The following is a 124749-nucleotide window of genomic DNA, read 5'->3' on the forward strand; positions in this document are numbered from 1 at the left end:
TACCACCAACTCACTTTAGTGGTAAGTAAGTAAGTACTAAAAAAAATTACTGGTGATAACTAGTGGGTGTAAGTGTAACCATTGTAAATGTGTCTCGCCTGAGGTAAACACTCAAGTGGTTACACTGTTTTAGGTTACCATTGTACTTACAGATACATATTGTTTATCTCCTTACACACTAATAGAGTTATTGATAAACATCTTACAAATCTAAGCCATCCCAGATTTACAATATAAAAAATTACCTGCCAAGTATCAAATGTGGGTCCAAATCGGAATGATGTCAAGTGCCATAAAGGAGTTGCCGAAATATTATGGAATTACGTGATATATTTGCTTATTAACAGTACTACCCCGTTTGGTTACCCGCACCACCCCTGCTGACACCTATTGAATAAAGTACAAAACTATTTTTGTTGGCAGTACTATTAATAGACCATAGAGTAACTTATACTAGAGCGGTACTGTCATAGTAAATTTTGTAACCCCAGTAAATTCACTGCCATCTGTCGACACACTTTAAAACTAAAAATGAAGATTTATAAAAATACCATAAAATGTATTTAAATATAGATAAATGATTTTTTTATTTGCATTAATTATTTTTATGATTTTGACCCATGTTCTGTCACTGATATGCGTTAAAATTGTTAAATAACAAACGAAACCGTCAACGCCATCTATACGACAGTTGGCCAAAACTAGTAGCGCCCTCTGAACGAGAATCAAATTTTCTTGATTTTCGAGGCACGTTTTTTCCTTAGACTGTATCCATCTATAACGGAGTTATATCTATCTTTGTAATAGACTAAAGAGAGCACGTACATTAGGGCCTCAATAATCCATACTTCAAAAAAGCAACCCCTGTTCGGACTCACGGAGCGTTCGGATTATAGTATGTTAGATATAAATCATAAGCATATTCTGAAAAAAATATATTAAATGAGTCTGCCAGGTTCTATTTATTGACCAAGCAAAGGCTTTGTCGCTCAAAGAAAAAGGATCACTCGGCAGTCGGTTCACAGTTCAGATTAGCGGGTGTAGGATTATCGAGGCCCTACTGTAGTATGATCCAAGAATAGAGATTTATGTTCATATGTTATGTGATGGCTTCCCTTTTGCTCACTTCAATGATCTTTAAGCAAAATCGTCATTCTAGATCTGAGCAAGCCATTGATAATTGTGTCCCTTTCTGTCATGTTGGTATTTGTTTGTTAAAAAGAGAAAAAATTAAACAGTGGCCATTTCATGAATAAAGGGGTAAAATTGCATTACTATATATTTACATGGGATAATGCAGTTTTTAGTAAGAAGGTTAATACCATACAATAAACATAGGATAAAATGGCATCTTAGTTGTCCCAAACCTCATGATTAGGGTCAGTCTCCGGTAAATACTCCCTTTGCAGTATCGGCTTAGGCTTCGTCAGGGTTCCAGCGACCTTCGGAGGCACTTCCTCAGGAAACATAGCCAGCCTAGTGGGACAGTTGAGTACATGAGGTTTTAGTTGATTTGCTGGATATCGGTGTGTAGCATTGAACGGGCAGATCCCGAGCTCCGGGTAGTTTTTTTGGCATTTTACGATGTGGGCTTGGATGCGGGAGCGAGGGACCCGGTGGTTCGGCTCGTAAGGGCAGGAAACGAAGGGGTCATTCATTTCTGAAAACAAAAGTTACTGCTTTATTCACGGTTAATTGGCCACATAATAAGCAGGCATCCGAGATGAAAAATTATAAATAACTCACACTCAATGTAATTACTACTGACAATGAAACTACAATTTAACCGATTGAAATATGAAGGCGTAGTAGGTATAAGTATCTATGAGTTTAAAGACTTAAAATAATAATTAAAGTGTGTTAAAGATATATTTACCTTATAAATTATATTTGTGCGTATATTTAGATAAATAAATGTAACTAGTTTGTAGTTTTATTCGAGTAAATAATAGATATACATTTTGTTTTGCAACTTTTGCAAATCAAATCAAAATGCCACAGGTGGTATTAGCACCTACAGAATGCAAAAATCCCTCCATAAATCTTTTATTTGATAATTTTTATTCTAGTGCTGAGTAATTAGAAAAAAATGTTAAACATTACAAACATGCATTATTTATTTATTAATGTATGTGATATTAGATTCAATCAAATCGTAGGAAATGAAATAATATTTAATATAAATAATGCAAGTAAATCCACTGATTAGGGGTGAATTATGTAGACTAGCAACACTCTATGAAAGCATAGACAAGATAGACGTTTTTAGAGATGCGACAGATCCATAAATATTCTGTACCGGTTTTTAAAAACGATAGTGAATGTCGTTTTTGTTCTCAATTTTAATCAATCACAATCGAGAAAACATCATCCCAGTTATAATTATTCTGAGATCATCCCTAGCAAAGTACAAATACAAATAACTTTATTTATAGTTAGTAAACTCAGTAAATGTCAATGTCTCTTTCTCGCTCTCACTTATGGGGTGCGGCGCACCAAGGTCGCGGTGTGGTGCGGTAGTCTGTTACGGGTTGAAGATGAGTAGAAGAAATTAATTCAATCGATCAAACAAATGCCCCAATATATTATGGCTCTTGTACACCATGGCCCAGCGTAGGCCAGTCTAAGCGACGCAGCTATGCGGTGGAATGAGCAATATCACTTGGTCCCTCTAACGCATAAATGTGTCCCTTGGACTGGCCTACACTGGGCCATGGCGTACAAGAGCCATTACAAATCGCAAGTAAATATCGTTATCGAGGCCATCAGGTTCGTTCGGAGTCGTAGCACGGTACGCTTATCACCATGCCTGTCACGTTCTAACAAGTATGTGAGTGCGAAAGTGACGGACTTAGTGATAGGGGAAACCATGCTGCGCGGGCAGATTATTGAATGACAATATAATATCGAAAAAGACGAAATGGTTACTGTCCAGCGTTAAAATGCCGTGCTAGTTCATTTTATTTTCGTTTGATTGTTATAATTAATGATTAAACGAACTTACCTGTAAGTCAAGTTCGATCATAATTATACGAAGGGTTTCGTCCGAAGATATTAGTAATTTAGAATTATAGAACACATTTTAGTTACGCGAAAGTGTAACCACTCATCACTTGTTTAATTAAACTCGAGTTTCGTCCTCGATATTAGTAATTTAGAATTATAGAACACATTGTAGATGTTGAGAGCATGGAAGGAAATATCAGAATTAATAAACCTTAGATTATTCATACTCATTTACTTATTACATTACGATTACTAAATAAATCCTTCGATTACTAACTATTAAATTAGGGCTATAATTAATTGCTGTTGATAAACGTTTTCGTTTTCTATATCGTCGAAATGTTCTTATATTCCGAACGTCGTCGTGAGCTTCAACATGTTGTCAAATACTCAGAATAATGACTAAAGCAAAGAAGCCGGGCAAAAATAAAAGCTTGGTAAAAGATATCGTATTCACAACACGTTATTACTTTTTGTCTATGAGTGAGTGAGACAACAATCCGCAAGTTCTTTCTTTTTTTTCAGTATTGTCATAAGATGAACTGAGGGAAATGTCAAATGGTCCTATGTGGTTCTATAATATAATCCAGCCAAATAAAATATAAGTTCGTTATTTCACAGGTAGGTGTCAACTGTAACAACTTGACATAGTCGTATTATTTTAGTTGAAATATTTCGGGATGTTTCAGCGGTCATCTTGGTTTATTTTAATTATATTCTTGCTATTCCTGAAAGATTGTTGGAAAACGTGTTGAGTTTTTATTTGTAATGGTTTGAAGTTCCCTTTGTGATAATGTCTTGTGTGATCGAGGGCTGTAAATCGCATACAGGAAGAAAATAAAATACGCACGAACCGATAACCTTTAATCGGTGAGTTTTGTTCAATTTTGAAGAAATTAATTTATAGGACCTGACCCTAAACATAGAAATCTATATATTGTTTATGTAATTATTACTTGCATTCAAGTCTATATAGATTTTTGCATACATTTTCGAACTTTTCTGCTAAGTATGAAAGGTTATATTTTTGGCATAGTGATGTATCGACCTCAGATCAATAACCTATCGACATTTACAGCTTTCTTATAGTTTGGCCCAGGACTGTCTCATTTTAATTGTTGAGTACAGTCAAGGGCATAAATATATATACATTCCCAGTCTCAAAAATATGTGTACGCTCAGACAATAAAATCGTGTTCACATATTTTTAAGCCATTTGTCTGGATCGATATTTTTGCCTTCGACTGTACCTATAGTTTTCTTTGTTCTTACTTACTGACAGATTGTGTTTGCCAGACTATAGTTTAATACTAAAAACCGGTCAAGTGCGGGTCGGACGCGCGCACCAAGGGGACCGTACTTTTTAGTATTTGTTGTTATAGTGGCAACAGAAATACATCATCTGTGAAAATTTCAACTGTCTAGCTATCACGGTTCATGAGATACAGCCTGGTGACAGACAGACGGACAGCGAAGTATTAGTAATAGGGTCCCGTCCTTACCCTTTGGGTACGGAACCCTAATAAAAAAGACATTAATGATCATTGATGAATGTTCCTTTTATTAATATTGTTGGTCACAAAACTCAACTTTTTATTTCAGATTTCCAAAGGACGAGGAATAGGGGATATTACTGCGATGTTCTGCCACCAGAGTGCAGCACTAGCTTTTTTAGTGCACCGTATCGTAACTTATTCATACTGTACCTTTAACAGGTTTTTGACAAGTTTTCAGGGGGTTTGAAAACTCGAATCCGAAATTTCGTTATCTAGCTGCCTCTTTATCGCTCGAATACGCAAGAGTGACAGAGATGTTAGATAACGAAAGTTCGATTTTCTTGTTTCGCGATAGACCCTCAGATTGTGATAGTGGCGCCACCTACGCCGAGTTTCGCGTAATATTCCCTATTATTAAATATAAAAAAATATTACACGAACGTTTTTTTTTTTTCATTTCCTATTTGGTACAGTCAGCTGCAGAGAAAAGGTACCCCACGTCCATACTAATTTACAGAACTTTGTATGCAGGGGGGGTGCCTTTTCTCTGCAGCTGACTGTACATGACTAGAAGCATTAGAAAAAACGGTAAACCATTTCCACGTGTCTTTTTATTGACAAGTTTTTTTATAAATATAGCAATATTTTACTTATGAAAGCAAAAGTATGTAAATGATCGTATATTATATTTGTTGTGACTTATTTTCAAAGTGTTTTTCGATAAAACGACACGTTAAGATCGCTCGCCTTCTTTCTAATGATAAAAACACGAGAGGTATAGTTAGACGGTTCTGAGTGGTAGACTGCAAATGAGATAAAAGCTATATTAGGTACATGCATTAATCCTCATATCAGGCGGCTCTTTGATTCCAAGGATTGCATATTTTTTATACTTTTTAATGATTTTTAGAATATGAAAATTATAAAAAGTATAAAAGTTATGCAATCCTTGTATTCCACGCATTTCATTTCATTTCAACGAGCCGCCTGCTACAGATTTCTTGAAATTGGCGCGTTTTTTCAGGTTCAACTTTCATTAGCCAGACTATTATCAATTTGCCAATTTCGTGATTATTCTTTTACACGGCACATAAACTTATGCATAATTTATCGATATAAAAAGTCGACACAGTCACATCCCTAGCAAATTATCAAACTTATGACACCGTACGTAAATGAGAAATAACAAGCATATATGCATCTCTTTTCGGCACATTATCTAATTCGTAAGGAAGTAAAGCACGGGTATACATATTTGCGAAGCATTTTTGCCCGACTTCTATGCTTTAGTCATTATTCTGAGGTCAAATATGTCACTCTAGTGACACTGACAATTTAAACTTGAGACTTCTACGTTTATAGCGAAAGTTTGTAATGTAATGCAATTGTTTTTAAAAATACTAGTATTTTACACAATATGAACTCTGCAAATAAGCGAAAGAACAACATGGAAGGTAACATTTCTAATTAATATTTTAGCTACATTGATTTATTTGCGTTGCTACTAGTATCATATCAACATATTTCATTTCAGTAGACAAAAATGCCAAAAGAATGAAAACGGTATGCAGTTACGGTGATAAGTGTTACAGGAGGAATCCAGCACATCTGAGGGAGTTCAGTCACCCGCATTGTAAGTCTGAGAATTTATTATTAATATTAAAACTCAACAATAGTTGTAGAACATAATAACTAATTAAAGATGACTTAGAAATGTGACTAATTATTATTAGTATTAGTTTCTATGGTAGTATAGTTTAGAGTAAGGGTTATTTATTGGTGTGTTGTTTAAGAATGTACTTACTGTAATTTTAATGAATTAACTTTCCCACACTAAAGATAATTTTATATTCATGATTTTTTTAAAGTCCATATAAGAAATTTAATTAACCTGGAATTTCACTAGTGTACTACAATATAAATTTTAGTATTAATCTAGGGGGGGGGGGGGGGGGGTTTAGTATTAATTTAGGTCATCTAAATGTCTAGAATGAGGTCATCATTGTAAGTTTACATTTTACAGTGGAAGCAATCCTTGATGCAAGTGATGGAGGTGACTACACAATTCCACCGGAGTTGAGTCTGCAGCGGCAACTTATATTAGAACAGCTGGAGATCATTGTTGAGAAGAAACTTTACGAGCCACAGTCTTCTAGGTGAGTGCTATGGTACATACTATTCGACTACTTACTTTTAATTTAAAAAATATTGTATAGCGATCACAATTTCTTTGTTTTTGCATACATTGAAACGGCTTCTAAGCGAGAGCGACGTTACATGGTGACATCACAATGTGTTGCCATATTAAATTTGATCCTTACAACAAACCTGATTGACTTTTTAATGTGATTTATTCGATATGTTACATTACATTTTTATATTCTATCTTTGTCTTATGTCAATTTAGTTTTAGATTAATTAAGGTTTTTAAAAATGTTGGCACACCCTAGTAGGGTTCATGTATGTACTTTATAATAAAATAACCAACACCTTGTAATACCATGGTTGCAATAAACGATTATGATTATGATTATGGAATAAGAATCACACTAAGCTAAGTTGGCAGCGATTTTGATAGCCTAGATGGTGCAAGTTATTTTTTTTTTTTTTTTTTTTTTTTTTTTAATCTGGTTTTTATGGAGGCTTTGGACACTCTAGGTGAACATGTCAGCCTCATGGGTGCTATCATAGTTCCCTACTCAAGGGAGAGGTCAATAAAGTGGTAAACACTGATTGCTTTGTCCGATATAGGTTCTGCCAACCAACAATTGATCTGTCCATTGTGCATGGAGCCCAGACTACCAAAAATTCTTTTTCTCAAGTCCGAATTCCGGACGCATTCCAACAACACGTGAGACAAGTCATCAGTCTTCTGACAGTTTGCACACAGTGGTGACGATTTAACACCCATCATGCACAGAAATTTGTTTGTAGGGATGTGTCCGGACCGGACTCGGAAAGCTGAGACTAACACTTTTCTAGAGAGGTTAGCAGAATCAAACCAGGGTATCCACAAGGGTCTATCTTGGATTGTTCTGTACCAGATTCCAACACCCCTTGATAAAGCTTGTTCTCCAAAATGGTATTCCCATTTCTGTAAACATCTTTTTTTAATTCTGGGAATTACTTCACTTGAATATGGTATAGAATCGAGTACAGAGCCATCCATTACAGCGGTTTTAGCAAGCTTATCTACTGCCTCGTTTCCTACTAACCCTACGTGGGAAGGAATCCACTGTATTTTAACAACTCTATCTTTACAAATAAACTCATGAATCAACTGTAGAGCTTCATATGCAACAGGCATGCCTCTTTGTCCAAAAACACAACGATTAAGGTGTTGAAGTGCACTCTTTGAGTCAGATAGTATTACAACTGGAGCACTATTAGCTAGATTATTTGCATAACACAAGGCTTCTTTAATAGCTACAAGTTCAGCTCGCATAACGCACGCGTCATCATGCAGCTTCCACATGAGTGAAACATTGCACTGAGGATCAAACAGAGCTGCTCCAACACCTTGTACACACTTCGAACCATCAGTGTATATTTTATGAAATTGGACATACTGCTCAGTAAGCACTCTCAGTGTAGAATTTCTCAACGCCTCATTCTGTTGATGCCGCTTAGGGACATCAATATAATCAATGCTATCCATTATACATGACCTGGTGTCAACCGAGGACACCCACGTGTTCAAAGAGTACATATCCAATTTGTCACAGTGATGCACAGGTAAATCTTTCCATTCATCATAAATTTTTGCTAACAAAGGAAAATTTATAACAGAAAATTGGTAACGTTTAGTCAAAATGCTCTGTAACGCGGAAATAATGGGGCTGTTTGATCTTGATCTAATTCTTAGTAAAAATCTACAACCCAACCAATAACGGCGCACAACCAGAGGAGGGATGGAGAGTTCACTTTCCATAGCTATAACAGGAGTGCTGCGTATGAAGCCTCCGCACACACGCAAAGCTCTATTTTGCAAAATGTCTAATTTCTTTAAATGATAAATAGCACAGCTTCCATAAATAAACTACCATAATCCAGGCGACTTCTTAAGAGAGATATATAGAGGCGCCTGAGATGTTTAGGGTGAACTCCCCAAGACCTGCCCGCTAGAACCTTTAAAATATTAATATGTTTGTAATTTCTTTCACACAGCTCTTTTATATGGAGCCCCCATCTCAAGGGCGAATCCAGCCATAATCCTAAATACTTAACTTTACGAACAACCTCGAGAGACTTGCCATTAACAACTATGTCAACATTAACATCTTTTCGTGATCTTTTAAAAACACATACTTTCGATTTATTCTCAGACAGATACAAGCCAACTTTTTCTAGACAACCAATCAAACAGTCAATAGAGAGTTGTAGAACACTAACTGTATCTGTAGTGCGCCCTCTTTCCACTGTTTTATACAACACGAAATCATCGGCATATTGCGAGATACAAACATTATTAATACTATTACCGATTTCCATGGTTGCAATATTAAATAAAAGAGGAGAAATGGGATCTCCTTGGGCTAATCCTTGGTGTGTATGTCTAATTAAAGGGTTACCTCCACAATTCAGAATAATTCTACAGCGCCTATTAGAAAGGAAATTCCATAGATATTTACATATCTTATTACCTATGCTTATGTTTTGTAAAATGTTAATTAATGAGCGTATATCTATGTTATTATATGCATTATCGATGTCGATAAAACAAGCAACAGTAGGTTGTTTTTTACCAAATCCTTGCTGAATATCAGTTGTAAGTAAAGCCAAATTATCTAAACAAGACTGAGCCCGTCTGAAACCAGTCGAAGCGTTAGGAAGGAGACCCCGGCTCTCCACAAACCATTCAATTCTCTTCATAAGAATCAAGTGTAGAATTTTACATGGACAAGATATTAAAGAAATCGGACGTAAAGAAGATGGCAAGCCGGGGTCCCTCCCCGGCTTAAGTATAGGGACTATTTGGACATCTCTCCACTGATCCGGGACAACCCCGGTATGAATTATGAGATTAAATATTTTTATCAGCATTAATTTACCATTGTCTGAAAGATTAAAAATCATAGAATAAGATATGTTATCAACTCCTGGAGAGGTATCCTTCTTTTTTAAACAATTTTGCAATTCAGGGAGAGTAATCGGGATTTCTAACACAGAAGATTGTGCACTAGAAAAGGACGGGTCCGGTTCAGCAACACTATCTGGGGTCAATGAGTGAAGCAGATTCCTGGCGTTGTCGGGATCAACACCAGCACGGCCTCCAGAGTTTCCCTTCATCCATCTCATTTTCCTCCACATGATAGTAGCTGATGATTCATGGTCGATGCTCGTACAAAAATCTTTCCACGCTTTTGAGCTAGCCTTTTTTATCAGTTCACTGGCTTTTGACACCTTGGTTTGCCAGCAAGAAAGATTTGATGGAGTAGGATTACGTCGCACCTTTGCCAAGGCTAAACGTCTTTCTGCTACAGCTTTGGATATTTCTGAATTCCAATAATGTTTAGGTCGAAATTTTGATGAAGGGTCTTCACTCGTCTTAATCCAAGGGATATGTTTATCAGCTAATGATTGGATGTTTTTCATAAATATATCATAACTAGTTTGAACGTCATCACTCACTGAAACATCAAACACTGTTTCTGCTTCTTTATTATACTCTGCCCAGCTAGCCTCTTTATAATTCCTCTTCTTGGTAAACATTTTAGATCGGATATAACCACAGTTCATCTTTAATATCACATGATCACTACCCAAATTTTCATTACAAGTCTGCCAGCTAACATTAGTAGCAATGTCCGTTGAAGCGAATGAGATGTCAGGTGAAGATGTCTGCAGGCTGCCATTAACCCATTTAATGCGAGTGTGTGAACCATCGTTTAGACACACGAAATCATTTTCAAACATAGCTTTGTACACAGCCTCTCCTCTCCGATCGGATTTACATGACCATAGGGCGTGATGAGCATTCATATCACCAAATATTAGACACTCTGACTTAACAAAACTGAAGATTGAGTCCCAATCATGCTGATTAGTGGTTACGGAGGGTGGGCAATATATCGATATAATATGTTTAAGGCCAGGAATATTAAATATTTCAATAATCATGACTTGCATTTCAGAATTAGTTACATTATAAGGTCTATGTGAAAATTTTATTGATCTGTGTATGATGGCGCACAGGCCACCATAAGAATCGGACCTGTCTGCTCTTACTACGTTATATCCACTAAACTTAAGAGTAGTTTGAGTAGAAAGCCAAGTCTCACTCACAAATGCCATATGGATTTTATCTTGTAGTAATAAAAGTTCAAAGTTTCGAGCTTTAGGTTTTAAACTGTTAGCATTCCATTGGTATATGCTTATCAAATCCTTTTTTGTTGTGTTACTGGCCATTATTGTGATTTCCAAAAAGCTTTAACAACATCTCTATAGTGAAAAATTTCTGAACAAAATTCTTAACCTCACTCCAGATAAATTCCATAAATACCTTAATTTTATTTTCAAAATCTCCCTCGGTTGCCATTGCTTCATTTATCTTTTCCAAAAACCTATCTATTAAGGACTTTCTTTCTTTGCGAGTTCTTCGAGATTGCTGAGGGGGGACTACGTCAATTGGAGGACGGGTACTTTCAGTTTCAGATGATTCCTCGGCACTCATATTATGTTTCTCGCTTCTCTTCGATTTGCGGCGTTTTTTGTCACTTTGCTTTTTATTTTTGCTTCCAATATCCTTATTTTGAAGTACACTTTTTACTAATTCGCTTTCAGGATGCTCTTCTTCAAAGTTAAAATTACTAACTGAAGCCCCAGCACATATATCTCTACAAGAAGGCTTCGAGGATTCCCCGGTTGAAAATACTAGGGGACTCGGATTCAGTAGCAGAGTTTCTCTCGCCTGGAAGCCACTGCTTACATCAGTATTCTGCTTTTTTTCCTCGTTAATTTTCTTTAGGGCTACTTTATATGTGCAATTGTTTTGCCCCATGAATGCACGAATGGATCTTTCTTTTAGGAACGCGGGACATAAGCTTTTCATCAAGGATAAATGGTTCCCGTTGCAGTTCACGCATTGGAACTGAATCTACCGCCATACGACATCCATGCCTTAACGTAAGGGGGCAGAATTGACCCTCGAAAACAAACACGTACAGTTTCACACTTTACCCACTTACCCTGCTCATCTCTTTTGTTTAATCGTTTGACGGCTAAAATCTCTGTATCTGAATCACACACAAAAATATCTTTTAGGTCCTTTTCATCAACATCAAAATCTATATCTCTGACTACCCCGTAGCAGAATGGCAATTCGTTAGTATTTCTACAAATCCACTCAAATTTCTTAGCAACTTCACTCTCCAAGAAACTGTTTGCGTTAATCTCAGTATTAAATCTGATCAGTACTTTGAAAGGACTCTTATATTTTACTCTTAAGACGCCCTGCACATTATGACTCGACAATATCTTTGCAAATCCCAATTGTTTCGGGAGAGCGTTTTTGGAACTAACTGAAACCTCATAAATAATATCGTCAGACTTCGGTAGAGGACTACTCGAAGGGGGGGAACGACGTACATCTCTACGTTTATTCCTACATACGAGCGTAAACTCATCATCATCTCCACCGTCATCCTCTAACCGTCGCTTATCGCCTCGTTGCTCTGCAGAGTCTGCGAGTTGGTTAACGGCATTCAAATCTCCGTCATCCCATTGCAAGTCCATCTCACCATCTCCTTGAGGAGTGGAGGCCTCGGAGCCCATGATAACCTTCCTGATTGATTCTGGGGACATCTCGGCACCCGCGGCCGGCTGCGGGGCCGTATCCTCGCCCGATTCACTCATAATCATAAATTGAGGGTAGTTCGATAAAACCACTAATATTGTGTTTTCACGAAAAAATCACTAATTAACTTAGTTTTTCACGTATTATCAGTACTAAAGTCATTGTAATCAATTTGTACACACTCGGAATTATAATACTCTCAGCAAAACACAAAAAAATCGGTCTTACAAAAAGGTAAACAAAGGAACGCGTCCGAACGTAATCGTTGCTCACGCCAGACTGAAGTTATTTATTTATTACTCAAAAAAGTGATAGCATTACAGTCAAACTAAGGCACTGTGAAACTACAAAATAAGAATACAAGGAAACAAAACTACAAATAAAAACCAAAGACAGATTAAACATTGGAATAGAATAGAATAGAAAAACGTTTATTGCAAAAACCATCAGCATAGAGCACAATATAAGTTTAAAAAAAACCGGCCAAGTGCGAGTCGGACTCGCGCACGAAGGGTTCCGTACCATTACGCAAAAAACGGCAAAAAAAAAGACGTTTGTTGTATGGGAGCCCCACTTAAATATTTATTTATTCTGTTGTTAGTATTTATTCTTACAGCGGCAACAGAAATACATCATCTGTGAAAATTTCAACTGTCTATCTATCACGGTTCATGAAATACAGCCTGGTGACAGACAGACGGACAGTGGAGTAGTAATTCCCGTTTTTACCCTTTGGGTACGGAATCCTAAAAACGTCAAAGTTAAAACTGAGCCCAAACTTTCTTACAAAATATTTTAAAATTACAATATTTGTGATATTGGTTCAACACACTTCCTTTTATTACAGCACTAGTACCACAAGACCAAAGACTCAAGACCCTCCCTCCATAAAACAGCCAACCAAACCAACTACAGACGGCAAACTCCCGGAGAGTTCTGCATCGAAAGAAACTGAATCAAAAGCGTCAAAGGATGCAAAGGACCTACCAGCAGCTGATAAAGATTCCTTAGCCTCAACCTCTGATAAAAAGGATACCAGTAAAAAAGATGAAAAAGAAAATAAGACAATGGATTCTGTAAAAGTTAAAGGTATGTTGTTTTTTATAGGTGCACAAAACTAAATTAAAACTAAATAGCATTAGAAAACTGTCATAAAAATGTTTTTTTTTTTTAACATAAATTGAAGCATGATTATTAAAATGTGTAAAATGACATATCCAATATGAAATAATTTTAAAGGTATTTTTTTCAGTTTTCTAATGCTATTTAGTTTTATATTTAGTTTTTTGTACCTAATTAAATTGATTAATTTATGAGTTTCATTTCTCCACTACCTAAAGGTTGTCTGGAAGAGATCGCTCTCTAGCGATAAGGCCGCCTGTTGTTTGCCTCTGTCTTCATGTATTATTTGTCTTTCCATGTACATTTATTCTGAGGTTGTGCAATAAAGAGGATTTGTATTGTATTGTAATTTGAACAGGTTCCATAATAATGGTTACGTGTCGGTTTGCTTTAAAATAATTGTAATTTTTTGCACAGAGAACTATGTCAGCAAATATGTTATTAAAAAGCAAACCAGGTAACTAAATAACGGAAATGACACGATTTATTATAGGTATAATCTGGCTAATGTCACAGAATAAATAATAGTACTAGATACAGAAGGTTCACTCTCAAACAAAACGCGTCTATTACGACAGATATGGCCACTAGGTGGCGCAAGCGCGAGTAGGCGTCCGTTTCATAGCGGTGCGCGGCAACCACTATGGCTAGACACCAAAATTGGTGTGGGCCGCGTGTACTTGTAGCGACGCGACGAAATCGCGGAGTGAGCCACGCCTGGTATTGTTGGTATTTTTAGGGTTCTGTACCCAAAGGGTAAAAACTGGACCCTATTACTAAGACTCCACTGTCGGTCTGTCCGTCTGTCCTTCTGTCCTTCTGTCCGTCTGTCTGTCTGTCAACAGGCTAGACAGTTGAAATCACAAAATCACAGATGATGTATTTCTGTTGCCGCTATAACAACAAATACTAAAAAGTACGGAACCCTCGGTGGGCGAGTCCAACTCGCACTTGACCGGTTTTTTTAGTCTTACTTTAATAATTGTAATAACGTTAACAGACAGCTTATCTTTGTTTGTACAGATGATTACCGACCCATCGTGCCTCCAACGCGTCGCGCGACCGAGTACCTTACCGTGGTGCGACCAGAGGGCGGCATGGCGGCCAAGCACGCCGCCAGTGCGCCTTATCACATCTTTTACACTACTATAGCTTCGTCTAAGGAGACGCATAGTCAGCCCTACTCTATTACTTTTCTAGGTGAGTTTACAGTATAGTTCTTACAATAGTGCGACATGTAGGTGGCATGGTGGTTAAGCAGCGCCTTACCACATCTTTTACACTACTATAGCTTCGTCTAAGGAGACGCATAGTCAGCCCTACTCTATTACTTTCCTAGGTGAGTTTACAGAATAGTTCTTACAATAGTGCGACATGTAGGTGGCATGGTGGTTAAGCAGCGCCTTACCACATCTTTTACACTACTATAGCTTCGTCTAAGGAGACGCATAGTCAGCCCTACTCTATTACTTTCCTAGGTGAGTTTACAGAATAGTTCTTACAATAGTGCGACATGTAGGTGGCATGGTGGTTAAGCAGCGCCTTACCACATCTTTTACACTACTATAGCTTCGTCTAAGGAGACGCATAGTCAGCCCTACTCTATTACTTTACTAGGTGAGTTTACAGAATAGTTCTTACAATAGTGCGACATGTAGGTGGCATGGAGGTTAAGCAGCGCCTTACCACATCTTTTACACTGCTATAGCTTCGTCTAAGGAGACGCATAGCATAGAGTAACTTATACTAGAGCGGTACTGTCATAGTAAATTTTGTAACCCCAGTAAATTCACTGCCATCTGTCGACACACTTTAAAACTAAAAATAAAGATTTATAAAATACGATATAATGTATTTAAATATAGATAAATGATTTTTTTTATTTGCATTAATTATTTTTATGATTTTGACCCATGTTCTTTCACTGATATGCGTTAAAATTGTTAAATAACAAACGAAACCGTCAACGCCATCTATACGACTGTAGGCCAAAACTAGTAGCGCCCTCTGAACGAGAATCAAATTTTCTTGATTTTCGAGGCACGTTTTTTCCTTAGACTGTATCCATCTATTACGGAGTTATATCTATCTTTGCGCATAGTCAGCCCTACTCTATTACTTTCCTAGGTGAGTTTACAGTATAGTTCTTACAATAGTGCGACATGTAGGTGGCATGGTGGTTAAGCAGCGCCTTACCACATATTTTACACTACTATAGCTTCGTGTAAGGAGACGCATAGTCAGCTCTACTCTATTTCTTTCCTAGGTGAGTTTACAGAATAGTTCTTACAATAGTGCGACATGTAGGTGGCATGGAGGTTAAGCAGCGCCTTACCACATCTTTTACACTACTATAGCTTCGTCTAAGGAGACGCATAGTCAGCCCTACTCTATTACTTTCCTAGGTGAGTTTACAGTATAGTTCTTACAATAGTGCGACATGTAGGTGGCATGGTGGTTAAGCAGCGCCTTACCACATCTTTTACACTACTATAGCTTCGTCTAAGGAGACGCATAGTCAGCCTTACTCTATTGCTTTTCTAGGTAAGTGTCTCTAAACAACAAGCCTCAGGCCTATACTACATCACTTTCCTAGGTTAGCTTTAATTTATATAAGATAAAGATAAGATAAAAAATGTTTTTATTGCACAGAACTAATACAATTGTAGTACATACATACATACATATAATCACGCCTATTTCCCGGAGGGGTAGGCAGAGACCACGGATTTCCACTTGCTACGATCTTGACATACCTCTTTCGCTTCCTTCACTTTCATAACATTCCTCATACACGCTCGCCGGTTTAGGGTGCTCCTGACCTGGCCTTTCTTCAGGATTTCCCCGATCTGATCAGAGAAAGTCCGCCGAGGTCTGCCCCTTCCAACTCCCGTTTCTACCTCTCCCTTATACACTCTCCTTGTTAGCCTTCTTTCACTCATTCTTTCCACGTGTCCAAACCATCTCAACATACCTTTCTCAATTTTTGTCACTACATCTTCGCTCAGTCCACACTTTTCCCTTATCACACTGTTCCTAATTCTATCTTGTAATCTCACACCACACACACTTCTCAACGCTCTCATTTCCACTGCATTCACTTGGCTCTGATGCCTCTTCTGCCATACCCAACTTTCGCTACCATACATAAGTGTAGGCACCAGTACCCCTCTATGCACAGCCAACCGTGCCTTTTGCGACACCTTCTGGCTGCTCACAAAAGCGTTAAGTGCCCCATTCACGCGATTTCCAGCACTCACTCTCCTTTCAATATCTTTATCATGCTGCATGCTTTGTAGTACATAGTAAGTACATATCACAAGTTACTGAAAAGATTTGGTGCATAACTGACTTGACACTTAGTCCCCGCACTAGGCTAGGCCAGTATCGCGGGAGACCAGATGTACATTTTTATGTCATGCGAGTTAACTAGAATAATATTTTTACAATTGAGGACAAAAATGGGATTCAGGTTTATATACCTGGATTAAGAATTGTTACAATTGAGGACAAAAATGAGAGTTAGGTTTATATACCTATATCCCCGAGAGACCTCCCCGAGGTCCTACTCAACATCAAAGGTTTGATAGGTTTCCTCGAGGAGCTGGGCTGGCAGGACTAACCCACCCCCATGTCACGCAAAATAGGCGGCAGTCGTCGAGTTGCGGAAAATCGCCCGAACTACAATACAATACAATAGACTTATATCATAGAGTAACTTATACTAGAGCGGTACTGTCATAGTAAATTTTGTAACCCCAGTAAATTCACTGCCATCTGTCGACACACTTTAAAACTAAAAATAAATATTTATAAAAATACGATAAAATGTATTTAAATATGGATAAATGATTGTTTTTATTTGCATTAATTATTTTTATGATTTTGACCCATGTTCTTTCACTAATATGCGTTAAAATTATAAATAACAAACGAAACCGTCAACGCCCTCTATACGAGTGTAGGCCAAAACTAGTGGCGCCCTCTGATCGAAAATCAAATTTTCGTGATTTTCGAGGCACGTTTTTTCCTTAGACTGTATCCATCTATTACGGAGTTATATCTATCTTTGCTTATATTGACCGGGATATAGACCGTGATTACCTTTTGTATTATTTGTGAGCTCCCGATATTTCGACGCAGTTACATGCATCGTGTTCACGGGTGACTGAAGATAGCGGGTGGGTGTCAAAGTTGTGTAGACAGCGCTCTGTCTACCCTCATTCTTGCGCGTCACGGTCTATATCCCGGTCAATATAAGTCTAGTGAAACTAACCGTGAATCATTCAAAACTCTAATACAATACAATACCTGGATCAAGATAATTGATTTAAACTATCACGATTTTCACTCATAATTTTAAAACTAACACGGTACTTAACTGCGTACAAACTTACGTTCATATATGGCCTGACGTTTCGAACGTGACGTTGCGTTCGTGGTCACAGGCAGACTGGCGAGGAATTGTATCTTTTAAAATAAATAATAAATAAATAAATAAAAATCATTTATTGCAGAATAAAAGGTCCATAGCAAACATTACAATGTTATTACTAGTGTTAGTAGCGCATAAAAACTAAAACTAAAAACTAGACGGCGAGTGCATGCTGCCCCTGCCAACGGTTGAGCATGGGGCCATTTTCGCGCTCCATGAACACGCCCAGAATGCTGTTGGGGCTGCCGCGGCCGCGCAGGCGACGCATCAGTGAAGCGCACCTCTTGCGCATTATCGCCGCAAAGCTGTCAACTTGTGCCTCCGCAAACATACCAGAGGCACTACAAAATCGCGGCAACCCCATCAACACCCGGAACGCGTTATTATATTGGACGCGTAGGCCGTTGTATGCCCACAGGCTGCATGTATAGAATGACTGACAGTACGCTTTGAAAAGTGTAGTCTTTACTTGTACAGTACATTTCGCGAACCTGCGGGCCAACATGTTACATCGGATAGCGAGAGACAAAATGAGAGGACAAAATGAGAGCGTAACTACGTTTGTATGGAGAATCGAGCTTGCCGGGGACTTAACTTGATAACCTATCACGTGTTTTGCAGAGATCTTGGACCGCAGCTTGGGTGAGCTGCAATGCTCCCTACAAATCAATTTCATGGTGGAGCCGGCTTGGCTTCTGGCGCAGTACTACTTCGCTGGTTACAGGTACGTACAGATGTAGTGATTTTAGTTTTAAGTTTATCACGAATAAAACATTTGATTCTTGATTCTTGATTCTTGATTCTAGTGCGTAATTGTTTTCCATCGTATTTTCTCGGAAACGTTCGTATTTGTCATGCTATTTCAGTCAACCTCAGTACTTTTTGTACCGAGACTGATTGAAATAGCAAGACACGTTCGTACGTTTCCGTGGAAATACGATGGAAAATAATTATGCACTACGTATGTATTTATTTGTTTAAACTTTACAAACATTTGAATAAAGTGGGTATAAAAGGCAAATTGGTCACCAACAATCATCCTCGGCCAGTCCCTTACGCAATGAACAGAAGATCCAAATTCATAATGTAAATTTTATAAAAAAATGTATGGATAACTTATTTCTAAAACGTCCATCCATCCAGAAGCCGCGAAATCAAGTTTTACCCAAGGCAGTAATTTTTCCACTTTTAAATTTATTCTAAAACGTGTTTTTTACATTTGAGAAAATATAATCCTTGTTTTCAAAATCAAATTCAAATTCAAAATGTTTTATTTGCAAATATAGGTAGTACATACAGTGATGGTAATCTTACAATAAGTGGTGTCTCTATATTTGACCATCAGGCATGCAAAAAACAGTGTCTTAAGTCTAAATTAAAAAATTGTGTAAAAATAAACTGAACAGAAATCAGTATCAAAGAATTAATGACAACAGTTACTATTAAGAAGACTAGTTTTATAATATTAAATACCCGGATGTCAAACAATTAGAATTTATATAGTAAAACTAGGAATACAAATGTCGCAATGTCAAAGTCAAATAATGAAAAAAAAATAGAAATTAAATATTCAAATAATCCGAGAGACAATAGTAGCATTTATCTGTTAAGAATCTCATCAATGCTCGTTTGAATTCAATTGTATCCTTGTTTCTAATTGTGTCAGGTAGTTTATTATAAATTTTGCTTCCCAAACAAATCACACTCTTTAGTTTAAGGGCAGTATTAGCTGGTTCTGTATGTAAATCGATTTTTACTCTTTTATTTCGTAAATGCGTTGCTTTTTTAAAAAGTGTGGGATTTGTTTTAACAAAGACAGCAATTTCATAAATAAAGAGCGAAGGTAGAGTAAGCACTTTTAGTCTTTTGAAATGTGGGGCGCAGCTATCGAGTGTTTTTAGGCCACATATTGCTCTTATGCATCTTTTTTGGGCTTTAAAGACTAAATCTCTGTTAGTAGAGTTGCCCCAAAAGATAATTCCATACCTCAAAATAGACATAACATAACCATGATACGCAGCCATAACCGCATCCCTACTGACTATCTTTGCAAGTCTAGATAGTGCATATGAGAATATATTTAGTTTTCTACAAACTTCTTCGGTATGCGGCTTCCAGGTTAATTGACTGTCTATTTTAATACCTAAGAATTTAGTTGAGTTCACAGTTTCTATCTCAGTTCCTAGGTATTCACATTTGATTGGAAGAGGAATTTTCCGTTGATAAAAGTGCATAATTTTTGTTTTGTTCATATTGATTAATAAATTATTATAAGCAAGCCATTCAATAATATTGCATAATGTCATATTAATTTCAGTTTCATAATTATTATCATTATCACATTCAACAATTACAGTGCTATCATCAGCGAATAAGACCATTGGATATTTTACATGTTTAGGGAGATCATTAATATAGATTAGAAATAAAAGGGGCCCTAGAACACTCCCTTGAGGGACTCCGTAGACTATTTTGCGTCTATTGGACACGAAAGATTCATTCATTTCTTTTCATACATTTGCTTTTCTTTATTTTTACTACCGTGTAACACATTATTTTTTAAATAGTGTTTTTGAAAATTTGTGTTTATTATTTTTTAAATAAATTTAACACAAAATTTCTATCGAATTCACGTGACACACAAATAAGGATAAAAATATTTTCAGTGAAAAGAAGCTAACCATACTATATGGAGAAGAATGTGCGGACCTCAAGAACATCAGTAAGAAGAAACCTCAAGTCGAGGCGTATCACGTGCCCATGGCCACGCCGTTTGGGACACACCACACGTGAGTTAAATCTCTTTAAATAATAATAAAAAGCAGGAGTTTTACAGTCTAAATTTAAATTTGATACGCCGCCACGAAGTGTTGGAACAATCTACCACCTCCTATTAGTCATCGGCAATAAATAATAGTACTAGGTACAGAAGCACTCTCTAACAAAACGCGTCTATTACGACAGATATGGCCGCTAGGTGGCGCAAGCGCGAGCAGGCGTCCGTTCCGTAGCGATGCGCGGCAACTACTATGGCTAGACACCAAAATTGGTGTGGGCCGCATGTACTTGTAGCGTCTCGACGAAATCTCGGAGTGAGCCACGCCTGGTATTGTCATAGATGTTACTTGCAAAGTATTCAAAACGTTTGTTAGGGTGGTATTCCACCTGTTAAATTTATTTGTCTAACTAATGCATAGACATAGTATATACAAGTAGTTATAGACGCGCCACCGAGCGACCGGGGGTAAGAGAAAGAATATTCATATAAAGTTTGAGCAGCATAGGATTTTTTCTCTTTCACTCTTATAAATTTCGGTATTTCGTCATCGCCTCCTACCTATGATGCCACCCGGTCGGTGATAAGGACAAAGCATGGCACTATTTTCTCTTTCTTCTTATAGGAATCGCAAAAAGACTATCTTTCTCAGAAAGATTGTCAGGCCTTGGTCTAATGTCATTGCGTCTCACTCTCTCATTAAGCAAAATGTGAGACGTAATATACTTAAGTCTGTTAAGGACATAGTTATTAACAAAAATGTCATCAAAAATGTTTGTTTTGTTACAGAAAAATGATGATCCTTTGTTACGAGGACGGGTCGCTACGGGTGGTAGTATCCACTGCCAACCTGTACGTTGATGATTGGGAGAACAGGACGCAAGGGTAAAAATAATAAGTTATAAGTTAAGTTACATTTAAGTGATGTGTCGTTTTCAAGTGGAAGGTACCACATTGTCGCAAGCTATGGACACTGACAGGTTATTTGTATAAATATATAAGCAAAATTCGGCCTTATGGTGTGTATAGTGACAATGTGGTACCTTTTGCTTGAGAATGTCATATATTACGTTGTACAGGGATTCATAGTTGAACAAAAATGTACCGCCTTGTATAACCTATAGAAACAAAAAATAAAACTGATTAATAAATTAGAAAGAAAGAAAAGAAGAAAGAAAAAGCATTTATTAGCACAACATAACAAGACTAAAACTAGAAATAATTAAACAGAATGAGGTTGCGCTAAATGGTCCTTACTCGGCTTGGTGTCACGGTGTGAGCCAACATGGCACACTCCGCGACGCTGATTTTCAGTAAGGCCCAGTAGATGGACTAGTAAACACAATGTAAAAAATAAATAAGGGAAAGCTTAAATACAAATAACAATCAAATTACTTAATTAAAATTAGCCTATACCTAATTCTTATGAATGTTCGTGTGTATGTATGTATGTAAGTGTCTATGCGATTTGTGTGTGAGTGACTGAGTGTGCACGGTTGCCTAAGTGTTGCATTTTAGTTTAGTTAGTAGTAATTAGTTTGTTAAAAAAACATTACTTTTTGGTACAAATATTTTATAGTTAATAAGGAATGTTTGCATGCTTCTTTAAGTAAAATGTACGCACTTAAAATTACCCACTGTCCAACTATGTTTACCACTACATTTTTGCAAATAAATATATCTTATCTTAGGTTTTTTTACTACATTTTATTTGTATCATTAAGCTAATTAAAGAGTAAAGAGGGACATGATTGCCTTCCATATCGACCACCGTGACTGGGAGAGGCTCGCAGAACAACGGACGTAGTGGCGCAAAGGCGTTTTGGAGGGTCGCAAGTATTGTGATGAGTCCTGGTTCGCCGCACTCGCTGTCAAGAGGCAAAAACGACGTAAAGACGTTTCAGTACCGTTTTCCGCAAGCTTCTCTTGTCAGGCCTGCGGTAGGCCATGTCGGTCTCGCATCGGTCTTTTTAGCCATCAAAAACGGTGTCTCTCCGGTGTTACACCATAAATCGTCTGCAACAGACGATAAGGCCAATGATGAAGCTAATTATAGATTGAAATGAAATGTCACTTTCCCCAATTATCTATAAAAACACTATGAAAATTTAGCCCCTTTTTCATTGAGTGTATTTTGTAATGTGTACTTATCAAATTTAAATTTCTGTCTACTGTTTTTTCGTTTACGAATAAAGTATTTCTTATCTTATCTTATTTTTCCAGGCTCTGGTTCAGCCCCCGCTGCCCCTCACTGCCCCCGGACGCGATGCCCCACGACGGGGACTCCCCAACGCAGTTCAAAAAATCCCTTCTCAAATATCTGTCTCAGTACAGGACTCCAATACTTTCAAGATACGTGGCCAGGGTACAGCGCTGCGATTTTAGCCATATCAAGTAAGTTAATTGTACAATTTTTACTATTTAACTGATTTATTAATCTAATTATTCTAACTAACCATTCAGATAACTCGCATGAGCTAAGTAAATCTTATTAGCGAGTCATATTTTACCGAAACTTATCATACAAACTAAAGCCTGACCAGGAATGATTACGCGCCACGTTGCGGAATTTCACTGGAACTAATATTTTCATACTATACTGAACTGTCACCCTATACATGAGAATGAATAGCGCCCTCTTGACAATTATCATATATGGGGCATTTTCTATGAAAAGGGACCTTATTGTCGATGTATTTATTTCGGAGCATCGTTTATAATGGCGTAAGCGCCATCGACAATAAGGTCCCTTTTTATAGAAAATACCACATATTACTGGTACCTGGTACTGGGACTTTAGTGAAATTTAACCGAAACTTACGAAAACAGCCACATTTTACCGAAACTTACTAACTGGCCATTCACCGAAACACACACATTGGTAAAACTAAAAAGCAACTGGTCGATATCAAATGATATTTCGCACACAGTCCCAATGAAAATGAGCTCTCAAGTATGTACTATGTACCTGTCACAATACCGGAGCCCAATAGTGTATTCTATCTTTAAAATACCCATAGATAAAAATATTACATAACAGTCACATCACATTAAAATTAAAAAATTAAAATTATCTTAAAAATGCATAAAATAAATTAAAATGACATTACAATACAATTACCCTTACACATTTGTTACAATTACACATTTTTAACGTAAAATTTATCCACGAATGCAGTGTCGATACAAACCCGATAGGGTTTCACGGCACTTTTCTGTCTGATAAATCGTAAATTATAATTTATTCTCTAGGTTGTTATATTTTAAAATTTGTCTCGCCCTAGCAGGGTCCATGCTGTACTCTATAATGTTATTATTATATGTAAACACCTTGTAATACCATGGTTGGCATTCAATAAATGATATGATATGATATGATTTAATGTAACATTTTAATATATAATAAAATAAAAAAAATAAAAAATTAAATTAAATTATATTAAAATAAATTTAATTTAATTGGAGTCCTTTTCTCAGTGTGTTTCTGGTAGCATCAACTCCCGGCGGCCATTTCGACATGGAGTGGGGCCTGACCCGCTTGGGGTCCCTTTTACGGCAGCACTGCGCCGTGCCGCGCGCCGAGCAGCCGCGCTGGCCGCTCCTCGCGCAGGCCAGCAGCATCGGCAGCTACGGCAAGGAGCCCCGGGTACTTATTCATATTCATGTTCCTTTATTGCCGAGCAGCCGCGCTGGCCGCTCCTCGCGCAGGCCAGCAGCATCGGCAGCTACGGCAAGGAGCCCCGGGTACTTATTCATATTCATGTTCCTTTATTGCCGAGCAGCCGCGCTGGCCGCTCCTCGCGCAGGCCAGCAGCATCGGCAGCTACGGCAAGGAGCCCCGGGTACTTATTCATATTCATGTTCCTTTATTGCCGAGCAGCCGCGCTGGCCGCTCCTCGCGCAGGCCAGCAGCATCGGCAGCTACGGCAAGGAGCCCCGGGTACTTATTCATATTCATGTTCCTTTATTGCCGAGCAGCCGCGCTGGCCGCTCCTCGCGCAGGCCAGCAGCATCGGCAGCTACGGCAAGGAGCCCCGGGTACTTATTCATATTCATGTTCCTTTATTGCCGAGCAGCCGCGCTGGCCGCTCCTCGCGCAGGCCAGCAGCATCGGCAGCTACGGCAAGGAGCCCCGGGTACTTATTCATATTCATGTTCCTTTATTGCCGAGCAGCCGCGCTGGCCGCTCCTCGCGCAGGCCAGCAGCATCGGCAGCTACGGCAAGGAGCCCCGGGTACTTATTCATATTCATGTTCCTTTATTGCCGAGCAGCCGCGCTGGCCGCTCCTCGCGCAGGCCAGCAGCATCGGCAGCTACGGCAAGGAGCCCCGGGTACTTATTCATATTCATGTTCCTTTATTGCCGAGCAGCCGCGCTGGCCGCTCCTCGCGCAGGCCAGCAGCATCGGCAGCTACGGCAAGGAGCCCCGGGTACTTATTCATATTCATGTTCCTTTATTGCCGAGCAGCCGCGCTGGCCGCTCCTCGCGCAGGCCAGCAGCATCGGCAGCTACGGCAAGGAGCCCCGGGTACTTATTCATATTCATGTTCCTTTATTGCCGAGCAGCCGCGCTGGCCGCTCCTCGCGCAGGCCAGCAGCATCGGCAGCTACGGCAAGGAGCCCCGGGTACTTATTCATATTCATGTTCCTTTATTGCCGAGCAGCCGCGCTGGCCGCTCCTCGCGCAGGCCAGCAGCATCGGCAGCTACGGCAAGGAGCCCCGGGTACTTATTCATATTCATGTTCCTTTATTGCCGAGCAGCCGCGCTGGCCGCTCCTCGCGCAGGCCAGCAGCATCGGCAGCTACGGCAAGGAGCCCCGGGTACTTATTCATATTCATGTTCCTTTATTGCCGAGCAGCCGCGCTGGCCGCTCCTCGCGCAGGCCAGCAGCATCGGCAGCTACGGCAAGGAGCCCCGGGTACTTATTCATATTCATGTTCCTTTATTGCCGAGCAGCCGCGCTGGCCGCTCCTCGCGCAGGCCAGCAGCATCGGCAGCTACGGCAAGGAGCCCCGGGTACTTATTCATATTCATGTTCCTTTATTGCCGAGCAGCCGCGCTGGCCGCTCCTCGCGCAGGCCAGCAGCATCGGCAGCTACGGCAAGGAGCCCCGGTTACTTATTCATATTCATATTCCTTTATTGCCGAGCAGCCGCGCTGGCCGCTCCTCGCGCAGGCCAGCAGCATCGGCAGCTACGGCAAGGAGCCCCGGGTACTTATTCATATTCATGTTCCTTTATTGCCGAGCAGCCGCGCTGGCCGCTCCTCGCGCAGGCCAGCAGCATCGGCAGCTACGGCAAGGAGCCCCGGGTACTTATTCATATTCATGTTCCTTTATTGCCGAGCAGCCGCGCTGGCCGCTCCTCGCGCAGGCCAGCAGCATCGGCAGCTACGGCAAGGAGCCCCGGGTACTTATTCATATTCATGTTCCTTTATTGCCGAGCAGCCGCGCTGGCCGCTCCTCGCGCAGGCCAGCAGCATCGGCAGCTACGGCAAGGAGCCCCGGGTACTTATTCATATTCATGTTCCTTTATTGCCGAGCAGCCGCGCTGGCCGCTCCTCGCGCAGGCCAGCAGCATCGGCAGCTACGGCAAGGAGCCCCGGGTACTTATTCATATTCATGTTCCTTTATTGCCGAGCAGCCGCGCTGGCCGCTCCTCGCGCAGGCCAGCAGCATCGGCAGCTACGGCAAGGAGCCCCGGGTACTTATTCATATTCATGTTCCTTTATTGCCGAGCAGCCGCGCTGGCCGCTCCTCGCGCAGGCCAGCAGCATCGGCAGCTACGGCAAGGAGCCCCGGGTACTTATTCATATTCATGTTCCTTTATTGCCGAGCAGCCGCGCTGGCCGCTCCTCGCGCAGGCCAGCAGCATCGGCAGCTACGGCAAGGAGCCCCGGGTACTTATTCATATTCATGTTCCTTTATTGCCGAGCAGCCGCGCTGGCCGCTCCTCGCGCAGGCCAGCAGCATCGGCAGCTACGGCAAGGAGCCCCGGGTACTTATTCATATTCATGTTCCTTTATTGCCGAGCAGCCGCGCTGGCCGCTCCTCGCGCAGGCCAGCAGCATCGGCAGCTACGGCAAGGAGCCCCGGTTACTTATTCATATTCATATTCCTTTATTGCCGAGCAGCCGCGCTGGCCGCTCCTCGCGCAGGCCAGCAGCATCGGCAGCTACGGCAAGGAGCCCCGGGTACTTATTCATATTCATGTTCCTTTATTGCCGAGCAGCCGCGCTGGCCGCTCCTCGCGCAGGCCAGCAGCATCGGCAGCTACGGCAAGGAGCCCCGGGTACTTATTCATATTCATATTCCTTTATTGCCGAGCAGCCGCGCTGGCCGCTCCTCGCGCAGGCCAGCAGCATCGGCAGCTACGGCAAGGAGCCCCGGGTACTTATTCATATTCATGTTCCTTTATTGCCGAGCAGCCGCGCTGGCCGCTCCTCGCGCAGGCCAGCAGCATCGGCAGCTACGGCAAGGAGCCCCGGGTACTTATTCATATTCATGTTCCTTTATTGCCGAGCAGCCGCGCTGGCCGCTCCTCGCGCAGGCCAGCAGCATCGGCAGCTACGGCAAGGAGCCCCGGTTACTTATTCATATTCATATTCCTTTATTGCCGAGCAGCCGCGCTGGCCGCTCCTCGCGCAGGCCAGCAGCATCGGCAGCTACGGCAAGGAGCCCCGGTTACTTATTCATATTCATATTCCTTTATTGCCGAGCAGCCGCGCTGGCCGCTCCTCGCGCAGGCCAGCAGCATCGGCAGCTACGGCAAGGAGCCCCGGTTACTTATTCATATTCATATTCCTTTATTGCCGAGCAGCCGCGCTGGCCGCTCCTCGCGCAGGCCAGCAGCATCGGCAGCTACGGCAAGGAGCCCCGGGTACTTATTCATATAATATCAATTTTGAAAAGTTAACGGTTTCAGTATTATGACTAATGATAATTGACAATCATTACATTATGACTTTCAATAATTATGTCAAACAAAGGGACCCCCCACGCGGACGAAGACGCGAACAAAAGCTAGTACAAAATATGATTAATTTTAGTGTCTTAGTAATACAGGTTTTCTAACTTCAAAACCTTTTTTTCACAGTTGTGGTTGACGGGTGATTTTCTCCACCACTTCACGAAGATAAAGGAGCACCCACAAACATTATCACAGCCTCCGGAGTTGAAACTCATCTATCCTTCATTAGGTTAGTTATTTGTGCCATTTTCAACCAAAAGGGTACTTATTGTCACTTGTCAGTAAGGCGCTATTTCCATATAGCTTCAATTAGAAATCAACCTTATCGACAAGAGACAATGTGGTACCTTTTGGTTGAAAACGTCACATTTTGCATTATAAGCAAGTTATAGTACATTGTGCAACATGGGGCGTAAGTTAAATATTGCAAACGAGAGTATAGTTAAATCGCGACGACTTGCCGGAGCGATTTATAGACTCGAGTTTGCAATATTATTACGCACCGAGTTACACACAATGTTTTTCATCACACTTGCGATACAAAAATTAAGTATAAAGACAAATATGTTAATTATAATACTAAAAACTTCATAACTCCCTAGGGAAAACGCTTTTTTTGTAGTTCCCGCTAAGCGTGAGTGTGATGAAAAAGTGTTGTAAAGTTCAACACTTATTCAAAGTATTATCAAAGAGAATTAGGTAGACATAGAGTGCTCACTCCATACAACAGTTTTGTTACCAAAAATACTATTATATTCGTAGACATCTAGCGTCAAGTAGCGGAATTATCATTACTGCTACTTGACACTAGATGTCACTTATGTCGCGAATGACGAAAAGTGTATTGCTCAACAATTAACAACTAATATTACAAGCAGGAGTTGAAAATAGAGCTCCGGTTAATCCGGTTATAATATTAGCTGATAATCGTTGAGTATTAGCATAGAGTAACTTATACTAGAGCGGTACTGTCATAGTAAATTTTGTAACCCCAGTAAATTCACTGCCATCTGTCGACACACTTTAAAACTAAAAATAAATATTTATAAAAATACGATAAAATGTATTTAAATATGGATAAATGATTTTTTTATTTGCATTAATTATTTTTATATGATTTTGACCCATGTTCTTTCACTGGTATGCGTTAAAATTATAAATAACAAACGAAACAGTCAACGCCCTCTATACGAGTGTAGGCCAAATCTAGTGGCGCCATCTGATCGAGAATCAAATTTTCGTGATTTTCGAGGCACGTTTTTTCCTTAGACTGTATCCATCTATTACGGAGTTATATCTATCTTTGGTATTAGACTTTTCGTTCGTCGCGACATCTATTGTCGAGTAGCAGTACTGAGAGTTTCGCTACTTGACGCTGGATGTCGACTACGAAAATAATAGTCATATTGGTAACGAAACTGATGTATGGAGTGAGCAGTATGTGTACTTGGTAATATACAATTATGTATATTTCAGAAAACGTAAAGCAGTCCCACGACGGCCTGCTGGGCGGCGGCTGCCTGCCGTACTCCGCCGAAGCTCATTTCAAGCAGCCCTGGCTCAACAGTTTCCTTTTGTAAGTATCATCAAAGATAGATATAACTCCGTAATAGATGGATACAGTCTAAGGAAAAAACGTGACTTGTGAATATGTCCAATCGGCAACGTTTAAGCCCTGCTGTACTTAAACAGGGGTTTTGATATAAAGTAAGCCTTCTGTACGTAGTACCAAAGATAGATATAACTCCGTAATAGATGGATACAGTCTAAGGAAAAAACGTGCCTCGAAGATCAAGAAAATTTGATTCTCGATCAGAGGGCGCTACTAGTTTTGGCCTACTGTCGTATAGAGGGCGTTGACGGTTCCGTTTTTTATTTAACAATTTTAACGCATATCAGTGAAAGAACATGGGTCACAATCATAAAAATAATTAATGCAAATTAAAAAAAAACATTTATCCATATTTAAATACATTTTATCATATTTTTATAAATCTTAATTTTTAGTTTTAAGGTGTGTCGATAGATGGCAGTGAATTTACTGTGGTTACAAAATTTACTATGACAGTACCGCTCTATCTTATTATATCCTCTTTGGTAGTACTATTATTTATTCTGCGGAAGTGCCAAAAAAGACATCTAACAGAGTGAAACCTATTATTATCTACTTACTTTGATAAAAAGAAGAATAATTAATGTCATTACCGGGTCTAACGCGATCAAAGATAGATATAACTCCGTAATAGATGGATACAGTCTAAGGAAAAAACGTGCCTCGAAAATCAAGAAATTTTTATTCTCGTTCAGAGGGCGCTACTAGCTTTGGCCAACTGTCGTATAGATGGCGTTGACGGTTTCGTTTGTTATTTAATAATTTTAACGCATATATCAGTAAAAGAACATGGGTCAAAATCATAAAAATAATTAATGCAAATAAAAAAAAAATCATTTATCCATATCTAAATACATTTTATCGTATTTTTAAAAATATTTATTTTTAGTTTTAAAGTGTGTCGACAGATGGCAGTGAATTTACTGTGTTTACAAAATTTACTATGACAGTACCGCTCTAATATAAGTTACTCTATGAACGCGATTAAATCGTCATTAAATTGTCATTAGCGGGTGAACGTCGGGAAAAAAGGTAAAATGATGAAAATTAATCGCGTCAGACCCGGTAATGACATTAATTATGTGTACAAAACGCGAGAGTTTAGTGTTATAAAAATAAGAATGCATAAAAATCGTTTTTACAGCCAATGGAAAGCGAAATCTTCTCATCGTGACAAAGCCATGCCACATATAAAGTCTTACACAAGAACTTCTCCAGACAACAAGAAAGCTGCCTACTACCTACTGACTTCAGGTATATATCGTTTATTACCTACATACATAGAGAAATATAAGTAAAGAAAGAGTGGTAACTCCATATATCAGTTTTCGCGCCTTATTTCGTTGTCGACATCTAGCGTCAAGTAGCGTAACTATCTGTACTGCTACTCGACAATAGATGTCGCGGCAAACAAAAAGTCTAATACTTAACGATTTTCAGCTAATATTATAACCAGAGTAACCGCAACTCTATTTTCAACAGGGTTCCGTACCCAAAGGGTAAAAACGGGACCCTATTACTAAGACTCCGCTGTCTGGCCGTCTGTCAACAGGCTGTATCTCATGAACCGCGATAGCTAGACAGTTGAAATTTTCACAGATGATGTATTTCCGTTGCCGCTATAACAACAAAAATATAATATAATAAATATTTAAGTGGGGCTCCCATACAACAAACGTGATTTTTTTGCTGTTTTTTGCGTAATGGTACGGAACCCTTCGTCCGACTCGCACTTTGCCGGTTTTTTTCTATTAGGGGGTCATCCATTAATTACGTCACACTAATTTCGAGGTTTTTTTGACCCCTCCCCCCTCCTTGTCACACTTGATTACATTTGGTACCGGTAATGGTCCCTGATAAAAACATGTAACATTATTATTGTAGGCAACGTCAGTAAGGCAGCCTGGGGCAGCATCAACAAAGGTAACGCAGCTCTTCGTATTATGAGCTACGAGGCGGGGGTGCTGTTTCTGCCGAGATTCGTGGTAAGAAATAAAATAAAATCAAATAATAGGCAGAAAATAATAATAATAAAATTAAATATAATTAAATTAAATATAATTAATTAGTATAATTTTAGATTTTAGATTTAATTGTATAGTTTTAGGTTAAGTGTGATCTCACTGCGATGCTTTTAGTCAATGTTATGTACTCCATAATTGTCATATATATCAGTATTTATTACCTTTTAAAATGTTGTTAATGTAAGTTATAATATGTATGATGTGGATGTTCTTTCATAAATAAATAATAATAAAAGAAAGGCATGACGGGATGGGACAGGGTTGAGCGAGGCCCGAGAGAGAGAGGGAAGGGAGAGGAATGAATGAGGCAAGAGAGGGAATGAAGTGGACGAAAGAGTGGTAAGTGAAGTTATCCATAAGGGTGGTAAGAAAGAGGCTGGAAGGGATGGGAGAGGGTTGAGTGAGGCCCGAGAGAGAGGGAAGGGAGAGGAATGAATGAGGCAAGAGAGGGAATGAAGTGGACGAAACAGTGGTAAGTGGTTATTCATAAGGGAGGTAATTGGAGTTATTCATAAATAAGTTTTGGGCAAAAATTTCATTTTTGGTACAAGCTTTTATCGCTGACTGTACTATTCTTTCCACAGGCAATTAATACTCATCGAGACAATTCTAAAAACCCCAAACACAATTAGGTTGCGTTGTTTTATCGAGTTCCTATGACCACCTCCTGTCTCCATCATCAGATCAGCTCGATGGTACCATAATATTGCATTGTCATCCAATCTACATATGTATGCATATTTTCAGCTCAATCGGAAAATCGGGAAGTGGGTCAAATTTAACTTGCAATATTTGACCCGTACAAACATAGTTACATACATACATACATTGCAAGTTAAATAAAAGCTTGTGAAAATAGGCAAGAGGTGATGAATGAACTTTTTAAGTATTATTTCCTATTCATAATGCAACTTATACAGTGTGGAAAGAATGAATGGGCCCTGGAAGGAAAGTGCCTTAAAATTTTAAGGAAACATTCTTTTATTTTTAAAAAGAAACAAAATTGCATTCAGATTTTTTGAAATTAACTTGTTTCACCCGAGACTCGAACCAACTATAAAAAAAATAAACACGCTATTTTATTCTACTATTCGATACAGCTAATGTTAATGATAACATTTCTCCAAGAAACATTAGGCCTTAGGGCCTTACACTCGTCTGTTGTACAAAATATCCATAAAATCGAATATTTAGCATTCAAGAATATTTTTAGACAAGCAAAATCGAAAAAAAAATTAAAAATCTCAATGCAGTTCTGTTTATTTTCAAAAATAAAAGAATGTTTCCTTTAAGCAAAATGAGCTAACTTAAGGTTTTGAGGTACTTTCCCTCCAGGGCCCATTCATTTTTTCCACACTGTATATTGACATTGGCGGATTGACACGGCTTTTAAAACACCGGTGAGCTCCATCTTAGGCCCTGTCTTCACTTTCCATCAGGTGTGACTAGGGCCAATCGCCGATCAGTTTATAATAATAATAAAAAAACCTATCAAAAACACTAACACGTCCCGTTTTTTTTCAGATAAACGAAGATTTCTTCCCACTAGAGCCGAATGCTCTAAACCGTCTAGTTATACCCTACGACATTCCGCCCACCAAATACACTAGCGACATGCAACCGTGGGTCATGGACAACTTGCGGTAGCCTACACAAAAAAAAAACCAGATCTTTTTCACATTGTCCAATCCGACATCCGCTAGGTCAGGCCGCGGGAGCGTATTTAGCGGTAACGCACACTAGACATACATAACAAGCATTATTCAATTCAATTCAATTCAATATTTTTATTTCGAATAAAAAATCCATATTATGCCTACATATGTGTCGTTTTCAAGCAAAAGGTACCACATTGTCGCTTGCCAGAAGGACATGGCTCTGGCAAGTTATTCGTATTCGTACAAGCAATTTTCGTCCTTATGGTTAGCGACAATGTGGTACCTTTTGATTGAAAACGTCACATATACGCACACAAAACAAATATTATCGGTCCGACAGCTGGGGGCTCCGACATGGCTGAATTTATCGGAAGCGCCTTTCCGATATCATTGTCGGAACTTCGGAAGGCACCTATGACAACAACAGCTGCAGGAGAGTGCCATTGGCATTAAGTCCGCCTTTTTTGCGTTATTTATCGTTTTTAGTAATAATGATTTATTAAATGCATAATTTATTTATATATACAGAGACACATATGTCTTACATTTTACTTCCTTCCGATATCCAATATAGGATCGAACAATGTGAAAACGCTATTACACACACACTTTTGTTCTTGACTGTACTAAGTGTTTTTCGAGACCTCTCTAATGTGCCTAAAGTACTATATCATAGCGAAATAAGTACTACTCCATTCATCAGTTCTTATAACAAAACTCTTATTATTTTCGTAGTCAACATCTAGCGTTGAGTAGCGGATTTATCAGTACAGCTACTTGACACTAGATGTCACTTGTATCGCGACTGACGAAAAGTGTTTTGCTCAACAATTTACAACTAAGAACTCTTAGTTGTAAAGTTTTGATTTTTAACTGATTTTGAACCACCGGTAGAAAACCTGCTTTCTAATTTTAAAAAACGCATGCAAATCGGCACATCCGTTTAAAGGCCAGTCCAGACGGGATGATCAAATTGACCGATTTGATCAGAAAATATCACCACTTTATATTTATGGTGATATTTGAGCGCTCTGAGTTAAAAAAATGTCCCCCAAACGCGAATATTAGTGTCACAAATTGATATTCTAGCGTCCGCACCTCCATTTCATCGGTAATATCGGTCATAATTGGCGAGCCCAATTGGCGTTTTACATCCACACCACCTGATTTGATCAGACAATTTCATCAGATTGGCGAAAAATTGCTCCCGTCTGGACTGACTAAAAACTACGGTGCCACAGACAGACACACACACATAGCGGTCAAATTTAAAAATAAAAAGAGAAATGAAGAGAGCAAGAGAGAAATAGGGTAAAAATTAAGCATAAGCAGAAAATCTAACAGATCAAACGAGCTGTGAATGTGTTTTTTAATGTTGAAATTTTCTAGTGTTATAGAAAGTTTCTTTTAATTATGTAATAATGATGTTGAATCATAAATAAAGTGTTTTTTCTACATGTTGTACTTTTGAATTTATCTTCCAGCACCTTTTAAGTATTTTGAGTTACATTAAGAGCCCATCATCGTGCTCACTAGCGCCACTGCTAAGTAATTGTGATTATTTAAATTTAACGATAGATATTTAAAAAAGGGGGCCGCTATGTAATGTATTTTGTATTTAAGTACCTTTTGAATACATCATAATAGTTTTTACGTTGATCCAAAGTTAAAACGGCCGTTTTTGTTTTGAGTTCATAGATCTACGAATCCAGCAACATAAAAACTAGTTTGATGTATTCAAAAGGTACTTAAATACAAAATACAGTACGTAGTGGCCCCCCTTTTAACCGACTTCAATTTCATAGAAGGAGGAGGTTCTGTATTCGGTTGTGGCTATTTTTTTTTTTTTAATCTACACACAACTATTTTATTTAGCAGTGGCGCTAGTGTGCATGTTGATGGGCTCTTAATAGGGTATTTGACTACTAGTCAAATCAGTTTCTTTTTTTCAAACTGTCAAAACGATTTAGTTACTATGTAATTTATATGAAACACTAGCATGTGACGTCACAGTCAAATGCCCTACTCTTAGTTTTATACGGGTTATAAAATAGAAATTGTGTCTAAAAATAACTGCTGTCTACGTTTCTCTATTATTATTCTGGTGCTTTATTTCATGCGTGGTGTAAAATAATTTATTTTAAATACCGTCAAATACCCTATTGTGTCATTCCGAATTATCATTGCATTTTTTTATGAAAACGAGATTTTCTGGTCCTAAAAGCACAACTGAGGTTTGATCCATCCATTTTTGACACAGAAAGGTTAAGCGTCCATAGGCTAAGTTGTCCATTAGTTGAACCGTACGCTTGTTTGTAAACTCCATGATATTAAAAAAAATACGTCTAAGTAGTAGTCAATTAAACGTTGTTATTTAGGTCACTAGTTTCGCTAGGAAAGGAAGACATACCGATCGCTCCGATTGGGCACTAGAGCGGCGCGGCGATGAGTAAAATGTACATAAAATTATTAAAACAAGCATCGGTAAAACATTTAGGTAAAACCAAAGAGAATTAAGTAGATATAGAGTGCTAACTCCATACATCAGTTTTGTTACCAAAAATAGTCGACATTTACGACACTAGATGTCACTTGTGTCGCGACTAACACATAGTGTATAGCCAAAGACTCTCTAGACTAGTATTTTTTATACAATTTTGGTGTTTGACGATCCTTTTGTGAATTCTTATTATTAAGTTTGACATATCTATAATAATTCAATGTTTTTAAGAATAATAATAACTGCATCAATAAATTGCTCTGATATTTAGATTAAGGTAATATTTAAAACTTGACAATTTAAAAGTGCTTGTTGCTAGGCCTATTTGAATAAAGATTATATTGACTTTGACTTTGAAAGAGAATATATAGGATAGAGGGGTACTGTCATAGTAAATTTTGTAGTCACAGTAAATTTAAACACGTGATTAAAACTAAAAATAAAATTAAAAATGTGTATATATAATATAAGGATAAATAAACGATTTTTTTATTTCTATTTATATTTTTTATATGATTTTGACCCATGTTCTCTCATGATGGTTGGATGGTATTCTCATGCGTATGTCGTGTGTGGAAGAATTGACTTTAAACGCTTGGTAAATCTTGTAATGTCCACTGAAGCGCGGCGTGTAGTCGTAAAGTCGGTCGCGGGCCTCAGTAATTGTGTTACTAGCAATTTGCGATTAATTTGCACTACGTACAGTGAAAAGGAATAGTGTTAGAATATTTTTATTATTAGTAAAACAAAGTCAGCCTCCCATTTATAACTAGGTAGAGTTAGATAAAGTCTGTTACGATTTTGATAGCATACGCAGTGCGTTATTTATACGTCATAATTTCATAAAAGTTTGACGTTAAAAATAACGCACTGCGTGTCCTATCAAAATCGTTGCAGACTTATCTTGGTCTAACTCTACAAATCTCACAAAAAACCTTCAACTCATTCTAACCCCTATTGGCCTATTTAAACACTTCTTATGACATTTCCTCATCCTGAAGTCCCCATACAATATTTCATCCGAACATTAAATTACATTAACCTCTGGAGGTAGAAAATAAGTTATAGCCTAAGGCCCCATTAGCACGAACGGTTTTTCAATGCGTGTTAAAAAAGCGCTTAAATTTAAACGGCCAATTTCCAAAGTCGAAAATCCAACAACGCTTGGTAAAAAACGCCACCGCCATCGTGTGAATAAATACCGTGTGAATAATTAAAGCTTGACCAGAAATATATGATCATTGTCAAGAGGGCGCTGTTATTCTCATGTATAGGGTGACAGTTCAGTATAGTATGAAAAAATTAGTTCCAGTGAAATTCCGCAACATGGCGCGTGATCATATATTCCTGGTCAGGCTTTATCCATTTGTGTCATTCAAATTAATTTTTCTACTAACAAAGTGGATGTGCCAGAGTATACTCGAGAATAAACACTTGTGTAGCGTATTAGATTATTTTAAACCGGGTCACTCACGTATTATTAAGTCGAATAGCTCGACATGTTTCGGTCCAACGCCAAGCGGTACACGCCGCGCCCTCGACCAGTGAAGACTTGTCGTGTCTCCGTGAAGACGGTCCTCGTAAATTGGACCGAAACATGTCGAGCTATTCGACTTAATAATACGTGAGTGACCCGGTTTAAAATAATCTAATATGTTTGAGTCTCACGGGTTTTATACTTGTGTAGCGGACTGTACTGGCGATAGGTTACCTAGATTGTGTAATATAACGCGCTGGTTGAGCGACTGCATGCAAATATGCCCGTTACTTCGTCATAAGATGTAACAAGGTCAGATTTTGCGTACATGTTTATGCACAATCGCCATCAGAGCGGTCAAGGTGGTCGAAAACGTCTGAACATGCTTTAACATCTAAACAATTAAGGCTTCGTTCAGATATTTGTGAACACCTCGGCCGCTCCGATATAACTGATGGCGACTATAATACGTGTACTCACGCAGAATAAATTTTTGGCAAAAAAAATCATTTTAGGTACAAGTATGGATGGTATAAAAAGGATCGCAATCTCTTATGGCAGAATTGTTGTAAAAGTGACCGCGTTAAGCTTTAAATAATAGTTCCTAATCTCTCCGGTGGCGCTAGTTAGTCTCTGGGACATGAGTATAACATGAACCATATAAGGCAACAAATAACCCGACCAAATTACGTAGGTTGTTTTTGGTAGTATTTCGGTGTATGGTGGCGCCGCCTAATTACTGTTTTTTGATGGACACTTTTCATACATAGAGATTTGGCTCCTTTATACAGTCTCCATGGGTACAAGCTTTTCCAAGCTTTTTTAAGCGAAAGTCATTGTGATTGACATCTGTATATACAATTTATAGATTGTAATAATAAAAAAGGTCCCACAATAAACAAGAAAAAAAATATATTAATAATTATTTTGCTTAAAAATTAGTTTTTTCTTCGCAAGTGTAATATTTGTTATTGTGTATATCTCCGGGGGTAAGAATATTGTAATCTCGAGTCTTTAATTACAGACCTCGTTTACAATGTGCCTCTCAATCACTTCCATCATGGAGACTGTATAAAGGAGCCAAATCTCTATGTATGAAAAGTGTCCATCAAAAAACAGTAATTAGGCGGCGCCACCATACACCGAAATACTACCAAAAACAACCTACGTAATTTGGTCGGGTTATTTGTTGCCTTATATGGTTCATGTTATACTCATGTCCCAGACCCTAACTAGCGCCACCGGAGAGATTAGGAAATATTATTTAAAGCTTAACGCGGTCACTTTTACAACAATTCTGCCATAAGAGATTGCGATCCTTTCTATACCATCCATAACTTCCGTATTAGTGCGACAGTGACAGTTGCGTTTCGTTCGCTACGGAGCGTTAACGATTGGCATATTGGCTACGGCATGTTGAAACTGGGTTCGTAGTTAACCGTAATAACGTCTTACCAACTGCCTTAGGCGGTACACCTATTAATTGGGGCATTTTCTATGAAAAGGGACCTTATTGTCGATGGCGCTTACGCCGCACAGCGTCGCGCGGCATTGTATTTATATCGAAGATTCGTTTATAATGGCGCAAGCGCCATCGACAATAAGGTCCTTTTTTAAAGAAAATACCACAATTTGTCTATTGAACCGCTTAAAAGAGGGGAGGGTAATTTCGAGTGATGTTATCAGATTTACCTTCAATATCCACCTACATAATTGTTGAGTCAGAATTAGAAGTAGCGGATAGTAAAACACGCCAAAAACATTTGCCATGCATGCACTAAACCCATTCAGTTAATTACGACACGCTTGTCGTTTTGCTTCTACGAAGCATTTCCGCTATACAGGGTAGAAATAGATTTTGGGTCAGTGAGGGCAGCTACCAGATCCCGTGTTGCTAGGCGAAAATGGTCTTAGGAGACCTTCCTTTGATTTCAAATTAATGAAGATTGGCGTTTACAGATTTTGGAAAAAACATACAGGGTGCGAGAAAATGGTCATTTTTAACAAACTTTTTTTTTATGCCAATCGATCCCATTCCTGTCCAGGATCAAAAGCTTGTATGGGACCAAAAAGAAATTTCCGGCTAGAAAAGAAAAACTCTAGAAAAACTTTCCCCATACAATTTGTATGAAAATAAAAAAAAGTTTTTTTTTTACATGTATTTTTTTATGTCAATCGATTCCATTTCTATCCAGTATCAATAGTTTCCTTGGGGTCAACTTTCGGTAATGTACAAAAAAGTCAGAAATTAAAGAAAACTGTTTTCAGTTAATCCTATTGACGTAGCGCTACGACCGTCACTCAGCAGCTTAGGTTAAGGGTATTACGTTACGGCTGTCAACCGTACCCTTATAGCCTTACTGCGACTATGGTTTTCAAAATTGGTTACAAACCACCTAACAGTAATATTCTTTATTTACATAAAAGATATATACAGTGGTACTACGTAAACAAAATTAATAACTAGCTAGGTACACGGGTACCTTGTTAGCGTGTCATATTGACACTTTAAGCCGTTAAATAAAGAACCTACCCCTCTTATTTCTATCTTTTTCTTATTCTCTTTACTCTCTAACATTCTCTGCTCCGTTACGCACTCCTCCAAATTCTCCGACAAATTTTTAGCAGATTATAGATTCGCAGAGAACGATTCGCCGAACGTCGTTTCGCAGTGATTTATTTGTAGATGTAACTTTTGGTCGACTAAGATTACGTAGACTTTTGGTTCACATACAGTTCAGTTCGCTTCTGTACTTAAATCAGCAGACATCAAACATCAACATCAAACATCAAACATTTATTCAACAAATAGGCCACAGGGGCACTTTTACATGTAAATTTTTACAAGCAATCATCATCATATACTTAAGAGTAAGTCTCTTGTTGGTGGAGCAATTTCCATGTTTGGCGGTCCTCTGCCTTCTTTTTGACAGCCTGATACGACACGACGTTGAGTTTTTCCTTTATTTGATGTATGTACGCTCTCCTTGGTCTTCCCTCCTTCCTCTTTGCTTCAACTTTCCCTTCTATGATGTTTTTGATAAATTCGTCGTGTCGTATCAGGTGCCCAAGCATCTTTCCTCTTCTATTATCTATAGTTCTTAACAAAGTCCTCTTTTCTCCTACTGTACGTAAAACCTCTTCGTTGGTTTTTTTTTCAGTCCAACTGATCTTAGCCATTCGACGCCAGCACCACATCTCAAAAGCCTCCAGCCTCTTCCTATCACGTTGCCTCATTGTCCACGTTTCGCTTCCGTACAGTGCAATGCTCCAGATGTACACTTTTATGAGCCTTTTGCGTAGATTGTCTGATATCCGGGCTTTAAATAGGCACTTTTTTGTTACAAGCAATACAAAACCAAAATTACAAAAAACAATTACAAATATGGAATCAATAAAATATTAGATACTTTGTCAGAGATGTATCCAGTCTAAATGTCGAATTACACAAAAAAAAGAAAACGAATAAAAAACTATACAAACAACATGCAAGAATTATTATTATATATACGGTTAAAATCCACCCAAGTTCAGTGGTCGGAAGCTTCGTTGTCAGCTGTGTAGTAAGTCCTTTATTGGTAACGGATATTAACCGATTTTGAAAGAACAATAGGTTCTTTACGAAAAGCCCTTAGTTGGGCTAAAGTTTTCAACCAATTTGTTAGGACCTGATATCGGGTAATTCGATTCGTTTATAATTCGACGTTATTTAAGAGATTTAGTGCCAGTTGCATCATCCGCACTTGACAGACTGATCAACGTCACCCGGCGCGCCGCGGCGGTTTACTATGAAACTTTCCATACAATAAAAATTAGCGAACTCTTTAACGATGACAAACAGTTGGTGCAACCGACCCTTATACATCTATATTTAAGTAATTGTAATAATTTTAAACTCTTTATTTACATACAAGATATATACAGTGGTACTACGTAAACGAAATTAATAACTAGCTTAAATCTAAAATAGGCCCTTGAGGCATTGTACCAAGGATGCTGGCGGCATTTCCTCGCTGTATCGCAATGCTGATACGTTGTGCGAGGAAGCCGCCAGCTCTTCGGTCACCAGTTACGTGATTTATGATTTAGTTTAAATTGTTATTTTGCAGTAAGATTTATTTTATTGTTAATGTGTTTTTTTTGCTTGTATGTAAATTTCATGATGACGTGTAAAAGTGGCCTATTTGCTGAGTAAATATTGAAGTTTGAAACTGAAGGGTTTTAAGAGGCAAAAAAACAGGTAGAGTTTCTTTATCGATAAACTCATTTTGTTTATCGATATAGAAATTCGATGTCATTTAATTTTGCCGCCTAAAATCCGATGCCGTTAGATACAAATATATTTGTATCTAACGATAAACAAAATGAGTTTATCGATAAAGAAACTCTACCTGTTTTTTTGCCTCTTAAAACCTTTCAGTTTCAAACTTCAATAAATACAAATATTTATTCATAACACCAAAGATATAATGACTGTATAAAGTCAAGAAACCACTTGCGTAGCCTGCGGTGGAGGCTGCATCTCTGATATACTCAGGTAGTCTGTTAGGACTAAAGGATTTTCCTTAATTATCTTGCGTACAAAGTATTTTAATAGTGTTATTAACTTTCTTGTTAAGCGACCCCACTCGACCCGATAGATTCGCTCGACTGGGTTATTGGCAACGCTATATATGACTGAGTTTTATAACGCGCCCACATTCTGTGCAGTACTGTGTTAGTGACGATGAGGGTAGGTGTTTTTTTATGTATGGATTGTAATACAAAGTGAATTTCTTAGGCTACAAGTTTGTTAAAAGTAGTGAACATGTTTTTATATTAAAAACTGTAATAGATGTCACATATTAAAGAAAAAGTGACGAAGCCCTCCAGTGGTGAAGGCCGGATTCGATCTTCGGTCTTTAGCTATCGCGGCTAACGCCATGAACCCCTAGGCCACCTCGCCACGGCGGTACCCGTCCCAATTTCTCGACTATATGCCATCTTAGTAAGACTAGGCGTCTTTGACGCTTACCGTCAGGTGAATTTGATGCTCGTTAGCCAGCGACGAGGTGTAAAAAGAAAACAAGGCACGGAAGCCATAAAAACTAAAAAGTGAAAAAATACCGCATATTTGGGTGAAAATATCTAAGGACATTATTAGTTTCGAAATTGGTGATTGGACTTTTTTTAATTTGCGGGCCTATTAAGGATGACTCACGTTAGACCGGGCCGTGTCCGGGCCGGAGCTTCCGGCGCTTCGTTTTCTATGGAAAGCATCACGTGATCACCTGTCATGTCATAGAAAAGTAAGCGCCGAAAGCCCCGGCCCGGACACGGCCCGGTCTAACGTGAGTCATCCTTTACTTAGATCCACACTTCCTGTCGGGCCCGAGCAAGAGTCGTTTTCCGTTTTACGAAATATCAGCACATCGTTAACAATATTTGAAATGTAAAACTTGCCCTACCAGGGCCCATGTGAAACTATTATATATGTAACACCTGTGTACCATGGATGCAATAAATAAATATGAATATGAATATGAAAAAAATAGTTCAAATGCAAAAATATCAAACATTGAACATCTTTGGCAGTTAGAGACAAAGTATTTCACTATGTTTTTACATGTCAAATATAGGTATATTGTTAAAGGATGACTCACGTTAGACCGGGCCGTGACCGGGCCGGAGCTTCCGGCGCTTACTTTTCTATGACATGACAGGTGATCACGTTGCTTTCCATAGAAAACGAAGCGCCGGAAGCTCCGGCCCGGTCACGGCCCGGTCTAACGTGAGTCATCCTTTAAGATGTTCTGGTATTTTGTTAAACGTAAAACGACTTGCTTGTTAATTGGACCTTGGATCTTATGGTGCATCAAAAGTATCAAAACTTAATCGAGAGTGAATCCCTTAAATCTAAATCATATTTTGCCGCTATAACAACAAATACTAAAACCCTTGGTGCGCGCGTCCGACCCGCACTTGACCGGTTTTTAGTGTTAAACTATAGTCTGGCAAACACAATCTGTCAGTAAGTAAGAACAAAGAAAACTATAGGTACAGTCAAAGGCAAAAATATCGATCCAGACAAATGGCTTAAAAATATGTGAACACGATTTTATTGTCTGAGCGTACACATATTTTTGAGACTTTGGGAATGTATACATATTTATGCCCTTGACTGTACTCATCAATTAAAATGAGACAGTCCTGGGCCAAACTATAAGAAAGCTGTAAATGTCGATAGGTTATTGATCTGAGGTCGATACATCACTATGCCAAAAATATAACCTTTCATACTTAGCAGAAAAGTTAGAAAATATATGCAAAAATCTATATAGATAAAAATCTATATATATATATATATTTTTTATTTTGAATTGAATTGAAATTAATTGCCATAACACAGTATTAATAAATGTTGTGTTTACAGTTAATATGTACGTGGTGTGTGGTGATGGCGGCGGCGCGCGCGCAAGACTTCTACGCGCCACAGACCTTCAAGCAACACGTGAGTCCCTAAACGTTTTCCGTCTACATAGCTACTATATCGGGAAACCAATGTTATCGGCTACGACGTAGCGGTAAATGTGTTACAGCAGCTTGAGCGTAGCGAGTTACGAAGTAACTAGTTAATAATCTGTGGTAGCGAGAGAGAGCGTAGGTGACAGGCCCAAAAACAGAGTGTATTGTTTTCAGGGTTCATGTTTGTATGTGAGTTTCTTTATTCCACCATAACTTCTAAATGCCTTAACCGATTTAGATGTATGATATATCATTAGAATCCTTACGTCATCCCGGGTGACATAGGCTATGTGACGACACAATAAAATCAATATGGCGGATGTAATACACAATAATGCGCGACATTTGAAAAAAAAACTTGCAAATTAACTTATCGAGTGGGGTATCAAAATGAATAGCTTTTTTTTTCGAGCTTTTCAGTTCGCTTAAAATTCAGCAGTCGTGTTTTTAATTTTTTAATTAATTTATCACTGCTACATGTTGTTTGAAGTGTAGAATCCGACTACGCCAGCGGTCGGCAGACCTTAAAAGAAGAGCCAACTGCAGTAGATATCACCAGTTTAAGCTTAAAGGGTCGCAAATGTTGTTTTTCTGCTCGTCGACTGTAATGGATTAAGAACTGAAAAGGAAGAAAAGAAATGTAAAAACTATTATAATGTATTCTAAATGCACCTAAATACAAAATACAGTACGTAGCGGCCCTTTGTTTTGAATAACTATCGTTAATTTTAAATAATAACAATTATTTAGCAGTGGCGCTATTGAGCACGTTGAATGGGCTTTTAAGAGGAAAGGGGGCGGTCGCTACTCCATACAAACGTAGTCCCATTTTCCTTTCTGGATATTAACATTATGAAAAATATTTTTACATAATTTGATGTATATTAACTATAAGCCTCTGTTTGATTTTTTTAGATTTTTTACTACACCTACACATATACATTAGGAGCGAAAAATAGTTTTCATAAAAAAAATTACTGCTCTCCTTACTCTTATAATAATTATAAATTCGAAAAAAATCAAACAGGGACATAGCTGTGGTTCTTACTGTGTCAGAGTATTTCCAATAATGTTAATATCCAGAGAGGAAAATGAGGACTACGTTTATAGGTATATGAAAAGGTGGTTTCGCGTGGGTCCTTCACTTACGTCTTAATTGTATGTAAATATGTATGTATGTATGTATGTATGTATGTGGCAGGCGAGGGGAGCACTCTTCCAGCCCATGCACCAACCCTGGAACATGCCCAAGGAAATGGACAGAGTAAGTTTTCATAAAGTACCGTCCTAATCTTCACATATAATACGCACTAATTTAAAAAAAATATTAATAGAGCTCGACTCCGAAATACATATAAAAAACCGGCCAAGTGCGAGTCGAGTTCCGTTCCTTTACGCAAAAAAACGGCAAAATAATTACGTTTGTTGTATGGGAGCCCCACTTAAATATTGATTTTATTCTGTTTTTAGTATTTGTTATTATAGCGGCAACAAAAATACATCATCTGTGAAATTTTCAACTGTCTAGCTACCACGGTTCATGAGATACAGCCTGGTGACAGACAGACAGACGGACAGCGGAGTCTTAGTAATAGGGTCCCGTTTTTACCCTTTGGGTACGGAACCCTAAAAAGGACACACGTTTTTCTCACGTCCCATAACCCTAGTATAAATTTCATTAGATAGCGTGACGTGACGTCTGAAGTGAAGTCTCATTTTGTATGGGATTTTGAGTTTCCAAAACGTCCCGCTTGGCGCGCTGTTCGAAATCCCATACAAAAATAGACACGTCACGCTATCGAATGAAATTTACACTAGGGGTTTCTTATAAATCTCATAATTTTGATTAGGAAAAACCGAAAACCTACTTACCTACTTATAATTTATTAAATAATGAAACTTTTGTCGATAGTTGGATTCGTATCAAAAGGGCATGTTCACGCCGGCCTTGCGTAACGATGTGGATCCCCAGGCGAGTCAGAATTGGAGACCAGCCGTGAACGAGCGAGATTGGCGAGGTTAGTGTCTTCTTGTAAACATTACGTTTCAGTAAACACCACAATACGTGATTGTTTACGGCTCTGCGGAACGATGTGGATCCCCAGGCGAGGCAGAATTGGAGACCAGCCGTGAACGAGCGAGATTGGCGAGGTTAGTGTCTTCTTGTAAACATTACGTTTCAGTAAACACCACGATACGTGATTGTTCACGGCCCTGCGTAACGATGTAGATCCCCAGGCGAGTCAGAATTGGAGACCAGCCGTGAACGAGCGAGATTGGCGAGGTTAGTATTTTCTTGTAAACATTACGTTTTAGTAAACACCAGGATACGTGATTGTTCACGGCCCTGCGTAACGATGTGGATCCCCAGGCGAGTCAGAATTGGAGACCAGCCGTGAACGAGCGAGATTGGCGAGGTTAGTGTCTTCTTGTAAACATTACGTTTCAGTAAACACCACGATACGTGATTGTTCACGGCCCTGCGTAACGATGTGGATCCCCAGGCGAGGCAGAATTGGAGACCAGCCGTGAACGAGCGAGATTGGCGAGGTTAGTGTCTTCTTGTAAACATTACGTTTCAGTAAACACAACGATACGTGATTGTTCACGGCTCTGCGTAACGATGTGGATCCCCAGGCGAGTCATAATTGGAGACCAGCCGTGAACGAGCGAGATTGGCGAGGTTAGTGTCTTCTTGTAAATTTTACGTTTCAGTAAACACCACGATACGTGATTGTTCACGGCCCTGCGTAACGATGTGGATCCCCAGGCGAGTCATAAATGGAGAGCAGGAGTCGTAGCACGGTACGCTTATCACCATGCCTGTCACGTTCTAACAAGTATGTAAGTGCGAAAGTAACGGACTTAGTGATAGGGGAAACCATGCTGCGCGGGCAGGTGTGAACCAGCGAGATTGGCGAGGTTAGTGTCGACAAGGTTTTCTAATTATTTATTTGAATGTCTTAATTTCAAAATTGTTACTTTTTGCATGCTTATTATTATTTATTTATTTTTTATATAAAAACACACTAAACAGACAACATTCAACATTGTTACAAAAAGTACTTAAGTGGTAGGTATTACATAAGAACGCCATCCAAAGCAAGTTTGCACAGCAAGAAAAAAAATAACGAGCAAAAACTATCCTAAAATTATAAAAAATATCCTAAAACTACTCAAAATTACCCTAAATTACAAATTACACAATTTCACAAATAATTATTAGATGTCAAATTGCTTAATACCTATTATTGGGAATGGCTTAGAGTTGACATTATATTTGCAAGCTTGCTTGCAAGCAAAATAAACATTGTACCTGAACAGTTCTAACACCTTTTGTTACTATATTTATGCAAATAAATAAATGATTGATTGATAGTTATTTCAATCATGTTAAGACGCCATTTAATTTTACGAAACAATAACATTGCACGCCAACAGGTTAATAGACCGAAAAGCAAAAGTTTCTCTAATTAATCATACTGTTCTATACCCCAGGTTCCCCAAGCCCGCTCGCCCCCGCAGCGCCCCTGCAACCGATGCTCCAACCAGAGCCGTGGAGGCCCCCCTTCAGCCCCCAGCTGACTAAGGAACAGCAATCCTCCATCCTGCATCACAAGCAGGCTCTAACATCAGGTACCCTCCCCCCCTCCCTCCAACCAGAGCCGTGCCGCTCCCCCTCCCTTCAGATAGCTGATCCTGCATCACATGAGACACCCAAATAACATTTAAACAAAAATATTTTTTTTAAATCAATAAATAAGTTTTAAATCAAATTTTAATTATTAAGGACTCATTTATACTCAAAATATAAATTTTGTAAGATCTCATGTGAGATTTGGGGAGTCGAGGTAAATCTCACATCTCACTAAAGGGGGACCAAAAAATTCTCAAGAATATCTCACGCCATTTAAAGACGCCCCATAGACTAGTTCAGATCCAACTTCGTTTCTTCATTATGACATGTATTAAATGGAACTACTCGTATTTGGCCATAACATGGTTCGCCCTCAACAGATGGCGCCTTCCGTTTTGAGTACGCCTCGGACAACGGCCTGGCCGCCGGCGAGCAGATAGAACCCGACGGTTCCCGAGTGGGAGCCTACCAGTACAAGGATCCTAGCGGGAAATTAGTCAAGCTGAAGTACAGAGCTGGGAAGGAAGGTTTCCAGGTGGGAACTCTCTCTCTGTCGTCGCTCCCTCATGACTGAGGATCGTATATAGTTATCAGTGGATGTGGATGCTCCACACCTGGTTTTTGTGATCTTTCTCCATCGGTGCCTGTCCATCGCGTCTCTGATGACCGAGCAAAAGACTACCGCGCCGTAGACAACTATAAATGTTATGGCGGACGCTGGTAAAGTAACCTTCACACTTTCAAGTATCTTACCTTGCTCCCTATTCAGGGTCCATGCTGTTACAATTAAAATGATTATAACACCTATATGTACCATGGATTGCAGTAAATAAGTGAAATGAATTCATTTCATTTAGCTAGCAGTAAGGTTTACATTAGCTCGCTTGCGCCCGGGACTTTGGCGTGCTGGTTTTTAGGGTTCCGTACCTAAAGGGTAAAAACGGGACCCTATTACTAAGACTTCGCTGTCCGTCTGTCTGTCTGTCACCAGGCTGTATCTCATGAACCGTGATAGTTAGACAGTTGAAATTTTCACAGATGATGTATTTCTGTTGCCGTTATAACAACAAATACTAAAAACAGAATAATATAATAGTTATTTGTTATACAAGGGTGCAAAGTTGTATTTTACCCGCGAGTGTGGAATTGAAACACGAGCAAGCGAAAGGATTCTATAGTTGAACCACGAGCGAAGCGAGTGGTTCTAAAATAGAATCCTGAGCGTAGCAAGTGTTTCAACACACGAGAAGTAAGATACATTTGCACCCGTGTGTAACACAAAACTTTTCACCTCACTATAGCGAGGAAAGTGCAACATCCACAGGCGTTAGATCATCTTCATCACTGAAATCACTCATTTTTTTTACGATATTATAACAAAAAACTCTGGAAATTCTGTATTTTTACGTGAGAAGTTTTTAAGTAAAAATTTTGTTGACAATGTTGACATTTCTGACGTATGAAATGTCAATGATGCGTTTTGAAAATGCATCGACTCAACTTGTGCGTTCAGCATTATATTTAACATCATTATTAAAAAACAAACGTTTCTTATGGAACTTTAAGGTTTATGACATAAAATCATTAAATAAAGCTAAATTTGGTATTTTTTATTAGATTCTCAAACCATTTGTTTAATGATAATTAATATCAAACGAATCATTATTATGAGCGTTTTACGTTTTGTTATCTGTCAAGCTACTTAAACATGCTCCATCCAAGGTCAAATTACTTTCCCCACTAGTGGATAAAATGCATTTTTCCCCGCTTGTTTTAAAGGATAAAAGACAACTTTCCGAGCTAGTGAGGGGAAAATATTTAAATGGGGCTCCCATACAACAAACGTGATTTTTTTGCTGTTTTTTCCGTAATGGTACGGAACCCTTCGTGCGCGAGTCCGACTCGCACTTGGCCGGTTTTTTTATGACGTAAAGCGTTCAATTGGTTAATCTCGTATCCTTTGTTGCGGTGAATTGATGGCTGAATTATATTTTTCTTTTTGCTTCGGTCCCAAAAAAAATGCGTTTGCCATTTTAGATAAAGGGATGAGGAATAGTCTCCTAAGAATATGACCAATCCATTTTTGATTGGATCGTCTGTATAGTAGTTTGCTTGGTGATAAATAATATGCATATTTATTGAATATGCCGCCAGCATCCTTGGTACAATGCCTCAAGGGCCTATTTTACATTTAAGCTAGTTATTAATTTCGTTTACGTAGTACCGCTGTATATATCTTGTATGTAAATAAAGAACCTATATGCATTTAATTTGATTTACGTTTTTTCAGATTCTCGAAGGCAGTCATTTACCAAAGAGCCCAGAGCCAGTAGCACCACAAACTTCTGGTGAGCTTTTAGATTCAGAGTTCAGATCCCCTAATTATTGAATTAACTAAAGGGCATTACTTCTATCACCATAATTCTTGAAACAAGCTGTCATCTCTGTTTTACTTACTTACTCCGTTGGCTCAGCGACCCAAAATGAGACGGCCTCCGACACAAGACAACGCCACTTTTCTCGATCCTGTGCGACCTCTCGCCAATTAGCTCCATGCATGAATTTATTTTTATTTTTGGATTCATAATTTATATCGTTGGAACACCGGAAACGATAAAAATACTTTTGTAAACCTTAACATTATTTTATTAAAAAATATTTAAAATGTTGAAAATTTTTGAGCGGTTGAAACGCTCATAATTTTTGGCGCGAATTCGACAGAGCGTGATGACGTCACGCGTTGGGCGGCCCAACTGACGTTTGCTACTAATGACACTAATCTGTCGAACGCGTGACGTCACGTGGCGTTTCGAGCGTTTCGCTCACTAGGTTTTCGCGGGCAAATTTTTGTACTTTTTATTTATAATTTTAAGTAATTAAATGGTAATTTAAAAACGGAAATGCATTTGTAACATGATATAACGGTAACAAACATCCGAATAAAACATATTTCGTTCAAATATAAACTTCATGCATGAGGCTAATTGGTGACTCGAAGCTCGCGCAGATCCGCCTCCACCCTGTCGCACCAGCGATACCTGGGGCGTCCAATAGGATCTCTGTTTTGCAACATGTTTTATAAAATTTTATAACACGTTGGTGGCAAACAAGCATACATCCAAGTGGGATAAATGCGTGTTGTTTACCCTTTGAAAACTAGTCCAGTCCATTGTGTAGAACCTTAATACTACTTGTATATAGGTAATCTTTTGAAAAAAAAAACTAGCATGTCTTGACTAGCATTTGTTTTTGTCCACAGACCAGCATTACCAGCAGGCTTACCAGCAGCAAAGACAGCAATACGACTTGCAGCAACAGTACAATCAGCAGCAGATAGAACCTCAGCCTCAGCAGCAAAACTGGCAGCAGAATAATGTGAGATTATCCATACGAATATTATAAATGCGAAAGTCTGTCTGTCTGTGTGGTACCTCTTCACGCTTATACCGCTGAACCCATTTAGTTGAAATTTAGCATAGATATAGTTTAAGTTCCGGGGAAGGACATAGGATAGTTTTTATCCCGAAAATCATCCCTTAAGAGGGTGAAAAGCGGGGTGGAATTGAGATAATTAATGAGTTGCCTGATAATTGTGTGCATATTATGTTCAAATTGAATGATTGCTGTAAGACTTTCTCCAGGCGCTAAACTCTAGCTGCTGTTACTGATTCCACGCAGACGAAGTCGCGGGCAAAAACTATTTGTTTATACAGGCAGTGTTTTTAGGACTACATGACGACTGGCCTGGCCTAGTTGGTAGTGACCCTGCCTGTGAAACCGATGGTCCTGGGTTCGAATCCCGGTAAGGGCATTTATTTGTGTGATGAGCACAGATATGTTCCTGAGTCTTGGGTGTTTTCTATGTATTTGTATATTATATATATCGTTGTCTGAGTATTCACAACACAAGCCTTCTTGAGCTTACTCTGTGGGACAATCTGTGTAAAAATGTCCTATAATATTTATTTATTATTTATTTATTTAGTATATGAAGCTTTGATGTAGGCAAAGTATTCTGAAATAACCTTATGTAAGCGTATTTTACGGCACAAGATTTTTCAGCTTTTTGATTTAAAAAAAATGGTCAAGCAATTAGTATTAATAAGTACTTCTTACCAACTATCGTTTTCGGTGGATTTTAAAATAGAATTATGTATAATAGAATTAATTAATTTATTTATTACCACTAGGTTCTGGGTATTTCTTAAAGTAGCACGTTACACAAAAATAAATAGGTATATCTAATTCATTCATTCATTCATTCATTCATTCATTCATTCATTCATTCATTCATTCATTCATTCATTCATTCTAATAAAATGTCAATCAAATCTTTCCTTAAAATACTAAGGACCTCTTATTAAAGAGGTAGAAAAGTAAGTATATTTAGATACTAGCTTTTGCCCGCGACTTCGTCTGCGTGGACTTAGTAACAGCAGCTAAAGTAAGTATAGCGCCTGGAAAAATTCTCTTAGCAATCATTCAATTTGAGCATATTATGCACACAAATTAGCAGGCACTTCATTAATTATCTCAATTCCACTCCGCTTTTTACTTTCTTAAGGGATGATTTTCGGAATATAAACTATCCTGCGTCCTTCTCAGAGACTCTCTCTATGGCAAATTTCATCTAAATCGATTCAGCGGTTTAAGCGTCCTGTGTGTTCCCTCACAGCTCACAGACAGACAGACTTTCGCATTTATAATATTAGTATGGATTATGAGAACTCAATAATAGATGATGTTTTGATATATATAGTTAAAAACTAACCACGATTTTTTGGCGTGATTGTTTTGTATACCCATGCCAATCCTTTTTAACGTAAATTACAATATGATTATTCTAAACCGTTTGTTTATAGGGTGGCGAGGGCACTCAACAGAGGGCGACAGCGTCGCAATACTACCCTCAGAGTTGGAGGGCGCAGGGCCAAGAGGACGACGGACAGGTAACTACTTATACTGAAACACACCTTACTTGTCAGTATAAAAACGAAGCAATTCTTTTTATGGGAAATCAACTCCACGCGCCTTTGTGTGTGCTTGTCAAGGGCCTGCCACTCTTTAATAAAAAGAAAAAGAAAAAAAGAAAAAATAGAAAGATAGTCTTATTGCGATTCCTATAAGAGGAAAGAGAAAATAGTGCCATGCTTTGTCCTTATCACCGACCGGGTTTTTTTTTCATGGTCGGGTTATGGCAGCATAGGTAGAAGGCGATGGCGAAATACTGAAATTTATAAGAGTGAAAGAGAAAAAGGATTATGCTGCCATACATTAACCTGTCAATACATGAATATGTCTTTCTCTTACCCCTGGTCGCTCGGTTTCATGTCTATAACTACTATACTATGTCTATGGGGCTTGTATTGACGCTCACGCCATTAGCCGCGTCCATAGCAAGCGAGCACACGCGTGAGGCAATTCCCTCACGCACAAAACGGCCAGTTCAAAAAGGCACGTCTACACTGGCCGTTTTGTGCGCGAAGAAATTGCCTCGCGCGTATGCTCGCTTGCTGTGGACGCGGCTATTCCACAGAACTAGGATGACAAAGCATAAATTTTAGGTCTGTGGGTTATTCACTTTATTTTGCATGCACCAATCAATGTGAGCGATCTTCAAGGTCGTAAAACTGTAAAATTGTATCTATGTAAATTGTAATTGCCTATTTTGTAAAAAACTGCCATACGACTAAATAAATAAGGTCGTATCGAAATAAGATCAAAACCGTAACAAGGTAACAGGTTTGCGGTAAAGATAACCCTTATTAAACCATTTTTTTAAAGTTGTGTAACAACCTTCATTAAAAATATGATAAATAACTATTTACATTAATTGTATAAAAAAATAAGACTACTTATAAAATAAAACGACTAAAACTATACCTACCCAAGGTAAGGTGCCCATCACGCAGGCAGCATTCCCGCGCTGTATCGCAACAGCAAGCCTTTGCGCGAGAAAGCTGCCCGCGCGAGGGTCCCCCGTTGCCTCCCTCAACCGGATTCCTAGCTCCACGGACCGTGTCTCGACACCAAAAGCTACGAATTCGTAGTTACAGTTCAAATCAAATCAATCCCCCTTCAAATCAATCTAAGAAAAACGGGACGACACTACAGTGTTGCCACTTTTTAATTTTTACTCTTTTTTGTCAGACTGTATTCAATTTGTTTTTCTTTTCAGTACCGTCCGCAGGAGAACGAAGTGCAAAATGGCCCCCACAACTTCGGCGAAGGCTTTGCCTTCTCCTTCCAAGGTTAACCAGTTAGTTATACAAATATAGGCAGTAATTATACTACTTCAATACATGCACGACAGCGTGACGTGACCGGCTAAATCTGCTTGAAGATCACTCAGGACTACAATGTCGACCAAAAGACTGGGTCATACACATTTTATTGTATACTAGCGACCCGCCCCGGCTTCACACGGATGCAATGCTGATGCAATACGTATAAAACTTCCTCTTGAATCTTGTTCCTCTATCTATTAAAAAAAACGCATCAAAATCCATTGCGTAGTTTTAAAGATTTTAAGCATACATAGGGACAGACAGACAGGAGGAAGCGACTTTGTTTTAAGTCACTACATATTATGTAGTGACTTAACTGATTTGCGTCTTTCCTATAGACATCGCAAAGTTAAGTTAAAACGAATTTTTAACTGCATCCTTACAGCACTTACCTTTTCAGTATTTGAGACTGATGTTTTGTCAACACATATTCACACATGCACATGCAGCATGTGCGGTGAATGGCTCAAACTCGATAATGTGTGCGCGAAATCGACTTGTTAAAGTCACTGTTTGCCTCTAAGATCATGGTAATCTTTAACGTCAATCTACTTAAACACTCTTGCTGTCAATGTCAACACTTACTTACAGTGTTCCATGGAGACTATATAAAGGAGCCAAATCTCTATATATGAAAAGTGTCAATCAAAAAACAGTAATTAGGCGGCGCCACCATACACCAAAATACTACCAAAAACAACCTACGTAATTTGGTCGGGTTATTGCCTTATATGGTTCATGTTATACTCATGTCCCAGAGCCTAACTAGCGCCACCGGAGAGATTAGGAACTATTATTTAAAGCTGAAAGCGGTCACTTTTGCAACAATTCTGCCATAAGAGATTGGCATCCTTTTCTATACCATCCATACAGTGTTCCTTCTATGGATGGTATAGAAAGGATCGCAATCTCTTATGGCAGAATTGTTGCAAAAGTGACCGCGTTAAGCTTTAAATAATAGTTCCTAATCTCTCCGGTGGCGCTAGTTAGACTGGGACATGAATATAACATGAACCATATAAGGCAACAAATAACCCGACCAAATTACGTAGGTTGTTTTTGGTAGTATTTCGGTGTATGGTGGCGCCGCCTAATTACTGTTTTTTGATGGACACTTTTCATACATAGAGATTTGGCTCCTTTATACAGTCTCCATGGTTCCTTCAGTCGTTAATGGCACTGGATTAAAAAAAACTTAAAAGCCTGGAGATCACGCAGGACGATGTCGTCTTAAATATATTTAGGATTATAGTATGACCTATACTCTAATTTATAGATAAAAATATCTTTTGCCAGCTTAAATAAAAAAAATCAGTTTGTCGCTTCTACTTGCGCATTGTTTGATCGTAGATAATAGACACTAAGATGATACTCATACTGTCATAAAAAGCATGCAAATTTTCTAGTCTCTACCCTATTTTGCACTTTGTCACTACGAAATCTAAAGTATCTGAGATAGTCTGAAGGCTACTAAAGCTGAAATTTCACTGTATGTTTTTTTCGAAACTGTCAAGATATTGTATTTATGACAGTACTAAACTGTACATGACTTAATATTTATAATATCTTATAATATATCAGTCATATTGTTATTAGAAAATTTCAAAATTATTTATCGCTTTCGTTTAAGTCTTGTTTTAAAGTCCGCCTTCCTTGGAATAGGTGAGATGTTTTAAAATATATAACTTATGTGACCATACCAGTGTTCTTAGATTAAATAAAAATAAAATTGTGATTTTTTTACTTATCAGTTTTTTATTTATAAAATATGTTACACCCAAGCGAATGTACTTTATATTATAGCGAAAAATATAAAAAATACCATTTTCCATGCGTGGTCCTGCAGCGGTAACATGGTCGCGTTTTTATCACTTGTCATGTCACTCACACTCACTCATCATCACTCATCATCATCATTTGTCATCACTTTCGCACTTACATACATGTTAGAAAGTGACAGGCATGGTGACAAATGATAAAGAGCCGGCAATCTTAGCCCTTCTGGTTTTTCGCCACGGCTCATGTGAGCCTGTCGTCCACTCTGCAACTAATTCCAGTTTTTATGAAAGCGATTGCCATCTGACCTTCCAACCCAGGGAGGAAATTAGGCCTTATTAGGGTTTATATACTATTAAACATTATTAATTAAATGAAACAAGAATGTAGTTCATATACCCACATTTTATTAAAATAACACCCCAACACAATTCAAGACATTCATTATATAACCACTACAAAACTTGTACATCCATGTTAAATATTGTTTTCGAAGCGACTCAAAATCAGAGGCCAACTGGACAGGACTAGATATTCGTCAAAACTTAGAACATTGTATATATCAATAAAAAATACAATACAAACACAATAGGTACTCGAAAATATAAACAGATTATCACAATTTATATTTTGTTAAATATTAACAAACGCATATATTATAGTAAATAATCTATAAATGGACGATAAATAATAACTATGAAAGCCATAATTTACTTTCATATTTCACAACTACATAGTTATGTTATTCAAATTTAAAAAGCTTCAAAATATCACTAAAACTATCACATATATTTTATTATTCTAGCAAGATTATGATGCGAAAAATTTCACTACCTATTAAAATATATAATATGTTATAATCGTAAAATATTTAATATAGAGTAGCAATATTTTACAGAGGTTTCCGTTTATTACTAACATACACTTTTCAGCTCATGGCTCTTGTACTAATATTAGTTATTATTACTAATTTATAATTATAATATTTATTTAAAATATGTATTATAATACTGATAGTGTATATATGTCGTATAGTATATGATCTGTACAATATATTGTAATCTAAAGTAATAAATACAAATTAAATTAATGCAATTAAACATTTATAACTTATTTTTATTTTTAATAATAGTCTACGGTATATTTATGATTTACATAATGTAAATAATTAGTAGAGGACCCAAACCCAGCTATTGCTTAATAAGATGTTTATGCACAGTGTTAACAAATATACAGAGTTAAGGTCGCTAAAATTAAAATATGACTTCATGATATACCGATTTCGCACGAAGCCAAGGCACACACGCTCACGACGGGTTTGAGCCGTTTAACGCAGAGTTGTAAATGTGCGAGTGTCGCGCATAAACACAATGAAATTGGCTTGTTATGAAATCACAGTTTTTGTCCTAGAAACCTTACGTCTGGATATCTTTGAATTATGTGCGTATATGTAATAATTTAAGCAAGTTGATTAAATACGATTACATAAATATAATCATCAAATACGAATGATATCATTATTACGATAAACATAATTAAATAGAACTTAATTTAATTACACTTAACAAAAGTCTGAAATGTAACATAAATATGAAGCTTCTCATTAAATATGAAAATAATATTTCAGAATGTAAAATGATGGAATGAAGATGATTTTATACAACAAGCTTAATTTTTATGTATTATATGTATATACAGTGCATGCAACCTACTATTATATCTATTACTGGAAGATTACGTGATTAAATATGTTTGTGATATATATTTCCAGCTTATTTTCGCTAATTCATAAATTACTAGAATTTTTAGAGGACACATGTTTGACGACGATATTAGGTAAGTATATTTGATATATTTTAATTATATAACAAAAAAAATATAAAATGAAAATAATCTGTATTGTGTGGTATAAAATAATATTAATGGATTATAAGCAAATGAAAACAACCAAATAAAAATTTACGGAATACCTTGGAAAATTTAGCTAAATATAAATTTAAAAAAAAGTGGTTTACTGATAGAGAAAGCTGTAAGACTGAGGCATTAAGTTCGCCTTTTTTACTTTTACTTCTTTTTGTGCAATAAAGTTTTGATTAATAAATAAGGAATGAAAAATTTATGGAATGGATAATATTTTGATCACTTCCCTTCAAACTGCCTGAGCAGCCATACACAGGCAGTTTTGCTTTAAAATTATATAAACTTTATTTATTTGCTTAGTATTTTTTAATAGAAATAAAAAGGAGATTTTATGTTTAGAATAAATTTAAAAGTGGAAAAATTACTGCCTTCGGCGAGACTTGAACTCACGGCCTCACTTTTAAATTAATAGCATCGTTCGCAGATGTTTCTGCTTCTTAAAATTTAATAGATGTCTTGGATATTTCTAAATTTGTGAAAAATATTGATTCCATTCCATTTTTTTAAATTACATATAATTAAATACATACATTTTAAATATTCTAAAGCTTTAGTATCTACTCTACTGAGATACACTTATGTAAATAGTTTGGTTCGATGTATTCAGACTATTTAGAACTGAGAAATATATTACATGAACTATTTTACTTTAAAAACTGAAAATATGTGTTTTCATTAAAATAATTTAATTTGTGTCTCATAGTATTTTACTTTATTTTGAATGAATTACTGACGTAATCTTATTTGCGAACTTTTTAGAAATTTCATATAATTTCCTATAGTATAATTTATCATAATAATTACCTTAGGCCAGGATTACACTTGTAAGTTTTACTTACGTAAGTAGGGACACAGCTATACTACAGAATGAGATATGAATATCGTTATCTCATTCTAGCAAATAGCTTTGTCCCTACTTACGTAAGTTAAACTTACAAGTGTAATCCTGGCTTTATAAACAAATGCTCTACAGCTAACTACATGCCTATGTATTTATTACTACTAACTATAAATATTATATTGATTGCAAATGCAATATAGTTTTAACATGAATGATTGATAAAAAAATACATTCATATTTGATGACTATAATCGTTAATAAATAAAATATAACCGCATGATGTGAAAATCAGTACCTATACTTAATAATATATTAATTTTAAAAATTAATTAATTATATATGGGGATGAAAATGCTGATAATATATTTAATTAAGATATAGTGATCGAATGAAAGCTTTTATTGCATTTTTATTTACAAATATCTTACGTAAGCTCAAAAAATATCACTTAAATTAAATTCTACTTGTCTTTGGTCCGTCACCCAAATATTTTTCAAAATATTTGTAAAGAAAATATAAAAAGTGCGTCATTTAACACGTGTACCGAACTAAATACTTTATTGTCATTTTATTACAAAAAGTAAATGTAAAATTATTATTGTCTACAAAACATTACGCATATAGAAATATTGTCAATATATGTCATAATAATATTTTATACTGATTTAAACTAACACGATTACGATTACGTGTGTAGGCAAAGTGACAACCCTAGCGTACAAGTTAATAATCAAGATCAAGTGCGGGTAGTTCGCAAAACCCGCGCGGCAAAATGTTGATACAATTCCTCGCCAGTCTGCCTGTGACCACGAACGTAACGTCACGTTCGAAACGTCAGGCCATAAATAAACGTAAGTTTGTACGCGATTAAGTTCCGTGTTAGTTTTAAAATTATAGTAATATTTTACTGGAAACATGTCTAACAAATGTAGTGTAGGTACAGACATTACCTATTAATGGCAAAAACACTTAGGTACCTTTATTGCAATGGGTTACAGTTCGTTTATACATATATTTATTTCCAATAAAATATACTATGTTACAATCAATTTTATTGTCCAATAAAACGCATACATAAAGTCATATTTTATGATTAAAGATAATGTTTAATCACGTAATTATACATATTTAGAATAATAATAAACATATTGTCCAAGTCACACATGCAAAACCATACATTTATCTTTATGTGACATAAATAGCATAATATATATTAAATAAATGAATACCCAAGTAACCTGTGGACTTAAAGATTTAGAAATACAGACACGACTTCCGCGAAACACAGACATAATAATCAATATATTAAAACGGGTCACACACGTATTTTAAGTCGGAAATTGCTCGGCATATCGTCGAAATTCGCTCCATACCGAGGAACATCAACGGAACACTCGTTGGCGGACTGACGCAGACATGTATAAATACATGGAAATTGGAAACATGCCGAGCAATTTCCGACCTGAAATACGTGAGTCCACCCTTTTTTAATAAATTCAATATACATACACGAATTATTCTCTTTGTTTACTATTAGTGTAGACATACAATATATTTCCCACAGATATGTTTGGCATATAGTTTTCTAATACAGACACCCTGACTAAAAGGCTATAGATACTCGTATAATATATATACCAATAGGTACATTGATAAACATATTTGAATCAGAAAATTGGTCGACACTACGAAGATAGAATAGTTGAAATATATGATCGAAGAAATATATAGCTACTTCTCTGGGCAATAAATAGGCCATATATTTGGTCTCATTCACACCTTTTATTACATCAACAATACACTCCTTAGACGCCTCTAAAGCTACTAAGCAAACCCCTTAAGACGAAAGTGGAGGACCTGTGCGAAATCGCTTTTTCATACAAATGTAGTCCTCATTTTCCTCTCTGGATATTAACATTATTGAAAATTTTTTTTTACACAATTTGTTGTATATCAACCACAGCTATGCCCCTACGTTTGGTTTTTTCGAATTTTTAATTAATATAAGTTAAAAAAAATTGAAATCTGTTTTTCGCTCCTAATTTTTACCTTAATCAAAAAATCGAAAAAGGTCAAACGTAGGGGCATAGCTATGGTTAATATACATCAAAATATGTAAAAATATTTTCCATAATGTCAATATCCAGAGAGGAAAATGGGGACTTCGTTTGTATGGAGAAACGGCCGACCCCTTTCCTCTTAAAACAAAAACATTTTGGCACATTTAGTCACTAAAATTTTTAATTTTAATCTACATACCTGAAACCATTTTGGTCTCAGTTTAAAATCATAGACAATATTTTATTTACTTTTTCAAGACGGCGGGCAGTTAAGATGGTGGCAAAATAGATGTTTATTCTTCTTCCTCGTTCTGGTAGCTCACGTAGCGCACTGATGACTTGTCGCTTATTATCAGGCTCTGAAAAAAGTATTTAATTAATATATAGTTGGTCAAGCAAATCTTGTCAGTAGAAAAAGGCGGAACATCTAAAAAATGTAGGCGCGAAGGGATAACGTCCCATGGAAATTTTGATTTTCGCGCCTTTTTCTACTGACAAGACTTGGTTGACCAACTATAATAACGAAACTAAGTTATAAAAGTTTATACATTTGTTTAAAACACTTTGTTTTGTTTTCAGTTGCCCTTTAGGTTCACCACACCAACTCGTAAAAAGTATCTTTATTCATCAAATACTGATGGTGATGAGAAAGTTGTATTTTATCCACAAGAGTGACAAAGTACTTTGATGCAATATTTCCTTTCCTTATGTTAAATATTTTTTGATAAATATTTAAGAGCGTTCATTTGGCTTTGATTTTAAGGGTTCCGTATTCAAAGTGTAAAAACGGGACCCTATTATTAAGACTCCGCTGCCCGTCCGTCTGTCACCAGGGCCCAGGCTGATGAACCGTGATAGCTAGACAGTTGAAATATTCACAGATGATGTATTTCTGTTGCCGCTATAACAACAAATACTAAAAACAGAATAAAATAAATATTTAAGTGGGGCTCCTATACAAAAAACGTGATTTTTTTGCCGTTTTGTGCATTGTCCGACTCGCGTTGGTGTAGCGAAAAATGTGTTTCATGGTAGCAAAGTTTGCTTAACCCTCATTCCTTGAAACCCTCACGTATATTGTCTCTGTACCAACCTGCTTCTCATCTCTCGCTGGAGGTGAGCGCAGCAGAAGCAGACACGGCGCGTAGGCGAAGTTGAGCACCGCGATGATGACGAGCATCCACTCGAAGCCGATGCTGTTCACCAGGGTACCGGAGAACGCGGGGCCTGAACCAGATATAGAGGTTTTTATGCGTATGTTTTTATAAGTTAAGGTTAGTTTTGGTTAGTTTGTATGTTCCTACTCATATCTGTAAGTAAGTAAGTAAATATTCTTTATTGTGCACCATAAAGTTAAAAAAATACACAGAAAGCGAAATACAAGCTTAAGACTAGGTAACAACAGGCGGTCTTATCGCTAAAAAGCGATCTCTTCCAGACAATCTGTATTCCTAGCATGTAAGTAAATTGGTTTTAAACTGTACACTGCTTCCAATAAATAAATTACAAAATAAATAAATTACAAATAGAGAGATGATTTTTTTAACCCCCCACGCAATAAGAGGGGTGGTTTTAGGAATCATTCATAGGTATAATGATTTGCATGGTAGTTTTTAATTTTTGAATAATATTCGTTTCCACCATATTGTGCATGCCAGTTGGCAAATTGTGTGAACCTGTCAATATCTTTTAATTACTTCTATTATGTACCACTTTTTATGCAAAATAAATACATTTATTGATTGATTGATTGATTAAAAATGATTCAGTCAAAACACAGAGACGTCACGTCAGCCTTTAGCCCTTTATCACGTCGGGTTCACCAGTTGTGGAATAGAAATAAATGAATTATTCTTGCAAAATAACAAGAACCATTTTACTGAAATTCAAACAGAGATACAATAATATAGAGGTGAAAAGGCGGAGGGGGGATATGACCGAACGAGATGGTCTTATGTAACTTTCAATAGAAGTAACAGAGAAAGCCTACTACTAAAAAGTCCTAAGGTTGTCGTCACAAAGTGACTCCAAAACTCACCCACGGCATAACCCAAGCAGAAGGCCGTGTCCCCGATGGCGTACACGGAGCCGTAGACCGCGGCGTGCCTGATGTCCACTAAAAAGCCCAGCTCCGGCATCATGCTGGAGTCCACCATGCCGATGGCGAAGCCGAGGCCGGCGTTGGGGATAATCAGGTGCTCAAGCTTGCGGGCCATTGGGATCTGGAGGGTTAAAGAGTAAAATATTCCATAAGAGAACCCCATTTATTAAAGCTATAAGTTACAATGTCACACCAGACCAATAAGAGTTTCAACTATCAAACTTAAATTATTTGGAAACCTTTCAAAGAGACTCAGGGACGTAATTAGGGACCAGAGAGCTGACAGTTACCTCGCTCAACGCACCAGTCTGGCAGTTCAGCGGGGTAACGCAGCCAGCATCTTCGGGACCTTGCCGCATTGGCCTTTTTTAAGATTTAGTTTAGTGTCGTTTTGTTTTTGTATAGTCTGTATTTGGATTGATTGTAATTTAAGTTGTTTTTATTTATTGTTTTTGATATTTTTTTATACCTTATATTATGAATAAACTTCCAATTATGAAAGTATTGATAAAGATAGATAGATAAAGCGTTTATTTGTTTGTTTGCTGCAAATACACACAATTTAGAAATATCGACAAACAGAAAAATACACAATTAACAAAATGCACAATCAATTAAAACAAAATACAAAATCTTATAAATATTAGAGACATAACACCAACAGGAATAGCGGAAAGACTTGCACTGTGTGCATTGCAGCAACAGCAAAAGGGTGCCGACTCAGCTATACGCTTCACTCTTTCGAGCAAGGCACTGATATTCTGTCGGAACCCAGATCACGTGATGAGTGTGATGTAAAAGTGTGTATGAAGTGGTAACATATATATATGATGCAGATGTTGAGAGATATAATTTTCTAAATAATATAAAAATGAAATAGTACGTAACGGGAAATAAAAGTGACCAAAAAGAGAAAATATCTAAAAGTGTGTAGGTTCGGTGTAATGTCTCCTAGAAATCCTCCGAAGTACCTATTATATTCTGAAATCCGCAACCAAATAGCCGTAGTGGAATTTATATATTATTTACGATAAGAAATACTTATCTTACCAGTATAAGACAGACGCCGATGATGATGAGTCCGGAGCAAGCAGCCAGCCACCGTCCCATCTTGTGTCCGAGCGGACCGAACAGGTTCGTCCCTGCAAACATAATAAATAAATAAATATTATAGGACATTATCACACAAATTGACCAAGTCCCTCAGGCTGGTCTTGTGGGTACTTAGACAACGATATATGTAATATACACACAGTGGCTAAAAAATAAGTGCATTCCCGTTGCCAGGGAGGTTTTGGGATTATACTGAGCAACTTTTACTATGGGACCAACCCCGAAATTTGGCTGTTTCATACATTTTGGCTGGTCCATTTTCTATGGGAGGGTAAATTTTTTTTCGCGATTTTGTGGTTGGTTGTGGTAAAAGTTGCTCATTATAATCCCAAAACCTCCCTGGCAACGGGAATGCACTTATTTTTTAGCCACCCTGTAAAATACTGAAACACATAGAAAACACCCATGACTCAAGAACAAATCTTTGCACATTACACCAATAAATGCCCTAACCAGGAATTGAACCCGGAATTGAACAGATAGGTTGTCTTTATTTCATATCATTACACAGAGTTGATGTATGGATGCCCACGTGCTATTAAAATTGGGCGAAGAGGTCGATTGTTTTGTTGAATTGGAAGATTGGTTGATTGACTCTTTGGATATTGTCATTTCGACAATTTAGGATACAACAATTATAATTTTACCATGAACACAATTATAACAACAATTACAATTTTAGAAAAGAAAGAAAAAGAAAAGAAAATAACTCTATTTTGCATGAAATATGGTACAAAAGGTGGTCAGACAATATTATACATAAGTATCACATATTTCACCAGCATCTGGCATCAACTATAAACTAAATTAAAACTACACAAGGCCACAACCTAGTCAAACAATTCAGCCAGACGCAAAGGTGCCCATCACGCTCGCCGCGTTGCCACGCTGAATCGCGATAGACAGCAGCTCTTTGAATTGGAAGGGTGGTTGGATTGATTGCTCTTTGAAGATCGTCTTCCACAGCTTACCAATGAGATGGCAAATGCTAGCGGGCAGGAATGCCATGCCCAGCTGCCAGCTCGCTTGCATGGTGCCTCTGCTCTCTCTCTCTCTATACTCACCAATGAGATAGCAGATGCTAGCCGGCAGGAACGCCACTCCCTACTGCCAGCTCGCTTGCATGGTGCTTCCGCTCTCTCTCTCTCTCTCTCTCTACACTCACCAATGAGATAGCAGATGCTAGCCGGCAGGAACGAGACTCCCTACTGCCAGCTCGCTTGCATGGTGCCTCCGCTCTCTCTCTCTCTCTCTATACTCACCAATGAGATAGCAGATGCTAGCCGGCAGGAACGCCACTCCCTACTGCCAGCTCGCTTGCATGGTGCCTCCGCTCTCTCTCTCTCTATACTCACCAATGAGATAGCAGATGCTAGCCGGCAGGAACGCCACTCCCTGCTGCCAGCGGCTGGCTTGCATGGTGTCCACCATCCAAATTGGCAGACTAGGTTCCAGCATCGCAATGCCCACGTTCGCGAAGGTTATGGCTCCTATTAAGAGGCGTAAAACCGGGAAATTAGAAAACATAAGTTATGACGCGTGAAACTTGCGACGGAAGATATGGCCGTCGCGCGGGTTTTTATCTTTTATTACTCAAAAACTACAGTTCTGTTTAAAAATTTGCTCGGTTTTCGTGATTTTTTTCCATCGAGCCAAATTTAACCTTTAAGGTTTTGGCTGGAGTCTGCCCTTGCAAATATATACGAGTAAAATACGATAAATATTTGGGGACAATCTTACATAGATCGACCCAGCCCCGAACTAAGCAAAGCTTGTACTATGGGTACGTACTAGGCGACGATATATATACTATATAAATACATAGAAAACACCCATGACTCAGTAATAAATATCTGTGTTCATCACACAAATAAATGCCCTTACAGGGTTCGAACCCCGGACCACCGGCTTCATATACCCACCGTAATACAAAAACGTAAAAATGTAATATATAAACTACAATAGGGTATTTGACTGTATTAAAAATAAATTATTTTACACCATGCATGAAATAAAGCACCAGAAGAATAATAGAGAAACGTATACAGCAGTTATTTTTAGACACAATTTCTATTTTAAAACTCGTATCAACCCGTATAAAACTATAAAGAATAGGTAATTTGATTGTGACGTTACATGCGTTAGTGTTCCATATAAATGCCATATTAGCAAAATCGTTTTGACAGTTCGAACAAAGAAACAGCCAGCCTAGCCAAGGTGACAGTCGCTATCGCTTCGCCATCGAATCGCTTTGTGTCTCTCTATCACTCTTCCATATTAGTGTGACAGTGAAAGTTGCGTTTCTTTCGCTACGGAGCGTTAGCGATTGGCATGTTGTCTACGGGGCCATTTGACTAGTAGTATTAGATTTGATTTGTGGTAGTATTGGACATATTGAAAACATACCGGCAGCAACGATGATGTACGGATCCATGATCAGTTCCTTTAAAGATGGCGGGTCGCTCTCCTGCCGTACTACACCAGGTTGCAGTATCATTAGTTGCAGCACTGTGAACAAAATTCTATAATTAACATTTTCGAAAGAACCTCGGAACCTATTTATCATCATTAGGCCTTGTCCATCTTTACAGATGATTTAAGCAGCATCCATGAGTTGTGTTATCTAACGACAGTGTCGCTCGTGGCTAAATAACCCGATCCTTGAACGGCACAGTCGTCCACATCTATAACAAGCAAAAGTACATTGAGGGTCCACAGCGAGGCGACCCTCATCGCGGATGTGTCTTATGGCGCGTTTTCGGGCCAAGTCTTGAAACCAGGACCTATCGTGGGTTTCGCAACCTCTTAACAGGCGCGATCCAATCAGCGCGGTTTGTTGCCAGGTCTTGCCGTGAGTCGCAGTTGATGTTAAACGCACCCATGTCGCGTAAAGCGACCCTCATCGCAGATGTGTCTTATGGCGCGTTTTCGGGCCAAGTCTTGAAACCTTTATCGTGGGTCTCTCTAACAGGCTGTTCCTCCAATCAGCGCGGTTTGTTGCTAGGTCTTCCCATGAGTCGCAGTTGATGTTAAACGCACCCATGTCGCGCTTTACGCAGTCCTTAAAGCGGAGTAATGGGCGTCCCACGTTGCGCGTTGCCTAACCAAATTGACAATCGTTGGTAGAATAATATCATCGAAACAAATTATGTATGAAAACAGTCACGTTTGTTGATGTACAATTGTCACGCTAGACTTATTTATTTGGCAGCCTCTAGCCTCTCTTTGTACTGCCTGCTCCAGCTATCATCGAGTGCATCGTGAAGGCCTGTTACCGTACATCATGCATTGATACTTTGTATTGTGAAATGTTTTACTTATGCTTATCCTGTACTTAACTTTGGCTAAGGCCCTAGGAAGGATACAACCTTGATATTTTGTGTCAAAAACTAAACAAACTATACCAACTGATGAAAGGGCACAGTTAAAGGGTTAAAGAGGTATTTCATGTTGGATATATGGATATTACGTATCATTTTATGATTTATATGTACCGTATCTGCAGTACAGTTCCATAAGTCTCGTTAAATAGGTATTGAAGTAGAATTGTGTCACTTTGTAAAATTGGTAAATTAAAAAAAAAATTGTTTATGATATTATTTTCAAAATTGCTTTCTTAGGGTTAGATATGAGGATATCACGTATCATTTGCGGTATAATGTACAAAAAAAGTCCAAACTTGGTATGTTTTGAAAATAATTTTTGTTTTAATAAAAAAAAAATGGCTGAAGTGTAATGATGTGGTATATTTTTAGAATCGCCTCAAAAAGCCCTTTCTTCACACGATGGGTTTAAAAAAAAATCCAAAAAAAAATGTTTCTGCGTTCCCCTCCTAAGGGAAATTTTTTTAGGAACTGCGGGTCAAAAATATTGTTTTGACCTCTAGTATGCGTGTGCCAAACGGCTAACCTGTACATCGATTTGCGGTTTTTTTATACGAACGGCTTACACTATATCGCGGAAAGGGTTGTCCGGTCCCTGGTTGATTGGCGTTTTCTACAAAGAACTTGTATTTGTAAACCTTTTACGCCAAAAGCAGCGAAATTTACATGGAGGCTCATTCTGTCTCATTCGTACTTACATCCATCTCCCAATGCCAGAGCGGACAGCATGAGGAAGGGAGCAGTCTTTCCTACGAACTCGTACATGAGGCCGCCGAACGGGGGTCCAATCAGTACGCCCAGAGCCAGCCCTCCGAGAGCTATGCCCATAGCGTTGCCGCGTTCCTGTGGACCATTTAAATATATCAATAATATTGAGCTAATCTTTTTTCTTCACGTAATTTTAAGATCGAACTGTTTTTTTGAGTACCGTAAAACGGGGTGAGTAGGGACATAACTGACATTCAAACCTCGATAACATTTTATTTTTACATATCGCCGCTATACTTACTCAACCTCGTATCTGCAACACTCATTTGATGACAAAAACATTTCCGAATGAAAGAAAAGCGACATTTCCATCAAATGATTGTTGCAGATATAAGGTTGAGTAAGCATAGCGACGATATGCAAACTGAATGGTGTATACATATAATAAGTGTTCCGGACGTTTGTATTTTAGTTTTTATTTTATTTTGGGTAGTTCCATCTCATAATGACGATAAACAGGAAATCCCACCTCATCCTGTAGTCCCTCGTAATTGGGGTGAGATGGGATTTTATTCGAAGGTGATTTTGAAAGATTGTTGGATCTTTTTTTTATTATTATGAGTATACTCTATATAGACTATAGCTCCATTTCAAATTGGAATACATTATTTTTGTAGCAGTAGCCTTAAAATCCCATCTCACCCCCTTTCATCCCTTCTCCCCATTCATAACCCAACTCTCCCCGTGAACCCTACTCACCCCATTTTATGGTACAAAGACATTGTTGGTATTTTTTGAGCTTTTTATTAGTATCTAGATTACCTTGTCGTCAGGGTACCGTTCAGCCAGCATACCCATGCCAGACACGGAAGAGCAGGATGAACCGATGCCTTGCAGCGCGCGTGCGATAAAGAGGACGCTATACGAGCGACCGAAGGCGAATACTGAAACGAAATATGTGGGTAAACGTAATATGATATTTACTTACAATTTGACTTTTTAGGAAACAAGATTGGATTAGAAAACCGGCCAAGTGCGAGTCGGATTCGCGCACCGAGGGTTCCGTACTTTTTAGTATTTGTTGTTATAGCGGCAACAGAAATACATCATCTGTGACAATTTCAACTGTCTAGCTATCACGGTTCATAAGATACAGCCCGGTGACAGACGGACAGATGGACAGCGGAGTCTTAGTAATAGGGTCCCGTTTTTACCCTTTGGGTACGGAACCCTAAAAAACCGGCCAAGTGTGTCGGATTCGCGCACGAAGGGTTCCAAACCGTTATGTAAAAAACGGCAAGAAAATCGAGTTTGTTGTATGGGAGCCCCACTTAAATATTTATTTTGTTTTATTCTGTTTTTAGTATTTATTGTTATAGCGGCAACATAAATACATCATCTGTGAAAATTTCAACTGTCTAGCTATCACGGTTCATGAGATACAGCCTGGTGACAGACGGACAGACGGACAGCGGGGTCTTGGTAATAGGGTCCCGTTTTTACCCTTTGGGTACGGAATCCTAAAAATGGATTGGTCGCATGAGGCTGTAATACAATTATTTTAATACAATTATGGTTAAACGGCATTACAGCAAATACCAATGCGCCGAGAAACTCAACCTAACAGAAAATTTCATTTCCAGAAAAATATAGTACAAAAGTAGGTACAAGATATAAAATACATAGGAAGAAACAGAAATAACACCTCACATAACATAGTATTATACACCGACTGTGGTGTGTAATGATGATATAATCATGGCAGGTTAAGGTTTTATTTAACGTACAAGTCCAATAAACTGGCAGTATAGTCGTTCGATTTGTAGCTGGCCCCGAACGGCGTTATTAACGCATTTCCCCACAACGTAAAAAAAGGCCCCATGATTGAAGCAAAGATAGATATAACTCCGTAATAGATGGATACAGTCTAAGGAAAAAAACGTGCCTCGAAAATCACGAAAATTTGATTCTCGATCAGATGGCGCCACTAGTTTTGGCCTACTCTCGTATAGAGGGCGTTGACGGTTTCGTTTGTTATTTATAATTTTATCGCATATCAGTGAAAGAACATGGGTCAAAATCATATCAAAATAATTAATGCAAATAAAAAAATCATTTATCCATATTTAAATACATTTTATCGTATTTTTATAAATCTTCATTTTTAGTTTTAAAGTGTGTCGACAGATGGTAGTGAATTTACTGGGGTTACAAAATTTACTATGACAGTAACGCTCTAGTATAAGTTACTCTATGATTGAAGTATAATTTACTTACTCAGCGTAGACAGGAACATAAGTATGAATCCGGTGAACATTGGGATGCTGTAGCCGATTCTAAAAATAAAATCAAATATTACATTTTTAAAAATATTGGAAATCTTGATAAATAGCATCATAGCGCAATAAACTCTTTTTTTTTCTATTTATTTATTAGGGACTTAAAACCATTATTTGTTAATAAATTTAAAAAATATGTAAAACGTAAACTTATCTCTAAAGCCTATTTATAGCACACAAGACTACATGAATGATGTAACACCGTGGGATTGTGATTGAAAATAATTAATTATTTATTATTATAATATTGTCTTCGGTTACCGCGATAGTTACTCATGAAATAAAACTATGAAAACGGATTATATCGCGTATATTGAATTTATAATACATCCCGACGTTTCGAACTCTTTACAGCGTTCGTGGTCAACGGGTGACTGAGGAAAAATTACAAAGTGCAAAAATACCCACATACTAAAATAATGAACAATCATAGACTACAAACTTTAAGGCTGGTTGTACATGCAAAATCGGTTCATAAGGCTAGTTATACACTATAATTATTTTTCAAGTAAAGATATATATATATATACGCGATAAAAAACTATGCCGGCTCCAACCCTACACCACGGACCCGAGAAGATTTAATTCCCTCCTAAATTGTAGGAGGGTATCCCAATATGGGACCGGCAACAAACTCGGCGGGACACATCTTTTCAAAACATCAGAATGTCCAGCATCATCCAACACTAAGGTCTCACAGTCTATGTCTCGCTTGCTCCTTTATCAGGTGGACTACAGGATCCCAAGCTGGTGGTAGAGAAAAGCCATCTTCCCTATTAAAGTTTGGATATTTCTTAATCTCAATGGCCTCGCGCAGCATTCTGGGTATGTAACGCTTCTCCTTGGCAAGAACCAGAGGCTTATCAAACTTGATTGAGTGATTGGCTTTATCCATGACATGCTCACAGACAGCAGACCTAGGTCGACGGTGCTTGACATCAGCTATGTGTTCCTTCACCCGAGTCCTTTTTTATCGCGTATATATATATATATCTTTACTTGAAAAATAATTATAGTGTATAACTAGCCTTATGAACCGATTTTGCATGTACAACCAGCCTTAAAGTTTGTAGTCTATGATTGTTCATTATTTTAGTATGTGGGTATTTTTGCACTTTGTAATTTTTCCTCAGTCACCCGTTGACCACGAACGCTGTAAAGAGTTCGAAACGTCGGGATGTATTATAAATTCAATATACGCGATATAATCCGTTTTCATAGTTTTATTTCATATTTATTATTATGTTAATCTAGGGAACCGTGCTTCAAAAATTCTACAGTGGGTTTGGTTAGTACTTTCACGATGATTATTCTATGACGCACATATGCGTCATTGGCATTACGTCTACATTGGGACTCACTTGTGCTTCAGAGATTCTACAATCGGTTTGGTTAGTACTTTCACGGTGATTATTCTATGACGCACATATGCGTCATTGGCATTATATACATCTACATTGGGACTCACTTGTGCTTTCAGAGATTCTACAATAGGTTTGGTTAGTACCTTCATGGTGATTATTCTATGACGCACATATGCGTCATTGGCATTAAATAAAGCTACATTGGGACTCACTTGTGCGTCAGAGGTCCTACGAAGGGGTTGGTTAGTAGCTGAACGATGGCTTTGCTTGCAAACATGACTCCAACTTCGACTGTTTCGTGCACTAACTCTTGGTGGCGGGCTTCTTTCTGGGCTGTGATGTTGACTGGAAGAAATTGTACATGTCAGATAGGATAATAAATATAAAATAATTGCGGCATTTTCTATGAAAAGGGACCTTATTGTCGATGGCGCTTTACGCCGCACAGCGTCGCGCGGCATTGTATTTATTTCGGAGCATCGTTTATAATGGCGTAAGCGCCATCGACAATAAGGTCCCTTTTTATAGAAAATACCACAATTTGTCTTTTTAACTCCCTACGCAAAGAGAGGGGTGTTATATGTTTGACGCAAATGTATGTCTGTATTTATGTCTGTCTGCGGCATTGTACATCTCTAACGGATAGACCGATTTCGATGCGGTTTTTTTTACGTGAAAGCGAGTTTTTCTTGCGGTCTATGTTTAATAGAAATCGATCTAGCAATTTCAAGAGCATCAGCGCTTTTCCAAAATAATGTAAGGCATTTTTGGCATAAAATTGATTTTTTTGGCATACAGCGTAGGTTTTTTAATTTAATATTTATACAGTGCGAAATTTTACCCACCGTTCAAACTCTGCGTAGTGACTTTATAGGTAATATCTACCGAACAACTTTTATTATGGGACCAATGCCGAAATCGCGAAAAAATTTTTGGCTGTCCCATAGAAATCAGCGGCATCACATCAGCCGGATTGTATGAAACAGCCAAAATTTTTTTCGCGATTTCGGCATTGGTTCCATAATAAAAGTTGTTCAGTAACTATAAAGTCACTACGTAAAGTATGGTGGTTAAAATTTTACCCTGTATTATAACTACGGTACCTAATACGGTGACTTTTTTTAGGTCTATTTATTTTTATATACCTACAGGGTGACTTTATACCTTGCGTGGCATTGCTGACGGCGAGGCTGGTGTTGAGACAGGGGTGGTACGGTGTGGGGGCTGCGGTCGTAGCGACATGGACAGCGGGGTGTTTGTTATATGTACTATGTGGTACCTTGCGTGGCATTGCTGACGGCGAGGCTGGTGTTGAGACAGGGGTAGTACGGTGTGGGGGCTGCGGTCGTAGCGACATGGACAGCGGGGTGTTTGTTATATGTACTATGTAGTACCTTGCGTGGCATTGCTGACGGCGAGGCTGGTGTTGAGACAGGGGTAGTACGGTGTGGGGGCTGCGGTCGTAGCGACATGGACAGCGGGGTGTTTGTTATATGTACTATGTGGTACCTTGCGTGGCATTGCTGACGGCGAGGCTGGTGTTGAGACAGGGGTAGTACGGTGTGGGGGCTGCGGTCGTAGCGACATGGACAGCGGGGTGTTTGTTATATGTACTATGTAGTATCTTGCGTGGCATTGCTGACGGCGAGGCTGGTGTTGAGGCATGGGCAATACGGCGTGGGGGCTGCGGTCGTAGCGACATGGACAGCGGGGTGTTTGTTATATGTACTATGTAGTACCTTGCGTGGCATTGCTGACGGCGAGGCTGGTGTTGAGACAGGGGTAGTACGGTGTGGGGGCTGCGGTCGTAGCGACATGTACAGCGGGGTGTTTGTTATATGTACTATGTAGTACCTTGCGTGGCATTGCTGACGGCGAGGCTGGTGTTGAGACAGGGGTAGTACGGTGTGGGGGCTGCGGTCGTAGCGACATGGACAGCGGGGTGTTTGTTATATGTACTATGTGGTACCTTGCGTGGCATTGCTGACGGCGAGGCTGGTGTTGAGACAGGGGTAGTACGGTATGGGGGCTGCGGTCGTAGCGACATGGACAGCGGGTTGTTTGTTATATGTACTATGTAGTACCTTGCGTGGCATTGCTGACGGCGAGGCTGGTGTTGAGGCATGGGCAATACGGCGTGGGGGCTGCGGTCGTAGCGACATGGACAGCGGGGTGTTTGTTATATGTACTATGTAGTACTTTGCGTGGCATTGCTGACGGCGACGCTGGTGTCGAGGCATGGGCAGTACGGTGTGGGGGCTGCGGTCGTAGCGACATGGACAGCGGGGTGTTTGTTATATGTACTATGTAGTACCTTGCGTGGCATTGCTGATGGTGAGGCTGGTGTTGAAGCATGGGTAGTACGGTGTGGGGGCTGCGGTCGTAGCGACATGGACAGCGGGGTGTTTGTTATATGTACTATGTAGTACCTTGCGTGGCATTGCTGACGGCGAGGCTGGTGTTGAGGCATGGGCAATACGGCGTGGGGGCTGCGGTCGTATCCAGAGACATGGATAGGGGCGCGTCGGGATGTCTGATGTCGTAGAGGAACTCCGGTATGATTGGGACTGTGGAACATATTTAAGATAAGTTTTATTTTATTTAAAATCCAAAATTATCATAATACGCTTAAGCCGAAAGTGGACGACCGCCCCGAAACCGCATTTTCATACAAATGTAAGTAGTCCCTGTTTTCCTCTCTGGATATTATGATAGAAAATATGTGTAAATATGTGGTTAAAATACATGAAATTGTCAAAATATTTTTAATAATGTTAATATCCAGACAGCGTAAATGAGCGCTGGTGGCCTAGCGGTAAGAGCATGCGACTTGCAATCCGGAGGTCGCGGGTTCAAACCCCGGCTCGTACCAATGAGTTTTTCGGAACTTATGTACGAAATATCATTTGATTTACCAGTCGCTTTTCGGTGAAGGAAAAACATGGTGAGGAAACCGGACTAATCCCAACAAGGCCTAGTTTCCCCTCTGGGTTGGAAGGTCAGATGACAGTCGCTTTCGTAAAAACTAGTGCCTACGCCAGTTCTTGGGATTAGTTGCCAAGCGGGACCCCAGGCTCCCATGAGCCGTGGCAAAAAATGCCGGGACAACGCGAGGAAGATGATGATGATGTTAATATCCAGACAGGAAAATGGGCACTATGGGGTATAACCGCGTTTAAAAAAGTCTGACTGCACTAACTAGACACTATTTTTAGGATGCAATGACACACAATTTATTATACAGTAAACTGCGTATTTTTTTCTATATAGTTAATATCCAGAGAGCAATATAGGGACTAAAATTGTATGGAGAAGCAGCCACGTCCCTTCTTCCCCTTTCCTCTTAACGCCCTAGAAGCTTGCTCGCAATGTGTGACCTAGGCATTAGGCTAACTTTAATGGCCTTTCTATTCCGAGTCGAGGCGAGGGTGGCACGTCTCTAACAGCTATTTAGATTAGAGATGCACCGGATATTCGGTTACTATCCGGTACCCGGCCTATCCGGCCCTTATTTTAATATCCGGCCGGATACCGGATAGTGACCTACTATCCGTCCGGATACCGGATAGTAACTGCTTGATTTCGGGGTAAACAAATTGGATTTCAGAAACAGTCACGGTAATAATGGTACTCATTTATTATTCTAAAACAATTTAATTATTCCACTCACTTGCACGCGCATTCATTTCGAACCTAGAAATGAGTCCGTGCGAACGTTTACTACGTACGATACAGGTCGAAACCCGTGCACAATGCGCACCCGAAAAACCGAAATGTAGGTATAGCTCCATCGGCCGAATGTTCGTCGGCCGGATACCGAATATTCGGCCTAAGGTCAGGCCGAACATGCGGTATCCGGTATCCGGCCAAACAACTATCCGTTGCATCACTAATTTAGATATCCTATCTTAACCCTGTGTAACAAGGGAAGCAGCTAACAAAGTACTTTTCTCGCTGAAGAAATAGGAATGAGCTTTGTTTTTCTGGCGGGAGGTGCGGTGATATGAGACCAAAGCGAGACGATGGCATGGATGGATTACTTTTTTAAATTGTTTTTTTTTTAGTACTTATTTTTTTCATTTATTTATTCTATATTAAAATCTTACATTACATCAGACAGAAAAGTGCCGTGAAACCCTATCGGGTTTGTATCGACACTGCATTCGTGGATACATTTAAACATTGTTGTGGTACATAGGAAAAACAAAAATTATATAAAGTTAAAAATGAGATTACCTAATTACAATAAGAGTTATCGGCGGGTAAAACAAAATATCTCCCACTCAAGTACACAACCGGCCGTGCCGTGAATTCCTTATCGCTGGGCGATTTACGTGTCCAGAAAGTCGTAAGCGGCTCAGGTTTTCCTAAGCGTATGACATTAGTTTAGTGAGGCATTAATTACAATCATAGAGTAACTTATACTAGAGCGGTACTGTCATAGTAAATTTTGTAACCCCAGTAAATTCACTGCCATCTGTCAACACACTTTAAAACTAAAAAAATATATTTATAAAAATACGATAAAATGTATTTAAATATGGACAAATGATTTTTTTATTTGCATTCATTATTTTTATATGATTTTGACCCATGTTCTTTCACTGGTATGCGTTAAAATTATAAATAACAAACGAAACAGTCAACGCCCTCTATACGAGTGTAGGCCAAAACTAGTGGCGCCATCTGATCGAAAATCAAATTTTCGTGATTTTCGAGGCACGTTTTTTCCTTAGACTGTATCCATCTATTACGGAGTTATATCTATCTTTGATTACAATAGATCGAACGAGTTTGAGTATGCACCGAGTGGGGCGTGTAGCGGATACAGGATGATTTATTTCGTTAAGAATATTTAATTCATTGATAATTATATTAATTAGTTACTTACTGTTAGGGTTATTTATTATGTTTTAACATTATTTATTTAATTCCAGCAGATTATATAATATGTAATTATACACATATATATTGGATGCTTTATGTAGGTAAAGTTATGTTGAGACGCCGTCAAGATAGTATTTTTTTAGTAAGTTCTTTTTATTTTTCTCGTTAATAGTAATTTTTAAATTTATGGGTAGTTCGTTATATAACCTAGGTGCTATATACGATGTTTTTCTTTCTCCGTATTTGTTGTTACTGTTGATAGTTGTAACTTTCATTTGAGAAATCTTTCTTATATGTATTTTTGATTGAATAGGTTTCATTATTTGTTCGTTGTGAATGTTTTCCATTAAAATTAAGTATTTTATTTTACATTGAATAGAACTTATCTACCTACTTCTACTCAAAATGAGGGCTATCGTTTTTTTGCTCACCAGTTGGCGCCTGGTCCAAAAGACTAAAGAACAGCTGTCAGTCATTGAAGTGACAAGTGACATTTGACATTTCGAACTATGGAAAAGACCACCATCTACACTAGCGCCCCTAGCGGCGAATTCATACGCGTTAGGCCTCATTACAAGCTGATTCGATATAAGATTAAATTGTTCGTTAAGTAAGTATTTATTTGCAAAGAATAGGTAGGTTAACCTACCGTAATTATATTCTGTGAAAAATTGTAACAAAATGAAAGAAAATTTTACTTAGGTACACTTTTTTAAATGGCTCCTCGGTTAATGGTGCGATATTATATTAAACCTTCGTAACCTAGATTTCAATCTAATTTCCTAGTTAACAATGTCTGACCTTATCAAGATTTACGCTATGCGGGTCACGCTTGAATCCGGGGCACAGAAATTAGATAAAATGACACAAATGATTTTAATTTTTGTGTCAGATATTTAAAAAAGCATAATTGTAACGCTTTTTTTATTTCTTAAAATAAAAAGATATAATATTGTCTTCGGTTACCGCGATAGTTACTCATGAAACAAAACTACCCCCCGTCACCCGTTGACCACGAACGCAGTAAAGAGTTCGAATCGTCGGGATGTATTATAAATTCCAATATACGCGATATAATCCGTTTTCATAGTTTTATTTCATAAAAAGATATGTTATAAAGAGTCAGAAATTACTTATAACAAGTAAAAATATGAACACTATATAAAATAGAATCACATATATATTTTATATAGATATAATGCTGTTTTTCCCGAATCCATAATAAGTTTTCTCTAAGGTAGGGGAGAAAAACAACTTAAAATTACCATTAATCTAAACAAATAGAAATACAATTTGAAAAACCTTGATATCTACTTACATACATTACAAAATTTTAACCTAAACTAAAAACTAACAAACACAAAAACTATTCACAAAATTCGCCCCGCGCCCCTCTGATGCAAAGGAGCCCATCACGCTAGGTAGGGGAGCGTATTTTATTTTAATATTATTACAATATACCATATACCAATAAAAAGTAACCTAAACCTAAAAAACCTACAAAACTAAAACTAATACCTAAAAAAGAAATATAACATGGGTGACCTAGCCCAATATGTATATATTAGGCTAGATCACCCAGGTCCGAGCCCTGTAGAAGGGTTCCCATAAGGCTGGCTGCTTTCCCCCTTTGTATGGCTATGCCATAATTTTTTTATTATTATTATTATCAAATTTGTATTTATGTCCATTGTAACCAGTGCTATTATAAATATCATATATAAGTCATTAGTCTTTCTCCTTTGTATCAGTCAAAATAGTTATTTACGATAAAAGTGCGGAAAAGAGGAAATACCTATTCCCTATACCTATTCGCACGTGTATCGTACAACGTTTTACAGTACATATGGCCCTTTAAACTTTCGACATATGCACGAAGAGTGCTCTTTTACGCACTAGTGCGAGAAAGTAGCACCATATGTACTGTAAAAGTATTTTTAAACTTTTGTCAGTATTTCCTAGCAAATGCTGAAGACACCTTTCTCGAGTGCACCGTTAAAGCTGATTCAAAAACTAAATGGAATCTGTTAAAAATCGTTAACCAATCTGAGACGAGAACACTCGATGGCAGTTTTGAAAGCCAATTGCGGAGCGTGGTGTTGACAGCTCATTTCCCGCGTAGTGTTGTGCTGAAACCGGTATTCATGGCTAATAGGCTCCTATAAATATCGCGGGAAAACTGGAGAAATTGTAATAATATATAGTTGGTCAAGCAGATCTTGTCAGTAGATAAAGGCGGCAAATTTAAAAATGTAGGCGCAAAGGGATATCGTCCCATAGAAAAGTTGAATTTCGCGACTTTCTACTGACAAGATTTGCTTGACCAACTATACCTATTTTATATTTAGGGCATTTAGGTTTCAGTAGTTAACAAGAAAATGCTATATTTTGTCCTTCTTCTGTTTGTCTGTTCGTAAATATACTTCAATAAGTCACGGGCCAATTCGAACAATGATCTAGATATCAACTAGACATGAAACAGAAACGATAACGAGATATTTAAGAAAGAACTCTTGAACGATCTGTAAGATTTGCTTAAGATATTACCAAAGATAGATATAACTCCGTAATCCATCTCCTATTATATCCTCTTTGATATTACTTAGACAACCCCTCTGGTGTTGCGGGTGTCCATGGACGGCGGTAATCGCTTACCATCAGGTGATCCGTCTGCTCGTTTGCCTCCTATTTCATAAAAAAAACATCTATTATCCAATGGATATCCCAAAACGTCACAATAATGAGGGCTATCGTTTTTTTGCTCACCAGTTGGCGCCTCTGTTGATGGTGGTCCAAAAGACTAAAGAACAGCTGTCAGTCATTGAAGTGACAAGTGACATTTGACATTTCGAAGTATGGAAAAGACCACCATCTACACTAGCGCCCCTAGCGGCGAATCCATACGCGTTAGCCCTCATTGTAGCGTGAAATGACAATTGGTTTCTCGAATCGATCTGCAAAAGATAACTAGTTGAGAACTAAACTATAACGTATCTATTAGATCTCGTATTGTTCTCGTATCTAGTATCGTAGTAATTATCACGTTGTTCAATTTGACCGGTCAGTCTAATTTGAATTACGTTAAATGCTTCACTTGTCTGAAACACAAAAAAATCTATAGGTTCTCTACTCTGTTGTTTTTTGTTGCAGATGTACTGCATAATCCTTTACCATCGTATTTTCACTGAAACATACGAACGTGACATGCAATTTATTCAGTCTCTGTACAAAAAGTACTGCTGAGGTTGACTGAAGTAGCATGGCATCACTCACCTAATTCTTAGCCTAGTTCATTTTCGATTTCATCAACTCTCAATAGTCCTTACCCTACCTTGGTGCTGCCTCTGCGTTCTTCCCATGTCCCATGACACAAGCAAAGGCAGCATCCGCTCGGTGTACCCCTTTCATCTCATTAAAGTGTCAAAAGGGGCTCTACATATCCGGCTCCGCACACGCCTCCCAAATGTCCACACCTTTGTTGAGTAAAGACTTTCATAAACTTTTTTAATAAATACAGCTCGGCCCCAAACATTTTTAAAACCTCTTAATAAAAGAACAATGTAAAGAATTTATCAGTTTTCTTTATTTTCACGAAACACAGACTTCTATTGTTCTGGTTTAAGCTCATAAATAAATATTAAAATGCTTTAGTCAGATCTTTAGATACTGACGTTGATGTACGATGAAGAATTGGGCCCTTCAGGCCAAGATAAGTTAGGGGCCCACTTGACTATCAGTTGTTCGGAACTGTCAAATTTTTGACAACTGACAGGCCGATATCGTCCGGCGGACTGATAGTCAGTGGGCCCCTTTAGGTACTTTCTATACTACTATAGGTATACCACTTATCTCAGGTGGTTGGTAAAAAAGTAGCGCGGTGGTTTTCTAGTAAAAGGTAGCGGAGTTTTAGGACCAAAACTAGTAGTACCTAACTTAAGCAGAAGGCCTACCGCAAACACAGAAGTTCGTAAATTGCGGGCATCTTTCTCTGTCACTCTAATTACGCCTTAATTGGAGTAAAAGAGTAAGAACTTAGCTTTAGGCCAATCAATTTCGAAGAATTAATTCTCAGCAAGCTGGAAATCGTTTTAAGGTCATTTGGTCCTGAATATAGCGCTGGTGGGTTAGCGGTGACAGCGTGCGATTTTCAATCCGGTGGTCGCGTGTTCAAACCCCGGCTCGTACCAATGACTTTTTCGGAACTTATGTACGAAATATCATTGTATATTTACCAGTCGCTTTTCGGTGAAGGAAAACATCGTGAGGGAACCGGACTAATCCTAATAAGTCCTAGTTTCTCCTCTAAGTAGGAAGGACAGATGGCAATCGCTTTCATAAAAACTAGTGCCTACGTCAATTCTTGGGATTAGTGCTGCCCTATATGTCATAAAGCCGGGACAACGCTAGATAGATATAAAGGTACAATATTAGAAAATCGCCACTGAATAGACAATAACACCCTGTATAGAATCACCCTGATTCTAAAGATGGCCTCTCCACCGTCCAATCGCCAAAGTGGCTCATGTCTTATTCATTAGGTGTTGGGTTCGATTGTACTTGCCTTGAGTACAGTCCACTCCGTGAGTAGGAAAATATCATTATGACATATCTTATACCTATAGTCTGGCAAAAAATGTTTCACTGACATTGCTGACACTGACAGGCGGCAAATTGGAAAAATTTAGGCGCGAATAGTACGTTGATCTATGTAATATTTTCGTATAATTTTACAATACCGAATATGCTGTTACAGATCCCCACTAATTTTGGTTTATATTGTATGTATTTGTTTTATTTGGGTTTTTGTTTATGTAGAAAAATATTTATACATTATTTTTTTATATATATTTTTTTTTTATATTTATTGATAATGGGAAACAAACAGCGAAAGATGACACATATAGATAATTACACTTAAATACATACATAAGCCAAAACAGTTTCCACTCTGAAATTAGATAATTATGGTTGCTCAGACAAGACTTGTTTGTACAATTCAATTAAACTATCTCTAGATCTAGTGCTAAAGAACTAAACAATGCGAATTTGAAACCACAAACGTGACATGCATTAATTTAACTTAATTTTACAATAGTAAACTATCAAAATCAATTATATTATTTGCCCTAATAGTAGCAGAGTTATATTATATTATTTGTTCATTTGCTCTTAATTGTAGAAACAAATTTTTGTACTGACGGAATGAAAAACAAGTCAACATGAGAATATTTGTCATTGTATTTTTTTTTTTAATTTTTACAGGACATTTTATTTTCCATGGATTTAACAAGACATTTTTGGCAAACGGTTATAATTGTAACCATTATTATATAACTATATTAACTAAAGTCGTCATCAATAGAACTTGCAAACAATGTAGACAAACCATTTTACCTTCATTACTTCGTAATCTCGCTCTTTAAAAGGACAACCATGACCATATCAACAGTCTATATACTTAAATATTTTATCTATATAATTTTTTAGTTAAATTGAATGTTAATTATTAAAATTTCAGGGAAAATAACCTTCGTCAAAATTTTAGGTTATGTATCAAACGCTAAAATCTGTCATATTTGTTTACATTATTTGCAGGTTCTATTGACGACTTTATATTTATGGATGGTATAGAAAGGATGCCAATCTCTTATGGCAGAATTGTTGCAAAAGTGACCGCTTTCAGCTGTAAATAATAGTTCCTAATCTCTCCAGTGTCGCTAGTTTGGCTCTGGGACATGAGTATAACATGAACCATATAAGGCAACAAATAACCCGACCAAATTACGTAGGTTGTTTTTGGTAGTATTTCGGTATATGGTGGCGCCGCCTAATTACTGTTTTTTGATGGACACTTTTCATACATAGAGATTTGGCTCCTTTATATAGTCTCCATGTTTATGCTAAATATGGAGTGTCAAAGCCCAAAGCATGACTAGTAGCTGTGGCCCTCAGCCTTAAGTCCTCTAGCTGTAACCCAATTGCTTTGACATTACCGCCTCTACCGTTTGTAAATGATAAACCAAATTCACCATTAAACAACTTGAAATAAGGTTCTTTTTCCCACTTTAACGTAAGGTGGAGTTAGGGCTTTATTAAACGGGAGCGACGCAATTTTCCGTGATCAAAGTGGAACTCACTTAAACGCCACAGGCGCCGCGCCGCGTAGAGATGGGACATCGCTTTACCGGTTTTTGGAGTTTACTTCTTAAGAATCGGTTTTCATATACATATAGGTCCGGGGTATGGGGAGTAAAATCGAACGTTACGTTATGTTTCGTGCGAAAGTTTTATTTTGCGCATCCCCTCAGCAACGGCTGCATGGAAACACTTTATTATTATAATTGTTCGTAAGGAGTAAATTCTAGTCGTGCGTTGGAGCTGACTTGCTATGGAAGCCTTTTTTTTTTTTTCGCAGGAGTAAATGCCTTTACGCATCTCACCCCCGGGCCAGGGAAGCCCATAAGGGGGGGTGGTATGTATGTGGGACTCGCTCCTCCTGCTCCCTCTGTTAGTCAGAGGGAGGGGAGGAGAATACCCACTAACATCCCCTGCGGCGATTCTCCGCACTGCCGTGTTTGGGGGCGCCATGGGGTCGCAAACGTTCTACCACGACGTCCCCCGGCTGCCTTGGTTCACCCAGAGGCTTCCGCGCCGAAGGAGGGAGGGATTGAAATGCGCTACAATCCCTCCTCCAGACGTGTGGAGTCTTCCATGCTATGGAAGCCTGTAGTCCTGAGGTAATCTGTACGTACCTATACATTCATTATTATATCTTCGATAGCTCTTGGGTCTAATTTCAAGGAAACATAGAGTTTTAATCAAAAAATTGCTACGAGTTCGCCCCAATAAGTTTTGCTGAAACGTTTTTTGAAATATCTTTTATTACAAAAGGTAAAGGTGTATCATAAATCATATAATATTATATTTACGGCAGACTTGGTTTTCAATATGAAAATAAGGAGTACGGACCTACTGATCTGGAAATAGCAATTTGGACAGATATCTGATATTGAAAAGGTTTTATAAGTTTTATAATACGTCTGTGATCAAATCTGGTATCGCCGCGATCCGAATGCAAAGATGATGTATTGATTTGTTCCTTAGTCACAAGGCGGACACGCTATACTACGTGTTGGATTGTAATGAACTACACATATAGGTACAATAACATGAGGTATATCTAGATCTGTAATAAGTTTATATAACTCTAGTATATAAAATAAACGAAATAAACAAATAAATAAATAAAATAAATTGATTTTATTTCAGGCAAGCACCCATATAAAACACAGAATTACCTATAAGATGAGATAAGTGTAAAAAGTTAAAAGTAAAAATAACAGTTAAAAATCAAAATCAATAATTATATATTTAAAATTACAATTTAAAATAAAATAAAATAACCTACTACTTCCGGTTCGCATCTTGATGCAGAGACAGCCAAAACCTACAAATTGGACTTTGCAAATCCTCACTAATTACGGCAAGGATACAGTTTTCAGTGCTGCGCATCCTACTCCAAAAGGACGCCACTCTCGACCGAATTACGGCAAAGAAATCGGGGATACGAGCCTCCGCAAACATACTCGACGCACTACACCACCTTGGCAACTTCATCAGGATTCTGAAGGCGTCGTTATATTGAACCCTTAGGGTGTTAATTGCTTTCCTGGTGAAGTTGGTCCAAAGTTGCCCTGTGTAGAAGCTTTGACAGAATGCTCTAAAGAGCGTCACTTTGACCTCGTCGGAGCATCTGCCAAACCTGCGCGCGAGCATGTTGCACCTCACTGATAAGGCTCTTCTTTCTCGCTCGATGTCTTTGTCGTCCTTCAAGTTTTCGGTTATAATATGTCCGAGGTATTTAAACTGCTGCACCCTTCGAACAGGTAACCCGTTTTTAAAAATACGTCCAGTATCCTCTCCGGACCCTTTCCCGCTTTAAATACAAGGTATTCAGTTTTAGAGCCATTATATTTCATTCCGTGAGAAATCGCATATTTCTCACAGAAATGAAGCAACCTCCTGAGGCCCTCAGCCGGAATCAGAAATAGAGGAACAACAAGTTTTGTATGAAAAACTTAAATTCGTTGTATTTTTAACTATGGTATCTGAAGCTACATAAACTATTTACAGACATATACCTTATCCTATTGTAAGTACAAAGTTTCAGAGCAATCTAGCTAGTCGTTTTAAAATGAGAGCGGAACTACGTTTGTATGGAGAACCGAGCTTGCCGGGGACTCAAACTATCACGGGACATCACTAGTCACTAGTTAGTCGCAGCTCTATTACTCGGCTAACTAAATTAGTGTTCAGTTTAGTTTCAAATTTGCTGCAAATGGAGTTAAATCTCCGTGTCGAAAGTTCAAACAACACGCCGTGATCAGCCTAGTTTAATTTCAAAGGCTCTGGTGTGTAACTTATTTTGAGTAACACCAAAGATTATAACTCCGTAATAGATGGATACAGTCTAAGGAAAAACCGTGCCACGAAAATCACGAAAATTTGATTCTCGATCAGATGGCGCCACTAGTTTTGGCCTACTCTCGTATAGAGGGCGTTGACGGTTTCGTTTGTTATTTATAATTTTAACGCATATCAGTGAAAGAACATGGGTCAAAATCATATAAAAATTATTAATGCAAATAAAAAAATCATTTATCCATATTTAAATACATTTTAACGTATTTTTATAAATCTTCATTTTTAGTTTTAAAGTGTGTCTATAGATGGCAGTGAATTTACAGTGGTTACAAAATTTACTATGACAGTACCGCTCTATCTTATTATATCCTCTTTGGTAACACGAACGTAGCCGCCGGCATACAATAGGAGAACTTGTTTATGAAGGGTACACGGAAAGAACATGTCCAGTCACTTTAGTAACATTTTGAGTAATCGCGGTTTTAAAATTTGGAACCATGTCAAAATGTATGGTAATTCCGTGACCAGGTCTTTTTTAACAAAAAAAAAAGTTGTGTTACATATATTATACAGTGGTAGTAAAGATATAACTAATAGTTCATTAAGAGCGTTCATCTCATTCACTTTGAGATGAAATTATTATTTTCCGAAAAAAGTGACTAGACATGTTCTTTCCGTGTACCCTTCATATATATAACCTTTTTAACGCAAATAAATGATTATGATTATGACTCTTGCTAGACCGGGCCGGGCCCGGGCCGAGGCGTCTTAAATGTCATTTTCTATGACGGCTGATCGGTGATACGTGGTGCTTTCCATAGTCCCCGAGGGCCCACAACTATGGTGTTACAACTATGGTCAAAATTTAAGTTACAGTACAATATGAATGATATGAATGATGTAAATGGCGAGTACATCACTCACCTTCGGTTTGCCGATGATATCGTAGTCATGGCTGAGACCATGGAGGACCTCAGTGCGATGCTCGCTGATCTCAGCAGAGTATCTGAACGAGTTGGTCTGAAAATGAACATGGACAAGACGAAGATGATGTCTAACGTCCATGTTGTGCCAACTCCCGTATTAATCGGAGGCTCTGCGCTCGAAGTTGTTGACGATTATGTATACCTAGGACAAACAGTCCAGTTAGGTAGGTCCAACTTCGAGAAAGAGGTCACTCGTCGAATCCGACTCGGTTGGGCAGCGTTCGGGAAGCTCCACAGTATCTTTTCGTCCAAATTGCCGCAGTGACTTAAGTCAAAAGTCTTTGACCAGTGTGTGTTGCCAGTGATGACATACGGATCTGAGACGTGGGCGCTAACAATGGGCCTCATAAGAAGGCTCAAGGTCACGCAAAGGGCAATGGAGAGAGCTATGCTCGGGGTTTCTCTGCGTGATAGAGTCAGAAATGATGATATCCGCAGTAGAACTAGGGTCACCGACATAGCTCGCAGAATTGCAAACCTTAAGTGGCAGTGGGCGGGGCACATTGCTCGCAGAACTGATGGCCGGTGGGGCCGGAAGGTTCTGGAGTGGCGTCCGCGTACCGGAAGACGAACTGCCGGTAGGCCTCCAACAAGATGGAGCGACGACCTGGTGAAGGTCGCGGGAATTCGGTGGTTGCGAGCGGCACAGGATCGGTCGGAGTGGCGAGCCTTGGGGGAGGCCTATGTCCAGCAGTGGACGTCTATCGGCTGACATGATGATGATGATGATGATGACAATATGAATGTATTTTTCAAATTATGTTGAGTATATAATATAAACAGAACATTAGTGTATCTAAGCTTCAAAATAAATGTGACGAGTACAACTCATAAAGGCTCGTGAAGAATCAACGTTAAACTGGACCATAGGGGTCGTTTTCGACATACAGAAATAATATTTGGCATGAACATTCCTAAACCGGCGAGCGTGTATGAGGAATGTTATGAAAGTGAAGGAAGCGAAAGAGGTATGTCAGGATCGTAGCAAGTGGAACTCCGTCGTCTCTGCCTACCCCTTTGGGAAATAGGCGTGATTATATGTATGAGGAAGATGCGGCAAATTTTAACGCAATATGTATGTATAGGTATGTATGAACATTCAAGAGGTAGCATAAATCTAAAAGAGGCGGCAAATTTTTACGCACTGCGCACTGAATTATATATAGTGTCGCATATTATTGTTCCATTGTTCCGCAATATTAGATATCATAGGAACCCTAGCATTTCGGAGGAAAAAGTTAATTACCACTACTTTTAGGTTAGAAAAATTCTAATCTTTAAAACAAACGGGATATAATAAAAAGCATATTATCCAAAAGTAAGGCTATGCCACGATGACGAGCACAAGCTTGCGCGACTCAAGGCACGCGGCGACCTGCGCGCGCAGCCAGTAAGGCTGTGGACTCACTGACGGTAGTCAGCAGCATGTTGTCCAGCAGTAAGGCTATGGCCACGATGACTAGCACGAGCTTGCGCGACTCACGGCACGCGGCGACCTGCGCGCGCAGCCAGTAAGGCTGTGGACTCACCGACGGTAGTCAGCAGCATGTTGTCCAGCAGTAAGGCTATGGCCACGATGACTAGCACGAGCTTGCGCGACTCACGGCACGCGGCGACCTGCGCGCGTAGCCAGTAAGGCTGTGGACTCACCGACGGTAGTCAGCAGCATGTTGTCCAGCAGTAAGGCTATAGCCACAATGACGAGCACGAGCTTGCGCGACTCACGGCACGCGGCGACCTGCGCGCGTAGCCAGTAAGGCTGTGGACTCACCGACGGTAGTCAGCAGCATGTTGTCCAGCAGTAAGGCTATAGCCACAATGACGAGCACGAGCTTGCGCGACTCACGGCACGCGGCGACCTGCGCGCGTAGCCAGTAAGGCTGTGGACTCACCGACGGTAGTCAGCAGCATGTTGTCCAGCAGTAAGGCTATAGCCACAATGACGAGCACGAGCTTGCGCGACTCGCGGCACGCGGCCACCTGCGCGCGCAGCCAGCCGGCGCTGAAGCCGTCTGATGCCGCGCCCATGATTGTCTGTGGACAAGGAAAACAGAAATGTTAACATAATAACTACAGTAGCTTGGCTCGTGAGTTAGCAAAACAATCAAGACATAAATATATAAATATTAATAGGATATTCTTACACAGATTGACTAAGTCCCACGGTAAGCTCAAGAAGGCTTCTTTTGTGGGTACTCAGACAACGATATATATATAATATACAAATACATAGAAAACACCTATTACTCAGGAACAAAATAAATATATGTGCTCATCACACAAATGAATGCCTTTACCGGGATTCGAACCCAGGACCATCGGCTTCATAGGCTATTCACTACCCACTAGGCCAGACCGGTCGTAAAATACAATTAATATCTAACCTACTCATAAAACTTCACGAGAATCGGTTGAGAAATGCGAACATGTAAGGCCGCGGACTGGAGTTGAATGAATCTATTTTTTGGACGGCAGTCACCGCCCGCCGCCCCGCTTGCTGCACCACCTATCGCGTGCGACCAATCCGCGGCCTAAATAATAGATGGAGAGCTGGTAGAAATTTTTTTTTGGTGCGCAAAAACAAACTAAAAATTTAAGGGTTGGTTTAGACCCGCTATCCTGCAGCCAGACTTGCAGTGCTGAGTTAGGGTATGATAGGAGAAGTATCAGGCAAATTTTCAGCTTGCCTCAAGGTCCTACTCCAAATTTCTACCAGCTCTCGGACCATAACCTAGTCCAGGACAGGCTTAGCACAGGCCCCGGTTTTTTTGGGCTGTTACTACACACTATGTCTTTAAACGCTGGCTTAAATTAAAATGTATAATTAGAAATAGTGAAAAGTTTGTTGTATATATTTAATGAATAAATATAAATAAATAAATAAATAAAATAAATAAGAGCAGAGACTCAGATATAAGAGAGCCAGACATACGAGACATAAACTTCAAGATTATCTTCGACCTTTCCAAGGCGACATTGTCATCGTGGTCTCGGAGAAGGACTGGCTAAAATTGACATCAACATCTTCTAGCTGCGTAAACGTTTTCCAAACTACCCGCATTTGACCTTGCTTATCAATTTGAATGTTTTGCATACTATAGTCTGACACCGATCACCGACGATGGTGATTGACGACCGGTCTAGCCTAGTGGGTAGTGACCCTGCCTGTGAAGCCGATGGTCCTGGGTTCGAATCCCGGTAAGGGCATTTATTTGTGTGATGAACACAGATACTTGTTCCTGAGTCATGGGTGTTTTCTATGTATTTTAGTATTAATATATTATATATATCGTTGTCTGAGTACCCATAACACAAGCCTCCTTGGGCTTACCGTGGGGCTTAGTCAATCTGTGTAAGAACGTCCTATAATATTTATTATTTATTATTATAGTGTTGTCACTCGGACTTCGGTGCGAGCACAGAAATGCGAGCGCCATCTTGATAGTCACGCCTCGTGATTAATTCCTTTGTTTTTTGCTTATTAATATTGTTTGAAGTGCAATATCGATAAATTTATTATACAGTAAACTAATGGGCAGGAAGGTTCTGGAGTGGCGTCCGCGTACCGGAAGACGAACTGCTGGTAGGCCTCCAACGAGATGGAGCGACGACCTGGTGAAGGTCGCGGGAATTCGGTGGATGCGAGCGGTACAGGATCGGTCGGAGTGGCGAGCCTTGGGGGAGGCCTATGTCCAGCAGTGGACGTCTATCGGCTGACATGATGATGATGATGATGATGAAACTAATGTGGTAGTGTGCAGTGAATGGAGAATTAATCTTGGAACGTGTTTCACCACCATTTTGGAGTCAACGTTCACGTTCTACTTGTAAAGTCCAGCTATCGCTTTAAAAGAGTTCATAAAATCACTGTATACTGTCTTGTACCTAACCGTACAATATTATTTTCACCTCAGCAGCTCGAACAAGCCTACTTTCGTCACTCCCTGGAGTGAGGAAAGTGCGACTTTCCTCACTCCAGGGAGTGAAACAATGTAGCTTTTTAATTTAGTGAAGGCCATGAACTTCATACTACGGTACGGTACGGTACGGTCCGGTCCGGTCCGGTCCGGTCTCGTATCGTATCGTATCGTACATATTATGATACTTTTCCCCTCACTAGCTCGGAAAGTTGTCGTTTATCCTTCAATACAAGCGGGGAAAAACGCGTTTTATCCACTAGTGGGGAAAGTAATTTGACCTTGAATGGAGCGTGTTTAAGTAGCTTGACAGATAACAAAACGTAAAACGCTCATAATAATGGTTCGTTCTATATTAATTATCATTAAATAAATGGTTTGAGAATCTAATAAAAAATACCAAATTTAGCTTTATTTAATAATTTTAAGTCATAAACCTTAAAATTCCATAAGAAACGTTAGATTTTTTATAATGATGTTAAATATAATTCTGAACGCACAAGTTGAGTCGATGCAATTTTTAAAACGCATCGTTGACATTTCATACGTCAGGTCAGAACAGAAATGACAACATTGTCAACAAATTTTTTACTTAAAACACTTCTCACCGACTCACGTAAAAATCAGAATTTCCAGATTTTTTTCTGTTATAATATCGTACAAAATAAATGATTCCAGTGATGAAGATGATCTAACGCCTGTGGATGTTGCACTTTCCTCGCTATAGTGAGGGGAAAAGTTTTGTGTTACACACGGGTGCAAATGTATTTTACTTCTCGTGTGTTGAAACACTCGCTACGCTTAGGATTCTATTTTAGAACCACTCGCTTCGCTCGTGGTTCAACTATAGAATCCTTTCGCTTGCTTGTGTTTCAATTCCACACTCGCTGGTAAAATACAACTTTGCACCCTTGTATAACAAATAACTATTTCACCTCAGCAGCTCGAACAAGCCTACTTTCGTCACTCCCTGGAGTGAGGAAAGTGCGACTTTCCTCACTCCAGGGAGTGAAACAATGTAGCTTTTTAATTTAGTGAAGGCCATGAACTTCATACTACGGCACGGTACGGTCCGGTACGGTACGGTCCGGTACGGTACGGTACGGTACGGTCCGGTCCGGTCCGGTCTCGTATCGTATCGTATCGTATCGTGTCGTATCGTATCGTATCGTACATATTATAATACTTTTTTTTTCTGTTTATTCTGTGTAATTCGAAATACATTTTAACCTTTAATATGTCCTCACTACTGAGGTGAAAAATTATGTGTGCAACACGAGAGCAAAGTTATTTCACATCTCGTGTTTTTGAGCCTCGCTACGCTCAAGATTCTACCTTAGAATCACTCGCTTCGCTCGTGATTCAATTATAGAATCTTTCGCTTTCTCGGGACTCAAAATAAACACTCGCAAGAAAAACCAACTTTACTCTCTTGTTGCACAAATAACTATAGTCTTATAAGGCTAGGTACCTTGACACTGTAATATCAGTGGTAATAGTATCCGAAACAAATGTATCAGTATAGAACGTTTCCGAACGCATCTTTTAAAAATTGATATGTAATGTAAAATGGGTGACCCCGCCCTCTTTGCCTAGAAGCTGCCGCAACGCTAAGAACCATATATGTAAGAAAACCTAATTATTTAATAAAAACAAGTGTTAATACAAACCGGTGTTTACTTAAAGCTTACACTACTACAGACACTAGCGAAATAATCCCACTGGACTGAAGCTAGCTAGGTACGAGTATTAAATAGGACATAAATAGTAGCGTATCACCGCCGATCAAACTACGGCATACTTGAATCCAGAAATGGAACATGTCATATAAGTAATCAAATTATGCCTGGATTGAGAGCGCAATACTTATTGATAACTCTCACATCGCAATTGAACACAGAATTTATTAATATTGTGGTTTATTTACTATGTTTCGAACCACGCTTACCTAATTGGTAAAAGGGGAACAGAACCGAGGGTTCCGTACTTTTTAGTATTTGTTGTTATAGTTATTTCATACTGTTCTTACTTCTGGACTCGCAAATGTGCAGAAAATTACTCGTATCAGTGTCAGGTGTCTGTTGTCACTGTTGTCAGCGTGGTGAAATAGGCGCCAGGTCTTAAGAGCGTTCTTACAAGAAAAGTCGAAATAATGTAAAATTGATGATATTCCTGACAACATTTAAGACTTTACGCTCATTATTAGAAACAAAGAGTACTTGTTCCAGTAAGAGCGTCTTCTTCTCTTTAGGAATATCGTTGTACATTTTAGAAAAAGGACTAATTAAATTAGTAATGATCTTTTTTCTGATGGTCGTTTACGAAAAACCGCGTGAAGCACTGAATTGTGAGCTCTTATTTGTAAATTTTGAGAAGTTTACTCTGCTAAAGTTCGTTCCTCGGATAGAGTATATCGTGATGTGTCCACAATTACTTAATCCTGCAAATTCACTGTCGTCGGAGCGGTGATCGCATCACCTTGGGCACATCCGCGTCATTGCCGCTACAATGTCATGGTTTCTCACCTTTTCGCAATAAAGTAATTGGGCTGATTTTATTATGTTGTCGTTTTTAAGGTTCCGTACCCAAAGGGTAAAAACGGGACCCTATTACTAAGACTCCGCTGTCTGTCTGTCCGTCTGTCACCCAGGCTGTATCTCATGAACCGTGACAGCTAGACGCTTGAAATTTTCACAGATGATGCATTTCTGTTTCCGCTATAACAACAAATACTAAAACAGAATAAAATAAATATTTAAGTGGGGTTCCCATGCAACAAACGGAACTTTTCGTGCGCGAGTCCGACTCGCACTTTGCCGGTTTTTATATTCGTCATAATTCTATACAATTTGGTGAATACTGAATAGACAAAGTTCCCTATTCTGTACAATGTACAATATAAGTTCAGTTTCATCGTATGCCCTAAAAATTCTTCCACTGAGTTACGAAAACAGATGGTTATCTATGTATTTTTTTGGACAAGTTGTTATTTCGTATTTTTTCCGCCCACTCGTCAAACCAACCAAATTTTATTGAAATCCGTGAAAAAAATCGACAAAAAATATGCTATGCCGTGATATCCTCAACTCAACATTATTATCCGGAGATTTGATATCGTGTTACACTACATTGAAGTAGATTTATGGTCATTTAAACTATTCAAAGGAAGTTAGGAAGATTAAATGGTTCAGGAAATATTGCTACACACCTACCTGATAGAGTTAGACCAAGATAAGTCTGCAGAGATTTTAAGAATAAGAATAAGAAAACATTTATTGCCACAAAACAAAAGAGATATTACAGGAATATACTTACAAATAACATTAAAAATTGGCATGCGCGACAAATAGAACGGGCTCAGCATATGCTGCGCCAGCCACTTCATTAGGAATTGACCGCACAGCGCTGATTTTCAGTCCGCCCCCTTAATGGGGCCCACAGACTATCAGTCCGCCGGACGATATCGGCATGTCAGTTAGAACAAAAATTTGACAGTTCCGAACAACTTACAGACCGATATCGTCCGGCGGACTGATAGTCAGTGGGCCCCTGGTCGGTGATGGACAAAGCATGGCACTATTTTCTCTTTCCTCTTATAGGAATCGCAATAAGACTAACCACATAGATATGTGTGCGGGATATTATTTTTAACAGATATATATATGTGTAGGTCAATTTTAGAATAATTAAATTAAAAGAAAAATTACATAAAATCAATTTTTTAACATGCAGATACGTCTGCGAGCGATACTCCAAATTTTATATTAAACGAAAAAATGGAAAAAGTTACACTTCCGGCAGGATTTGAAACCGGAACCTCCGCAATCCGTGCGTTGCTCCTTTAATATAAAAATTACATAGTTAAACTCTAGCAAAGGATTATTACGGTTTCATACAGTTTACAAAATTTCATACAATTAACAATACAATTTTGATAGCACACGCAGTGCAGGTGAGTAACCACATAGAGTAAATTATACTAGAGCGGTACTGTCATAGTAAATTTTGTAACCCCAGTATATTCACTGCCATTTGTCGACACACTTTAAAACTAAAAAAGAAGATTTATAAAAATACGATAGAATGTATTTAAATATAGATAAATGATTTTTTTTATTTGCATTAAGTATTTTTATGATTTTGACCCATGTTCTTTCACTGATATTCGTAAAAATTGTTAAATAACAAACGAAACCGTCAACGCCATCTATACGACTGTAGGCCCAAACTAGTAGCGCCCTCTGAACGAGAATCAAATTTTCTTGATTTTCGAGGCACGTTTTTTCCTTAGACTGTATCCATCTATTACGGAGTTATATCTATCTTTAGTAACCACCTGCTTTGAGGTGGCGTGCGTGTGATGTACGTGTGTAAAATAATTAACCGTCAAACTTTTATGAAATGATGACGTTTAAATAACACTTGCATTGCGTGTACCGTCAAAATCTCTGCAGACTTTGCTTGGTCTAACTCTAACAGAAAATTATCCTTTAGGGAGCCAGATTATATTTTTCGAATTACACTTTGATGCCGATTCTAATGTTATAATTTGTTATGTTTTTATCTCGTTTTGATACGATAATGGTACGGAAAAACTGAATAATTTTCCTAAAATAACTTTGACGTAAAATGCAGCTGAAACACTTATATGTGTAATAAAACTTAGTTTTCTGAAATAGGGGATATTACTGCAATGTTCTGCCACCAGAGTGCAGCAGTAGCCCGTTTCGTAAACCATAGAGTAACTTATACATACTGTGCCTTTAACAGTTTTATGACAAGTTTTCAGAGATAATAAAATATGACATTGATGCACCAAGGCGGTTTGTTTGCAGAGAACCTACCGGATCCGAAATTTCGCTATCTGCCTCTTTATGAGCCAAGAGTGACAGAGATGTTAGATAACGAAATTTCGATTTTCTTGTTTTGTGATAGACCCTCAGATTGTGGTAGTGGCGCCCCCTGCGCAGAGTTTCGCGTAATTTTCCCTATTAATGGAAATATGAGCGTCCAATTAAAGTAGAGAATGGTTCCAAAACGGCGGAAATGAGCGGGAGCGGTAACGACCCTCTTCCGGTAGATGGCGGTACGTTCAAATTTCAATATCTCACTTGACTCTTACTTAAGTTAGTCGAGTTTCAATCTCAGATCCACAATTGTACAAGATTGCTTGTTAAATATCAAAAGTGCGACCAAAATCTGAATGATTTCATTTGTCATGGAAAGTATTGAAGTCATAAATTATATGTGATTGCGTAAATTAAGCGGTCACCGTAGCCTTTGGAATAGACACTCAGGTGTTGGATGCGCGTTGCCGACCCTAACACCTCGCACCCTCGTTGAGCTCTGGCAACCTTACTCAATGGCAGGAACACAACACTATGAGTAGGGTCTAGTGATATTTGGCTGCGGTTTTCTGTAAGGTAGGGGGGTACTTCCTCAGTTGGGCTCTGCTCTAAATCTGGAATGACATCCGCTGTGCTGTGCCCTACCACATAAAGCGAGATGACATTCACAGTGCCATTACTTCATTTGGACGTAGGCAGTTTAAGGACATACCCGGGTCCCTTAAGCATATTTTCTGTACAGCATATTTTAAGATGTAATCACCAGGCATCGTAAACTGCGAGCGAAATCCATTGAAATGACGTACTTTGACTTGATTTGACTAAGTAACAACCCTAGTACTTCAATGGATTTCGCTCGCAGTTTACGATGCCTGGTAAATCACCCACCGTATCCCCTGAATATTTCAAAAACTCTCTTGCTAAATGCTAAACATGGTATAAATACCCCAATTAAATATCTGTACCGGTACCGGTACAAGTTAATTAGCACCTGACCCAGCCGATATATGTGACCGTGTTTCCGGAAACCGGACGGACGCCAAGATAACCTCAAAATATATCGCCAGTATACTCGTATATACTTATACTTTGAAGTTGATTTTAGAATTTCTTGGATTTGATACGTAAAATATATTTTACAATGCATGTGCTCGAAAAGTGCGTTTCCTACGGAGCCATATCATGCGGAAAGTACTACTTTTCCGCACTAGTGCTTTTTGTTTTAAATTTTTTTTTACAGTACATATGGTGCTACTTTCTCGCACTAGTGCGGAAAAGAGCACTTTTCGTGCATATGTCGAAAGTTTAAAGGGCCATATGTACTGTAAAACCTTGTACGATACACGTGCGAATAGGTAATTTGCAACTCGTGTCGATTTAAAACACTCCTCTTAATAATTAAACTTATTTGCCATGATATGTTTTTTTATTTACTCGCACAATGGATAGTAAAACATTGTATGATACACGTGCGTAAAGATGATTTCAGCACTTGCATAAATAGCTATTTCATTTCTCATGCTCGAAAGAGGGTCATTGCTGTACTAAAATGTGTGCACAAAATTATTAATAAATGCACTAGAGCATTTTACGTTCCAAGTACGATTTTTAGGGTACCGTAGCCAAATGGCAAAAAACGGAACCCTTATAGATTCGTCATGTCTGTCTGTCTGTCTGTCTGTCTGTCCGTCCGTATGTCACAGCCACTTTTTTCCGAAACTATAAGAACTACACTGTTGAAACTTAGTAGATGTATTCTGTGAACCGCATTAAGATTTTCACACAAAAATAGAAAAAAGCAATAAATTTTGGGGGATCCCCATACTTAGAAACTCAAAAAAAAATTATGTCATCAAACCCATACGCGTGGGGTATCTATGGATAGGTCTTCAAAAATGATAGATTTCTAATATATATTTTTCTAAACTGAATAGTTTGCACGAGAGACACTTCCAAAGTGGTAAAATGTGTGCCCCCCCCCCTGTAACTTCTAAAATATGAGAATGATAAAACTAAAAACAATGACAAAAACTATGATGTACATTACCGTGCAAACTTCCACCGAAAATTGGTTTGAAGTTTGAACGAGATCTAGTAAGGGGCGACATATTCGTTCACTCGAAAAAGCCCTTTAATAAAGATAAAAAAAAAGAGATCTAGTAAGTAGTTTTTTTTAATACGTCATAATTCGTAAACCGCGATTTACCTTTCATTTAATCAAATATAAAAAAACACTTAATTTCATAAACATATTTAAATGGGGCCCCCATTTTTTGCCGTTTTTTGTGTAATGGTACGGAACCCTTAGTGCGCGAGTCCGACTCGCACTTGGCCGGTTTAAAAAAAAATTACCATGAGCAATTCAAATTTGGGTTTAAATGGATTCTTTATACCTTTTCCATTCTGATATTTTATTCCCCATGCCATAAATAACGATACTTTTACCTAAATTGTTAATTGAAAGTATCCTCAAGACAAAGGTATTATTTTTTTATTTTTTTTTATTTTATTAATTCAAACAATTTACACAGCATTACAGCGAACTAATACACTGAGAAATTTATAATAGAAAGTATTTATACAACTATATTCATATTTGGAACATTTGGGCCAGGTAGGGAACAGTTCGGGACTTAAAAGGAATTTTTTGACGGGACTAGTTTGTGATTAATAAGTTTTTATATACTAAGTGTATACAGTTTAGGTTTAATAGGTTAGTTTTAATTTTATAATATTGTAATTTTATTTATTATAAAGTTACCTTTATACAACTAGGTACATGATACAGTCTAGAAAGGACAACAGAACAAACGTAAGAAAGAAAAACTAATACAAAACAGATGATTCACGCTTATCCATCGCCTCACAGTACTTCATACATTTTTTACACAGATCCATCCAACTACTTGCAAATAAATCACATTCCGGTGCTGATGCGAGGAGCGCGTTGATATACTGTAGAGCGCGGACAAGTGGTGATTTGCCATGAGACATAGTGCGCGTTTTAGGCACAGCTAATAGGTGAGGACTTCGCGGTCGTAAATTAAATTGGGCCTTAGCTATAGATGGAACGAACAGGCGTACGAGTTGTGCAACCAGTTCAAGGCAGTCCGAGTTCCCCCGTAAGACATTACATGCAGTAGTCAAGAGCCCGTAGTTACGCCTTACCTCTAAGGAATTAAACCCCAAAACGCCAAGCAGGAACTTTGATGGGTACAAATATGGGTAATACCCGTGAATCTTCTTATATAAGAACCGCAGAAAGGCTTTTTGGATTATAAACATTTATACTTATTCATATTTAAATAAAAACATGCATTTTACTTTTATCGTATTCGAAATGAAAAGTAGTGTTTAACTCGGGTGAAAGGCATCATTTCAGCCTGAGACATTGGCGCTCGAACCATAGAGTAACTGATACTAGAGCGTTACTGTCATAGTAAATTTTGTAACCCCAGTAAATTCACTGCCATCTGTCGACATACTTTAAAACTAAAAATGAAGATTTATAAAAATACGATAGAATGTATTTAAATATAGATAAATGAGTTTTTTTTATTTGCATTAATTATTTTTATGATCTGACCCATGTTCTTTCACTGATATGCGTTAAAATTGTTAAATAACAAACGAAACCGTCAACGCCATCTATACGACAGTTGGCCAAAGCTATAGCGCCCTCTGAACGAGAATCAAATTTTCTTGATTTTCGAGGCACGTTTTTTCCTTAGACTGTATCCATCTATTACGGAGTTATATCTATCTTTGCTCGAACGCAGTAAGGATGGAGAAAATGCACATGTCCATGAGTTTTCTTTTTAGTGATATAGGTAGGTTTCCCTTCATGTTTCCCTAAATATTCAAATATTTAAAAGCTAACGCCTATAAAAACCAAAATTAGAAAAAGTTAAACGAAGGAGTACCTACAGGCTATGGTCATGTACAACAAATTGTGTGAACATACTTTTTATAATATTAAATAACATTTACAATCGGGTCTATCGCGAATCTATTTTGTTACCTTTATTTACCGACGTTTCGACACAGGTTTCACTGGTCGTGGTCGCGGCTAATTGACGTCCCAGCAAAATGTCAAAAAAGAGATTTGTGTGACTACCCCACGAAAAGTGCATTTAAAGTTTGGGGTAGACATCACATTTTCACACCATCCACTACACATAAATGTTAATTATTAATATATTAATTATTAATGTTATTGTTAATGTTAATTATTAATTATTTATATATATTGTTTTTGTTATATGTCTTCAAAACGCGAAAGTTTTAAATGTTATACTTTTTATAATGTTAATATCTACAGAGGAAAATGAGGACTAAGTTTGTATGGAGAAGGGGCCGACCGCTTTCCTCTTAAAGCGTTCAATTCCATGATTTCTCTAGGGAGTGTATTATCTTCGGCTTAATCTGTAATAGGGGAGCGGGGATTTCAATATATATTATATTTCTTAGACATTATTCATTGTAATAAATAGGGATAAATTCGCCATTATACTTTCAAACCTAATATCCTTTTCTAGGTTTCCGTACCCAAAGGGTAAAATCGGGACCTATTACTAAGACTCCGCTGTCTGTCTGTCTGTCTGTCAGGCTGTATCTCATGAAACGTGACTTGAAATTTTCACAGATTACGTATTTCTGTTGCCGCTGTAACAACAAATACTAAAAACAGAATAAAATAAATATTTACGTGATTTTTTGCCGTTTTTTTTGCGTAATGGTAATCCGACTCGCACTCGGCCGATTTCTTTTATGAGAAAATTCTCCTGCAATCTCATCGAATTCTCTTTGGCGCATTGCTAAGCTTGGTCACTTTTCAGGGTTCCGTAGTCCACTAAGAACCCTAAAAGTTTCGCCAAGTCCGTCTGTCTGTCCGTACGCGGCTTTGCTTTGTTATCGTTAGTGCTAGAAAGCTGCAATTTGGAATAATAAATCATGCATGGCGACACGGTAAAATAAAAACTAAAAGATTTTTTAGGGTACCTTCCATACAAAATGTTTTTTTAAATAGGAGTCTTATAGGACGGGACATAAAAAATCACACGCGTTTCTTTATATGTTTAGGCCAAACAAATTAAATCCATATAAAGCGTTTTGATGAATTAATTCCCAACAAGCTGGAAATCATTTTAATACCTTCATTTGGTCCTAAATGCGAATAATCCGAGTTTGCTCCATTCCAGGAGGTGTGCGTAAAATTTGAGAGCCTTGGGAGATACATTTTAACTTGGATTGACAATACCACTCGATGTAGAAGAAATTACAATGTCACTACCAGCATAGAGTAACTTATACTAGAGCGGTACTGTCATAGTAAATTTTGTAACCCCAGTAAATTCACTGCCATCTGTCGACACACTTTAAAACTAAAAATGAAGATTTATAAAAATACGATAGAATGTATTTAAATATAGATAAATGATTTTTTTTATTTGCATTAATTATTTTTATGATTTTGACCCATGTTCTTTCACTGATATGCGTTAAAATTGTAAAATAACAAACGAAACCGTCAACGCCATCTATACGACTGTAGGCCAAAACTAGTAGCGCCCTCTGAGCGAGAATCAAATTTTCTTGATTTTCGAGGCACGTTTTTTCCTTAGACAGTCTATCTATCTGTCTATCTATTACGGAGTTATATCTATCTTTGCTACCAGCAAGGTTGTTGCTGATCAGACATTGATGAAAAAAAAAACGTATTTTAATACAGCAAATTTTCTGTTGGACGTACCGTTTTTGAACTACAAGCAAAAAACTGAAAAAAGAGCAAAAAATTTTCCACAACTGGAATGGAGCAAACTCGGATTATATTTACCATATGAAGGTATTAAGATGATTTCCAGCTTGCTGGGAATTAGGGAATTAGAATTCCTGGAGAAAACTGGCCTACTTGGTAAAAAAGTCATCGTAAATTTACGTTATACAAGGTGGCTAAAAAATAAGTGCATTCCCGTTGCCAGGGAAGTTTTGGGATTATACTGAGCAACTTTTACTATGGGACCTCCCATAGAAAATGGACCAAACAAAATGTATGAAACAGCCAATTTTTTTTCGCGATTTCGGAAAAAGAAATCGCGATTTCGGAGTTGGTCCCATAGTAAAAGTTGCTCAGTATAATCCCAAAACCTCCCTGGCAATGGGAATGTACTTATTTTTTTGCCAACTTGTATTGTACATCGTTTGAGGAACAAACTATTTAATTTAGAATATTTCTTTCTATTTCCCTATTTAAAACGAATTAAATTACTTAAATAAATTAAACGTTTAAGAGAAAGGCTAAGCTTGATAATTACGTTTTTCAGTGAACAAAATCTAATTATACCATCAAATGAATTCACTAAAGTTTTCTTACACGTCAATCATTGAAAAAATCATAACATGTATTATTTCATTCAATATTGTAGGTACAAAAAAAATAGTAGTCTTATAAATAATACTCACATTTTACCAGCTCCCCATTAAAAAAAACACAAAAAAATACTAAAACCACGTCTTGACGGCCCAAGGTCCGAAGACCGACTGAAAATTATGGCAAGAACGGATCCTACCCAGCCTCCGACCAGATTATATCGACCTGTGACTTACTTCACTCAGTACCTTTATACTGAAGAGAACGCATTAGGCGCGGGGGGCGGGGGCGCTCAAAACAAGATGGCTGACATTATCAAGCATTTTCTTACTGCACATTCGATGTTGGACTTTATAGTTAAGTAGTTAAAGTTGCTTTTAGATTGTAGGTGTTTAGTTTTATTGAAGTGATGCAATGTTTTTGGATTTTGGACGTTAGTTAGGTAGATTTAAGGTTGGGTTTTGGGTGGGAAAGAGACAAAAGCTACAGGTTTTCGATAAGTTCACGCTGAAAGTGCGCGTTTGTGGCGCTCCGTGGAAAAGGCTGTAGCTGTATATTTCGTGTTTTTAAGGGCAACATCTATCGCGTTCATTTTTAGGGTTCCGTACCCAAAGGGTAAAAACGGGACCCTATTAATAAGACTCCGCTGTCCGTCTGTCCGTCTGTCTGTCACCAGCCTGTATCTCATGAACCGTGACAGCTAGACAATCTGTTGCCGCTATAACAACAAATACTAAAAAGCACGGAACCCTCGGTGGGCGAGTCCGACCCGCACTTGTCAGGTATTTTTTTACTAAGCCCAACAGTGTAAGAGACTTGAAAAAACTATCATATCATAGCGACCATCATTCGTTACGAGAGGTATACACAAAAAACAAAACATAAATTATTCTACAATTCCGTTTTTAAGGAAACAAATATGTCACTATTTAATTAATATTTTATACTCTACAATACAATATTTACCAAAGAGAATATATAGGATAGAGGGGTACTGTCATCGTAAATTTTGTAGTCACAGTAAATTTACTGCCATCTATCGACACACGATTAAAACTAAAAATGAAAATTTACAAGAATACCAAAAACATTATGGATAAATATTTTTTTTATTTGTATTTATTATTTTTCTATGATTTTGACCCAGGTCCTTTACTGATATGTGTTAAAACTGTTAAATAACAAACGAAACCGTCAACACCATCTAGCCGAGAATAGGCCGTAGGTGCCATCTGTCCAAGAATAATTTTTTCTTGATTTCCGAGACACATTTTTTCCTTAGACTATTCATCTTATACGGAACATAGGTCTGCTTATATTAAGTGATCTAAACTAATTTAAATAAATATTTGTAGTAAAAATTACAGCAAAATTCACTTACAACCTTCTTTCCCTAGTCGGCTTTGGTCCTTAATTTCTATCCCCGTCTCCCTCGCACCCGTGACCTCACGTATCGCCGTCTCGCTTCACCATTAAGTACAATTCCATCATTTCATTGTAGGAGAATATAGCGCGGTTTAAGATAAGATAAGATAAAATAGGCGAAAATGGTTTTATGGTTCCTATATTTTTATACCGTGGCAAACAAGCGTACGGTCTAGTGGACATCGTAGCATTTGTAGCCTATAGATCTTACGTGTCACATGTATGTTGCCCAAATTTTGAAAACAAGTATGGGGGTTTTCTGAAAAAATGGTACCATTTACTTTTTTTTTAACCATCAACTTTTGGGTTATTTAGACTCAGAATCACGAGTACTATTGAATGAGAAAAAAAGTGTCCCCAGTTTTTCATACATATTTTGGGTGTCAGTTTTGTAACGGTTCATACAAAATGTATGTGAAAATGCGTTACAAAACTGTCATTTTTTTTGGGACATATTTTTTTTCTTTTTAATTCGATAGTCCTCGTGATTCAGAAATAACCCAAATTTGATGGATTAAAAAAAAAAGTAAAAATACAAATTTTAAGTGAAAATACCCGTCTACTCTTTGAGAATTCCATTCTAGTACTCAATGTATACCTAATTAATGTAATAACTAAAAAATGCTAATTTTTTTCGAATTTAACACAAATTAAAAAAAGAGATTGCCGTTATTTAGGCCAAAATATGTGTCGTTCGCAATCAAAAGGTTACCACATCGCTTTCCATATATGTGCCGTTTTCAACCAAAAGGGTACTTATTGTCGGTTGTCAATAAAGACGCTATTACCATATAGCTTTAATTAGAAATCAACCTCATCGACAACCGACAATGTGGTACCTTTTAGTCGAAAACGTCACATATAGTTGATCAAACCATATTGTCAGTAAATAAAAACAAAAAACTATTCACATCCTTTTCTTTTTGGTGCTATTACTAGTGTAAGACAAAGATAGTATGATGCTCTCTGTCTATGTTTAAAATGAGACAGTCCTTTGACAAACTATACTTATAAGAACGCTCTGACAGGTTATTCGTATAAAGATACAAGCAAATTTCATTCTTATGGTAAGCGACAATTATCAAAATCTGACATTAAAAAAGGGTTCCGTACCATTGCTTGTATTTGATATTTTTATTTGTATTTTTATTTTTATTTTTATATTTTTATTTGTTATATGGGCATTTGCCTGAAATAAATAATTGAATTGAATTGAATTGAATTGAATTACGCAAAAAACCGGCAAAAAAATCACGTTTGTTTTATGGAAGCCCAACTTAAATATTTATTTTATTTTATTTTTAGTATTTGTTGTTATAGTTATAGCGGCAACAGAAATACATCATCTGTGAAAATTTCAACTGTCTAGCTATCACGGTTCATGAGATACAGGCTGGTGACAGACAGACGGACAGACGGACAGACGGACAGACGGACAGACGGACAGACGGACAGACGGATAGGCGGACAGACGGACAGACGGACTGACGGGCAGACGGACAGACGGACTGACGGACAGACGGACAGACGGACAGGCGGACAGGCGGACAGGCGGACAGACGGACAGCGGAGTCTTAGTAATAGGGTCCCGTTTTTACCCTTTGGGTACGGAACCCTAAAAATATATGGCTTAGAAGCTTCGTGTAGGCCGTAGCAGCCTACGGCGTAGCACTTGTGTAGAAAGCTACGCCAGTGCTACGCCGTTTGTAGCTAAAGAGCTAGCACAGAATAAGTAATAGTAATACTACCGAACAGAAAGGACACTTCCTATAAACCCGAAGTTTGAGAGCGATTCAGGGTCGAATCCTGCTGTCCCTTTCTAATATATGGCACTATCCCTTTCGGCTATTTAGGGCTGTCAAAATTCAAGCCATTATCTGTGGTCGTGCACGCAAAGGGACTTCAAGTTGTGCCAACCCTAATAATTGCTCGAAGCAATGAGGATATAATAAGATAGAGCGGTACTGTCATAGTAGATTTTGTAACCACAGTAAATTCACTGCCATCTATCGACACATTTTAAAACTAAAAATGAAGACTTATAAAAATACGATAAAATGTATTTAAATATGGATAAATGATTTTTTTTTATTTGCATTAATTATTTTTATGATTTTGACCCATGTTCTTTCACCGATATGCGTTAAAATTGTTAAATAACAAACGAAATCGTCAACGCCATCTATACGACAGTAGGCCAAAGCTAGTAGCGCCCTCTGATCGAGAATCAAATTTTCTTGATTTTCGAGGCACGTTTTTCCTTAGACTGTATCCATCTATTACGGAGTTATATCTATCTTTGCTCGGAGCAATGCTGAGCCGAACGGAGCCGAGTTTGACCGAAAGGAGGAGTGCCTCCCTACTGGGTACAGTGAAAACAAGCTTCGTTCGTAGACCAACAATGGTTCTAAGGGCCACGCACCATTCCCTAACCCGGGGTTAACCGGTTATGGCTCCTCTACACGATGGGCCATCATACTGGCCCACTAAGATGGGCCAGCATCTAGAGAGGGTATTGATAGCGGACAGGGATCGGAACCGGTTTCCAAAAACCATCTGATATCGCTCTTAAACCGTTATTAATTTCGTTCGTTCGAATACCGTTTTTTTTTTTTATACCACGTCGGCGGTGTTTTTTATACAATCAAGCATACGGCCCGCCTGATGGTAAGCAGTTACCGTAGCCTATGGACGTCTGCAACACCGGATATATTACGGTAATGTTTTTTAAAAGAACAAAATAATTTCGGTTCAAGAAGAACGAAACCGTTATTAATTTCGTTCTTTGAAATACCGGTTTATTACAAGAACGTTTCATGAAAGAACAAAACTATTTTGGTAACCGATATTCCAGAAGAACGGAATTATAACTACCGACGACCGGTCTGGCCTAGTGGGTAGTGACCATGCCTGTGAAGTCGATGGTCCTGGGTTCGAATCCCGGTAAGGGCATTTATTTGTGTGATGAGCGATTTGTATTTGAACGATTGTATGTTTTCAAACGCTCTCAACCATCTCATGGCCATCTCGCTGGTCCAGCGCTGGGCCATCGTGAAGGTTTCCCCGGTTACCAGTACAATTTGACACTGGGTTAACGGTTTAACTAGTTAACCCCGGGTTAATGGGATAGTACAAGTGGCGCTTAGATATCACTGCGGTAACGGTAACGATATGGAGGAGGAAAATAGGTACTAGCTGCAAAAAATTATAAATCAAATTCAAATTAACGTTTTAAAATATTTATCAGATTAATTTGCCTTACATGTAGATAAAATGCAACTTACTTATCAGTTTTTGAAGTACAAAGAGAGCCTTTCCGAACACCAGCGGTGAAAAAATTCAGATTTAGATTTATTCTGGTCAATTAAGAATTTGTGATGTTCAAACTAATTTGGGGCATTTTCCATTAAAAGGGACCTTATTGTCGATGGCGCTTACGCCGCACAGCGTCGCGCGGCATTGTATTTATATCGGAGCATCGTTTATAATGGCGTAAGCGCCACCGACAATAAGGTCCCTTTTTATAGAAAATACCACATTTATATTTCGCATAAAAAATTTACCCCCAGCTTCTTACGCCATTTTATTTTCTCACAATATCTGTACCCTGTACCTAGTCTCTATCACATAAGGAAACCTGCAGTAGCCATTAATTTCTACATAAAAAAAAAATACAAAAAGATTTATTGCCAGAAAACATTGTTAACAAATTTTTCACAGTGACTCTGACACTAGGCTGAGCCTGTCCTGCCGAGTCCCTTACAAAGATTTACAGAAAGCAACACGCATGCAATAGGAAAAATAATTAATAGTATTTTCAAGTATACATATTTTACACATATAAACATGCCTATAAGCATAGAGTAACTTATACTAGAGCGGTACTGTCATAGTAAATTTTGTAACCCCAGTAAATTCACTGCCATCTGTCGACACACTTTAAAACTAAAAATTAAGATTTATAAAAATACGATAAAATGTATTTAAATATAGATAAATGATTTTTTTATATGCATTAATTCTTTTTATGATTTTGACCCATGTTCTTTCACTGATATGCGTTAAAATTGTTAAATAACAAACGAAACAGTCAACGCCATCTATACGACAGTGAGCCAAAACTAGTGGCGCCCTCTGAACGAGAATCAAATTTTGTTGATTTTCGAGGCACGTTTTTTCCTTAGACTGTAAACATCTATTACGGAGTTATATCTATCTTTGCTATAAGCCATAACCTCTTCTAATGCGACAGACATTCACGTCAAACAATCCCTTATTAATAAGATAAGATAAGATAAGATAAGATATATTTATTTGCAAAAATGTAGTGGTAAACATAGTTGGACAGTGGGTAATTTTAAGTGCGTACATTTTACTTAAAGAAGCATGCAAACATTCCTTATTAACTAGGTACTATAACTACATACAGTCACGTCTAAAAATATCGATACGCACAAAGTGCCAAACTGCCAAAAATATCTATAAACTACCTTATACATGGGCAATAAATAAAAAACCGGCCAAGTGCGAGTCGGACTCGCGCACCGAGGGTTCCGTACTTTTTAGCTATTGCGGCAACAGAAATACATCATCTGTGAAAATTTCTCTAGCTATCACGGTTCATAAGATACAGCCTGGTGACAGACAGACGGACAGCGGAGTCTTAGTAATATAGATATAGCAAAGATAGATATAACTCCGTAATAGATGGATACAGTCTAAGGAAAAAACGTGCCTCGAAAATCAAGAAAATTTGATTCTCGTTCAGAGGGCGCTACTAGCTTTGGCCTACTGTCGTATAGATGGCGTTGACGGTTTCGTTTGTTATATAACAATTTTAACGAATATCAGTGAAAGAACACATCATTTATCCATATTTAAATACATTTTATCGTATTTTTATAAATCTTCATTTCTAGTTTTAAAGTGTGTCGACAGATGGCAGTGAATTTACTGGGGTTACAAAATGTACTATGACAGTACCGCTCTAGTATAAGTTACTCTATGGTGATAGGGTACCGTAAAACCCTTTGGGTACGGAACCCTAATAAAAAAAAATTGACTAAAAAATCCACATTTTGTTAGTAATAAACTAGGGAACCTATAAACTAAGGTCGTAAGATAAGGTATAAAGTCGTGTATACATATTTTGGCACTTTGTCCGTATCGATATTTTTAGACGTGACTGTACCATAATAAGGGGCATTTTCTATGAAAAGGGACCTTATTGTCGATGGCGCTTACGCCGCACAGCGTCACGCGGCATTGTATTTATATCGGAGCATCGTTTATAATGGCGTAAGCGCCATCGACAATAAGGTCCTTTTTTATAGAAAATACCACAATCATTAAAAACACCTTAAGCGCCATATATTATAAGGTCCAATTTCGCTTGTAAGTATAATGAAACATGTTTTGGACGTAAAAATGTAAGGGGATATGAATCTTTATGTTGGTACTTACGGAATATTGGAGATTTTGCCGTGTTAGATAATAATATCACGTAGGGGAGACCGAGGTGAATTGTAACAGAGGAGAGTTGTGACATTGTCGATTTTTTGGAACCTCTTAACTGTTAGCGTGCTCGGAACAGTGCGCGTTTGTTAGCTAGTAACTTGAACTAACAAACGCGCGCTATTGCGAGCTCGTTATTAAAAAAAAAAGAATAAAGATCATTTATTTCCAGCTAAAGGTTTACAGACATTCCAGGGGTCTCCGCACTAATACTACTAGTTACGCACTAGTTAATAGATTCCAAAAAATCGGCGATGTCACAACTCACCTCGGTCTCCCCTACCGTAAAATGTGCCTACTTTAAGTTTATGTTTGATGTATTTATGTTAGTCTGTAAGCTATACGGTGACTGCTTAGTAAGCAGTGCTTACCATCAAGCGGGCCGTATGCTTGTTTGCCACCGATGTGGTATCAAAAATGTATCTATGGGCTTTTGATGCCTGAAAATAAATGATTTTTGTTTTTATTTTGCTCCAAAATTCGAAAAAAAAAATGTATTGATCACCTTCCTTGCGTTATCCCGGCATTTTGCCACGGCTCATGGGAGCCTGGGGTCCGCTTGACAACTAATCCCAAGAATTGACGTATTCACTAATTTTTACGAAAGCGACTGCCATCTGTGTCGCTTAATTTCGAACTCGGACAAATCCATTCTACCCTCTTAAGGGGCCCACTGATTACCAGTCCGCCGGACGATATCGGCCTGTCAGTTGTTCGGAACTAATTTTTTTTATATTAAAGGAAAAAATGGAAAAAGTTACACTACACAAGTTACATTTAGAGGAAATTTGGAGTATCGCTCGCAGACGTATCTGCATGTTAAAAAATTGACTAAATTTTTTGTTCTCGCTGACAGGCTGATAGTCAGTGGGCCCCTTAAGGAAATACCTATCCTAATTCCTTTACCAAAATCGCAAAATCTGACAGTTGAATTTACCCGAGTTAGAAGTTAAGCGTCTCATCTGACCTCCCAACCCAGAGGGGAAACTGGGCCATGTTAGGATTATTTTTTTAAATTATTGTATTGTGGTAGGTATATTGATTAACAAACCTGGGATAACTCAAGCACTTATACTAGTGACGTAGCAAAATATTTTATCTACAGTTAAATATATCGATGTTACTGTCAACATCTAAATGTTATACAATAGTTATTTCCGATACAAGTGCGGAAAAGAGGAAATTCGAAACGAGTGGCGATAAATTAAAACACGACCGCAGGGAGTGTTTTAAATCGACACGAGTTGCGAATTACCTATTCGCACGTGTATCGTACAACGTTTTACAGTACATATGACCCTTTAAACTTTCGACATATGCACGAAAAGTGCTCTTTTACGCACTAGTGCGAGAAAGTAGCACCATATGTACTGTAAAATAAATAGGTATATTTATACAAAATCACTTCTTAAATTCTAAAAAGGTGTTTTTTCGAAGTTTTTTTTTAAACCAGGTAATTCTTTCCACATTGGCACTAAATGTTTTATTCTTATCATTTTATATATCGTTATTTATTATTTCTTAAACTTTAGGTACTCCATCTTCATTTATTGCTAAAACTTCATAAAAAGTGAAATTTACCTTAAGTCATAAAAATACCATTAGGTACATAAACCATTTCGAGACAAACCTGAAATATGTCTGAAAGGAGTACTTTATCAAAACTATTTTGACAAATATAATGACTAATGGGCGGCTGATGGATGCAATAGTTATTTACGATACAAGTGCGGAAAAGAGGAAATTCGAAACGAGTGGCGATAAATTAAAACACGACCGCAGGGGGTGTTTTAATTCGACACGAGTTGCGAATTACCTAGTCGCACGTGTATCGTACAACGTTTTACAGTACATATGACCCTTTAAACTGTCGACATATGCACGAAAAGTGCTCTTTTACGCACTAGTGCGAGAAAGTAGCACCATATGTACTGTAATAGTACATTTGGATGCTAGTGCGGAGAGTATGTCATTACTTTACGAGTACCGAGATATCTTGCCACGAGCCGTAGGTTTCCGTTAGTAGAAAAAATGTAAATTTAAATTTATTTAATGAATGTAAAAATCAAATTTATATAATGTAGGAGCGAAGGGTTATCGTCCCATAGAAAATTTGAATTTCGCGCCTTTTCCTACTGACAAACTTGTTTGACCGGATATAGTTAAAAACAGGAATACATATTATATGTATAAGTAGGCCAGTAGTCGGTCAGTCAGTGTTGTCAGTCAGTCACGGCGGAGTGCAGAGCTGTGTAGCGCGAACAGCGCACGCCGTGGAGTCGTAATTTAATACTTACTTTAACAACTTTATGCTCACAACCATTTGCAAACATTATTGTCTGGTGCCTGGTCCGCCTGCGCTCGCGTGATCACAATTTCACTGTACTCTATAGGTACAAGCTTACCAGTTGCCGATTCATACTAGACATTCCCACTTTTTTCTTGTAAAAATATAGTTATTTGTTATACAAGGGTGCAAAGTTGTATTTTACCCGCGAGTGTGGAATTGAAACACGAGCAAGCGAAAGGATTCTATAGTTGAACCACGAGCGAAGCGAGTGGTTCTAAAATAGAATCCTGAGCGTAGCGAGTGTTTTAACAGACGAGAAGTAAAATACATTTGCACCCGTGTGTAACACAAAACTTTTCCCCTCACTATAGCGAGGAAAGTGCAACATCCACAGGCGTTAGATCATCTTCATCGACTGGAATCACTCATTTTTTTACGATATTATAACAAAAAACACTGGAAATTCTGTACTTTTACGTAAGAAGTTTTTAAGTAAAATTTTTGTTGACAATGTTGACATTTCTGACGTATGAAATGTCAATGATGCGTTTTGAAATTGCATCGACTCAACTTGTGCGTTCAGAATTATGAAAAGAACAAAGGTTTTTATGGAATTTTAAGGTTTATGACTTAAAATAATTAAATAAAGCTAAATTTGGTATTTTTTATTAAATACGCAAACCATTTATTTAATGATAATTAATATCGAACAATACATACATACATACATACATATAATCACGCCTATTTCCCGGAGGGGTAGGCAGAGACCACGGATTTCCACTTGCTACGATCCTGACATACCTCTTTCGCTTCCTTCACTTTGCTCACGTGCTCTTGACCTGGCCTTTCTTCAGGATTTCCCCGATCTGATCAGAGAAAGTCCGCCGAGGTCTGCCCCTTCCAACTCCCGTTTCTACCTCTCCCTTATACACTCTCTTTGTTAGCCTTCTTTCACTCATTCTTTCCACGTGTCCAAACCATCTCAACATACCTTTCTCAATTTTTGTCACTACATCTTCGCTCAGTCCACACTTTTCCCTTATCACACTGTTCCTAATTCTATCTTGTAATCTCACACCACACACACTTCTCAACGCTCTCATTTCTACTGCATTCACTTGGCTCTGATGCCTCTTCTGCCATACCCAACTTTCGCTACCATACATAAGTGTAGGCACCAGCACCCCTCTATGCACAGCCAACCGTGCCTTTTGCGACACCTTCTGGCTGCTCATAAAAGCGTTAAGTGCCCCATTCACGCGATTTCCAGCACTCACTCTCCTTTCAATATCTTTATCATGCTTACCGTTCCTAGTGAATAATGTTCCCAGATACACAAACTCTTTCACTTGTTCTACTCTTTCTTGACCAATCAAAATTTCACAGTTTGTCATATATTCCTCCTTTTCAAATACCATAACTTTCGTCTTACTTACATTTATTTTCATTCCTTTCCTTTCAAAAGATCCATGCATTCTAGTTACCATCTCCTGCAACTCTTCACCCGATGACGCTAGCAATACCAGGTCATCAGCGTAAAGAAGACATTTGACGGGTAACCCACTCATTCTCAGCCCACATTCATCATTTCTCAAATCATGCAAACTACTGTCCATGAACAGATTAAACAGCCACGGTGACGCTACACACCCCTGCCTAACACCCTTTTCGATGCTAAACCACTCAGTGTACGACCCGTTTACCCTCACACAAGCACTGGAATCCTCATAGAGCGATTTCAGTGCCTGAATGAGACGGCCGCTCAATCCATACACCGACAGTACCGACAATATCGAACAAACCATTATTATGAGCGTTTTACGTTTTGTTATCTGTCAAAAGATACTTAAACACGCTCCATCCAAGGTCAAATTACTTTCCCCACTAGTGGATAAAATGCGTTTTTCCCCGCTTGTTTTAAAGGATAAAAGACGGCTTTCCGAGCTAGTGAGGGGAAAAATACTAAATTACTTTGTTCTGTTTTAGAATATATTTTATGCTATTCGTGCACTCTGTAAATAATGTATATAATGTTTATTTGTTTATTATTATGTAAGTGAATTGTGATATTCTTATGGAGAAATAAATTCTTAGACATAGGCTGGCTTAAAAATAAGCTTAAAAAATATAACAATAAAAATTCTTCTAACTACCAAACCGTTTACTCATCAAATTTAATAAAAATCGGTTATAAAATGCTACCTATAAAACTCCCGTGAGACTCAAACATATTAGATTATTTTAAACCGGAATATTCGACTATAATAATAATATACAGTTGTATTTACGCTTTTTGACAGAACGTTAGCGAAGGTCTCCGTTTCAGCCTAGGCAAAAATGCTTTCGGATGTTATCATCTACAGGTAGCATTTTTATTAGATTATTTTAAACCGGGTCACTCACGTATTATTAAGTCGAATAGCTCGACATGTTTCGGTCCAATTTACTGTTTCCGGTTACGGGTTCCGGTTTGTACGGTTTTCGGTTTAATTTATTTGACTCAGTGAGTGTTGTGCGCGATCCGACATTTGACAAACGCAATACGGAGGGTAGAGCTATCCTGGCAACGGTGACGTCGCCGGCACCGCCGACGCCGTCTGTCGTGAGCGGCCGGGCGAGTCGGGCTTTGGCCCGCAGTACACGCCGCGCCCTCGACCAGTGAAGACGTGTCGTGTCTCCGTGAAGACGGTCCTCGTAAATTGGACCGAAACATGTCGAGCTATTCGACTTAATAATACGTGAGTGACCCGGTTTAAAATAATCTAATAAAAATGCTACCTGTAGATGATAACATCCGAAAGCATTTTTGCCTAGGCTGAAACGGAGACCTTCGCTAACGTTCTGTCAAAAAGCGTAAATACAACTGTATATTATTATTATAGTCGAATATTCGAATTAGGATATTAAAGTAAATATATATGGCTACCTGTCTGGCCTAGTGGGTACCCTGCCTGTGAAGCCGATGGTCCTGGGTTCAAATCCCGGTAAGGGCATTTATTCAGTGATGAGCATAGATATTTGTTCCTGAGTCATGGGTGTTTTCTATGTATTTAAGTATTTATATATTGTATATGTCGTTCACTGAGTACCCACGACACAAGCTTTATTGAGCTTACTGTAGGACTTAGTCAATTTGTGTAATAATGTCCTATAATATTTATTTATTTACTAGCGACCCGCCCCGGCTTTGCACGGGTTACACAAAACCTTTACAAATCATACACTAAAATCTTCCTCAAGAATTACTCTATTAATAGGTGAAAACCGCATCAAAATCCGTTGCGTAGTTTTAAAGATCTAAGCGTGGGTCTCTATTGTTTGACATAATTATTGAAAGTCTTATCTAATGTTTGTCATATTATCATTAGTCATAATTTCGTTTTTCTCATAAACGCGTAATTTTTCAGCATTGCCATAAAACAAACCTAACCTAACCTATCTATAGGATAACCCGAGGAAAATCCTGAAAAGTTAACGGTTTCAGAATTGTGACTAATGATAATATGACAATCATAACATTATGACTTTCAATAATTATGTCAAACAAAGGGACCCCCTTTAAGCATACATAGGGACAGACAGACAGCGGCAAGCGACTTCGTTTTATACAATATAGTGATATAAATTGTTATTTTTTCACAGATCGACCTAGTCGCACAATTCAATTCAATTCAATTTCTTTATGTTTCAATTTAGGCATTAACATAATGCACATATGAATGTCAAAAAAGTACAGACAATGACAATGACAACAACAACACAACACATCTTAACATTGTGAGTTCGCTGTGATAATTACTCAACAAAGTATTTTTAAATTTAACATTTGTACGCTTATCCCGAAGTCTACAGCTCACAGAGCCACAAGTACCCGTACCATGAGTCACTGGCAGTGTCAAAACTGTCTATACGCTAAAGTCTACGTAATTTACTTTCAGAACATCTCGCTCGCACTAATATGCGAGTACCTACGAGCGAGATGCATAGAAAGTATGTTACGTTCTCTATAGCGTTTATGTCAGTGCCAAGCTGGTGGTAGCCACACAGTATTATCATATATAAATAATTACCATGCCAATACATATGTATTATGTATGTATACATGTATATATTTATCGTACAAAGCTTATTTATCTTTAATAATTAAAAATATTTATGCCTAACGCCTATTCCACAGCGCCCTGTTCCCATTTCATCACCCCTAAGGGTCTGTTTAAGTGGCCGAGCGGGACGGCACGCCTCTACCCCACGAGTGCGAGTGAGATAGAAGACGGGGTGCAAATTATAATGGAAATAGCTGAAATTCGATCTGGAATGCCCGGCGGGGGAGGTTCTGTGTTTAAGTGGGGCGGACAGCGAAATGAATATTTTTCTAATTGTGGTAGAATTATTTTGGTTTTTGGCGCTTTTTAGGGTTCCGTAGTCAACTGGGAACTATAAAGTTTCGCCATGTCCGTCCGTCTGTCTGTCCGTCTGTCTGTCTGTCCGTCCGTCTTTCCGTGGCTTTGCTCCGTGATCGTTAGTGCTAGAAAGCTGAAATTTAGTATAAATATCATCATATCTGAGCATATTAGGCCTCTCTTTGTGTACACCACTTCGTGTGGCATGAATATATAAATCAGTTGCCCCCACAAAGTCGTATTTAAAAATAAACCGGCCAAGTGCGAGTCGGACTCGCGCACCGAGGGTTCCGTACTTTTTAGTATTTTAAATCACATTTAGAAACGGGTCTATCGCGAATTTATTTTGTTACCTTTATTTACCGACGTTTCGACACAGGTTTCACTGGTCGTGGTCAGCCGCGACCACGACCAGTGAAACCTGTGTCGAAACGTCGGTAAATAAAGGTAACAAAATAAATTCGCGATAGACCCGTTTCTAAATGTGATTTAATATGTGTTTAAACCGCGAAAGTTTTAAATGTTTTTAGTATTTGTTGTTATAGCGGCAACAGAAATACATCTTATGCGAAAACTTCAACTGTCTAGCTATCACGGTTCATGAGATACAGCCTGGTGACAGACAGACAGCGGAGTCTTGGTAACAGGGTCCCGTTTTTACCCTTTGGGTACGGATGGGGATGGAAGACGCTACGCCAAGTCACGTGACAAAAAATAACAACAAATATTTAAAAGTACGGAACCCTCGGTGCGCGAGTCCGACTCGCACTTGGCCGGTTTTTTCGTTGGCGTTTGTCGATGTACGATTGTCATTTTGTCTAGGCCCCCAGCTCACAGAGCCACTCGTAAAAATATGTATCAAGTTTATAGCCCCTCCCACACTCGTGCGCGAATCGCGGCGCGAAGCCGCGGGCGCGAGTGTGGTTAAGAAACTGCGTACGGGTGCGTAGCCAACGTACAATCGTTAAATCCGTAGCGAACTAAACGCAACTGTCACTGTCGCACTAGTGTAGAAGAGTAGAGAGAGATGACTTTGATACTACGGAGCGTTAACGATTGGCGCGTTGGCTCTGATCCTTTTCAGAACTTCAGAAATTGATGGCAACATTTTTTGCCAAACATCCAATCCGCAATGTCTTAAATCCACATTTAATTACAAGCTATTCTAGCACGTAACTTAAAAGAAATAGGATAGATAATCGCTTTCGAATATAAAATGATTTTTAATCACATGGAACTATTTCGTGCTAAAATGATATTAGACTAATTTGTTAGTTCTGCGCAGTCGGCTACAGGTGTTTACTATAGGTAGATTGAGGGAAAGATCTGTTAGGTAAATTGAATAAAATAGAATGGGGCTAATGGTAATTGTTATATACTATCACTACGTAGTATAAAACAAAGTCGCTTCCGGCTGTCTGTCTGTCCCTATGTATGCTTAGATCTTTAAAACTACGCAACGGATTTTGATACGGTTTTTTTAATAGATAGAGTAATTCAAGAGGAAGTATAATAGATTAGCATTGCACCCGTGCGAAGCCGGGGTGGGTCGCCAGTATAATATTTATGGGATCGTAATAGTTATTTACGATACAAGTGCGGAAAACAGGAAATTCGAAACGAGTGGCGATAAATTAAAACACTAATGCGTAAAGAGCACTTTTCGTGCATATGTCGAAAGTTTAAAGGGCCATATGTACTGTAAAACGTTGTACGATACACGTGCGAATAGGTAATTCGCAACTCGTGTCGATTTAAAACACTCCCTGCGGTCGTGTTTTAATTTATCGCCACTCGTTCCGAATTTCCTCTTTTCCGCACTTGTATCGTTAATAACTATTACAGTAAATACCTACATATGGTGCTAGTTTTCCGCCCTAGTGCGGTAATAAGCACAGTACGTGCATATTGCATAAAATGCATATTAATACGTGCATAAAAAACACGTGCATATGTTGAAAATTTAAAGGGCCATATGTACTGTAAAACGTTGTACAATACACATGCGAAAAAGTAATTCGCAACTCGTGTCGATTTAAAACACTCCCTTCGGTCGTGTTTATTTATCGCCACTCATTGCGAATTTCCTACTTTTCGCACTTGTATCGTAATTTCTGCCCTCCAGCAGGAAAGCGTGAACCATTCGGCCCGCTACGGCAAACGAAGTTGCAGAAAAATAGTATACAAACCTTACATATTTTACAGTATGTAATATACTATTAATTAAATTTTAAACTGTTTAGAAGTCATATTAAACATATTAATAACGGGTCACTCACGTATTTTAAGTCGAAAACGCGCGCTCCTGATGACGCTCCTCGGTACGGAGTGAAACATGTCGAGCGTTTTCGACTTAAAATACGTGAGTGACCCGTTATTAATATGTTTAATATGCCTGTGTCTCACCACGTCTCACGGAAGTTTTGTTGTTTAGAAGTCGTCAAATTTGACATGACTTTCTTAAAAATCTTTCTGTTTCATATCTAGTGGATATCTAGTTGATATCTAGATCATTGTTCGAATTGGTGTGTAAGTATGTTGAATGAACCTAATCTTTAAGTTTTTTAGGGTCCCGTACCCAAAGGGTAAAAACGGGACCCTATTACTAAGGCTCCGCTGTCCGTCTGTCCGTCTATCCGTCTGTCTGTCTGCCCGTATGTCCGTCTGTCCGTCTGTCTGTCTGTCACCAGGCAGACAGACATGTATCTCATGAACCGTGATAGCTAGACAGTTGAAATTTTCACAGATGATGTATTTCTGTTGCCGCTATAACAACAAATACTAAAAAAGAACCCTTAGTGCGTGAGTCCGACTCGCACTTGGCCGGTTTTGTTGAAAATTTTTCATTCTAAAAGATTATTTAATTTAAAATATCCCATATACTCCTAAATTCAGAACAAAACACATGTATTTTTCTAACCACAAAAAAGTAGAAACTAAACTTCAAAAGGCCCATTCTTGCTCTCATTTCCGTTTCCTAAGCGGAAGGTTCCACGGGTTCCACCAGTAACCCATTTATAGGGAATTCCTTTTCAAACCCATTTAGCCCTCATAGAAATTTGACCCCTACTGTATATATACACCCTAGTTTTAACATCCTTAGACTTAAATAATAAAAGTCCAAAAAGCAACTTTATCCTTATAAGGATACAGTTAAATTTTCAACAACGCTGTTTTTGACTTAAGTCATTTGAGAACTTTAGCGTTCTTACAGCAATACAATATTTAAATGAATTTCAACCTAACTGCAAACAAGATAAAGTTTAATTTTAAACGCTAATTGAAATGCGATTAATCGTCAATCTGAATTGGACTTTAAATCGTTGGATTAGAGTTGAATATAGCTTAATATTTATTTACATTAATACGCTCGTAAGTAGGGCGACCAAGCGGTTTTAAAACAATGGAAAGGATTTAAGCTGAAGAATGCGATCTTTATTCTTTTATGGAGGTAGATGCGATTAAAACGGCTATAGCTACCCGTTTTACTTGTGTTTTTTTTTCAATGATAAAAGAGTAAAATTAACTAAACTTAAAATGTGGACACACACTAAAAGAAACCGGCCAAGTGCGAGTCGGACTCGCGCACGAAGAGTTGAAATTGAAATTGAAATCATTTATTGCATATCACCATAGAGTAACTTATACTAGAGCGGTACTGTCATAGCAAAGATAGATATAACTCCGTAATAGATGGATACAGTCTAAGGAAAAAACGTGCCTCTAAAATCAAGAAAATTTGATTCTCGTTCAGAGGGCGCTACTAGTTTTGGCCTACAGTCGTATAGATGGCGTTGACGGTTTCGTTTAGTCAAATAGTTAGTAATAATAAGTGGTTATAAGGAATCGTTAAAAATAAGTTAGGCCGATGTCTATACGAAATATACATACCGGAAAAGGATCAACTTGTAAAGAAACATAAAAATCAAATATATAGATACAAAGGCCACATTGGAACCTCAACCAATAGGTTCAACGAAGATACGGAGGACAGAAGCTTCAATTGGGCGATGCTCCCTTTTCCTGCGGATCAGAGATTAGGAGGGGAGGAAGAAGAGGAGTGGATGGAAGCCGATTCCGATCCGGTAGAAGTCACCACGGCCGGGCAAGGCGGCCAACACGTGCCAACCACACCACAGATACCGCGCGGTTCAGACGCTGCGCACACACCGTCATAGTTGGGAACGTCTGACGCTCCGCCTCCGCTACTATCACCCACCGTACCCATCGCCCCGGCGGAACCCCCGTCATCGAACGTTCCACTCGCGCAACAGGAGTCGACGTCTACGCGCCAGCCAGAGGGTTTTTCCACCGAGGTACCAGCAGACAGTAAGAGCGTTCGGAACGCTCGACTTAGGAAAATACCCCGCGTTAATTATAAATTATAAGTAGTATTAAGGATTTATGGTGGAGGGATGTTAGGTTAGTTCAACTTGTCTTTTTCGCTCCTGTACCGTTAGGCGAGTCAGTGCATTAAATGGTTGCAACGCGAGCGCACGTCTCTCATTTATCACAGTTATTTAACAAATTTAACGCATATCAGTGAAAGAACATGGGTCAAAATCATAAAAATAATTAATGCAAATAAAAAAAATCATTTATCTATATTTATATACATTCTATCGTATTTTTATAAATCTTCATTTTTAGTTTTAAAGTGTGTCGACAGATGGCATTGAATTTACTGGGGTTACAAAATTTACTATGACAGTACCGCTCTAGTATAAGTTACTCTATGGTCATAGTAAATTTTGTAACCCCAGTAAATTCACTGCCATCTGTCGACACACTTTAAAACTAAAAATAAATATTTATAAAAATACGATAAAATGTATTTAAATATGGATAAACGATTTTTTTTATTTGCATTAATTATTTTTATGATTTTGACCCATGTTCTTTCACTGATATGCGTAAAAATTATAAATAACAAACGAAACCGTCAACGCCCTCTATACGAGTGTAGGCCAAAACTAGTGGCGCCCTCTGATCGAGAATCAAATTTTCGTGATTTTTGAGGCACGTTTTTTCCTTAGACTGTATCCATCTATTACGGAGTTATATCTATCTTTGATATCACATAGCAGGTACAGGTGTTCTTAAATATAAGCTGTTCATGTGACGCCCTGTTAGGGCACGGCAACATAGTTAGGGAAACATACTTATTTAATCTAAAATTATATATACATATTATTATTTACATATATGCCTTATAATTAATTAATAATTTTACATTTAAATAAAATCTGCCATGCACAATATTAATTACAATTAATTTACGATCACAAGTATCACAAAAGAGATATTATATATCTTCAAAAAGTTCATACCATAACGGCAAAAAATCACGTTAGTATTATGCATCTAAATATTTATTTTATTTTGTTTTTAGTATTTGTTGTTATAGCGGCAACAAAAATATATCATGTGTAAAAATTTCTATCGCGGTTCATGAGATACAGCCTGGCGACAGACGGACGGACAGCGGGGTCTTAGTAATAGGGTCCCGTTTTTACCCTTTGGGTACGGATCCCTAAAAATGAAAAATCTATGAATGCAGTTTTGTTTCTTTCCTTTAAGTAAAATGAGCTAACTTAATGTTTTAAGGCACTTTCCCTCTAGGGCGCATATTTTTTTTCCACCCTGTATATATATATATATAGGTATACAGAAGGTTTAAATGAAGTACCCGGTATAGTAGCACAATCGGATTAAGACTAACCTCGAAATCTGGAACAGTCTTGAAATTTGGTATGTATCCCCTGAAAGGGGTATAAGCGCTAAATCTGGATTCAGCAATTATTTTCTATAACAGGATGTATTTTTCCGCAAAGATATCTAGGACTTTTTTGTGTAGAATTTAATAAGCTTTAATGTTGCCTTACACCATATTTTCATAAAGAACGTATATTTAGAGTAAAACGCAAATTTCCAGGATGGTACACATTTTCCAAGATGGCTGCGATTCCTCGAGGTCCCTAAATGTCGAATAGTGTGGACATGAAAAAGAGACCTTTAATTAACATATACTAAATTTCATAACTGTCCAAGAGATTTCGAGGTTAGTCCTCAAGCGTGGCCACCGTACGGACAATGTGTATGCGGCGCACGGCGCATAGCGTGCGTTCCGAATATTCCTCGCGACGCGTTTATTGATAAATTCTTTTCCGTTAAATGTCGGTATTTTTAAAATAGACATCGGTGACTGTAGACTATAAGCCAAATGTCAGTTCAATTACTACTTTAATTACGTAAACGTATAGTTAGTCACTATCTGCCGGCCTAGCGGTGCTCGTAACCAATCAAATCGTTCCTAACTTATGAAATAAAACTATGAAAACGGATTATATCGCGTATATTGAATTTATAATTCATCCCGACGTTTTGAACCCTTTACAGCGTTCGTGGTCAACGGGTGACTGAGGAAAATCTATCTATCTATCTATCAAAAATACCCACATACTAAAAATAATGAACCATCATAGACTATAAACTTTAAGGCTGTTTGTTACTAACTTGCAAAGAAAATGTATGGTGTGGAACTATAGGGACCAAATATAAACGTGTACATTGCCAAAGCAAGTGCCACCATCTACCGTTCTCGTACGTTTTCTTGTGCATAGTAGGTTCTGCCATCTCGTGGGCTACATTGAAAGCATAAACTTCACATTTATGTCTCGCGCCAAAAATCTGACGGCTCCTTAAACTAGGTATATACATATAATATCTTCAAACCAAAGATAGATATAACTCCGTAATAGATGGATACAGTCTAAGGAAAAAACGTGCCTCGAAAATCACGAAAATTTGATTCTCGTTCAGAGGGCGCTACTAGCTTTGGCCTACTGTCGTATAGATGGCGTTGACGGTTTCGTTTGTTATTTAACAATTTTAACGCATATCAGTGAAAGAACATGGGTCAAAATCGTAAAAATAATTAATGCAAATAAAAAAAGTCAATGACAGTACCGCTCTAGTATAAGTTACTCTATGCTTCAAACTATACGCATACTCGTTGAAGCGGGGGCGGGGGTGGACGTGTCGTGCTGCAGTAATTGAGATGCCATCATAGAATAAAGTGAAAACCAGATGTGTCAATTCTGCCCGTGACTGCTATGCCTCTCAGAGGCATGGTATACAAGTTTAGAACGCGTTCTTTCTCCAAAACTAGTATTTTTTTTTATACCACGTCGGTGGCAATCAAGCATACGGCCCGCCTGATGGTAAGCAGTTACCGTAGCCTATGGACGCCTGCAACACCGGAGATATTACACGCGCGTTGCCGACCCTTTAAAAACCTGTACACTCCTTTTTTGAAGAACCCCATACTATAGCCCCTCGGGAAAACCTCGGCAGGGAGCTCATTCCACAGCCGAAGCGTACGCGGGAGGAAATTAGTATAAGTGCCAGCGGCATATTTGTAGATATAATTTAGACCCCATAGGTTAAGATGGGTTTAGTTGAGTTTTAATTTGTATTTATAAGTATATTATTGAGATATTACATTTTCGAATAAAGGTTTTACAGAATAAGATCAGTGGATAGGTACAGTTATTTTCGATGGTGCTAATATCATTAAGAGGGGAAGAAAAGCCAGGAAATTAGAAGAATACAAAAGATATGACGCGTCGTGTGCAACGTGCGACGGAAGATATGGCTGTCTTAGGTTGGCGACTTGTTTGGCCTAGTGGGTAGTAACCCTGCCTGTGAAGCCGATGGTCCTGAGTTCGAATCCCGGTAAGGGCATTTATTTGTGTGATGAGCATAGATTTTTGTTCCTGAATCTTGGGTGTTTTCTGTGTATTTGTGTATTTGTAACACATTAAGCCTTCTTGAGCTTACTGTGGGACTTAGTCAATCTGTGTAAGAATGTCCTATAATATTTTTTTATTTTATTTATAAATGCCGGGACCCCCTACCTCCTAGGCAGGGTTACTTTACTATCCACTAGGATAGTTAAATCTGTATCTGTGTGGAGCAGACAAATGTCAATGCGCATGTGATATCACAGGCTATGGTCATTCACTAGCAGGTAAGCGGCCACCGCTGCCTATGGACGCTAGCAACTTCATCAGTATCACAAGCGCGTTGCCTCTGTTGTGTGACACAAAAAGAAAAGGGTACAGTCTACTGTATCTGATCTGTGCGGAGCAGACATCGGCACGTCGGCACTTACCGGCTTACATGCCGCCATCTTGGATACGCGTATTAACGCATTTTATTGCGGAGCCTACTCTCCATGGGCATTTGTATGGATAGTGTCTCTATGACGTCCAGACTGCCGACTGAAACCTATAGGTTCACGGTTCACATACTTATTTTAACAATATGACTTTTTCTGACACAATAAAATAAAATCCGTAACCCTCTAAACGGTTATCGTGGACATGGGGGGTGCGTGTGGTGGCCTATGGCGGTGGCGGTAGTGGGCGCAGTACATCGATGTATGCCTACACAGCTAAATAGTATACTACCACTGCTACCAGTGTATGAAATAATACTACGGACTCATCAACCTAGTGCCTACTATACTTTCGTACTAAATAATAAAAATAACTAGTCACGCTTGCAATGAAAGACAATTTAATTTGAAATAACAAAATCACTTGAAACGTTCAAATCTTTATTCAAGTAGGTAGGCAAATTACAATGCGATTATGAACGTCAAACAAAGCTATCAGTCCGCCGGACGATATCGGCCTATCAATTGTTCGGAACTGTCAAATTTGTGTTCTAACTGACAGGCCGACATCGTCCGGCAGATTGACAGTCAGTGGGCCCCTTAAGCCTTACTCCCGCTAAATCTGCATGAAATACCATGCTTTACGAACAAGTGTGTACTATTGTTAAAGTTAGATCGAGAACAGTCTGCGACGATTTCTGCGACATCATAATGTCATAGAAGTTTGACGTTTAACATAACACTTGCACTGCGTGTGCTATCAATGAGGGCTATCGTGTTTTTGCTCACCAGCTGGCGCCTCTGTTTTTCTTCTTCTTTTAAAATTATGGCTTCAGCCCAGTGGGACTATTTCGCCAGTATCAAGGTATTAAGAGGTTTAAAAACGACAAAAATTGTACGGTTGTACAAGACAGTGTACGGTGACTTGTTAGCTCTTGTAAATCGATAGCTAGACTTTACAAGAAGCACGTGGACTACCGGCCGTTGACTCCAAGATGGTGGTTAAACGCGCTTCAAAATTAATTCTCCATTCACTGCACACTACCACATTAGTTTACTGTATAATAAGCTATCGATATTACACTTTAAACTATATTAATGAGCAAAAAACAAAGTAATTAATCACGATGCTAACTATCAAGATGGCGCTCGAACCGGAAGTCCCGGCGCCTCTGTTGATGGTGGTCCAAAAGACCATGGAGACTGTATAAAGGAGCCAAAACTCTATGTATGAAAAGTGTCCATCAAAAAACAGTAATTAGGCGGCGCCACCATACACCAAAATACTACCAAAAACAACCTACGTAATTTGGTCGGGTTATTTGTTGCCTTATATGGTTCATGTTATACGCATGTCCCAGAGCCTAACTAGCGCCACCGGAGAGATTAGGAACTATTATTTAAAGCTTAACGCGGTCACTTTTACAACAATTCTGCCATAAGAGATTGCGATCCTTTCTATACCATCCATACAAAAGACTAAAGAACAGCTGTCAATCATTGAAGTGACAAGTGACATTTGACATTTCGAACTATGGAAAAGACCACCATCTACACTAGCGCCCCTAGCGGCGAATTCATACGCGTTAACCCTCATTTTAGTAGCGGTCGCGGGTTGTGTTGTGTATGCAACGATTTCGTTGCATACTTATCTTGGTCTAACTCTAATAACCTTTTTAGGGTTCCGTAGCCAAAATTGTATAAACGGAACCCTTGTAGATTCCGTGTTAGTCCGTGCGTCACAGCCATTTTACTCAGAAACTATTGTAACTTTTTTTTTAAAGTAACCATCATTGGCATGGACCAGGATATTGAGATTCTGCTAAAAGACATTGATCTCTGTTCACATGTCATTAAGGTTGTTTTCTCATTGATGATAATAATGCTGTAATAAGTTGGCCGTTCTTCTTCTTCTTGCTGTGCCATATCCTCAGCGGATGTCGGCGACCATCTTACGGAACTTGGTTCTATCCTGTGCCAGTCTAGACAAACTGGCAGTGTCATTAATATTGGACCAGCTTTTAATGTTGCCTATCCAGGTTAGCTTTCTCCTTCCTCTGCTCCTTTTGCCGTCGAAGTTGGCCGTTACTCGAATATAATATTAACAAGAAATATTTAATAATATTTAGAACGTAGGTGTTCCTATTAAACATCATCGACATGTAAGCCAACGTCAGAAGGCGGCGGCAAATTGGAATTTATTAATTTTATTCTCATAAATACAATATTTATCGCCATTCTTGGCCAGATATTTCATTATCTCCGGCCTTTCTTCGACGACCCGCTTGAGGATAATCTATGCTTATACTTATTTCACTAATACTAAGGATAGGTGTGTATATATCTTATCTTATCTTATCTTATAATTTTCGGGGGCCCTTGCGAATACACTTCGACCCATAGGGATCTTTTGTACAGTTACCCCCTAGGAAAGATCCGTCCGCTACTCAAGAACTTTTTCCACCATCTTCATGTGCCGGATGATGGAGCTCATGGAGATGGATCTGTATGCGGCTACGCGATTTAATACATTATGTAGAGACACACTGAAGGAGAACGAACTAAAGGACGTCGAACTTAAAGATGTCCTTCTGTTCTGC

General features: G+C 38.4%; 4 protein-coding genes across 9 annotated transcripts; 2 read left to right on the forward strand and 2 right to left on the reverse strand.

The window, feature by feature from the left end:
* Positions 1 to 1352: 1352 nt before the first annotated feature.
* On the reverse strand, positions 1353 to 1658 carry LOC134752509 (gametocyte-specific factor 1-like). Its single transcript, XM_063688203.1, has one exon. The coding sequence runs from the start codon at positions 1656 to 1658 to the stop codon at positions 1353 to 1355; it is 306 nt and encodes a 101-aa protein (XP_063544273.1).
* A 4186-nt stretch (positions 1659 to 5844) lies between these two features.
* Positions 5845 to 34323, forward strand: LOC134751990 (probable tyrosyl-DNA phosphodiesterase). The gene is made up of 15 exons (XM_063687533.1): positions 5845 to 5956; positions 6037 to 6135; positions 6526 to 6658; positions 13145 to 13386; positions 14443 to 14619; positions 18476 to 18578; positions 20521 to 20643; positions 21420 to 21515; positions 22854 to 23024; positions 24108 to 24276; positions 27727 to 27829; positions 29077 to 29176; positions 30357 to 30466; positions 31097 to 31197; positions 32761 to 34323. Exons 1-15 carry the CDS (start codon positions 5920 to 5922, stop codon positions 32881 to 32883), a joined length of 1887 nt encoding a protein of 628 aa, XP_063543603.1. The 5' UTR covers positions 5845 to 5919; the 3' UTR covers positions 32884 to 34323.
* Positions 34324 to 41597: 7274 nt separating this feature from the next.
* Positions 41598 to 53268, forward strand: LOC134752510 (uncharacterized). The gene is made up of 10 exons (XM_063688204.1): positions 41598 to 41603; positions 43284 to 43361; positions 44577 to 44639; positions 45288 to 45393; positions 46874 to 47011; positions 47393 to 47547; positions 49303 to 49360; positions 50272 to 50387; positions 51875 to 51961; positions 53191 to 53268. The coding sequence occupies exons 1-10, from the start codon at positions 41598 to 41600 to the stop codon at positions 53266 to 53268; spliced, it is 885 nt and encodes a 294-aa protein (XP_063544274.1).
* A 2194-nt stretch (positions 53269 to 55462) lies between these two features.
* LOC134752340 (synaptic vesicular amine transporter) lies at positions 55463 to 100530 on the reverse strand. 6 transcript variants are annotated; one of them, XM_063688014.1, is made up of 13 exons: positions 100428 to 100530; positions 87094 to 87235; positions 73334 to 73471; positions 71117 to 71249; positions 69479 to 69537; positions 68024 to 68145; positions 67192 to 67336; positions 65517 to 65618; positions 64466 to 64600; positions 63048 to 63139; positions 61935 to 62118; positions 60990 to 61123; positions 55463 to 60255 (listed from the first exon to the last, which is right to left on the reverse strand). In XM_063688014.1, the coding sequence occupies exons 2-13, from the start codon at positions 87227 to 87229 to the stop codon at positions 60190 to 60192; spliced, it is 1446 nt and encodes a 481-aa protein (XP_063544084.1). In that variant the 5' UTR covers positions 87230 to 87235; positions 100428 to 100530; the 3' UTR covers positions 55463 to 60189. The 6 variants fall into 6 exon arrangements, with proteins under 6 accessions (XP_063544084.1, XP_063544085.1, XP_063544086.1 ...); XM_063688015.1 differs by lacking the exons at positions 87094 to 87235; positions 100428 to 100530 and adding an exon at positions 86731 to 86829; XM_063688016.1 differs by lacking the exons at positions 87094 to 87235; positions 100428 to 100530 and adding an exon at positions 86610 to 86711.
* Positions 100531 to 124749: the final 24219 nt, after the last annotated feature.

This window comes from Cydia strobilella, chromosome 24 (genome assembly GCF_947568885.1).
Source record: "Cydia strobilella chromosome 24, ilCydStro3.1, whole genome shotgun sequence".
Taxonomy (NCBI): Eukaryota; Metazoa; Arthropoda; class Insecta; order Lepidoptera; family Tortricidae; genus Cydia; species Cydia strobilella.

Excerpts from the sequence above, each read along its gene's own strand:
- LOC134752340 (XM_063688014.1), bottom strand. The coding sequence starts at position 87,229 with ATGGGCGCGGCATCAGACGGCTTCAGCGCCGGCTGGCTGCGCGCGCAG. Across the intron at positions 62,119-63,047 it reads TCGGCGTCTGTCTTATACTG|ATCCCAATGGCCCGCAAGCT; the intron begins GTAAGATAAGTA and ends TTAACCCTCCAG. Across the intron at positions 60,256-60,989 it reads CAGCGAGAGATGAGAAGCAG|AGCCTGATAATAAGCGACAA; the intron begins GTTGGTACAGAG and ends TACTTTTTTCAG.
- LOC134752510 (XM_063688204.1), top strand. Across the intron at positions 44,640-45,287 it reads TGCCCAAGGAAATGGACAGA|TTGGATTCGTATCAAAAGGG; the intron begins GTAAGTTTTCAT and ends TTTTGTCGATAG. Across the intron at positions 45,394-46,873 it reads GAACGAGCGAGATTGGCGAG|GTTCCCCAAGCCCGCTCGCC; the intron begins GTTAGTGTCTTC and ends TCTATACCCCAG.
- LOC134751990 (XM_063687533.1), top strand. The coding sequence starts at position 5,920 with ATGAACTCTGCAAATAAGCGAAAGAACAACATGGAAG. Across the intron at positions 30,467-31,096 it reads CTACTACCTACTGACTTCAG|GCAACGTCAGTAAGGCAGCC; the intron begins GTATATATCGTT and ends TTATTATTGTAG. Across the intron at positions 31,198-32,760 it reads TGTTTCTGCCGAGATTCGTG|ATAAACGAAGATTTCTTCCC; the intron begins GTAAGAAATAAA and ends GTTTTTTTTCAG.
- LOC134752509 (XM_063688203.1), bottom strand. The coding sequence starts at position 1,658 with ATGAATGACCCCTTCGTTTCCTGCCCTTACGAGCCGAACCACCGGGTC.